The sequence below is a fragment of the Balaenoptera musculus genome, chromosome 1, assembly GCF_009873245.2.
Source record: "Balaenoptera musculus isolate JJ_BM4_2016_0621 chromosome 1, mBalMus1.pri.v3, whole genome shotgun sequence".
Taxonomy (NCBI): domain Eukaryota; kingdom Metazoa; phylum Chordata; class Mammalia; order Artiodactyla; family Balaenopteridae; genus Balaenoptera; species Balaenoptera musculus.
The window spans coordinates 114635581-114779759 of NC_045785.1; the positions used below are offsets into that span (position 1 = coordinate 114635581).

Below are 144179 nucleotides of genomic sequence, written 5' to 3' on the forward strand. Positions count from 1 at the left end.
GTGCCGATGGTATGACTAAAATGACAAGGGTTGAATGAAGGGAAAGAAAGAGACACGCCTCTGCTTTAAGGAAACCCTAACCCTTTTGGAGCCTTTCCATCATCACGGCTAACAAAGCAAGTGAATTAATAAAAGGAAGTTGTCTCCTCTACTCTTCTCACCTCTTGCCCTTGGCTAGAGAAACACACACACACACACACACACACACACACACACACACACACACGTCTCCTCTGGAGGGTGCTGGAGGCAAGCGCACTTTCTTCCATCAGGATGAATGTTTCTCGGCTCCTTCAAGTGGGGCACCAGGGCAAATTTTCTGGTATGTTTGTGGATGTCGGTCCAAAGACCAGGAAGAAGTCCGGGTGAGAAACTCTGAGCCAACTTGCCTCCCCTTCCTGCTACAGTCCTAGCCAGCAGCTTTCTTTCTGGATGCTTCTGGCTTTGCTCAGTCTTTTTACAACCCTCCTTTTCTTTTAATACAGGCACGCTCCTTTGCTGACTTCATGGGGTAATGGACTGACAGAGTATAGCTTTTGCCTGACTGGGTGATAAATTCTTCCGTATGTGCTGGGGCAAGCTGATGTTCTTACAGACATTGAACACTGGTATTTATGTCCTAGTCAAGCATCTTTCCATCTTTCCACAATATTACCAAGGGCCCTTTTGCAATTATATGTAGATGGCCAGACTGGAGTGATGGTCTGGTTGTGAGGGAGGGAAAGTATAAATTCTCCATCAAGAATGGCTCTGTGGACGCCTGCCCAGAGGAAACGAGGCTTTCCTGAGTTCATTTGTCAGACTGAGGCTGCTTCCCATCATTTGTCTTGAGGGTTTTTTGTTTGTTTGTTTTTCTGTTTGTTTGAAAGAACTCATTCTATTACTTGGATTGTCAGTCTTAGGAAAATAGCTTTTCACAAAGAATAAAATGTAGAAAATATTCTGTGAAAGCCTTTTGCATCCAAGTGGGGAGTTTTTGAGGTTTCAGACATTAGGTCATTGATGATCAAAAAGTTGACATTCCCCTTGGGAAAATGGTTATTATCTTCACAAGACAGTAGCAAGCTGACCCCAAAAGGGACGTGTGAGAATCTGTGTTGTGCATTCTTACACAGCTGTGCCAAGGGCAGCGATATCTGACAGTTTCTTCAAGTCCACATGACAATATTTTATTATCATGTTTTAATTTTTTGGTTTCGGTTTCTGGTTTTGCTTTTACAAATAGCCTCTTACCAGAATGGGCGGAGGTGGAGGGTGTGTGAGATGGCCTAGAATGGTGGGAACCTCTGAGAAGGGTGCTGTCCGCATCTGTCAGGGGTTCAGGAACCCAGAGCCCAGTTTTGAAATGATCCTTTGGATTTTTTATGTATTTTCTTGATGTGAATTTTTCTCAAGCTTCGTATCTTTCATTTAGTACTTCCTGTTGTGGAACATCTTGCTCTGATGCTCGACCACCTGCTTGGCATCACTGGGTCTTCTAGAAAACACTGTGGACAATGAAGCTGCCTCTGGAGACCTGACCGCCTGCCTCACCCACTGGCCACACAGCTGCCACATGCCTTACTTTTGGTCACCTGAGCCCTGCGCCTGTTACATTTCCACGCCCCTGTGTGGTGGCCTGTGCAATTTGTATGCACCACACAGGGTTAGTGGCTTTCAAGGGCCTTAGAGGAAGGACGGAAACTGAAGATCCCTTCCGTTTTGAGGCCAGTGACCTCATGAATGTGGCCCCCAGTCCCTCTGTGGAATGAGAGTCTGAAGGGTGTCTGGTGGTCCCACCGGCCTTCCTGTAGGAATCCCAGACCTCTCTGGACCCAATCCCTTCCCTCCCACAGGACCCAGGGCCTAACTTTTTTTTCTTTCCCTTTGAAGTGTTCACCAGCCACTTTAAATGAGCTTTTCTCTTCCCTTGACCCTGACTTTGGAGCCAGCTCCCTTGTGCCTGCCTATTCCTGGGCCTCTCTGTTTTCGGGATTTTACTGGTCTTTATTCAGGGGATATAGGCTAGGGATACAAAAGTAGGCAAGGTATAAAGTTCAATAACCCCTACAGGTGTAACCTGAGGCTTAATAGCTGCTGAGAGTTTTTGTGAAAACCTCATGGGCTGCAAGCCCTGGGGTAGCTGCCAACATAAGAAAAGGGAGACCGGGTGGGGGGGTCATGGCCAAAAGTCTCAGGTGTATTTTTTCACCCTTAGTGGGAGCTGGAAATGGGGCAGAGTTTGTTTGTGAGGTGGAAGACAGTAATTACCAAATCACTACAAAGTGATTACCAAATTACAAAATCACTACATTGGGTTTAGGTTTTAATTTTTAAAAATTCAGAAATTAGTTAAAAATTTTTTTTGTCGTTGTTGGAAAAGAACAGTGAAATTGTTCCCTTGACACCACAATTATCTTTTCAGCATTAAAAATAAGTCCTTGAACACCATGCACTTTAAAAGTTTGATAGCTTTACTGCTGAATTGTTTGTATCAACCTGTGAAAATTTCCAAATCACCTTTTATTTTTACCCTAATTATTTTTTTTGTGTCTTAAATAACTTATCTAAAAACATTTCCACACAAACTCATCTAAATTTTAGTAAAGCTCCTCCTGGTGGTGAGTCTGAGTATTGAAGTCCCGCGGTCTATCTTCCTTCACGGGCACCAGCCGTCTACGACCTAAGCTGCCTGAAGAGCAGTCTGTGCCAACCTTTTGATGCTAAAGCTCTGATTTGCCACTGATAGGTGTGTGTGTGTGTGTGTGTGTGTGTGTGTGTGTGTTAGGGGGTGGCTGGGTGGGTGAGCGGAATGTGCATAGAGGCTAAGGATGGACAGAAAGACCACAGGTTGTATTTAGGCGGGAGCTGAGAGCGAACAATCGGGAGACCTACTTGTCCCTCTGCATCCCTGTTCCCCTATCAGCAGCGCTGAATTCGTTGGCCCGGAAAGGACCCTTATCACACAGGGGAGTTGTGTGCTCCCCACTATCCAGCCTGAGGCTGCCCATGTCTGAGGCACCACTGGCTGTGCACAGAATGCCAGCTCCTGCTGCGGGCAAAGCCACTGGCCTCCAGCTGCTGCCTCCCTCTGTCCTGCTTCCCTATCCAGGCCCCAAGGAGACAGGAGGCAGCTCCCCCAGGTTGTTACTGGGGACTCTGCTCCCAGGCCTGGCACCAGCCAGGAAACCAGTGATGACTAGTGGTCACTAGTTAGAACTACGGCTTTACTTTGAATTTTCAGTGTGCCGTAATAACCTCCATACTAAATAGACATATTCATGTGTAAAGGATACATGCTCGTGTTTAAAACTCAAACAATAGATAAAGGCATTCAATTAAAGAAACTAAAGTTCCTCTTCCTTATTGCTCCACATTTACTACTGCAATGAACAATTTCTGAGTCCTCTGATTACTAGCACACAAATGTAAATAACATGGCAATATGTGTAAATTCTCGATTTACCAACTTTAGGTAGTATCTATTAACTACCTTGCAGGAAAGGTAAAGAATTTAGGGCATTATATGGGCTTCTTTTCTTCCTGCCCCCTCTACTTCCTGGTTTCGATCTGTAATGTTACTAGGTTTTCCAGTGGTCAGATATATGATTTAAGAGTGTACTTAAATCTCTATTTCTTGATGTATCATCTTTAGACAAAATCTACTGATTTTCCACTACACAAGACAAGGAAATCAGTGCATGTAGATGTCCCTCCACTCTCCTCCTCCAGATTTCTGTCAGCCATACTATCATTTTTATATTGAGCATGTTTATAGCAGTTAAATGCTAAAGTAACCATAATTAAGTGTTCTATGCTTTGGGTTGATTCTGAAAACTGAACCCCCTTAAATAGTATTTACGGCATTATGATTATATAAACACTATTTACTGTAGAACCAAGAGTTGTGATTAGGCCCACAGAAAAGGAAAGAAAGTAACATGTAATTAAACCTTGGCCACTAAAAGGGGAACGTTCTATGAATGAAGTCCTATTTCCTTCCACTCCGTTGTTTACTCACAATTATCCCATAGTTTAGTTTGCACCAAATTTGAACCATGACTTTCTTAGACTGGGTTTTTCCCAAGGTTTCTAATTGTCATTTTACTTGTTGTTATTGGAGAATCACATATCTTCATCTTATTGTTTAGAATTAACAAAGACCTGCTTAGGATATTTATTTTGAGTTCTTATTCACATAATTTGCATAGGAGAAGTGGCTTGCTTTCTGAACACAATCTTCACAGAGCCCTCTGTCTTTGGACCAATTACTTTCTAGGGCTGCTATGCTGTTGTCAGCTTAGGATTTTTTCACTGCACACCTGAGTCCCACGTTTTCTTGGATGTGGGTCATTTTCTCTTTTGGATTTGTTTGTATTGCTAACGTACAGATTTGCTAGAGCACATAACTCCCATATAACATAGCAGTTAAGAGTTGGCCTCCTGAGTTTGAAACCTGGCTTCATCGTTTATCATTCTGTGGTTTGAACAACTGTGTGTGCAGGGTCTTGGTGTCCTCCTCTATAAAATGGGCATAATACAGCTCCCTCACTGGTTATTTTGGGATGGGCTAAGATAATACATGTGGAACTTTTAGGTCAGTCACCAATAAATGATAAAAATTAATATTTGGTGGATTTGGAGAGGGAGAGGCATATATTAGTGTGCTCATTGACCACTCGACCATCCTGAAACATGGCAGCCAAAACATGTTTCTAAAGTGGTCATGAAGGACCTGAAGGACCCTCTGCCCCTGGGCACTCCCTTGATGATATTGTGCTGTCTTTTATGCCAATGACTCCCATGTGCGTGTCTCCAGACCTCTCTTCTAAGCCCAGACTTCCATCCCTGACTGTCTACTTGACATCCCCGCTTGCATGGCCAATACACATCTCAAAGGCAACTTGTTCAAAACTAAACTCCTCATCTTCTCTCCCAGACTTGTTTCACTCCCACCAGTCTCCAGCTCAGGATGGAGTTGCCATCTTTCTAGTTGCTCAGGTCAACCATTTTAGAGTCACACTGATTTCTTTTCTTTTTCTTGTATTCCACATCCAAGCCATTAGGAAATCCTGTGTACTCTATGTCCAAAATGTCGCCAGTATCCTACCCCTTCTGACCACCACCACTGTCTCCACCCTTGTGGGAGCCACCATCATCTCTCACCTGGACCATGCACAGCCTCCTAACTGGTTTCTCCGCCTCCACCATTGTTCCCTGCCATCTATCCTCAGACTTGTCAGGTATGATACTGCCTTGCAGCCTATGGCTTCTTCCCAGGACTCTCCTCCCTCAGAGACCCATTGTCCGTCCGATGAACCTATCATGCCTTTGCTCAGACGTCACCTTCCCAAGGAGGACTTCCACGGTCACCTTACTTAAAACTGCAGCCTGCCCTGGCCACTCGTGATGCTCCTTGCTCTGCTCTACTTCTTCTTCCTTCTCCATGGCACATACCACCCTCTAAATTACTACACACATTACTTATTTTTCATGTTTATTGTTTAGTATCTTTTCCTCTGCTAGATTGTCAGCTCCTTGAAGGCAGAGTCTTGATCTGGTGTATTCACTGATGTATTCCAAGTGCCTAGTGCGGTGCCTGACTCAGTTGCAGGCACAAAGTAAAATTTGGTGAATGAATGAATGAATGGCAGTGAGGAGAGCTGGGGTTCTCCCACACTGGCATACTCCGCTGGCCCAGCTATTTGAAGGTGACACCAGGAGGAGGCAATTTGGTTAATAAGCCCAGGGAGCAGAATCTCCTTAAAGTTAAGAGTTACAGGGGGGTGACTTCCAGAGTGCAAGGCTATCAGGCCTCATGAGGATTTCCCACCCCAGCATTCACTGGACCTGCTGGTCTCAAGGCTTCTTTCCAGCTCCAACCTTCTGTAATTTCAGACCATATGAGGTGCTGAGTTCCCTGGAGGTATTCCAGCATAGGCTGGATGATGTCTCAGGAAGGATAATGCAGAGGGACCCAAGCATGAGAAAAGCATTAATAGTGGATGACCTTCAAGTTCTCCTCTAATAATAAGATTTGATAATTAGATGACTCACCTCCCCCTGGTCTCTCCCATCCCTCAAAGCCTGAGTCACAGCCCTGGAATCTCTGGTCCCGATGGGTCCCTCTTGGCCATTCCCTGACCCTCCCTATACCCCTATTACTCCATGGTTATGGTCACAGAACCTCTTTCCCCTCCCCCACAGAACGTATTCTATTTTTGCCAAGGCAATGTAGTATCCTTGACTGAGAGAGAGCAGCCTGGACCAATGAAAGGAGGGTAAGTGAGGGACACCTTCCTCTCAACCTTACTCTTTCATCTCTTCTTCTAATTTCCACCCCTTCTCACTGACATGGCCACATGGCCAGCTCTGGACCAGACTTATCCATCACGTTTGCACTGTGGTTCTCCACTTGGAGACACAGGTGGACATGTGAGTTCAGAGGTGTGGAATAAGCACAGGAGAGATCTGAATGAGAATGGCAATGGTCAGGCAGGAAGGGAGGCTGAGGGCTGGAGCATGGAGAAACAGCCCTGAAGTACCCATCAGCCTAAGCACTCTCATTTTCTCCCACCCCCCAGCCCTTGATCTCTTCAGCAGCCTGGTACCAGAAAACCTAGAGCTACAGGATATGCTGGGCTCTGGCCCAAGGAATTAGAATTTATTCAAAGCCCTCTTGTGAGCAAACAACATGATCTTTTGTCAGTAAGAGACGTGGGAGAGTATGTCTAGCAAAATCACCCCTTTGCTTTTATTTCTCTGCTAAATGACCAGATAAAACCCAAATTACATAGGTCATTCCCTGAAATGCTAAATATATGTATTCTCACACCTCCCACCTAATTATCCCATTCCTTTCACATTAAAAAGGTTAACAAGCTATTTTCCACTATTTTCTTCTGGAGTATCTTTTTGGTAGTTCAGCAGCTGCTTCACTGTAATGATGGAGTAGGGACCAATAAAGGCAGACAGCAATGCAAACTTCGTAATGAATGCAAGTACCTCGCCACCTGCTCTGAGAACACCTGCACAGGGTTTATACAAACATTATCTCTTTCCATAAGTACTCCAGGCAAGCAGCTGATATTATTTTCCTGTTTTACAGGTGAGGTAAGCAGAGCTTGGAGAGGCTGGATAGTGGGCGGTAGGGCCATACAGGAGCCAGGCCTCTGACTTCAGCTCTCATCTGCTCTCTGCTTCTTCACAAATGTCTCTCTCCAAACAAGACTAGTGACCCATGAAACCCTGCAAGGACATTGGATGAAGAGGCTAAGAGCATGGACTTTGATGCTAGCTCCAACTTACTAATGTGTGCTCTTTTCTTGTTATGGCTAAAATTTATTTATCTATTTATTTAAAAAAATTTTAAATTGAAGTATAGTTGATTTACAAAGTTGTGTTAGTTTCAGGTGTACAGCAAAGTGATTCAGTTAGATATACATTATATAATATATATATTCAGTTATACATATATATTCTTTTTCAGATTGTTTTCCCTTATAGTTTATTACAAAGTATTGAGTATAGTTTCCTGTGATATACAATAAGTCCGTGTTGGTTATCTATGTTATATATAGTTACATGTATATGTTAATCCCAAACTCCTAATTTATCCCTCTCTCCCTTTCCCCTTTGGTAACCATAAGTTTCTTTTCTATGTCTGTGCATCTGTTTCTATTTTGTAAATAAGTTCATTTGTATCATTTTTAAAGATTCCACATATAAGTGATATCACATGATATTTGTCTTTGTCTGACTTTCTTCACTTTGTATGATAATCTCTAGGTCCATCCATGTTGCTGCAAAATGGCGTTATTTCATTCTTTTTTATGGCTGACTAGTATTCCATTGTATATATATACCACATCTTCTTTATCCATTCATCTGTTGATGGACATCTAGGTTGCTTCCATATCTAGCATAATGCCTAGCATGCTGCCTTATATTTATTAATTCTTCAATAAATAGTAGCTTTTCTTATGAGTTAGGTCTCTGATGAGTGGGCTGTATTGATCAGAGGAGATTGGAAGAGGGGAAAGACAACAAGGTTGGCTAGTTGACGTAGAAAGAGTTAAATCTGGAGATTTTGTGCAGGCCAGCCAGATGTCAAAGAGAAAGACAGACCTTGAGGAGGAACAAAGGACAAAACAGAAAGAGAAAACAGGTGTGCCCTTGAAATGTTTGACATTCTTTTAACTACCAAAGTGAGGGAGGCCAGACAGGTACCTCTCTTCTTTGAGGACACCCCCCAAATAACACCACTCTTCCCTGTCAGAGCTCTGAACCAATCGAGAGACAAACCAAAAGATATATTGGAGCCAGTTGACCACCGTTATGATCGTGATGATAAATTTTATACGTCAAATTGATAGAGCCATAGGGTGCCCAGACATTTGTACAAACGTTAGTCTGGGTATATCTGTGGGGGTGTTTTTGGATGAGATTAACATTTAAATTGATAGACTGAGTAAAGCAGATTGCCTTCCTTAATGTAGGTGGGCCTCATCCAATCAGTTGAAGGCCTGATCAAAAAAGAAAGGCTGACCCTCTTCCAAGTGAGAGACAATTTCTCCTGCTTGACTAGCTTCAATCAAGGACATCGGTTTTCTTCCTTTCTTGGACTCAAATTGAAATCTTGGCTCTTCCTAGGTCTCTAACCTGCCGACATTTGGACTGGAATTACACCATTAGCTCTTCTGGGTCCTCAGTTTTCCAAATGCAAATCTGGGGACTTGTCAGCCTCCATAATCACATGAGCCAATTCCTTATAATAAATCAATCTCTCTTCTAGATAGATAGATAGTTAGATAGGTCATCTCTTGGTTCTGTTTATCTGGAGAATCCTAGTGCAATTATTAATAAAGCTGAGGAGTGAGAACCAAATGGGCTGGCTAACTACCCCTTTCCAGGCTGGAACTTGAGACAACCCACCTGAGGGAAAGTTTCAGTCTTCAGAGAAGACACACTTATCTAGAGTGCAGGCTTATACTGGTCCTGAGTAAAGAGGAAGGAGAAAGGGAACAAATCCCCATGTCTATAACTTGTATATAATAGATTCACCAGTTAGGATGTGAACAAACGGCCATTATCCACTAACTGGGGAAGAATAAGCGGTGTTTAGGGAAAATTCTAATGTTCCCTAGATTTTTGTTCAGCTCACTGTGCTTATCCATTAAGCCTGTGGTCGATCACGGATGTGGGCAGCAGAAAGAATATCTACTGATGCCATCTATGTGAGGCTGCATCCCCAAACCAAATATTCCTCCTCTGTGCAGTCTTCTGGGAGCAGAGCTGAGCAGCTCAGGTTTTGTAGAGAGCTCTGAAATGGGTCAGAACAGTGAACTAACGAGAGTCCACTCCAGCTCACAGTGTACGTGAACCTGAGAGTTTCCTCTCTGTTCTATTACCTGCCCCTAGTTATTTCATCCGTATTTCCTAACCGTCTATTAGAGGCTCTGCATTGAGGTCTGATGACATCATTTACTTCTCCAATCATAACATGCCAACACAAAGATACTCTGATGTTGAAAACAAACTCCATTCCATTAGGAAATCTCCAGGGAAGAATGACAGCTCCAAAATTAAATTCCCAAGGAAATTAAAGTAAAATATTTTAAGTTAAAAACCCCAGTCATCATCCTCAATGTCCTGTGTGGCTCTATCCTTGGCCAGGGTGTCTCAGTGCCTGGGCCAAGCAGGATTCTCGCGACACATGTAGTGGAGACGGTGGCTCACAGGGCTGGGTGAAGTTCTATCAGCATCTCAGGGCACCTATCAATTCAATGCCAAGTGTCTGAGGTGCTTCTCCCCTACCTGATGCTTTATTTTAAAAGTATGCAAATCTCAGAAAAGCTGGAAGAGAGAATAGTACAATGAACACTGGCATGCCCTTCCTTGCATTCACCAATTTTTTGTCAAATTTGTTCTCTTTCTCTCTCTCTCTCTCTCTCTCTCTCTCACACACACACACACGATTTAAAAAATATTTACTGAATCGTCTGAAAGTATTTTGAATATTTTCAAAAATATTTATAAAGTAATATCAGGTTATTGATTCAATATTATCAATAATATATAGTCCATATTAAATTTTCCCTAATTTCTCCTATGGTTTTTTTTTTTTTTTGATCAAGAATCCAATCAAGGTTCCTATTAGGTGTGTCTTTTCAGTCTCCCTTTGTCTCACTGCCCTTTTGTTTTCATCTTTTGTGACATTGACAGTTTTGGGGAATCTCTCTCAGAATGGCCCACATTCTGAATTTGTCTCCTCAAGTAGGTTCTGGGTTAGCTTTTTTGATAAGAGCACTCTGAAGGTGAGACTGGACTTCCCACTGCACCACATTAGAGATCACCGAGGGTCAGTGTCCCCCACTACCAGTGATGCCACATTTGATCACTTACTGAAGATTGGAGCTGCCAGATCTCTCCGTTGTAAAGGTACATTTCCCCTTTTGTACTGTGGGTGGTGATGCATTGAGACCCTGTGGATCTCTTGTTGCCTAGCAACCTCTTACCCAGTAATTTTAACATCCATGGGTGATCCTTGCCTGAATCAATTGTTACCATGGGATTGCAAAGTGGTGATTTCCTAATGTCAACATTCCTTCTACATTTATTATTTGTTGTCTTCTGTAAATAAGAGATTTTGACTGCTCTTTTTTTTCCTTTGAGAATAATTATCTCATAAATTCTTTTAATGTGTTATCGTTTATTACTAGTAATATTATTTTTCATGCTCAAATTATCCCAAGGCAAACTCATAGATGATGTACCTTACTATTTGCTATATACTGAATGTTTGTGTCCCCTCCAAATTCATATGTTGAAACCTAATCCCCAATGTGATGGTATTAGGAGGTGAGGGTCTTTGAGAGGTGATTAGGTCATGAGGGCAGAGGACCATGAGGGCAGAAGATGGCTGAGACCGCAGCTTTTTTTTTGTTTTGTTTTTAGTAAACATATTTTTAATTCATTTTAATTAGATTTTAAGCTGCTTTTGTCTTTGGAGACTTTTAAAAAGAAAACTGAGTTAGGTCCACTTCAATGTCCACTGATTTTCTTTTGTGAATCTTGTATGATGCTCGCAGGTTATATTGTAGCTCTGCAATAATATCTATCTTGATTTTCCATTCTGCAGCTTTCTTTTGAATATGTTCTCTAGTTGAGGATTTGTGTAAAGAATATACTGCTGTTCTTGCCATTTCCAAAGCAGTCTTCAGAAAGGCCATATCTATCCCTTTATTATTTTTGGTCCCATGGGAGGATTCATAATTACTGTATCAAATGACTTAGACATTCTGTTAGATAATGAGCACACATCACACTGAACCATGTCAACATTTGTTAACTCAAACTCTTCTACATTCCTATTAAATATTTCCAATGCATCTTCATCTATGTCGAATCCAACACACAATCCCTCATAGGGGATTTTGCCCTTATAAAAGAGACCCCAGGGAGCTCCTTTGCCTCTTCTGCCATGTGGGGACATGTCTAAGAACCAGGAAGCAGGCCCTCACCTGACACTAAATCTGCGGGCACCTTGATTGTGGACGTCTCAGCTTCCAGAACTGTAAGAAGTAAATTTCTGTTGTTTTTAAGCCACTCTGTCTATGGTATTTTTGTTATAGCAGCCTGAGCAGACTAAGACACTATTTAAAAGAATCCAGAGAGTTAATAGGACATGTCAGTGTATCATAGCACGGGTCCTAGACTTACTGACTTTAGAAAAGAAGCCAATCTCAAGGTCCTAAAACATTTATCCTAACAAAATTATGTCCCCAGAGACCAGCATTTAGCATTGCCAAAGAAACTGGTGTCTGAATCACAGAGGGTAAATGGAAAAGATCTTTTCACCATAATGAAATTGTTATAAAGTCTAGAGTCTGTAATTTTAACTAAAGTGGAAGAAATCTTAAGTTTTGTTTTGCTACTATGAATTCACCATGCTGGGAAAGGGATAGAATTCACCTAAGTGGTACCTTCCTTTTCCACTGAAGAATTTTTAAATTTCCTTTTTTTGAGCCTGGTGCTACCACCTTCTCAGAGCGGCATTGGGTATGAGCTTTGTTGGGTAATGTGGCCTCCATCACAGATGGTGAACAGATCTTTTCCTTTAGTCCTGAGCTGCTCTCGCTGTTGTCATCTCTCGATTTGCAGTTAGGCCTAAAAACCCTCCTTCTAGGGAATGCGCTCCCCTTGTCTGTCTTTGTGTTAGTTGCAGTGCTGTAGTGGAGACAAATGTCTCTCCTCTCGCTCTGTAAGGCAGCATGGGGATACAGCTCAGGCTCATATCTCTGGTGTCCTTGTTAAAAGACTCATCTGAGGTTGGGTCAGCAGACCCAGCCCTTCCTACCTTGGCAAGGCCTTAACACCTAACAGCTTGAAAAGCTCTGTGACATACATAGAAGTCAGCTGCCTTGCACTGAAAGCAGAAAATATTGCCCTGGCTCCCAATATATCAAAGGCCTTGAATGAAAAGTTTCTGTTTTATGGCTGAAGCTTGGTCACAGCCACAGCTGTTCAAGAAAGCCAATCTGTTGAAGGACAGTGGTCCCTTTTTCAAGGTTGCTGGCTTTGCTGGGGCCCTTGACTCTCACCTAGAAGATAGCCTGAAGGAGAAGCTCATGTGCTAACACACTGTGGGTGAGTATAATCCCAGGGAAGCGGAAGGGAGAGGGAATAGGAGGGAGGCTGGGAAAGAAGAACACATTTAAGATGTGTAGACCCAACTTGGCCACAGTTTTGCAATAGGTTGATTGCTCGGTCACTCAAGGAGTCCTCGGAGAGGTCATATAAATAAAGCTTTTACATCTCTGAATGGTGCATTTAAGGAGGGGGCTGTGGAGAGGAGAAAAGGAGCAACAGTTATCCATTGCCTTCAATATCCCAAAGTTAACTTCCCTTCACATTTGCACTTCAGCCCAATAGGGGAGCCCCGGAGTGGAGGTGGAAGGTTCATGGAATGTGTGTGAGGGAGGTGTTGTCAAGTCATGCCCCCAAGTGCCATAAGGACCTGGAACCCTTGACTGGCAGAAGCAGCTGCCTGAATTCACAACCATGGGAATAGTGTAAGTCATGTCCAGGGCCACTGCACCCAGAATAGTCCAGTGCACTTGCTCACCATTGCTTAATGGTCAGTGTGTGTATCCCCAGCCCTACAGCCTTTGGTCAAAACCTCGTCTAAGTTCTAGTGACCTGCCACAAAACACCACAGCCTAAGACTTAAAGCTCCTGTCTCAAGTTCAGCAGCCAAAAGCCAACTCCAATACACTGTCATAAAAAACCACAGTAAAAAACCCATATGATCTCTGCCTGGTAAGCACCACCAAGGCATAGAGCCGTCTGCCCTGCTTCGAGCAGAAGCTTCCAGCTCTTGCTATGCATTTTGCTCCCCTGAATTCTCTATTTTTGTTTCTCAGGGTTTGAAGCCTCCTATGCTAAACCTTGAGGTTGGGGTTGTGAAACTGTAAGTATCCCTCTATAGAGGCAGGTCTTTTAAAACTTAAGGCAGAGGGGAACACATGCTCCTGTGGGCTGCTCTTGGCTATGAGAAAAGAAAACAGAGGGGCTGGACCACTAGAGGCCAGGAGTGTGGTGCTAATGGAACTCCCTTCCCATGAGAGGAGTGGGGAATAGTGTGCTCTCTAACATCCCCAAACCCCAGGGCTCTTGTGTTAAGATTTCTTAAAAGCTCTCTCCCTGGGCTCTGCTCTCTACCTGAGGCTCAACAGTTCCCCTTGAGTGGTGAGATGAGGGGCTGTCTTCCCTTCTTTAAGCCATTATCTAGGAGTCCTGCCTTCCCCTGGCTGGAGTTGGGAGGGAGAGTAAAACACCCAGTGCCCCTCACCAGACCACCCATCTCCTCCATCACCCCTTTCAATGAACTCTGATCTCAGCTGATAGAGGAGGTGTGAGGAGCCAGGGGACTACCCAAGGGTCGTGTGGCCACTTCTGAGTCAATCCTGTGGGATGTGTCCAGAAGCTCCTCTTCAGAACATGTGAGTTACTATCAACTGTTGAGCTCAGCTTTGGGGCTTAAGTGTTTTTCTGAGGGAAACAGGAAAAGTCCATTCAACACTGTTGCACATTCATTTATTCACTATGAATTGAGCATCTGTGATTCACCAGGCCCTGTGTTGTGTGTTGGGCGTGATGCGAGGATGAGGGGAGGGTTATAAAATAGAACTAACCATAACACTCAACCCTAGAGAGGCTTTAAGTAGTCCAGGGAGAGAAGCACGTGGGTGCACGCACACACACAAGCGCACACACACTTTTGTAAGGACTACAAGAAACATAGATGCCAAAGGTTATAGAAACCTGTAGAGAGAAATGAGGCCTCACTGAGTATTGACATTTGAACTAAGTGTTGAAAGATGAGTGAGTTTGACAGGACAAAAAGGGGAAAGTTACTAGGAAAAAAGCCATGGCTGCTTGAAAGAAGGTGGTGCGTGTAGGAAATGAAAAGAGGTTCGCGTGGCAGGAGCACATGGTGCGTGTTCTTGTCTGTTAAAGGGGATATTGGGAGATGGAGCTGAAAGTGTAAGTTGGAACTAAATCATGAAGACCCTTGTGTCCAATGATAGAGGCTGAAATCTGGATAATTGAAGGATTTCAAACAGAGGAATAAATAGAGCTGGTTTTTAGAAAGGTCATATGAGCAACTCTGTTGGGAGGTCCAGCTGGCAAATCTGTTGGGGATGGTTATGCAAAGAGAGAATCTGGAAGTTGGGAAACCAGTTTCGAGGCTATTACATAATCCTGGTGGTAGGTGATGAAGGCCTGTACTAAGGAAGTGGCAGTGGGAACTAAAAGGAGGATGTGATTTGAGAGATATTTCGAAAATAAAGTTGAAGGGGAATTCCCTGGTGGTCCAGTGGTTAGGACTACAAGCTTCCACTGCAGGGGGCCCGTGTTTGATCCCTGGTGGTCAGGGAACTAGGATCCCGCATGCTGTGTGGTGCAGCTGAAAGAAAGAAAGAAAAGAAAGTTGACTGGATTGGCTTTGGTGACCAATTCAATGTAGAGACTCAGAGATGGCTATGCATCTTCTGTCTTGGGTGACTGGGTAGAGTGCTATCTTCAAGTAGAAAAAGAAGAAGAAGAAGGAAAAGAGAGGGAGGGAGGGAGAGAGAGAGAGAGAAAAGAAGAAGAAGAAGGAGAAGAAGGGGGAGGGGGGAGAAGGAAGAGGGGAAGGAGTGGGAGGAGAGAAGGAAGGAAGGAAGAAAGAGAACACAGTAAGGAGAGCAAGTTTTGTGGGGACAACTGATTGGGTTTTATGTGGTGTTTTAGATATCTGCAGTTCATGCAAGTATCTTGTTCTTGTTTTGAACAATACACAGCATTCATCTCAAATTGACAGGTGGAACTCGTAGCAATGATTTTATTGGGATTATTAAAAACTCTAAGATTGAAGGACATGTATTGCACTTCTCTGGGTTAAGAGGGAGCAGGTAATGATATAGACAAATTTGTAGAGGTGATGTTTATTCATCAGGGGGATTTAATAGACATCCAATTCAACAACAGTTCATTGAGCACCAATTGAATGCCAGGCACCATGCTGGCTGCTTGGGCTTTCCTTTTAAGGAACTCTCAGTCTTGTTGGGGAAACACAAAAACGCACACGTCTCTGTAGCAGAGGAGCCGTGTAAAGGAAAGAGCACCGTCCTGGGTACCAGGAGTCCTGGGTTTAATTTAGTATGTGCTTTGCCACTAACTCGTTATTTAATTTTCAGCTAGTTGCTCTTCCTCTCTGGTTCTCAATTTCCAACCACAAAATTAAAGAAGTGGCTTAGATAAACTCTAAGTTCCCTCCAAACATCAACCATTAGTGATGCCATGTCTCACGGTATACAAGTGCTATGGGAGTCCAAAGACAGATCATTTCCAGTAGCAGCTGACATTTGACTTGGGGCTCAATGAATGAGCAGGATTCCAGCATATGCAAATGATGGAAAAGGCTAAGAGGAGGAAGTGCAGAGAGGCTATGTTAGAAAATGGGGAAGATCACCCGGTGATTGAGTGTAGGGTGTGGAGCACAATGACCACGGAAAAAGCTGGAGAGGGAAGTAGGTGGTGCTACGTGGAGAAGGGCCATGAATGCCCTGTCAAGGATTTTATTAATCCAGGCAATGTGGCTTGGAAATGATTCCCCCTGTACAATCCACTGGAGTGTGGAGATCAAGATGAGGTGTGATGGACATCATAAAAATGGATCAAAACATCCCATGGCTCAGAGGCGAGATAGATCAACTTTGAATGGAGAAAGCTAAGAGGTATATTTATTCACAGTGTATTCATTTCCTCTATGGGAAAGTGTGAGGCCTGAGGTGGGGAAACGAAGATGACGGCAGCTACATTTTACTGACCCAGGGAGGCTGATGAAACCCAGCATGTTGCTGAGAAGTCCTCTTAGCAGCAGGATCTGATGGTGTTCTAGTGGAAGGATGGTGCAGGGAGCACGTGATCTACGTGAGTGGCCCCCATGGAGCTGGGCAGTGGGCAGCCAGAGCCCACGCTACTTCTTCATGGTCCTGGGCACTCAGTATGCTCCTAGGGTCAGTAGCATTAGCATCACGTGGGAGCTTATTATAGATGCAGGATCTTAGCCTCCACCCAGACTCAGCGAATAAGAATCTGCATTTTAACAAGATCTCCAGGTTACCCATAAGCACTTTATTTTATTTTATTATTTTTTAAACATCTTTATTGGAGTATAATTGCTTTACAATATTTTGTTAGTTTCTGCTGTATAACAAAGTGAATCAGCTATATGTATACATATATCCCCATATCCCCTCCCTCTTGCATCTCCCTCCCACCCTCCCTACATAAGCACTTTAAAGTTTGAGAAGGCTTCCTGCTTTCTGAACACAGCTTTCCTCACTCAAACTCCTTCTCTTAGTTTATTTCCTACTCAGGGAAGAGAAAAGAGTACTTCCTGGATTTCCTAGGGAGCACACTGGATCAGATGCCAGTTTGAGGGTAGGAATACACCATAATGGCCCATAATATCTTCCTCATTCATTCATTCATTCAATCAATCAAATAGTAATAGAGCACCTCCTATATTTCAATATGTATTCTATCTGCATCTCTGGTCCTCCTGGCCTTGACTGTCCTGGGTTACTTCTGGCAGGATGGGAAGGATCTAGGACCTAGGGTGTGAAATCCACTTACTTGGGCAGGAGAGAAGTTATCCTGGTGTCAGATTCTGAGCTTAGAGTTTCAGACAGACAGTGGGAGTGTGGAATGCAGTCCCATCATGGGGAGGTCCATGACGAGCCCAGTGTCCATGTCTCCAGGGGTGTGTGCTGTCCCATTTGGCAGAGCCCACTGTAGCCTTACCAGACTGACTGCAACTGAGAAAAGCACCCACTGAAAGCAGGTTATCCGTGGTAGAGTTTAGGTGCAGTCCTCATGGAGGAATGGTGGGGATGTGTATGGGAGTAGGACTCGGAATAGTGACCAAAGCTGAAGCTCATTAAGGAAGCCAGGCAACATCATGGGCCTTGGATTGGGAGCAACATGTCATTAAGAAAAAGACCACTGGGCCAGGGCTGTCACTTTGGAAATAGGCGGGAGTCCTGCGGGACCCTGTGTTCTGTTCAGACTAGGGTGTGGGCACTTGATGTACAGATTGCTGGGTGTGACCTTGGGTGGTTTAAATCTTCCCACTTTGATGTCCCTTCTCCCCCAAGGGTGGCTTTGGGTGCAGAGGCTGAGACAGCAGTCGGGAGCTGCGTGGACTCATCTGTGAGGAGTGGATGCAGCCAAGAGCTGGGGCTTAGGGGCTGCGGCGTAAGCCCCCTTCACCTGGGAGTAGATGACACAGGAATCCTGGGGGAAGGAGCACATAGGTGAGGGCCAGAGGCCAGCAGGCCTGAAGTGGGAGAGTACACAGGTCACAGGACTCACCGTGTTCTTGAGAAGCTCTGGGTCAGAGGCTGCTGTGGAAAGAAGGGAAGCATTCAGCTGTGAACTCAGAACTCTCTCCTTGCATCTGTGCCACCAGCCCAGCCACAGCCATCTTCATGGGGCTGCACTGAACCTTTCCTAAGAACCTCAACCTCACAGCTTCGAGCAACTCTCTCCTCAACATCACTCCACTCTTTGTTCCTCATGCTGAGCTCCCCAGGGACTCTCAAAGGAAAGAAATGTACTTTTTATCTTGTTCATGCTTTGATCATAGATTCATAGTGTACATTATGGAGAAGCAGTCTGGCCTGGAGCAGAGGCAGTGCAGTGGTTTAGAGCAGACTTCTGATCCAGACTACCTCAGACTGAGCCCCAGGTCAGCCGTGCCACCTCTGTGACCTTGGGCAAGTCACTCAATGTCTCCTGCCTTGGTGTCTCATCTGTATGTTGGGAATAATAATACCTACCTGTAGGGTTATGTGTGTGTGTGTTTGATTTCTAACATCTGTTATGTGCTGAGCAGTTCCAATGTGCAGGTACACTTCTGAGGGTTATAAACAAACTTTAAATATATGTGTGTGTGTATATATTTATGGCATATATATATATATTTTTTTTCAATGTATTTATTTACAGTACTCAGAACTGTACCAGGCACATAGGAACTGCTCAACACATGTTGATATGATAATAGAAGTTATTATTATTATTATATTGTCTTAAAGCTGGAATGAAATATGGCATTCATCAAGCAAGGCTTTCTCTTTTTGGCTTGGAATGAGCCTCAAGGCTCCCTGGAACTGCCCTGAGAAGCAGAGCTTGGCCTAAGGCTTGGACTCTAGAGACAGACTCTTCTGTGATTTGTTAGCTCTGTGACTTCAGGCTGGTCATTTAAGATCTCTCTGCCTCTGTTTTCTCATCTGTGAAATGGGGTAATAACAACACTCACATCAAAGGGGGTTGTAAGTGTGAATGAATTCATACATTTTAGAGGTGGGCCCTTGAACCAAGAATGGAACAAAATGGAGTTCATTTGATTTTATATAAGAAGAATAAAAAAACCAGAGAAGGAAGCAGAATGGCTAAAAATCACATGACACTTTTTACAGAACAAAGTTAGAATAGCCCCAAAGGCTTTCCCTTTCCTGCTCTGAGAGGAGGAAACCAGGCTGGGATTCTTCACAGCTGACCATCTACCATGAGTGAGGACTAATGACACAGACAGACAACAAGCATATACTCGTCATAAAAGCTGCTTAAACTCTGCTGCTGTAATAGCATCTCCCCATCTACTTCCTCGTTTGATCCTTACAATAACCCTATGAGAGAGTGTGATAGGCAGAATAATGTCTCCCACAAAGATGTCCATGTCCTGATACCTGGAACCTGTGAATATGTGACCTAAGATGGAGAAAGGGATTTTGCAGATGTGATTAATATTAAGGACCTTCAAATGGCGAGATTATTTTAGACTATCCAGGTGGAATTTTAAGGAGAACTTTAAAATCTGAGAACTTTTTCTAGTTGTGGTCAAAGGGAGCACTGACTATGGAAGAAATGGTTAGAGAGGTGCCACTTGCTGGCTTTGAAGATGGAGGGATGGGACATGAGCCCCAGAAAGGAAAAGGGTGTCCTTTAGAAGCTGGAAAAGGCACGGGAATACATTCTCCTCTGGAGCTTCCAGAAAGGACCTCTGCTGACACTGATTTTAGCCCAGTGTAACCTGTGTTTTAGACTTCTGACCTACAGCACAGTAAGATAATAAACTCGTATTGTTTAAGCCCTCATGGTCATTTGCCACAGCAGCAGTAGAAAACAGGTACAGGTAGGAAGGGAATGATAGACAGTCCTGTCTCATTTCACAGATGGGACACTGAAGCTCTGAGGGGCTGACTGCCCAGGGTGATGACTTTGTTACTCAAGTGATGCTGAGGCCATCTGTGGAGAATGGAGAAAGCAGCTCTGCACGGTGAGCTTGGGTTAATCGCAGCAGGGTAGGTGGGCACAAAGTAAGAAGCTCAGTGACCCAGCCTGAGGGGCAGTTCTGTGTCTGGTTGGCCCAGACCCACTGAAGGGGTGGAGACTGAGCCACACATAGCAATAGACCGCCCAAATCAAGGGTCCTTGGGTCTTACCTGCCTGTTTGTTCTCCGCCTTCACGCTCCGGACTTCCGAGTACACCACATCTCCTCCGTTAGGATTTACTTGGAGAGAAGTTGAAGTTTGAGAGGACTCTAAGGTTCTTGCCCCTTGTCTTGCTACTTCCTCCTCTCCCAGATAGAGTTTGTTCTCTGGAGGGAGCAGGGCCCTCCGGGCCTCTGTACCATCCCTTCCTCATTTCTTGTCCCACCACTTCCTGGACCAACCCTGGGGTCCCTGCCCAAATGGAGGGTCCTCAGTCCTCACCATTGCTGTACACTGGTTGCAGTTCTATCCAGCTTGGTACATTGTAGTAGGTGGGCTCTTGGGGGTCTGAAGCTGATGGGTTCCTGTAAGGTAGAAGCATTGATGTTTCCCAGAAATCCTGATGAAGTAGCTATAAGGATCATTCCCTGTTAGTGAGTCTTTACCACAGGATAGTTGCCAAGCCTGGAAACATAGATGAGCATATAACAAATGGTCTATTGTTATGGACTATTATATTATAAATCATAATATTAATCCAGACTTTACTGCCACCTAGTATGTCACTGTGCTAGTGCCTATAACAATATTAAGTTGATGCTATTATTATCTCTATTTTTTAGATGGAAAAAATGGAGGTTCTGAGAGGTAAAATGACTTACTCAAGACTATGTAACTAGAAAGGGAAAGAGCCAGGAGCCATTCAAACCTGGCTCCAAGGTCTACACTCCCAGAGAGATCAGTATCTGAGTGAAATCCATAATTAGAAAGGCTCAAATGGGAATACCTTGGTGGTCCAGAAGTTAGGACTTGGTGCTTTCACTAAGGGCTTGGGTTCAGTCCCTTGTGGGGGAACTAAGATCCTGCAACTTTGCAGCACGGCCAAATAAACAAACAAACAAAAAGGCTCAGAGGAACTCAGGATGGTTTGGATGCTGCTACCATAAGCTTGCCCAGGGATAGTTTGTGAGCTGTGGTGTGACTCCTAAAGTCAGTCTTTGGAATCCAAGATGGCAGCCCCTTCTTCACAGGCACCACCTCCTGTTAGCAGAGAGGTCTCTCGGGGTGGCCAAGTTGCGTGACTCCATCTTCTTGGCTGTCATCACAACAGGTGTTGGTTAGGTTGGGTTGGCCATGACCAGAGCTTTCCAGGCTGATTAAGCTAAGACCATCTTAGGAAACGGATGGATTCAGTGGTCATAGTGTCACTCAAACCACCAAGGCAACATTGGACCAAGGATGTAAGTTAATAAATAAAAAGCAATTAACACTTGCTGCAAGAAAAAGGCCTATTTAGCTAAGCTGATGGGTGAGAAGGTCCTGGGAATTGAGATATCCCAAGGGAGCTGGCAACATGAAATTGGCAGAACCCATCTCAGTGACATGAAGCAGTGACCATGCTCTCAGCAGTAACCAGATTCAATTCCATTTTCATACTTGGTGGGCATTTCATTAACCATACGGCAATATAGGCAGGTCTTACCTGGAGGAGTCAAATGTAGGCTTTCCTCCTGCAAAGGAAAGCAGAGAGACATTGAGTCCAGGAGAAGGAAGACTTCACAAGGAGCACAGCTCATAGGAGGCTCACCTAGAACCTTCCAGGAGTCACTGTCTCTAAGATGTGAACCCTCCATTGCTATGTCCAAGGGAGGTGGCAGATTGGGCAAAAACTACTGATCCTGGATTCCAGAGGGGTATAGTTATAATACAAAAGGGTAGCCCACAATCCATAATCTTTTAACGTGGAGTTTGTGAAGAACAATGGTCAATAGCTGAATGTGGGAAAATAGACTTGATTGGCTATGAAAGTACCATACATTTACAAAATCAGTAAGTTATCAAATTCCATTTGGTTTCTGTTCTCACTACTATTTCTCAGAGTTTTTCTTCTCCTCTTCCGTTCCTTGGGGGTCTTGCAAGGGTAGAGAGGGAAATGCACTGTAATTTGTCATGTCAGATAAACTACATCTTGTGAAGACATCTTACACCCAATAGGGCTGTTCTGGAAACTTTGCATTTGATGAAGACAAATTCTGGAGGAACTAGAGGGGAATGTAGGAGCTGTGGAATTGTGCAGAAAGGAGGTGTTGAGAGCTTGGGGGTGGTTCCAGAGGCAGCATGAGCCTGAGGGAATGGAGATGGGAAGGACAGGGACTCAAGCAAAGGTTAACCAGGGAGTTACTCACCTGCTTTCCTCGGGAGCCAGCAGTAGAACAACAGTGCCACGGCAGCGAGACCCATCACGCTGAGCAGCCCCCCGGTGACACCGGTGGCAACAGGGCCACTTCTGCTCCCTGTCAGCCCTGAGGGGGAGACCCCAGGCATGAGCCAGAGGGAGAGGCTTGTGGTCTTGAACTGCCCTGATCCCTGGAGCTGATGCCTGGGAGAGAGGATGAACTGAGGGGACCAGGACTCCTGAGGCTAATCAGGTGCAGGTGTGGCACAGGGGATGGCACTTCTCTTGGTGGGGAAGCTCATGTCTGTGGCTGATGCAAGGGTTGAGGGTCAGGATGGATGATGCTAGCTGAAGAGTATTAAATTCAGTGGTCTTCTTTAGCCCCCTTTCCCACCCAAATGACAAGCCTTCAGAAACACTTAATGAAAATAACAGTTTGGAGAACATCTAGCTTTGTGTACCTGTCCCTGAGAAACACTGTCCTGGTCAGGCATCACAAGGATTATCAGAGTATCCTAGGAGGAAATCTTTTGGCCACATCTGTGGCCTGAGAATAGGAAACTTACTTGTGATGGAAAGTGTCACTGCCTCACTGCACTGGGGACCCAGGCCATTGTCGGCCTCACAGGAGTAGGTTCCAGAATGATTTGCAGTCAGTGAGAGGTTGAGGGACACTCCTTGTCCAGAGTGGGATATGCTGCTCTCCAGGGTGACATTCTTGTGATAAAACTGGTACACGATCGGGGGAGAGCCTCTCTGGGCCTCACAATGAAGCTCCACCACATCCCCCACCACAGCCTGGGCCCTGGGGGTCCTGAGGGTGAGGATAGGGTGAGACACTGGAACTGAGGGAAAACAAAAAGTCAATAGAAGTTCCTACTTCTAACATACTCAGAAAGGAACAAAAAATAATATAAACAAATAATAAAAGTCATATCTCAATCAAGGAAAATATATTGAAACACATATGACAAGCAAAGTTAATGACCTGAATCTACAAATAGCTTTCAATGCACAAAAATATCCAACAGAAAAGTGTGAAAAGTGTATGAATCACTAAAAACTTCAAATAGCCAATAAATATATAAAGATAACATCTTTGTTACTAATTAAGTATATACAAATAAAAACACCCATCAGACTGGCAAAGCTTAAAAAGGCAGATAATACTGATGGGGTTGTGGATTAAGAGGCACCCTGATATGCTCTCGGTGGGAATGCAAATTTGAGACACTTCCTTGAATGGTGATTTGGAAATATATATCTAATTTAAAATGCACATAAACTTTCACCCAGCAAATCTACTTCTAAGACTATTTCCTTTAGGGCTACTAACATAAGTTATGTAAAAAATGGCCAACAGACACGTGAAAAGATGCTCAATATGGCTAATTATTAGAGAAATGCAAATCAAAACTACAGTGAGGTATCACCTCACACCAGTCAGAATGGCCATCATTAAAAAGTCAACAAGTTTGGTACTGTGCTGTGTTTACTTATTATATACAGTTCATACTTCATAGAAACTGTTATTTTATTGCTTTTGAATAAATTTTATATTTTGAATAAAAAAAAAGTCAACAGGACTGAGACATTCAAGATGGCGGAGGAGTAAGACGTGGAGATCACCTTCCTCCCCACAAATACATCAGAAAAACAACTACATGTGGAACAACTCTTACAGAACACCAACTGAATGCTGGCAGAAGACCTCAGACTTCCCAAAAGTATGGCTGACAGGGTTTTGGTGTTCCATCCGGGTGTCAGGCCTGTGCCTCTGAGGTGGGAGGGCAAAGTTTACGACATCGGTCCACCAGAGACTTCTCGGCTCCACGTAATAACAAATGGCAAATGTTCTCCCAGAGAGCACCATCTCAACGCTAAGACCCAGCTCCACTCAATGACCAGCAAGCTACAGTGCTGGACACCCTATGCCAAACAACTCACAAGACAGGAAAACAACCCCACCCATTAGCAGAGAGGCTGCCTAAAATCATAATAAGTTCACAGACACCCCAAAACAAACCACCAGATGCAGTCTTGCCCCCCAGAAAGACAAGATTCAGCCTCACTGACCAAAACACAGGCACCAGTCCCCTCCACCAGGAAGCCTACACAACCCACTGAACCAACCTTAGCCACTGGGGGCAGACACCAAAAGCAACGGGAACTATGAACCTGCAGCCTGAGAAAAGGAGACCCCAAACACAGTAAGTTAAGCAAAATGAGAAGACAGAGAAACAAAAAGCAGATGAAGGAGCAAGGTAAAAACGACCAGACCAAACAAATGAAGAGGAAATAGGCAGTCTACCTGAAAAAGAATTCAGAGTAATGATAGTAAAGATGATCCAAAATCTTGGAAATAGAATGGAGAAAATACAAGAAACATTTAAGAAGGACCTAGAAGAACTAAAGAACAAACAAACAATGATGACCAACAAAATAAATGAAATTAAAAATTCTCTTGAAGGAATCAATAGCAGAATAACTGAGGCAGAAGAACGGATAAGTAACCTGGAAGATAAAATAGTGGAAATAACTACCACAGAGCAGAATAAAGATAAAAGAATGAAAAGAATTGAGGACAGTCTCAGAGACATCTGGGCCAACATTAAACGCAACAACATTCAAATTATAGGGGTCCCAGAAGAAGAAGAGAAAAAAAAAGGGACTGAGAAAATATTTGAAGAGATTATAGTTGAAAACTTCCCTAATATGGGAAAGGAAATAGTCAATCAAGTGCAGGAAGGGCAGAGAGTCCCATACAGGATAAATCCAAGGAGAAACATGCCAAGACACATATTAATCAAACTATCAAAAATTAAATACAGAGAAAAAATATTAAAGGCAGCAAGGGAGAAGCAACAAATAACATACAAGGACATCCCCATAAAGTTAACAGCTGATCTTTCAGCAGAAACTCTGCAAGGCAGAAGGGAGGGGCAGGACATATTTAAAGTGTTGAAAGGGAAAAACCTACAACCAAGATTACTCTACCCAGCAAGGATCTCATTCAGATTCGACAGAGAAATTAAAACCTTTACAGACAAGCAAAAGCTAAGTGAATTCAGCACCACAAAACCAGCTTTACAACAAATGCTAAAGGAACTTCTCTAGGCAGGAAACACAAGAGAAGGAAAAGAACTACAATAACAAACCCAAAATAATTAAGAAAATGGTAATAGGAACATACATATGGATAACTACCTTAAATGTAAATGGATTAAATGCTCCCACCAAAATACATAGACTGGCTGAATGGTTACAAAAACAAGACCCACATATATGCTGTCTACAAGAGACCCACTTCAGACCTAGGGACACATACAGTTCAAAAGTGAGGGGATGGAGAAAGATATTCTATGCAAATGGAAATCAAAAGAAAGCTGGTTAGCAATTCTGATATCAGACAAAATAGACTTTCAAATAAAGACTATTACAAGAGACAAAGAAAGACACTCATAATGATCAAGGGATCAATCCAAGAAGAAGACATGACAATTGTAAATATTTATGCACCCAACATAGCAGCACCTCAATACATAAGGCAAATGCTAACAGCCATAAAAGGGGAAATTGACAGTAACACAATCATAGTAGGGGACTTTAACATCCTACTTTCACCAATGGACAGATCATTCAAAATGAAAATAAATAAGGGAACACAAGCTTTAAATGATACATTAAACAAGATGGACTTAATTGATATTTATAGGACATTCCATCCAAACACAACAGAACACACTTTCTTCTCAAGTGTTCATGGAACACTCTCCATGATAGATCATATCTTGGGTCACAAATCAAGCTTTGGTAAATTTAAGGTAATTGAAATTGTATCAAGTAACTTTTCCAACCACAACGCTAAGAGACTAGATATTAATTACAGGTAAAAATCTGGAAAAAATACAAACACATGCAGGATAAACAATACTCTACTAAATAACCAAAGATCACTGAAGAAATCCAAGAGGAAATAAAAAAATACCTAGAAACAAATGACAATGAAAACACGAAGACCCAAAACCTATGGGATGAAGCAAAAGCAGTTCTAAGACAGAAGTTTACAGCAGTACAATCCTACCTCAAGAAACCAGAAACATCTCAAATAAACAACCTAACCTTACACCTAAAGCAATTAGAGAAAGAAGAACAAAAAACCCGCAAAGTTAGCAGAGGGAAAGAAATCATAAATATCAGATTAGAAATAAATGAAAAAGAAATGAAGGAAACAATAGCAAAGATCAATAAAACTAAAAGCTGGTTCTTTGAGGAGACAAACAAAATTGATAAACCATTAGCCAGACTTATCAAGAAAAAAAGGGAGAAGACTCAAATCAATAGAATTAGAAATGAAAAAGGAGAAGTAACAACTGACACTGCAGAAATACAAAGGATCATGAGAGATTACTACAAGCAACTATATGCCAGAAAAATGGACAGCCTCAAAGAAATGGACACATTCTTAGAAAAGCACAACCTTCCAAGACTGAAACAGGAAGAAATAGAAAATATAAACAGACCAAACATGAGCACTGAAATTGAGACTGTGATTAAAAATCTTCCAAAAAACAAAAGCCCAGGACCAGATGGCTTCACAGGCAAAGTCTATCAAACATTTAGAGAAGAGCTAACACCTATCCTTCTCAAACTCTTCCACAATATAGCAGAGGGAGGAACACTCCCAAACTCATTCTACGAGGCCACCATCACCCTGATACCAAAACCAGACAAAGATGTCACAAAGAAAGAAAAGTACAGGCCAATATCACTGATGAACATAGATACAAAAATCCTCAACAAAATATTAGCAAACAGAATCTAACTGCACAATAAAAGGATCATACAACATGCTCAAGTGGGTTTTATCCCAGGAATGCAAGGATTCCTCAATGTATGCAAATCAATCAATGTGATACACCATATTAACAAATTGAAGGAGAAAAACCATATGATCATCTCAATAGATGCAGAAAAAGCTTTTGACAAAACTCAACACCCATTTATGATAAAAACCCTCCAGAAATAGGCATAGAGGGAACTTACCTCAACATAATAAAGGCCATATATGACAAACCCACAGCCAACATCATTCTCAATGGTGAAAAACTGAAACCATTTCCACTAAGATCAGGAACAAGAGAAGGTGGTTCTCTCTCACCACTATTATTCAACATAGTTTTGGAAGTTTTAGCCACAGCAATCAGAGAAGAAAAAGAAATAAAAGGAATCCAAATTGGAAAAGAAGAAGTAAAGCTGTCACTGTTTGCAGATGACATGATACTATACATAGAGAATCCTAAAAATGCCACCAGAAAACTACTAGAGCTAATCAATGAATTTGGTAAAGTAGCAGGATACAAAATTAATGCACAGAAATCTCTTGCATTCTTGAGAGGGCAGACAGCAGAAGCAAGAAGAACTACCATCCAGCAGCCTGTGGAACAAAAACCACATTCACAGAAAGATAGACAAGATGAAAAGGCAGAGGGCTATGCACCAGATGAAGGAACAAGATAAAACCCCAGAAAAACAACTAAATGAAACAGAGATAGGCAACCTTCCAGAAAAAGAATTCAGAATAATGATAGTGAAGATGATTCAGGGCCTCGGAAAAACAATGGAGGCAAAGATGGAGAAGATGCAAGAAATGTGTAACAAAGACCTAGAAGAATTAAAGAACAAACAAACAGAGATGAACAATACAATAACTGAAATGAAAACTACACTAGAAGGAACCAATAGCAGAATAACTGAGGCAGAAGAACGGATAAGTGACCTGGAAGACACAATGGTGGAATTCACTGCTGTGGAACAGAATAAAGAAAAAAGAATGAAAAGAAATGAAGACAGCCTAAGAGACCTCTGGGACAACATTAAACGCAACAACATTCGCATTATAGGGGTCCCAGAAGGAGAAGAGAGAGAGGAAGGACCAGAGAAAATATTTGAGGAGATTATACTCGAAAACTTCCCTAACATGGGAAAAGAAATAGCCACCCAAGTCCAGGAAGCGCAGCGAGTCCCATACAGGATAAACCCAAGGAGAAACACGCTGAGACACATAGTAATCAAATTGGCAAAAATTAAAGACAAAGAAAAATTATTGAAAGCAGCAAGGGAAAAATGACAAATAACATACAAGGGAACTCCCATAAGGTTAACAGCTGATTTCTCAGCAGAAACTCTACAAGCCAGAAGGGAGTGGCATGATATACTTAAAGTGATGAAAGCGAAGAACCGGCCACCAAGATTACTCTACTCAGCAAGGATCTCATTCAGATTTGATGGAGAAATCAAAAGCTTTACAGACAAGCAAAAGCTAAGAGAATTCAGCACCACCAAACCAGCTCTACAACAAATGCTAAAGGAACTTCTCTAAGTCGGAAACACAAGAGAAGAAAAGGACCTACAAAAACAACCCAAAACAATTAAGAGAATGGTCATAGGAACATACATATCAATAATTGCCTTAAATGTGAATGGAATAAATGCTCCAACCAAAAGACACAGGCTCACTGAGTGAATACAAAAACAAGACCCATATATATGCTGTCTACAAGAGACCCACTTCAGACCTAGGGACACATACAGACTGAAAGTGAGGGGATAGAAAAAGATATTCCATGCAAATGGAAATCAAAAGAAAGCTGGAGTAACAATACTCATATCAGATAAAATACACTTTAAATAAAGAATGTTACAAGACACAAGGAAGGGCACTACATAATGATCAAAGGATCAATACAAGAAGAAGATACAACAATTATAAATATATATGCAGCCAACATAGGGGCACCTCAATACATAAGGCAATGGTTAACAGCTGTAAAAGAGGAAATTGACAGTAACACAATAATAGTGGGGGACTTTAACACCCCATTTACACCAATGGGCAGATCATCCAAAATGAAAATAAATAAGGAAACAAAAGCTTTAAAGGACACAATGGACCAGATAGATTTAATTGATATTTATAGGACATTCCATCCCCAAACAGCAGATTACACTTTCTTCTCAAGTGCGCATGGAACATTCTCCAGGATAGATCACATCTTGGGTCACAAATCAAGCCTCAGTAAATTTAGGAGAATTGAAATCATATCAGGCATCTTTTCTGACCACAACACTATGAGATTAGAAATGAATTACAGGGAAAAAAATGTAAAAAACACAAACACATGGAGGCTAAACAATACATTACTAAATAACCAAGAGATCACTGAAGAAATCCAAGAGGAAATCAAAAAATACCTAGAGAAAAATGGCAATGAATACACGATGATCCAAAACCTATGGAATGCAGCAAAAGCAGTTCTAAGAGGGAAGTTTATAACTATACAAGCTTACCTCAAGAAACAAGAAAAATCTCAAATAAACAATCTATCCTTACACCTAAAGGAACTAGAGAAAGAAGAACAAACAAAACCCAAAGTTAGCAGAAGGAAAGAAATAATAAAGATCAGAGGAGAAATAAATGAAATAGAAACAAAGAAAACAAGAGCAAAGATCAATAAAACTAAAAGCTTGTTCTTTGAGAACATAAACAAAATTGATAAACCATTAGCCAGACTCACCAAGAAAAAGAGGGAGAAGACTCAAATCAATAAAATTAGAAATGAAAAAGGAGAGGTTACAACAGACACCTCAGAAATACAAAGCATCCTAAGAGACTACTACAAGCAACTCTATGCCAATAAAATGGACAACCTGGAAGAAATGGACAAATTGTCAGAAAGGTATAACCTTCCAAGACTGAACCAGGAAGAAATAGAAAATATGAACAAACCAGTCACAAGTAATGAAATTGAAACTGTGATTAAAGATCTTCCAACAAACAAAAGTCCAGGACCAGAAGGCTTCACAGGGGAATTCTATCAAACATTTAGAGAAGAGCTAACACCCATCCTTCTCAAATTCTTCCAAAAAATTGCAGAGGAAGGAGCACTCCCAAACTCATTCTATGAGGCCACCATCACCCTGATACCAAAACCAGACAAAGATACTACAAAAAAAGAAAAATACAGAGCAATATCACTGATGAATATAGATGCAAAAATCCTTAACAAAATGCTAGCAAACAGAATCCAACAACACATTAAAAGGATCACACACCATGATCAAGTGGGATTTATCCCAGGGATGCAAGGATTCTTCAATATACGCAAATCAATCAATGTGATACACCATATTAACAAATTGAAGAATAAAAACCATATGATCATCTCAACAGATGCAGAAAAAGCTTTTGACAAAATTCAACACCCATTTATGATAAAAACTCTCTAGATAGTGGACACAGAGGGAACGTACCTCAACATAATAAAGGCCTTATATGACAAACCCACAGCAAACATCATTCTCAATAGTGAAAAACTGAAAGCATTTCCACTAAGATCAGGAACAAGACAAGGATGTCCACTCTTACCACTATTATTCAACATAGTTTTGGAAGTCCTAGCCACGGCAATCAGAGAAGAAAAAGAAATAAAAGGAATTCAGATTGCAAAAGAAGCAAAACTGTCACTGTTTGCAGATGACATGATACTATACATAGAGAATGCTAAACATGCCACCAGAAAACTACTAGAGCTAATCAATGAATTTGGTAAAGTTGCAGGATACAAAATTAATGCACAGAAATCTCTTGCATTCCTATACACTAATGATGAAACATCTGAAAGAGAAATTAAGGAGACACTCCCATTTACCATTACAACAAAAAGAATAAAATACCTAGGTATAAACCTACCTAGGGAGAAAAAAGACCTGTATGCAGAAAACTATAAGACACTGATGAAAGAAATTAAAGGTGATACCAACAGATGGAGAGATATACCATGTTCTTGGATTGGAAGAATCAATATTGTGAAAATGACTATACTACCCAAAGCAATCTACAGATTCAATGCAATCCCTATCAAATTACCAATGGCATTTTTTATGGAACTAGAACAAAAAATCTTAAAATTTGTATGGGGACACAAAAGGCCCCAAATAGCCAAAGCAGTCTTGAGGGAAAAAAAGGAGCTGGCGGAATCAGACTCCCTGACTTCAGACAATACTACAAAGCTACAGTAATCAAGACAATATGGTACTGGCACAAAAACGGAAACATAGATCAATGGAACAAGATAGAAAGCCCAGAGGCAAACCCACGCATCTATGGTCAACTAATCTATGACAAAGGAGGCAAGGATATACAATGGAGAAAAGACAGTCTCTTCAATAAGTGGTGCTGGGGAAACTGGACAGCTACATGTAAAAGAATGAAATTAGAGCACTCCCTAACACCATACACAAAAATAAACTCAAAATGGATTCGAGACCTAATGTAAGACCGGACACTATAAAACTCTTAGAGGAAAACATAGGAAGAACACTCTTTGACATAAATCACAGCAAGATCTTTTTTGATCCACCTCTTAGAGTAATGGAAATAAAAACAAAAATAAACAAATGGGACCTAATGAAACTTCAAAGCTTTTGCACAGCAAAGGAAACCATAAACAAGACGAAAAGACAACCCTCAGAATGGGAGAAAATATTTGCAAATGAATCAATGGACAAAGGATTAATCTCCAAAATATATAAACAGCTCATACAGCTCAATATTAAAGAAACAAACAACCCAATCTAAAAATGGGCAGGCGACCTAAATAGACATTTCTTCAAAGAAGGCATACAGATGGCCAAGAAGCACATGAAAAGCTGCTCAATATCATTATTTATTAGAGAAATGCAAATCAAAACTACAATGAGGTATCACCTCACACCAGTTAGAATGGGCATCATCAGAAAATCTACAAACAACAAATGCTGGAGAGGCTGTGGAGAAAAGGGAACCCTCTTGCACTGTTGGTGGGAATGTAAATTGATACAGCCACTATGGAGAACAGTATGGAGGTTCCTTAAAAAACTAAAAATAGAATTACCATATGATCCAGCAATCCCACTACTGTGCATATACCCAGAGAAAACCATAATTCAAAAAGACACATGCACACCAATGTTCATTGCAGCACTATTTACAATAGCCAGGTCATGGAAGCAACCTAAATGCCCACTGACAGACGAATGGATAAAGAAGTTGTGGTACATATATACAATGGACTATTACTCAGCCACAAAAAGGAACGAAATTGAGTCATTTGTTGCGATGTGGATGGATCTAGAGACTGTCATACAGAGTGAAGTAAGTCAGAAAGAGCAAAAGATATATCGTATATTAATGCATGTATGTGGAACCTAGAAAAATGGTACAGATGAACTGGTTTGCAGGGCAGAATTTGAGACACAGATGTAGAGAACAAACGTATGGACACCAAGGGGGGAAAGCCGTGGCAGGGGTGGGGGGGGTGGGGATGGTGGTGTGCCGAATTGAGTGATTGGGATTGACATGTATAGAGTGATGTGTATAAAATTGATGACTAATAAGGACCTGCTGTATAAAAAAATAAATAAAATCAAATTCAAAAATTAAAAAAAAAACTAATACTAAAATTTCTTTGGGTTATTTGTATGGAAATATGTTAATATAAATGTTTCATTTTACATTACATGAAATTAATTACATTACATGACATTACATGAAATTCCTAAAAATCTTATATGTTCTGGTATAATGTTATAAGTCATTATTCTAGTTATTACTTTAAAATGTATATCTCAGAAATAACTAAATTTCCTTGCCAATTGTATTATTATGAACTTTCATCAAAACTTTAACCGTGGTCATTTTTAAGTCTTTTGTCATTTACAGACAGTTCTGGGTGTACTCTGATGCTTTTGCAAAAATGTTCCTATAAAAGGGTTTCATCTGCAAGGAATTCATGGAAAAGACTCTGACAAGTACAGGTTTCTGGTAACTGACTATACTGCTGAATTGAGTGAATAAGCATTTTCAGAACTCTAATGGAAAACTGATGAATTCATAAAAGTGGTAACAAAAGATCAAGATAAAAAAATTAATTACATGGGACTGAGTGAAATGATGAGGATGATAATAATTTTTGTGACTTTCTGTTTGAATAAAAAAATAAAAAAGAAATCTCTTGCATTCTTATACACTAACAATGAAAAATCCGAAAGAGAAATCAAGGAAACAATACCATTTACCATTGCAACAAAAAGAATAAAACACCTAGGAATAAACCTACCTAAGGAGACAAAAGACCTGTATGCATAAAATTATAAGACACTGATGAAAGAAATTAAAGATGATACAAACAGATGGAGAGATATACCACGTTCTTGGATTGGAAGAATCAACATTGTGAAAATGACTATACTCCCCAAGGCAATCTACATATTCAATGCAATCCCTATCAAACTACCAATGGCATTTTTCACAGAACTAGAACAAAAAATTTCACAATTTGTATGGAAACACAAAAGACCCCGAATAGCCAAAGCAATCTTGAGAAAGGAAAACAGAGCTGGAGGAATCAGGCTCCCTGACTTTAGACTCTACTACAAAGCTACAGTAATCAAGACAGTATTGTACTGACACAAAAACAGAAATATAGGTCAATGGAACAGGATAGAAAGCCCAGAGATAAACCCACACACATATGGTCACCTTATCTTTGATAAAGGAAGCAAGAATATACAATGGAGAAAAGGCAGCCTCTTCAATAAGTGGTGCTGGCAAAACTGGACAGCTACATATAAAAGAATGAAATTGGAGCACTCTCTAACAGCATACACAAAAATAAGCTCAAAATGGATTAAAGACCTCAATGTAAGGGCAGACACTATAAAATTCTTAGAGGAAAACATAGGCAGAACACTCTATGACATAAATCACAGCAAGATCCTTTTGACCCACCTCCTAGAGAAATGGAAATAAAAAAAAATAAACAAATGGAATCTAATGAAACTTAAAAGCTTTTGCACAGCAAAGGAAACCATAAACAAGATGAAAAGACTACCTTCAGAATCGGAGAAAATATTTGCAAATGAAGCAAATGACAAAGGATTAATCTCCAAAATTTACAAGCAGCTCATGCAACTCAATATCAAAAAAACCCAAACAAAACCCAATCCAAAAATGGGCAGAAGGCCTAAATAGGCATTCCTCCAAAGAAGATATACAGATTGCCAACAAAGATGTGAAAGGATGCTCAACATCACTAATCATTAGAGCAATGCAAATCAAAACTACAGTGAGGTATCACCTCACACCAGTCAGAATGGCCATCATCAAAACTTCTACAAACAATTAATGCTGGAGAGGGTGTGGCGGAATGGTAACCCTCTTCCACTGTTGGTGGGAATGTAAATTGATACAGCCACTATGGAGAACAGTATGGAGGTTCCTTAAAAAACTAAAAATAGAACTACTATACTACCCAGCATCCCACTACTGGGCGTATACCCTGAGAAAACCTTAATTCAAAAAGAGTCATGTACCACAATGTTCATTGCAGCTCTATTTACAGTAGCCAGGACATGGAAGCAACCTAAGTATCCATTGACAGATGAATGTATAAAGAAGATGTGGCACATATATACAATGGAATATTACTCAGCCATAAAAAGAAACGAAATTGAGTTATTTGTAGTGAGGTGGATGGACATAGAGTCTGTCATACGGAGTGAAGTAAATCAGAAAGAAAAAAACAAATACCGTGGGCTTCCCTTGTGGTGCAGTGGTTGAGAATCTGCCTGCCAATGCAGGGCACACGGGTTTGAGCCCTGGTCTGGGACGATCCCACATGCCGTGGAGCAACTGGGCCCGTGAGCCACAATTACTGAGCCTGCGTGTCTGGAGCCTGTGCTCCGCAACAAAAAAGGCCGCGGTAGTGAGAGGCCCGAGCACCGCGATGAAGAGTGGCCCACACTTGCCGCAACTGGAGAAAGCCCTCGCACAGAAGCGAGGACCCAACACAGCCAAAAATTAAAACAAACAAACAAACAAACAAACAAAACAAACAAAACCAAATACCGTATGTTAACACATATATATGGAATCAAAAAAAAAAAAAAAGGCTATGAAGAACCTAGGGGCAGGACAGGAATATAGATGCAGAAGTAGAGAATGCACTTGAGGACACGGGGATGGGGAAGGGTAAGCTGGGACGAAGTGAGAGAGTGGCATGGACTTATATGTACTACCAAATGTAAAACAGATAGCTAGTGGGATGCAGCTGCATAGCACAGGGAGATCACCTCGGTGCTTTGTGACCACCTAGAGGGGTGGGATAGGGAGGGTTGGAGGGAGAAGCAAGAGGAAGGAGATAGGGGGATATATGTATATGTATAGCTGAGTCACTTTGTTATAAAGCAGAAGCTAACACACCATTGTAAAGCAATTATACTCCACTAAAGACGTTAAAAAAAAAAAAGTCAAGAAACATTGCTGGAGAACCTGTGGAGAAAAGGGAGCCCTCCTGCACTGTTGGTGGGAATGTAAATTGGTGCAGCCACTATGGAGAATAGTATGGAAGTTCCTCAAAAAAGTAAAAATAGAGTTACCATATGATCCTGCAATTCCACTCTTGGGCAAACTCTAGTTCAAAAAGATATATGCACCCCAATGTTTATAGCAGCAATATTTACAATAGCCAAGACATGGCAGCAACCTAAATGTCATCATTAGATGAATGGATAAAGAAGATGTGGTATATATATACAATGGACTATTACTCAGCCATAAAAAAGAATGAAATAATGCCATTTGCAGCAACATGGATGGACTTAGAGATTGCCATACTGAGTGAAGTAAGTCAGACAGAGAAAGGCAAATATCATATGATATCACTTATATGTGGAATCTAAAAAAAAAATGTTACAAATGAACTTATTTATAAAACAGAAATAGGGCTTCCCTGGTGGCACAGTGGTTGAGAATCTGCCTGCTAATGCAGGGGGACACGGTTCGAGCCCTGGTCTGGGAAGACCCCACATGCCACAGAGCGACTGGGCCCGTGAGCCACAACTACTGAGCCTGTGAGTCTGGAGCCTGTGCTCCACAATGAGAGACCGCGATACTGAGAGGCCCGTGCACCGTGATGAAGAGTGGCCCCCACTTGCCGCAACTAGAGAAAGCCCTAGCACAGAAACGAAGACAATCAATCAATCAATAAAATAAATAAATCTTTAAAAAAAACAAACAAAAAAACAAACAAAAAAAACAAAAACAAACAAACAAAAAAACAGAAATAGACTCACAGACATAGAAAACAAACTTATGGTTACCAAGGGGGCTAGCAGGTGGGGTGAGATAAATTTGGAGTTTGGGATTTACATGTATACCCTACTATATATAAAATAGATAACCAGCAAGGGCCTACTGTATAGCACAGGGAACTATACTCAATATCTTGTAATAACCTACAATGGAAAAGAATCTGATAATGAATATATATATATATGTACGTATATAAAACTGAATCACTTTGCTCTACACATTGTAACTATACTATTGTAACTAAACTTCTATTTAAAAAAGTATTTGCAAATATATTTGCACAAAGATTTCTATTGTAGAATTTTTATAATAGCTAAAAACTGGAGACAACCTAGTTGACTTGCTAATAAAACACGAAAGATATCCAAGATATATCAAGTAAAAAATGCAAGTTGCATAACTATATGTGTAATATGATTGTACTTGTAAAAAATTCTATGCCTTTGTTTATAATATATTTTAATATTTCTAGAAAAATATACCTGAAAGTACCCTTTTGCTCCATTTGATTTTTTATCGTGAAAGTTTATGTATTCTTCCAGAATAATAAATTATTAAAAAGTTGTGTTAAACCTGGCCACAAAGGATGAGAGATATTATAATGTATATTTACATTGAGTTGGATAGACTCATTTTTCAACCTGGCTCTAACATTGCTAGCTGTGTCTCTAAGCTAGTTACTTCACCTCTCTAAGTTTCAGTTTCCTCTCCTGCAAACTGAGGATAAAAATGATCTCATTTTTAACCTCAGTGGTTTATCTTAAAGATTAAATGAGATATTGCATGTCAAGTACTAAGCACAGGGCCTGGCACATACAAGGACTCAGTAAGTATTGATGGTGGTGATGATGATGATGGTAGTGACAATGATAATAAGTATTCCTTTTTCTTGCAGTTCTCCATGATCTGTGTCCTAGTTCTAGGACTCAGACACAATCATCTAGCAAGAAGTCCTGTAGGTGTGATAGCACCAGCATAAATAATAGGCATTTGCACCAGGGATCATAGAAACAAAGGAATGAGGATGTGTATTAAAATCACGAATACAGAGTGTGAGGGGTATGATGTGCTTGGTCCACTGTGTTGTGAAGAGGGAGGGAGTGGCACTTGGTCAGAAGTACATGCCTGTGTGGTGGATCTAAATGGTGAGTGTGTAAACCATGCGGTAAGAGTCCCTGTGAACCTTAGAGGAAAATTGGCTGAGGCAGGTGCTGCCTGCTACTGGGGGAAGAAGAATGGACTGGTTGAATGGAAAAAATCAAATCTGCAATCAAGTTGCCTGCTAGATGCCAAAGAGATGGCTGCCCAGCCACCTTGATGGGATGCTGGCTCCTGGGCTGGTATGCCTAAGTCAACCTGCTCATGTGATTTTTGTCTGTATTTCTTATGATACTCAGGGACCCAGCCAAGGGAGACTAAGAGTATCAGCCTGTATTTTGCTTTATGTACTTCAGAAAGCATTTGCATGCTATTTCATGGTCTCGTGTTTCTCTGGGTTGTATCCTAGGAGCAGGGACTCCCAGCTTCTCCTTTAGCATGTCTCCTTCCAGGAACCTTTGAGTCTGACATACGCCATGTTCCCTGTGCACCAAAATAATAGAATTCTAGGGTTGAGGATGACCCTGGTATTCATCTAGTTCAATTTTCTCACTTTATGAATGAGGAAATTGAGGTCAATATAGGGAAATATGCTTGGTCAAGTTCATAGAGCTAGTATCTTCAGAACCAAGACTAGAACATCCATCTCAACAGCCCTTAGCATACTTTTGCTCTACCATAAGTTTGACCTGTAGGGGATCATCACAAAGCAGATTCAGAGATGACAAGAAGCAGTTTTCCTTTGGTTTTTATACCTAATGGCAAGATGTCAGACAGCTTAGAGAATGAAAGAATTTGATTAATGGGTGACCATTTTCATTCCATGTCATCCTGCTTTCACCTCTGTGTCCCCACTACTTTAAGAATCACTTTGTAAACTAACTTGGATTGGTTGTGATTGTATATCCTTAAAGGCTATGTACCTAGCTAATATTAATATAGAATTTTTAATATGGAAATGTGAGGCATGTTTATATCCCTGGTAGTGAAAGAAGCTCAAGAGTAGAAGTTTGTTGGAAGTCAAAGAGAGAAAAACCAGGACAAAGAATGGCCCAGCCTTTTTTGGGGCAATGAAACCTATACTTAGAATTCGTTATTTTCCCTTTTTTTTATCATAATTGCAGATCAAAATATAGTCAATGTTCTAAAAACCTTCTTTGCATTTTGAGTGAGGAGTTTTGATCACATTCAAGAAGACTTCTTGAACTGTGCTGCTGAGAGGGTCCAGGTTTCTGAAACCGCAGCCACAGGAAGGATCCCAGACTTTCAACTGGAGATTCTATGTGCAGGAAATATGCTGGGGGGGTCACACCAGCAAACAGGAGTGCTGGAGCTCCATTTCTGCTGCCGGGGAGAGAAGACGGTCAGTCCCTGGTTGTGCTGCCTGTGGGCAGGACCAACTCACCTATGACACTGAGTAACATCACCTCACTATGCTGGACCCCCAGGCCATTGTCAGCCTTACAGGAGTAGTTTCCAGAATGTTTCGTGGTCAGAGAGAGGTTGAAGGATGCTCCTCCTCCCAAGGGAGCTGAGCTGCTCCCCACGGCGACATCCTCATGATAAAACTGGTACAGGATCGGGGGAGAGCCTCTCTGGGCCTCACAGTGAAGCTCTACCATGTCCCCCACCACAGCCTGGGCCCTGGAAGCCCTGAGGGTGAGGACAGGATGAGACACTGGAACTGAAGGAAGAAAGATAGTTAACCATTAGTTCATGCTGTTTAAATATGTTCCTCCATAGAAAAGACATTTCTAACAGGAAAATGTTTTTCTGTTTTTAATGACCTTGTGACATCACTCAGAGCTCAGCTATAATCTCTTCAGATCTGAAGAAACAAACCATTTGTGTAGTGTTATATATAGTCTGGAATACTTTGATATACAATCTCAAAATTGTTTGGAGAATCTGAAAACAGAGATTAAATTGAAACCCAAGTATCTGAGAAGTCAAAAGACAATTGGAGAAAAGGAGAAATCAGTTCAATAGAAAATGAGAAACAGGGGAGACTGCTGCTTACATAGCCAGGGATGTAACTGAGCCTTGGCCGCATCAAAAATAAGACCCCAAAGAGAATAAATATTGATCAAGTTATTGGCTCATTTTCATATTTATTCATTCATCAAAAATTAATTGAGCAGTTTAAAAGTCTCAGGAACTACACAATATGCTGGAGATTCAATAGTGAGAAAGACACAGTCCCTGCTCTCATGAAGCCTGCAATCTAGATGACAGGATAGAGTAATTAAATAGAAATACAAATACATAATTAAAACATTGATAATTGATACAAAGTAAAGAATAGGATGCTATGAAATGTATAATAATGGGACCTGATCTAGTATGGGTTAGTCAGGTAATGCTGCCTCACAAAGTGACATCTGAATTAACCAAGTGAGGAAGGGAATGAAGACTGCACAGGCAGGCACAGTGTGTGCAAAGGCCCTGAGCTGGGAAGAAGGTGGGAGCTTTTGAGCTGTTGAAACGAGGTGACAGCAGCACTAAGAGAAGGGTTTGAAGAGTGCCGTGAAATAGGAGGCTGGAGAGCTAGGCAGAGCTTCACAAGCCATGGTACGGATTTTGATCCTTCTTCACAGAGCAATGGGAAACCTGTAAGTGTCTCTATACAGGGGCATGAGATGATCAAACCTGTCTTTTTTAAAGACAATTTTGATCTCAGTGTGCAAAATGGATTGTAATGGGACAGAAATGGAATGGAGAGGTTATTAGGGGTGGAGTGGTGGCATTGTAGTAATTGAAATGGTGGTAGATTTGACTATGATAGTGGCAGTAAAGATAGAAAGAAAAGATCCAAGGAATATTTTGGAAATAAAATCAATAGGAGTCAATGATTAACTGGCTATGGAGACCAAGGGAGAGAAATGGCAAGGAAGCCTCCTGGGTTTTTGCCTTGTATATCTGGATGAATGGATGTGTCTTTCACAGAGCTAGGGACACTTGGAGGAGGACCAGATCTGGGGGGATTTCCATGAGTTCAGTTTTAGAGATGTTCAAGTTCATGAGCCTTTAAGAGATATGGCATAAGCAGGTGCTCAGGTAGGAGGTCTCTTTTGGAGATAAAAGTTTAAGAATCATTTATAGATGACACCCCCAGGATCATTCAGAGAAAGAACATATATAAGAGAAGAGGGTACATGCAGGACAAAGCTCTGGGACACACCAATGCTTTTATAGTTTGTCTATAGAAGGAGGAGCTAGTAAAGGGAACTGAGAAGGAGTGGCAGAGAAAGGAGATCCAGGAAGGTGAAGTCATTGAAGCCAAGGAAGGGAGGGTTTCAAGAAGAAAGAAAATGCAAACAGTATGTACTATTTCTGAGAGATCAAGTAAGGTGAGGATTGGAAAATGGCCACTGGATTTAAAGCCATGGAGGTCATTGGTGACCTTTGTGAGAATCATTTTTTGTATAGAGGTCAGAAGAAACCAAGTGTTAAATCCTAGTGGGTAAGGAGGAAATGGAGACAATCTGTGCAACTGACTCTTTCTCGGAAGTTTAGCCATAATAGAGCAGTGGCTGGAGATGTAAGTGGGACCAAGTTAGGGTTTTTTCTTAGACATGGGACAGACATAGCATGTTAAATGTCAATGGGAAGGATCCTATAAAGCAGGAGAGAAAGTTGTTCAAAGTGTCTGAGACTGCAAGAAAGGATGGACTCTAGAGGTGAGATGGAGATTTTCACCTTTCATAGGAAGCAGTCTTCTATACCTTAGGAAGAGGAGGGATGAGTTACTGGATGGATACAGAGACAAACACTCAAATGGTGGTGGGAGTCGAGGGTGTGATTGTCTGGGAGGAAGTAAAGGTGTTAATGAACTGGGGGTTCTGTTGAGGTCTGAGAACAATAATGATTGGAGGATTTTATTTTTTTTAATTCCTGTATTTAAAAATTTTTTTTAAACATCTTTATTGGAGTATAATTGCTTTACAATGGTGTGTTAGTTTCTGCTTTATAACAAAGTGAATCAGCTGTGCATATACATATATCCCCATATCTCATCCCTCTTGCGTCTCCCTCTCTCCCTCCCTACCCCACCCCTCTAGGTGGTCACAAAGTACCGAGCTGATCTCCCTGTGTTATGTGGCTTCTTCCCACTAGCTATCTATTTTACATTTGGTAGTGTATATATGTCCATGCCACTCTCTCACTTTGTCCCAGCTTACCCTGCCCAATCCCTGTGTCCTCAAGTCCTTTCTCTACATCTGCGTCTTTATTCCTGTCCTGCCCCTAGTGATTGGAGGATTTGAAGAAACAAATAGAGGGATAGGAGGTTGTGGTCAGGTGATTGGAGTAGTGTATGTACGGGGCAGTGGGTGGCAGAAAGAATGACAAGACATGGTGTTGAGTGGGTCATCCATGTGGACGAGTTATGGAATGATGGCAGAGTGTAGGGTAGAGAGGAAGACTATGAGTGAGGTGCCAAGCCTGCACTGAAAGTGGGCATGACTAGGTTAGCCCATGACAGGCCAGGTAGGAGAGAGAGTGCTATAGCTGAATGAGAGGTAAGTTGTCAGGAGAATGATGTTGAAAGGTCTTTTAGCAGGAGTTCTGGCTGGAGATCTGAGATGCTCTGGGACAGGGGCAGGAGAAGCTAGAGAGAAATTCATGAGCCAGTGAAAGGATGAGTTGGCCTTTTTATTGATTGACTGACAAAGGAAACCCCAACTAAATCTCTTCTGAGGTGAGACATGCTGAACTTTACAATTTCCTTTCTTGCTGATCATTGTTGGCCAGGATGCAATTTGTGTTTTAAAAGCCTTTATTCCTATGTTAGGAAACTTTTGGTTACAATGTCTTGCACTACTGCTACCAGGAGAGGCAAAGCAAGCAAAGGGAAGGTGAAAGTTCCTGAAAATGTAGAATACAGAACTCTCAGTTGGAGGCTGTGTAGCAATGATGTAAATGACCCTGGGGTACCTCCAATCTCGGCTACAGGGGAAGGTGGGGGAGATGGTCTGTCCCTGGCTGTGCTGTAGTTGGGTCCACTTACCTCTGACACTGAGTGACACTGTGTTACTGCGCTGGGCCCCCTGGCCATTGTTGGCCTCACAGAAGTAGTTCCCAGAATGCTCTGCCGTCAGAAGGAGGTTGAAGGAAGCTCCCCTTCCAGAGGGGCTTGAGCTGCTCCCCAGGCTGACATCCTCATGATAAAACTGGTACAGGATCGGGGGAGAGCCTCTCCAGGCCTCACAGTGAAGCTCCATCATGTCCCCCACCACAGCCTGGGCCCCGGGAGCCCTGAGGGTGAGGACAGGGCGAGATACTGGAACTGAGAGCAAAAATGAGTTAGTTGATACCAGGATCTTTTCCCATTTCCTCTATTTTTATTTTTCAGAGGTTACCTCTGTTGATTATTTGGTGACACTTTCGAGATCTTTTCTATGTGTAAGAACTCTTATTCTTATCAACACATAAACAAATGCATAAAAACCCCACATACATGCATGGGATCACAATATACATACTGGTCTACAACCTGATTTTTCCCCTTAGCAAAATATCATGAGCATCATTCTATATTATTACCTAAAGATCTATCTCAGTCACTTAAAAAATCAGCTTTATTGAGGTATAATTTACATGCATAAAATGCAACTCCTCTAAATTTAAAATTTGATAATTTAGGGTAAATATTGCTTGATTATTTTTAACAACAGCAAAGCATTCCATGGTATGAATTTACTGTAATACACTTAAGCAATTCCCCATTATGGAACTTTAGGTTGTTATTGTTTTCTAATTTTGAATAAGGCTGCATTACACAATTCTGTATATATATCATTGTATTTTGTCAATGCATTTCTTAGGATAAATTCTTCGAAGTGGGATTTCTGGGATTGGGATATGGGCATTTCAAATAATGATATATAATGTTAAATTTTTCTTCAAAAAGTTTCAACCAATTTACACTTGCACTAATGGTATGTAAGAGTTTCCTTTCCCCACCCTCAGATCAATTATAGTCATATAAATGCACAGGCTTATTTTTCTTATCATTTCTCTTTTCCTAGTTTTAAACTCTACAGTTGTTCCATCTGAAGAATTGACTTATTCTATCCTATGGGACCTTACGGTTTATTATTTGATTTTTTATGGACTGTTAGTGAGCTGTAATTCATTAATGACGAGTTGTTCTCTATAAAGTATCCAGAAATTATTTACAAAATGAAAACTTTGAAATCTGTCATTAATTTTTCTAAATTATTAAGTCAATTTTTATCCTCCATTATGAAATAATAATAATCATAAGAAAATTGGTTTTTTAATTTCCTCTTCTCCCTCTGAATGATTTTCCTTTGTTACATATATTTTTTACTTTTTCAGCATTTAGAATAGTTGCTTTCTATTCTGTAACCATAACTCTCATATTGCTTAGCCTTTGTTTTTATGTCTGAATCAGTGGTTTTCAACCATATCTGTACAATATTTTCAACTGAGGTTGTGTTAAAAAATGTGGATTCTGAGACCCCATCTGAGAGATTCTGAATTTAATTGGTCTGGAGAGAGCTTAGTAAAAAGTCTCTTTTCAAAATTCCTAGGTGATTCTAATATGCAGCCAAGGCTGAGAACTACCGATCTGAATAGATTCAGTATTCACTTTTCATATCATAGTTTCCTCATTTTGAGTCTTTTATATTGATTCATACCTTAGCTGGCTAGAGTTTGTCATCAAGTAATTTTTCAAGAAGCGTTAATGGGTACTAAGTTCCCTGAATTCTTGCATGTTTGAAAATGTTTTTCTGATTTGATATAAAATTCTCAGTTCTCATTTCTCCTCTGAAAGTCCAAGTCTGAATACCATTCCTCTCTCTTTTAGTATTGACTTCTGTGTAAAGACTAAGACCAACTGCATATTTTTTCTTTCTGAGATGACTGCTTTTTTTTTGCCATGATCACACACACACACAGGTGGGCACGTGCACACACACACACACGTATATTTTAGCCTTGAAAGTCAATAACCTCATCAGGATATGTCTTTTGATCTACATATTCAAGTTTTCTTCACTTCAGGAAACTTTTTATTATGTCTTTGAGTTTTGTTTCTCTCTTTAGACACTTAATTATCCACACTTGTGGTCTTCGTTGTCTGATCGCCATACTTTACTTTCTTTTTCTTTTTGCCTTTTCTGTGTCTTTCTACTTTGCGTTCTGTATTATTTTTCTCAAACCAACTCTCCATTCCATTAACAGATTTCGGAAGTATGCATTCTCTTCTTACTGCTTCAAATTTGGATTTTATTTCTAACATAGGTTTGGTTTTTCTCCTGAGCTCTGTTATATATATGTATATATATATTTTTCTTTTCTGTTATCTTATCATCTCTTTTTTTTAACATCTTTATTGGAGTATAATTGCTTTACAATTGTGTGTTAGTTTCTGCTTTATAACAAAGTGAATCAGCTATACATATAAGATTCTCATATTGGACTTGTTTTCTTTATGGCTTTTACTTCAATGAATAAAGTTATATTCCGAGTTTTGTATTTGCTTGAGAAAGCTGTGTGTGTGTATGAGGGGCGGGTAGTGTTTTAATGACCCAGGGCTGTTGATAGATTCAAAATTGGTATATCTTATTAGCTCACATTCCCACGAAATTTCTGTGTCTCCTCTTTGCGGTATATTCCCTTGAGAGAAAAAAGAAAACCCCAGATTATTCTGCCAGAAAGTCTGCATGGCTCACAGTGAAGCTTCTCAACTTGTTTGCTAATTTAAGGCTAATTTACTTCTGTTCAGTTGATATAAACAGTTGCAAAGATCAATGTTCTCTCCCTGCTCTTTTTTTCCTCATCTCATCTCAAAGACCTTTTTGTTCATGAAATTACAAATGCTGACTGAGGACCTACTCTATGCCAGACACCAAGTAGGCACAGGGATGAGGTGCAGACCAAAACTGATAAGGTTCCATTCTCATGAAGCTTATACTCTAGCATTGAGGAAGACAGACACGAGACGGGACATAAAGGGGTTTCAGATATTGCTAAATTTGAGAAGAAAATACAGCATCATAATGAGAAAGAGGATGTCTTAGGGCTTGGGGCTTTCCTAGGTAGATTGGCTTCAGGCTTTGGAGTCTGGGTCTCAGATCATTTACATTTTTAAAATAATCTCTTTACTCAACAATTTATATTGGGGTAATGTCTTCCTTTGGCCATGTTTTAGTTCTATGATCTGAAACAAGAGCTATCGAGGAGCAAGAGGTCTTTCAGATCCATATGTTCCAAGATAGGACCATAGTAATAAGAACTCCAAATGGACTCATGGGTTCCTAAGACCACAGACTGTAACAGAAACTTGCCTAATTTACAAATTCTGACCAGACCACACTTGCAGTTACAATCACACTCTGACCAGTTCCTGCTCCCAAAGCCCTAAAAGTGCCTCCCCTAACTCCCCGTTGTGAGAGATGATGAGACTCTGTCAAACTGATGCTCTCCCTTGCTTTGCCAGCTAAACGAGCCCAGCTCTGGGGCACCCACAGGTTTCCCTGGTTGTCTTGTCTGGGGCTTTGACGAGTGTCGCTCAGCCTCTCCCTCACTTTGTTTCTTCCAGAGCTTCATGGATTCATGGCCTCTGGGTTCCTATTCCAACTCAAATCACAGAATTCTGGGGCTTTAAGGGACACGAATTACTATCTTATCTAACTTTCAATAGAAGGTGAAAAGCAAGACAAAGAAAATTTAAAAGTTTTGCCCAAATTATGAGCTAGCTATTTTCATACCCAGGGCTAGAATTCAGGTTTTCTGACCCACGCTGACATCAGACAACCCGAACAAGATGTTTTTCATGTACACTGGCTCTTTCTAGGAAACCTCAGAGGTCTTTCTGTGCATATCATTCCTAGAAAAAGTATTTTCTTAAACGTAGTTCATTACATGTCATGTTGTCCCAAGTGACCCTGCTCTCTTGGCCATCATTTGTTGAATTAGAGGTGAGCAGTTGGTTTAAGAACATTCTATGTATAGACTTGCCAGTGGCCTATGAGGTGTCTTAGAGCTAGGCTGCTTGACTAGTTGGAAGCACCGCTTTGGCAATTGGGGCAGACGCTGAAATACAGAGCAGGACGTCATACCCAGAAGTCCAAGGCAGTCAATGCTGCAATTAACAGAAGTTTTGAGTAAAGATAAGTTATAAGATAGAGTCATAAGAATGAGGGTGGAAAGCACTTAGGAGCAGTAAGAACAATGGGGCAGAAGGACATAGAAAGGAAATAGCTGATGGGCCTAGGAGTAGAGAATAATGAAAGCTTCTAGCTCATCAAACATCAGCATAATCTGTTTTTGAGAAATAAGTTGAATTCTGAGAGATCTCTCAGTTCTTATTCCATGAGTCTGAATATAATGTCTTTCCTGTTTTTTGTTTTTTGTTTTTTTTTGTTTTTTTACTCCCTGGATATCCTTAACAAACCCTCACCCACTGGAGACATGGGGTTTTTTTTCTTCTGATCTAAAATGATCTGATACACCAGATTCAAGAGTTTTCTATTTATATTTCTCTTCTCTGAAAAGAAAACTGAACTTTTACTCTCTACTAAACAAAGATTCCAAGTGTAAACAGAAGCAATTTTGCTCATAAAATGACACTTTTTCATGGTTCCATGGGCAACCATGAGCTGTACACCTATGGTTTGTATACCTTTATAAATGTATGTCATACTGCAACAAAAATTTTAAACATAATACAATGAAATGACATTTATTTTACTGGGTTAAGTCAAAGGATCACGGAAACCCCAGTAAACAAATGAGCTGGTTTCCAGGAAGACATTTCCTCCCTTCCCTTCACCTTCAGCCCTCTTTAAACCTACTGGAAGAGCTTGAACTTCTTGAGAACCCTTTGGAGAAAGTAAGGTCTTGCCCACTATATGCCCATATGACTGTGCTTGTAGCTAAATTAATATGTAGGTGTTATTGAGGAAATATGAGATGCTTCTGTGGATGGAGTTAAGAGAAATTGGCTTGGAGACTGAACATACAGGGCCTGAGAAGATAATTTGAGAAAACAAATTCATTTGCTAAAAGCTGGGAAAGGTGCTGAGCTATCATAGGGGTCTGGCTGAGCCAGGGTAGATGAGGATTAAGGCCCACAGATAGCTGGTTCTATGAGAAGGGAGCCAAGACGGGCATGAGGTTGATTGGGGTAGGAAACTGGAAGATCCAGGCAGACCTCTGAAGGGGTTGGTGCGAGAGGATCTGGGTCAGGGATGGGTCACTGGCAGGAATCCAGGGCTTACCGGTGACAGAGAGTCTCAGGGTCTCACTGCTCTGGGGGCCAAGGCCATTGTCAGCTGTGCAGTAGTAGTTCCCAGAATGCTCTGCAGTCAGAGAGAATCTATAGGACGTTGTTCTCCATAAAGTAGTTTCTATCTTCATGAGCAGCACACCTTCACGAAAAAACTGATACCAGATGGGCAGAGAACCTCTCTGAGCTTCACAGTCAAAGCTCACCTCATCTCCCACAAGAGTCCGGGTCCCAGGAGGGTTGAGGGTGAGGACAGGTTGAGACACGGGGACTGAGGGAAAGAAACACTTAGTCAACAGGTGCATCTGCCACTTCCTGGAGCTTTCAATCAGTGGCTAGTGAGTCTCAAGTCCACTGGCCCTCAGGGCAGCCCAGTGCCTCCCAGGCTTTTCTCCCCAGCTCTCTCCTGTTCTCCATGCTGGTCTTCTCCTTTCCCATCAGACCTGGCCCTTCTCCTCTCCTGTCTCCCTTTGTTAGGTGACCTCATTCCTGTTTTCCAGAGGAAATGATGTTCTTGGGGAAGAAGTCCCTTATCTTGCTTCCACCAGACTGACAGATTTACTTTGTCCCATTCCTTTGCCATATGACCGTGGAAGATCTGTTCCCTCACCTGCCAAGCCTCTCTGAGTCTTGTTATCTGTCCCTGCTCTACACTTCTCCCTTTGCTGGGATTGGCCTCAGGCCTCTGCCCTTAGCCCATTTCTGTTCCAGATTCACATACTCTTCCAGGACCCTCTCCTCTGTTCCTACACTCTCCCTGCATCCAACCTGACCCTCTCTATTTACAGGTGAGAAAACTGAGTCAGGAAAAGGTTAGGAGATCCACCTGTGGTCCCTCAGCAGGCTGTTTTCAGGGCCAGATAGGACCTGAGTCTGTCTCCTTAGTCATGGTCTAATGCTGAATCATATCATCTCCTTGAAAGTGGAACTGGAGTTTGCCACCAATGAAGGGAACAGCACAGGGCTCTACAGAAGCTATTTTCCTCTCACTACCACAACTACCTTAATAGCTTTCAGGGTAAGATGGCATCAGATACTGGTAAAGTAGGTGGTGTAGTTTGGGGTGGTCTAGTATGGTGTAGTAACCATAGTTACTTGATTGGCGTAACTGTGATGTTGTTACCTGTCTGTATCCTACATGGATTTGCACATTGGTTATTGCCAATAATTAATTGCTGATTGGAACAACAGATATCTCCACAACTCTGGGATAGAGAAATGATTTTAGAACTATTAAGATTGATTGGAAACTCAACCATCTGGGGATTTGAAGGATAAAGAAAGAAAAGAGAAAAACAGTGAATTCTGTAGATGCCAGGGACCAAAGAGGGGGAGAGAGGGAGATGCTGAAGACATATTAAGGGGTGTGATGGTATCTGAACTTGTCGAAGAATGAGGCCCACAAGATAGAGACAGTTGTTCAAAGACCTGGGAGCCAATGGGGATATTAGAATGCTGTTATTGACTGAACTGTGTCCCTCCTAAATACATATGTTGAAGCCCTAATCTCCAATATGACTGTATTTGGAGATAAGACCTTTTAGGAAATAAATGTCAAATGAGGTCATAAGGGTGGGGCCCTAATCAGATGGGACTGGTGTCCTTATAGAAGAGGAAGAGAGAGGCCTCTCTCTCTCCCAGGGCACAGAGGAAAGGTCATGTGAGGACACAGAGAAGGTGGCCTACTACAAGCCAGAAAGAGAGCCCTGATTAAATACCAATCTTACTGGCACCTGATCTTGGACTTTTAACCTCCAGAACTGTGAGAAAATAAATTTCTGTTGTTAAACCACCCAGTCTGTGGTATTATGTTATGGCAGACTGAGCAGACTAATATAGATGAATTGGGGAAGAAGCAGGAAGTAGGTAAGGGAGTAGAGATTTGTTGGGATTCAGTAAGAGGAAGATTAGACCCAGGAATCGCTGGACTATTTTCTTTTTTTGATTGACAGAAAAATCAAAGACTGAGTATCATCTAAACCAAATAATGGTGAACTCTGACAGAATCTGGACCCTGAAAAGTTTTCACAGCTATGTTAGGAGAGTTTTGGTCAGACTGTGTATTTTACTGTTGATGATTCACTGTAAGGAATTCCTGAGAGTGTGGTCACAGGAAGGAGCCCAGATCTGCCAAGCAGAGGCAATGAACCTGCCATGATGCCATGTGAACCAAAAGCCTGTGAATTTCTGTAGCTGCAGTCTTTAGACTGTGGGGTAACAAACAACCTGACCCTGTGACTTCTGGTGGTCAGACTTACTTCTGATGGAGAGTGGCCTCTCCTCACTGCCTGGGTCCCCAGGCCATTGTCTGAGCATGGGAGTCACTCCCAGAATGTTCTGTGGGCAGAGAGATTGAGGGATGTTCCTCTACTATAGGGGTCTGGGGTCCTCAGGATTTCAGCTTCATGATAAAACTGATACAGAATTGAAAGAGAGGCTCCCTTGGTTTCACAGGGAAGATCTGGAACTCTATCTCATTCTTCCCAACATCCTGTGCCCTAGGAGCCCTGAGGGTGGTGAAAGGATGTGTCATTTGGAACTGAAAGAGACAACGAGGTAGTGGGAGGGAGGGAATCCCTGCACATCCTTAAATCAAGGAGGCTTATGAAGAGACATGGCCCCAGATTGTTCCAGTTCTAAAATTCTGTTTGTTCTGGCTTTATCCCAGGAGCCACTGCATTTAAGCTAAAAAGTAATTTGTAAATATGAAGAATCCAGACATGTGCCAGCCACTGAGTACTTTCTCTGACCTCCATTTCTAGGAGTTTCCAAAAGCTCCCACAACTCCTTCTATCCTTAAATCCCACTCCTGTTAGTCTCTAACTTCTGGTAGATTATTCAGAGTAGTAAATTATTGGCAACTATCAACATTCACTCCCACCCAACCACCTTGTGGTCTTCAAGAAGTTTGAAAAGCCATCCCTCAGATAATATCTGGCAGACACACCTTTCACATTGATGGTCACTGGGTCACTGCGGAAGGAGGAGAGACTATTGCTGGCAACACAGTAATACTCTCCATCATGACTGTTTTTCACCACAGGGATCTTGAATTCTGATTTTGAGTAAGTGTGAAGCTTTCTTTCTGTCCTCGGCTTTTTGAATTTTCTGTACCAAGAAATTGTGATGGGCCCTGGAACTCCATTTACTGAGCAGATGAGCACCAGCTCCTGCCCTTCAAACACCAACTTTGGGCGAGGGTATATACGGATGTCAGGAACAACATCTAAATGAATAAAAATGACATGTGGGATTCTTGGTATTGGGGTGTCACAGAATAAGCCATAGAAGAAGAGTCTCAGAATGGGAAGGGCTAAGTCTGCTGACCCGATGGGAAGTTGGCCTGGAATAGAATTGAGCTTGTTCCTTGGGACGAGGGAGAAAGTGGTGGAGAGACTGTGGTCCATCCATGGTTTGGGAGAACTTCAACTCCCTAATGAACTGGTGGAGCATCTGGCACAAGAAAAAGAGGCAACCCTGCCCACCCTCCCCTCATGCCCTACCTGTTAGAACATGGACTAATCATTCTGGAAATTATACCCGGTGCCCAACAGTGGTGTTGCTTGGGGGGAAGTGGTGGATGGTGAAGGGGAGGGGAAGACCTGCCATCAGAGGTGCTTGTTCTGAAGCTGTAAAAACTGCAATGGCTAGGTGGAAATCAATCATTGGCATATACAGCAAGCTTGCCCTGGAATAAGCACTTCTTAACACCTCTGCCAGTCAGTTAGATGGTCAGAGGAGGTGGACCCATAACAGTCCTCCTAAAACTGGGAAAATCTGTGATGAAAGTGTTCTATACTCCAGGTGGCTGTGGTTTTACACTAGGATGTTGGCTTAGGGCAGTGCCTTTTTGAGTCATCCTGGGGGTTTGAAGAACAAGGGAAGATACCTGGGAACAGAGAGGGAGTAGGGTTTGAGATTGGGGTTCCATCAATTATGCTGGGGGAGATCCTATACTAGAAATTACTATGTTGTAACTGTTGGGTAACACCCTCTCCACTTCCTCTCAATTTTCCAGTCCAAACTAGGGACCTAAGAAAAATCTGTTGCCTGTGACTGGAGAACAAAGATTAATAAAATCTGGACAGTTTAGAAGAAACATAGAACCTTCTTTTTTGCTTAGGAATGGGAGTGAATTTATGGAGAATGCTACCACTTTCACCCCTTCCTCACTTAGGAAAGCATGCATCCCAGATCTGCATCTTTCCTAATGCTCAAACACGTCTCCTATGAGACAGGTCAAATTTAATCAGAAGAGGCATTTGACAATTGGTTAGCAGTCATGCTTGAGGACCTACACAGTTTCAGAGACTTAGGGAAAAGTAATCGTGGGTAAAACACCATCCCTAAAGACAGCAAGTTGAAACCATTTAGTCCCCAAGCTCTTGTCCTTTGTTTTTTTATTCTTAAGTGCTCTGCTTCAGGGATCTAGCATTCTAGGAATCTGTCCATCTGGCTAAGCAGAGTCCATCCAGCCCAGTCGGAGGGCTCTGCCATAGCCCATGGCTTACGCCTATAGGCCTACCAGGGAAAAAAAATGGTGTCAAGGAAGAGAAACTTCAGAAGAAAAAGAAAGAGTTGTATCTCATGGGATTGAAAGAAAAAAGTAAACAACTGTTGTGCCACTCTGCCCGGCTCTTCCCAGCCCCAGTCTTAGCAAGTCTCACCTCACTAACACTCACTTTTCACCTGTATGTGTATTCTCTGGCTCTGTTTCTGGACAGAGGGAGTCATGCTCTGTGCCTGGCACCAGTAAGACCCTGAGTCTTCTCTCCATATGGCGGGGATCCGGAATTCTGGGGAGCTTCTCCAGCCTGACCCCAGGGACTGTCTGTCTCTGAAGAAGTGGAACTGGAGCTGGACATCTGGCCTCTGTGGAGAGAGCTGGGTCTCACAGGTCAGAGTCACTGCTCCTCCTTCGGTGGGCTGGGTGGAGCTGGCTCTCAGCACAGGACTTGGAAACAGCTCTAGAGAGAAGAATCACAACAGTCCCTGGAGCAGTGAGGCTTGGAACTGCTCTGGAGAAAAACACAGTTCATCCTCAGCACCAGCAAGCAGAACATACAAAAGCAGGCAGAAGAGATGCCACCTTTGATTCCTAATATCCTTCAGCCCAAAGCACAGTAGTACTTTCTCTGTTCCTTGTAGGATTGTGCCCTGAGGTTCAATGGTATTACAGTCCACCCTCTTTATCCTCTACAATCTCAAGGGTCCTCCTTTTGACTATCCTATTTCACAAAATAATGAAGGCTTTACCTTGGACTTCGATTTTGACCGAGTTTGAAAAAACCAACTGATCATCTTCCTTAACTCCAACACAGTGATATTTGCCATTGTCCTTCAGACTTGCCTGATGAATATGGAAGTCAGAGGATTTTTCAAAGACTTCCAGGACTTTTCCATTCTTGTACAACTTTATAGTATTCAGTACTGTGTTTGCCTTTGCTCGGCATCTCAGAATCACAGATTCTTTTTCAAACACATCAAGTGGAGCCTGCAGGATCAGGTTGGCTGTAGGAAACACAAGGGCAGTTGTTTGTTTCATCTGGTTGTTTCTCCCTTCTTTTCATTATTATTCCAATAGATTTTATAAGAAAGGGACTAGGAAAAAGGATTCTTAAAATAATTATCATTTCTTTTTTTCTGGTTCTATCTGTCTATCTATCTATCTATCTATCTATCTATCTATCTATCTATCTATCTATCATCTATCTATCTATCTATCTATCTATTTTATATTTTATTTTTTGGCCATGATGTGCGGCTTGTGGGATCTTAGTTCCCCAGCCAGGGATCAAACCCGTGCCCCTGAAATGGAAGTGCAGAGTCCTAACCACTGGACCACCTGGGAAATCCCTCTTTTTTTCTGATTTTAAAAGGAACACATATGTTTGAGAAAATTTTGTAAATGGAAATGTAAATTAACCTTATTATCTCACCACCCAGATTTTTTCCAGTTCTTTTTTCTATGTACATGTATATGAGAGTCTGTGTGTATTTCTTTTCTTTTTATGAAATTAAAATATTTATCTACTTGATAACTTGCTTTTCACTTACTTTGCTATGAACACTTTCCTATGTCATCAATATCATTCCCTAATCTGGTTTTCAATGACCACAAAGTTTTCCTACAATGGCAGTAAGGTAATTTATTTAATGAGTTTTCTTTTCTTGACCATTTAATGTTCTTCAATTTTGGTTGTATATATCTATGATTATTTCAGTAGGTAAATTCTTAAGAGGGGAATTGTCAGGTCAAAGAAGCTCTTAGCTCTTTGCTACTGTACTGCTTCCTTGTTCACTAAATTAAAGAGCATTATAACTAGAAAGGTACTGCTTCACCTCAAAACAGGTGGCTTTAGGACAGAAATGGAAATTTCTGTCTATCTGTCTATCTATTTATCTATCTATCTATCTATCTATCTGTCAAATATTAACAAATCCTCATGTAGATTATTATTCCAAATAAATTTTATAAGCCTCAAACTATACATGGTTTCAGAAACCATTCAGATAAACTGCTTCTCAAATTTCCTTTTACCTGAGCAGTTTGTAAAATATATAAACTCCTGGGTCCTATTTCTATAGCTTTTGAATTAGTAAATATAGCTGAGTTCTGGGTAACTTTATTATTTCTAAACTTTTTTCTTTCATTTCTTTCCCACCTGGAGAAAAGAGCAAGCTCACACGATTACTCAGGAGTGAGTCCTGGGCCTGGCATCTGTAATCTCCAGATTCATGGACCTCATGGGTGTTTCCTGAGGTTTCACTTTGTATTTCTGCCAGAAGATACTGATGGTACCATTTTATTTTCTCTGATGCATCGAAGTGAATTGTTTTGCAAGTCAGTGTCACATTCTCTCCTTGGAAGACAGTGGTCCATGGAGGATGGAGGAAAATTACAGACTTTGGTTCAGTTGCTGTGGATGAAAGAGAAAGAATCTGAGGTGGAGTGGCCTGCAGTCCCCATCACAGTGGTTTGTGAGGCTCAGACTGGAGGTTCTGGCTTTTGGGAATCCCTAAGAAATCCCCCTGGGAAAGTCATTGATTGCTCAAGTCTGTGTTTCAACCAAAGCACTCACCCAGCAGAAAGTGATTGCTGAGGGGATGACAATGAGCAAAATGATTTCAAGAGGGTGATATCAGGCAAGGTTCACTGCCAAATGTCAATGGGAAATAAATGGTAGGTTAGTCTGTTATGGAATTGGATCCTGGGAAATGTCATCCCCTGCCCCTGCCACTTCATCATGTTCATAAACTCATAAGAACTTCCCAGGGAGTTGTTAAAATCACAGTTTTGCACATTCCAAAAAAGGATAAATCATATTAAGATTTTGGCACTGGAAAAAGCTGGAGAGATTAACTTGTCTAACACCTTCATCTTATAGATTATGCCCAGGAAATGCCCAGAAAAATCCCATCATAGCTAATTGTGGTAGAGCAAGGAATGGACAGGTCGTTAGCTAGAATCCAGAGGTGATCTAATTAAGGATGAAACACTGGGCAGGTGATTTTGGACAGGAGAGAGGTGGTAGTGAGTTCTTGCTATTTATGAGTCCTCAAATATCCAAAATACTCTCTGACCCAAAAGATTGGCAATTAAGTGTCAGAACTTAAAAAAAATTTGGGATACAGACAATTTGTCTTCTCCCTCAATCTCCTCTTTTTGTGCATTTCTTCCTTTTAAGGGCCCATTTGTTGGATGTTCTTATGCTCTCCACACATTTCCTGGAGGATCTTACTCCTAAAACTTTAGAGAATGCAACATTCCCACTGGTATCTCCACAGTGTGATGTTTTCAGAGAAGTTTTGCAGGCTTGCTGATTGGAGAACATCTTATCCCAAGTCCTGCACATTTGATATGGAGTTAAGATATCCTGCCTTGTTATCTGGGGTCCATTTGCAATAGGAGTAAGTGCAGGACCTAGTGAAGGCCAGGAGTTGCTTGTACATTTGCTGCTTCTTCCAGGGAGGGCCAGAGGATGACCACGTGGCTCTCCTGGCTCTTGGGCAATGCCATTAGACCAGGTGACACTTTCACATCTTTGCCGACCTCAGCAAGAGAAACAGGAGATATTAGAGATCCTCAGGCAATCATCACAAATATTTCATATTTATTAGGGAGACACTCTTATCCAGGGACACTGAAGTACATAAGAAAGGAGAACTCACCAAACTGTCCACTGACAGGAGCTGTAAAAATATAAAGAGCCAGAGATGAGCACAGAGCAAGGAATCTTTGGCTTTTCGAAGGGAATGCTTGTTTTTTTTTTCATTCATTTATTATTTCTCTCATTAAAGTTAATTTTTTAATGTAATAGTCATTTGTCAAATGTCTATTTATACTGGTCATTGTGCTTGGACTAAAGCGTGAATAAAAAAGATGAATAAAAAATGGTATCTGATAAAAGAAGTTGATTGGTGGGATAAACAGAAACCTGAAGCAAAATAATATAATTATAATGCAGGGTATAAGTGCAGTAATAGAAATACACATGGGGCATCTTGAAGGCAGAAGGGTCACCCATCCCAGTATGTAGGGTCTGTGTGTGTGAGTCAGTGTGTGGCAAAGAGGGTGGGTGGACCATAAAAGATACCTGAAGGAAGTGATGCTTGAGAAGACTGAATGAGAACATAGGAGTCAGCCAGGCAAAGGTGATTGTGTTTGGCAAGAGCTGATGGGGGGTGTAATTAAGACAGAAAGGGCACAGATGTGAAGAAATAGCACTGGTGTTCAGAAGTTGAACGGGGGAGTGGTTCTGGAAGGTAGAGAGTTTAGGGGAAATCAGATTAGACAGATAGGCAGGGCCTAAGTTATGGATGGTATGTAGCTATGGTTTCATCATAAAAGTAACAGGGAGCCATGGAAATGTTTCAAGTAGGAAAGTGACAAGATTAAAAGTTGTAACTTATTGGAGCACTCTGGCAGATGTAAAACAGAAGGACTGGAGGGAAGGCAGAGCAAGAGATGATGATATTTAATTTTCTTCAGAATGTTTATCTGAAATTATCTTATTTGCTTGTTTGCTTTGTTTGCTTACTTTTCCTTCTCTAGAACAGAAGCTATGTGAAAGCAGGGACTTCTCATGTTCACCATATATCACACAGAATTTATAACAGTGCCTGGTTTATAAGAGACATTTCATAAACATTTATTGAATAATGAATTAATTAAAGTACTAAGTTAGTAAGTATCTCTACTTGGGAAGATACAGGTTTGAGAAAGGAGTATTGGAGAGGCAGAAGAGGCAAAATTGACTAGTTTGTAAACTGATTACATATTCCAGATGAGGGACAGATTTGATTCATTCATTCAACAGAAATGTGTGGAATGCCAACTGTATCTAGGAACTGGACAAGGCAATGGAAATCCAGCAGTGAGCAAAAGGGATATTATCCCTGTCCACATGGGGCTGATGAGAAGTAATCCAAACCTAAGTGTTATAATCAGAGCAATGGATTATTTGCCATTTTCTAAATATCTTGGAATCATGGATTTGTATTGTTTTATAAGTAGCTAATATTTTTCTGAGTGTATTCTATGTGGTAGATATTCACATACATTATTTCATGTAATCTTCTTAACTATCCCTATGAGGAAAGTTCTATGATTATCCCCATTTTACAGACCAGAAACTGTTTAAGTAGCTGTTAAGGGTAGAATGGAGTTTTTAACCCATTTATTTGAACCCATCCTGTTTGACCCCAAAGCACATGCTCCTGGCTATTACCCTATCCTGCTCCTTTGTTTTGGTGCCACACTAGGATTTGCTTCCTATTTCTGGAGTATTCCATACAGCTTCCAACTATGGGCTCCTTTTTTCTCACATTGTGCTGTACCCCATCCCTGCCCCCTCCAGCTCCTACTGTCTATCTGTTTCATGAAGTCATTACCAGCTACTTGGCATATAGTTTGTTAACCACTTTTACCATCATTGGTAACTTTGCTTGGACAATTGTTTAACTGAGATCTTGTTACATAGATATTTCTTGTACATTGGCCTTGTTGAAGGACCTTCTATATCATGAGCTTCCTAAGCACAGAAATGATGCTTCCCATGTCTTCCCATCATCATTCTTAGCACCTAGCATAGTGCTGTGTATTAATGTTACTAAATAATTTGTTGAACAAATGAATAAATGTTTTATTCTAATATTTTCAACTTTGGTAAAAAACCAACCAGTTGATATGTGTGAATTGACAGACTTATACACACCAACAGGCACAAAGAGAATGTCACATGTTGGGAGTGACATGAGCAAGATGGTAGAAGAGGAGGTCTCTAGTCTTTGTCTCCACCCTCTACAGAAACGAAGTTTTAGCAGCCATCTACAAACAAAAACTGAGAGCTTTGAGATCTAGAGATTGTGAAACCCCATTGCAGCCCAAGACCAAGGAGCGCCACTTTGAGAAGACAAGCACATGTGCTGGTAGAAGACTCACTGACTATGATCCCAGCTACAGACTAAAAGCTGCCTTATTCTCCTGTAAACTCAACTCTAGCTCCACTTGTCCATGGTCCTGCCACCAGCCTTTTCTGCTGAGGAATCCATGCTCAGCCATGCCCTTGGTAGCAAGCCCACCAGCCTCAGACCTGAGTTCTATTGCTGAAGCAGTTCTGTGACCCAGATCCAGTCCCACTCTACTGTAGTCCAAAGCAGTCTTGCCTGCCCAGGGTTCTACCCAGGGACCCAGTGAAAGCCACACCTGTAAGCACCCCTGGTAACAGAACTTCATGTCTTGAACTTGACTGTGGTCCTTAAAGCCATCCTGTGACCAAACTCCAGTACCACTCTACTGAAGTTCAGGGCAGTCCTGACTGCCCAGGGACCAGCCAAGTAATCCAATGAGAGAACGCTCAGGGACCTAGCAGAAACCACACCCATCCATGCCCTTGGTAACAGGCTTGCCAACTGCAGACCCAAATGTAAACCCAGCAATAATCATGAGATCCAGCTCCAGCCAAGCTCAACCATGATCCTGGAGGCAGTCCTATAAGTTCATGGAAGAAGCAAGAGTATTTAGCTGTTCAAACAAGTAAATACCAGAAAGAGTGTCTGCTTTTCTAAATTCACAGACACCAATGCAGAGCTACACAGATCATATTTGTCAGGCAAATATGACAACATCAAAGGAAGCTAATAAAGCTCCAGTAACTCACCCTAACGATCCATGAACTGCTTGGCTAACATTTCAAAATAATAGTCTTAAAGAAGCTCGATGAACTATAAGAAAAAGCAGACAAGTAAATGAATCTGCAAACAATACATAAACAAAATGAGAAGTTTAACAAAGAAATAGAAAACATAAAAAAGAACCAAACAGAAATCTTGGAGCTAAAGAATCCAATGACTAAGCTGAAAAATTCAATAGACACCTTCGATAGCAGAAGTGATCATGCAGGAGAAAGAATCAGTAAATTCAAAGACAAGTCATTTCATATTATCCAGTTAGAGGAACAAAAAGAAAGAAGACCAAAAAAAGAGTGAAGACGACTTAGGTGGTTTATGGGATAACATTAAACCAATCAATATATGCATTATTCAAGTCCCAGAAGGAGCAGAGAATAAGAGCAGAAAGATTGTTTAAAGAAATAATTAAAAACTTCCCAAATCTGGGGAGGGAATTGAACATCTAGATCCATGATTCCCAAAGGATCCCAAATAAGCTAGACATCAAAAGGTCCAAGACATATTATAATCAAACTCTCAAAAGTCAAAGACAAAGAGAAAGTTTTTAAATCAGCAGGAGAAAAGCAACTCATCACACACAAGGGAACCCTAATAAACTTACAGTGGATTTATCAGTAGAAAAATTGCAGATCAGGAGAGAGTGGGATAATTAAAATACTGGAAGAAAAAACCCTGCCAACCCAAAATACAATACATGGCAAAGCTGTCCTTTGAAATGAAGGAGAGATAAAGACTTCCCAAGATAAAAAAAAGCTGGGGAAGTTAACTACCATAAAACCTGTTGTAAAGAAAAGCTAAAGGAAGTTCGTCAAGTTGAAATTAAAGGACACTAACTAGCAACATGAAAACACATGAAATTATAAAATTCACTGTTAAAAGTGAGTATATATATGGTTTGACTTATGATTTTTCAGCTTTGTGATGGTGCGAAAGCAATACGCGTTTGGTAGAAACCATACTTTGAACTTTGAACTTTGATCTTTTCCTGGGCCAGCAATATGCGGTATGATACTCTCTTGTGATGCTGGGCAGCAGCAGTGTGCCAGAGCTCCCAGTCAGCCACACAGTCAAAGGGCTAAACTTACAACAATTCTGTATCTATACAGTCATTCTGTTTTTCACTTTCAGTACAGTATTCAATAAATTACATGAACTATTCAATACTTTACTATAAAATAGTATTTGTGTTAGATGATTTTGCCCAGCTGTAGGCTAATGTAAGTGTTCTGAGCATGTTTAAAGCAGTTTAGGTTAGGCGATGATATTCAGTAGGCTGGGTGTATTAAATACATTTTGGACTTATGGTATTTTCTACTTATAACGAGTCTATCAGGACATAACCTCATCATGAATTGAGGAAGATCTGTATAGTTATATTCAGACTACTCTGAATACTGGGTCTTATTCTATTCAGTCTGCTATGACAAAAATGCCATACTGGGTAGCTTATAAACAACAGTAATTTATTTCTCAAAGCTCTGGAGGCTGGAAAGTCTGATATCAAAGCACCGGCAGACTCTTCTCCAGTACAGTACACTTCATCATAGACAGCTATCTTTTCGCTATAATCTCATATGGGAGAAAGCATAAGAGGGCTCTCTTTGGCCTCTTTTATAAGGGCACTAATCTCTTTCATGATGGTTCTGCCCTCATGACATAATCATCTCCCAAATGTCCCACCATCTCCTAATACTATCACCTTCGGTGTCAAAATTTTAACCTATGAAGTTTGAGGGAAAACAAACATTCAGACCATAGCATCCTATATAGTGGTATATAAATCACTTTTAACTCTAGTGAAAAGAGTTTAAAAAGACAAAAGTATTAAAAATAACTATAGCTAAAACAATTTGTTAATGTATATACAATATAAAATGTGTAAATTGTGATATCTATAACAAAATGGGGGAGAACTAAAAGTGTAGAGTTTTAATATGTAATTGAAATACATTTCTTAACTTAAATTGTCTGCTATATTTTATAAGGTCCCATAGTTATCACAAAGAAAAAAACTGAAATAGATATACAAAGACCCCCAAAAGCTAAAACTATCTTGAACCAGAAGAACAAAACTGGAGGCATTATACTTCCTGACTTCAAATTTTATTACAAAGCTATGGGAATCAAAGCTAGCATAAAAATAGACATATAGATCAATGGATCAGAACAGAGAGCCCAGAAATAAGTCCACACTTTTACAGTCAACTGATCTTTAAAAGGGGTGCCAAAAACACACAAGGGGGAAAGAATAGTTCTCTCCGTAAATCATTCTGCAAACACTGAATATCCACGTGAAAAAAAAAATTGGATCCTTATATCTCACCATGTACAAAAATCAATTCAAAGTAGATTAATGACTTAAATATATGACCTGAAACTGTAAAACTACTAAAAGAGAACACAGGGAGAAAGCTTCTTGGCATGGATCTGGGACATGAGTTTTGGATATAACCCCAAAAGCATAGGCAAAAAAAGGAATAACTAAAACAAATGGGATTGCATCAAAAGTAAAAGCTTTTGCACAGCAAAGGAAACAACAATATAAAGAGTAACCTACGAAATGGGAGAAAATATATGCAAACCATATATCCAATAAGGGGTTAATATATAAAATGTCTTAGGAACTCTAACAAATCAACAACAAAATACAAATAACCTGATTAAAAAACAGTTAAGGACATGAATAGATATTCTTAATAGAAGACATAAAAGTGTCCAAAAGTATATAAAAAGATGCTCAACATTAGTTATCAGGGAAGTGCAAATCAAAACCAGGAGATAACACCTCACACCAGTTAGAATAGCTATTACCAAATAGACAAAAGATAACAAGTGTTGATGAAGAAACCCTGTGCACTGTTGGTAAGAATATAAATTCACACAGTCATTATACAGAAACAGTATGGAAGTTCCTTAAAAAATTAAAAGTAAACTATCATATGATCTAGCAATCCCACTTCTGGGTATGTATCTGAAGGAAATAAAATCAGTATCTTGATGAGAATCCTGCACTCCCATATTCATTGCAGCATTATTCACAGTAACTAAAATATTGAAACAATCTAAGTGTCTGTCAACTGATTAATGGATAAAGAAAGTGTGGTGTATAATAATATTCCGTTGCATATATATATGCAACGGAATATTATTCAGCTTTAAAAAAAAAGAAAAAAGTCCTGCCATTGTGACAACATAGATAAACCTAGAGGACATTATGCTAACTGAAATAAGCCAGACAGAGAAAGACAAATACTGCATGATCCCACTTACATGTAGAATCTGAAAAAGTTGAAATCACAAAAGCAGAGAATAAAATGGTGTTTGCCAGGCAGTGAGTAGGATGTAGGGGAACTGGAGAGATGTTGGTCAGAGGAAATGAACTTTCAGTTGTAAGACAAAGCAGTACTGGAGATCTAATATAGAGTATGGTGACTAATAACGTATTGTTGAAATTTGCTGAGAGTTCATCCTGAGTGTTCTTACCACACACACACACACACACACACACACACACACACACACGGTAATTATGTAAAGTGAGAGAAATGTTAACTAGCTGATTGTGGTTATTACTGCATAATACATGTATATCAAAACATCTCGTACATCTTAAATATATACAATTTTTATTTGTCAATTATACTTCAATAAACCTGGAGGGAAAAAGAAAGAATGTCATGCATCTTAGGTTTTTCCCTTGCCTTGCCCACTTCCCCCTGTGAGTCTCGGTCTTTGTCTCCCCCTCCCTGTGTTCTTTATCTGACAATCACAGCTGTGGTTTGCATTTGTGTGCAAAAGAAGGAGACATCTTTTGTATTAGAATACTTTCCCTCCCATGTCTAGCACCATGGTCTGTCATTGTCATACAAGGGATAAACACTCCTCCTCTGCAGAGAGAAAACTAGGGTCTTCTCTGAATGAGACAATATGAACAAGCAAACGTAATACATTTTCTGGACTTTATCAAGTAATATTTGTTGTAGAAAAAAATGAATAAACCCTTAAGTGTTGTGGTCACTGTGGTTTCCTTCTTTGTAAAGTTGAAGCTCTGACCACGCTTTCAGCCTCAAGGGAGAAATCTCTGAGCTATACAGTGAAGCCAGAGAATATAATCTCCCCAGGCAGAAAAGAATCTCTGAGCAGGGGCTGAGCCCCAAGAAAAGGTCAGGTCCATGATAGAGAGATGCTGTCCCAACCCCACCCAGGGCCCACGTTGAGCTGTTCTACTTACCCAGGACCAGCAGTGACACCCACAGCAGCATGAAGACTTGGCCTGCCCAGGGCTGAGACCAAAAGAGAGGTTTTCTCAGGAATACTAAGTTTGGCTTTGATCTTACAGTTGTACACTGTCACAGTAGCCCCAAGGAAGACATCTGAGAAACAGCTTTTTCAAAGAGCAGGATGCATTAGTAAATTAGAAAAAAGGAAGTGGAAGTACCCATCCTCAACTACTAATCAAAGTTTCCTGCCCAGTGATCAAAGTGAAAAAATAAATGTTAGGGTTTTTAAAAAGCTCATATCCTTGACCCCATATTTCTATTGCTTGGAAAATACCTTAAGGGAAGTATGGAAGATAGCTCTAAAATAATGTTATTGTGACATTATTCATAATAGCCAAAACACTTGAAGCAACATAATGGGACTGCTTAAGAATATTCTGATACATCTAAACAATGACATAAAATGCAGACATTAAGAATGAGATAAACTTGCACATATAAGAAGGCAAGACAACCTTGATTAATGTGAAGAGAAAAAAGTGAGGAGTAGATTGGTATTTGTAGTATTATCACATTGGGGTAGATGTAAAAAATAGAGTACATGTGTATATAAACTGACAAAGTATCCTTTTTCATTTCCTGGAAAGTATATCTAAAATAGTGGTTATATTTGAAGAACTATGGATAGGAAGGAGACATTTTATTTTATGTCTTTCTATACTGTTTAACTTTTAAAAAATTACTATGTTTGTGAATTGCTTTTATAACTTTTTAAAACTCAAGTTTCCATCCTGGTATACTGACAGCAAAGATCCCTAAGACATTAGCTGCCATGAGAAATGCCAGTTCCTTATTTTTAAATAGTTTTCCCCACCCTTTCTTTCTGGGTCCATACCTTGGTCTTCTTAAGGGGACATTTAATCTTATATCTGCAAATGCATATCACCTTACATACATTACGTTATATCCTACCTACTTCATTCTGAGATAAGAAAAGCATATAAGGGTAAGTAGAGATTATTCCATCTCAGTCCAGCAGGAGGACCTCAAGGGAACAAAGAGCTTTTACTTGCTTTTGAAGCTAATACAAATAGCTCTGCTACATATATTCTTGTATAGGTCTCTCGGTGCATGTGGGCATGCATATCCGTTGAATATATACCTGGGAGTAGAATTCCTGGCTCTTAAAATTATTTTAGAATGCTCAGTTTAGAAGGTACTGCTAAATTATTTTGGAAAGTGGTTGTGCTAATTCCTACCTTATCAACCAGTGTGTGAGAGTTCTTGTTGCTGTAAAATATTTACTGATATTGGTATTATAATCTTGTAAAATTTAGCCACTGTGCTAGGATTATCTTAATGCAGTTTTAATTTTCATGTCCCTGGTGAATTATGCAATTGAGCATCTTTTCATGTTCTAATTGGTGAATTGGATATTCTTTTAATCTCTCTGGTCATTTTTTCTTTTCTTGCCTTAAAATACAAATTTTATTTCATCTGGCTTGCAATTTTTCTTTTGTGATATCATTGTCTGGTTTTGGTATCAGTGTGATACTGGTCTCATAAAATGACTTCAGAAGTGTTCTTTCCTCTGCAATTTTTTGGAATAGTTTGAGAAGGATAGGTGTTAAGTCTTCTCTAAATGTTTGGTAGAATTCACCTGCGAAGCCATCTGGTCCTGGACTTTCGTTTTTTGGGAAATTTTAAATTACTGATTCAATTTTATTACTGGTAATTGGTCTGTTCATATTTTCTATTTCTTCCTGGTTCAGTCTTGGGAGATTTTATCTTTCTAAGAATTTGTTCATTTCTTCTAGGTTGTCTATTTTATAAGCATATAGTTTTTTGCAGATGAAATGATACTACAGGGAGAAAATCCTAAAGATGCCACCAGAAAACTACTAGAGCTCATTAATGAATTCAGTAAAGTTGCAGGATACAAAATTAATATACAGAACTCTGTTGCATTTCTATATACTAACAACAAACTATCAGAAGAAAAATCAAGGAAACAATCCCATTTACCATCAAATCAAAAAGAATAAAATACCTAGGAATAAACCTACCTAAGGAGGTAAAAAGCCTGTATACAGAAAATTATAAAACACCAATGAAACAAATTGAAGATGACACAAGTGGTTGGAAAGCTGTACCATGTTCTTGGATTGAAAGAATTAATATTGTTAAAATGACCATACTAGCCCAAGGCAATCTACAGATTCAATGCAATTCCTATCAAAATACCAATGGCATTTTTTTCCCCAGACCACAACAAATAATTTTAAAATTTGTATGGAAACACAATAGACCTTGAAGAGCCAAAACAATTTTGAGAAAGAAGAACAGAGCTTCCAAACAGCTTGAAGCTAGGTACTGAGATACTTCTCTTAGGAACTCTAAGAGGTCTTGGCACATCCTCAAATACTGGGAGCATTTTAAAATATAATAGGCTGTTTGAAGAAGCACAAAGATTTGAGAGATGACAAAGAGCTGGAGCAGGGTTGAATAATAAGTTTTATCTCCTACATGTGGCCACTCTTCAATATTGGGAGAGGTCTTCATTTCATCTACTGTATACAAACCATAACAGAGTCAAGCAAAATAAAGAAACAGAGGAATATATTCCAAATAAAAGAACAAGATAAAACCTAGAAGGAAAAATCCTTAATGAAATAGAGATAAGTAGTTTACCTGATAAAATGTTCAAAGTAATGGTCATAATGATGCTCACTGACCTGGGGAGAAGAATGGATGGACACAGTAAAACTTCAACAAAAAGAGGGAAAATATGAGAAAGTACCAAATAGAAATCACTGCTGAAGAATACAATAACTGAACTGAAAAATACACTAGACAGATTCAACAGCAGACTAGATGAAGCATAAAAGAGGATCAGTCAACTTTAAGACAAGGCAGTAGAACTCACCCAATCAGAGCAGCAAAAAATAAATTGATTAATTTTTTTTTAAAAGTGAAGATAGCTTAACGAGCTTATGAGGCAAAACCCAATGGACACACACTCAACTTATAGGTGTCCCAGAAGGAGAGGAGAGATAGAAAATAACAGAAATCTTGAAGAAATAATGGACAAAAACTTCCCTAACCTGAGTAAAGAAATAGACATCCAGATCCAGGAAATTCTGAGTTTAAATAAGATGAATTCAAAGAAACCTACACCAAAACACATTATAATTAAAATGTCAAAATTAAAGACAGAGAGAGAATATTAGAAAGCAGTAAGAGTGAAATATTTTGTTATGTACAAAGGAACACTCATAAGACTATCAATAGATTTTTCAGCAGAAACTTTGCAGACCAGAAGGGAGTGGAATGATATATTCAAAGTGTTGAAACAAAGAATAAAAAATCCAACAAATAATACTCTACCCAGAAAAGTTACCAGGTAGAATTTAAGGAGAGAGAAAGAGTTTTCCATACAAGCAAAAGCTAGAGTTTTCACCACTAAACTGGCCTAACAAGAAGTGTTAGGAGGACTTATTTAAACTGAAAAAAAAAAAAGGTTAATTTCTAACAAGAAAACATATGAAAGAAAACATTTCACTGGAAAGGTAAATATATAGTAAATGTAGTGGTTTAATCACTTATAAAACTAGTATAAAGATTAAAAGACAAAAGCAGTAAAAACAACGATTACAATCATTAGTTAAGGGATACACAAGACATAAAGATATAAACTGTGAGGTGGAAAGTAAAAATGTTGAGATATAGGGATCAAACTTATGTTGTTATCAATTTAAAACAGAATGTTACATTATTATACGAAAGCCTCCTGGTAACCATAAAGCAATCCTTTAGTAAATACCAAAAAAGAGAGAGAGAGAGAGAGAGTAATATAAGCATAACAGTAAATTTAAAAAGTCATCAAATCACAAAGGAAGAGAACAAGATTTGTTCTCTTTGTTTGAATAAGTGGTGCTGGGAAACTGGAGAGCTACATGTAAAAGGATGAAATTAGTACATTTTCTCACACCATATACAAAATTAAACTCAAAATGGATTAAAGACCTAAATGTAATATGTGAAAAAGCTCTTAGGAGAGAACACAGGCAAAACATTCTTTGACATCAATTGTAGCAATAGTTTTATGGATCAGTCTCCTAAGGGAAAAGAACCAATAGCAAAAATAAACAAATGGGACCTAATTAAATTTAAAAGTTTTTGCAAAGCAAAGGAAACCATCAACAAAATGAAAAGATAACCTACTGAATGGGAGAAAATATTTGCAATAAGCTCATACAACTCAACATCAAAAACAAACAAACAAACAAAAAACAGAATTAAAAATGTGCAGAAGAATTCAATACACATTTTTCCAAAGAGGAAATGCAGATGGTCAACAGGCACACCACTAATCATCAGGAAAATGAAAATCAAAACCACAATGAGATATCACCTCACACATGTCAGAATGGCTATCATCAAAAAGAAGACAAATAACAAACGTTGGCGAGGATGTGGAGAAAAGGGAACCCTCGTACACAGTTGGTAGAAATGTAAATTGGTGTAGCCACTGTGGAAAACAGTATGGAGGTTCCTCAGAAAACTAAAAATTGAACTACTGTGCGATCCAGTAATTCCACTCCTGGTTATACATCTAAAAAAACCAAAAACACTAATTCAAAAAGATACATGTGCCCCAATGTTCACAGCACCATTATTTACAATAGGCAAGATACGGAAGCAACCTATGAATGAATAAAGAAGATGTAGTATATATATTGAATATATATATATATAAAATGGAATATTACTCAACCAAAAAAAAAGAATGAAATTCTGCCATTGCAGCAACATGGATGAACCTAGAGGGTACTATGCTTAGTGAAATAAGTCAAACAGAGAAAGATAAATACTGTATGTCATCACTTATATGTGGAATCTAAAAACAAAACAAGCAAATATAACAAAACAGAAAAAGACTCACACCTATAGACAACAAAGTAGTGATTACGAGTGAGGAGAGGGAAGGTGGTGGGGGGGGCAAGATTGGGGTAGGGAATTAAGAGATACAAACTGCTATGTATAAAATAAATAATTATATTCTACAGCATAGGAAATGTAGCCACTATTTTGTAATAACTGGAAATGGAGTATAATCTATAAAAATATTGAATAAGTATGTTGTATACCAGAAACCAATATAATATTGTAAGTCAACTATGCTTCAATTAAAAATAATTATAATTTAAACTGGTACACTCTTACAGAGACACCAAAGGTGATTTTAAAATTTATCTGAAAGATATTTAAATTTCTAAAAAATTACGAAGATTGTTTAGGATGAAAAACTAACCCTTGTAAATTTGGTGTGATAAACTTAAAAGAACAAACATGTTTGGAAACACATCAATGATTGTAATTTAATTTTGTTGAACATATAATTTCACTTGCTTGTATATTTAAATATTTTGTAGCTAAAATATTCACTTAATGAATAAAAATAATATAAAATTTGGAAAGTCTATTAAAAAAAGAAGAGTGCAAGAGAAGAAAAAAAAAGGAACACAGAAGAACTACAAAAACAACTAGAAAAGAATTAACAAAGTGGCAATATGTACATACCTATCAATAGTTACTGTAAATGTAAATGGACTAAATGCTCCAACCGAAATACACAGAGTGACTGACTGATAAGAAAGCAAGACCCATATATATACTGTCTACAAGAGAGTCATTTTAGATGTAAGGACACACACAGACTCAAAGTGAAAGGATGAAATAAGACAGTCTACGCAAACGGAACCAAAAGAAAGCTGGAGTAGCTATACTTATATCAGAAAAAATAGGCTTTAAAACAAAGACTGTAGTAAGAGACAAAGATGGGCATTACATAATGATAAAGGGGTCAATCCAACAAGAGAATATAACATTTATAAATATTTGTGCATCCAACATAGGAGCATCTAAATATATAAAGCAAATTTTAACAGACCTAAAGGGAGGAATAGACAGTAATAGTTGTAGGGGATTTTAATGCCCCACTTACATAAATGAATAGATCAACCAGAAAGAAAATTAATAAGGAAACATCTGCCTTAAAGGACGTGTTAGCCAGATGGACTTAACAGATATATACAGAATGTCACACCCAAAAATAACAGAATGCACATTCTTCTCTAGGGCTCATGGAATATTTTCCAGGATAGATCATATGTTAGGCTACAAAACAAGTTTTAATAAATTTATGATAATTAAAATCATATCAAGTGTCTTTCTGAACACAATATTAAAACTAGAAATTAATTACATGAAGACAACAAAAATTCACATATGCGGAGGTTAAACAACATACTACTGTGCTTGCTTTGGCAGCACATATACTAAAATTGGAATGATACAGAGAAGATTAGCATGGCCCCTGTGCAAGGATGACATGCAAATTTGTGAAGCATTCCATATTTTTAAAACAAAGAAACCAATCCAAAAATGGGCAGAAGACCTAAATAGACATTTCTCCAAAGAAGATATACAGATTGCCAACAAACACATGAAGGGATGCTCAACATCACTAATCATTAGAGAAATGCAAATCAAAACTACAATGAGGTATCACCTCACACCAGTCAGAATGGCCGTCATCAAAACATCTACAAACAATAAATGCTGGAGAGGGTGTGGAGAAAAGGTAACCCTCTTCCACTGTTGGTGGGAATGTAAATTGATACCACCATTATGGAGAACAGTATGGTGGTTCCTTAGAAAACTAAAAATAGAACTACCATACGACCCAGCACTCCCACTACTGTGCATATACCCTGAGAGAACCATAATTCAAAAAGAGTCATGTACCACAATGTTCACTGCAGCTCTATTTACAGTAGCCAGGACATGGAAGCAACCTAAGTATCCATTGACAGATGAATGGATAAAGAAGATGTGGCACATATATACAATGGAATATTACTCAGCCATAAAAAGAAACAAAATTGAGTTATTTGTAGTGAGGTGGATGGAGTTAGAGTCTGTCATACAGAATGAAGTAAGTCAGAAAGAGAAAAACAAATACCGTACGCTAACGCATATATATATGGAATCTAAAAAAAGAAAAAAAAATGGTTCTGAAGAACCTAAGGGCAGGACAGGAATAAAGATGCAGATGTAGAGAATGGACTTGAGGACAAGGGGAGGGGGAAGGGTAAGCTGAGACGAAGTGAGAGAGTGGCAAGGACATATGTACACTACCAAATGTAAAATAGATTGCTAGTGGGAAGCAGCCGCATAGCACAGGGAGATCAGCTCAGTGCTTTGTGATCACCTAGAGGGGTGGGATAGGGAGGATCGGAGGGAGACGCAAGAGGGAGGAGATATGGGGATATATGTATATGTATAGCTGATTCACTTTGTTATAAAGCAGAAACTAACACACCATTGTAAAGCAATTATACTCCAATAAAGATGTTAAAAACAACAACAACAAAACCCACAACATACTACTGAGCAATCAGTAGATCAGAGGGAAGTCAAAAGAGAAATAAAAAACTCTGAGACAAACAAAAATTGAAATGTACCAAAATTTGTGGGATAGAGCAGTTCCAAGTTCTACACCCACAAATCAGTCATGTGATATACCACATTAACAAAATGAAGGTTAATAAGCTCAATAAATGAAGAAAAAGCTTTTGAAATAATTCAACATTCATTTATGATAAAAACTGTCAACAAAGTTGGCATGGAAAAAGTACCTCAACATAATCAAGGTCATATATGACAAGCCCACAGCTAACATCATACTCAACACTGAAAAGCTGAAAGCCTTCCTCTATGATCAGGAGCTCGACAAGGATGCCCACTCTCTCCACTTTTATTCAATATGATATCGGAAGTCCTAGCCAGAGCAAATAGTCAATAAAAAGAAATAAAAGTGCATCCAAATTGGAAAGGAAGAAATAAATCTTTTACTCTTTACAGATGACATGATATTATGTATAGAAAATCCTAAAGACTTAATCAAAAAACTGTTAGAAATAATAAATGAATTCAGTAAAGTTTCAGGATACAAAATCAATATACAAAAACCTGCTGCATTTCTATACCCTAATAAACTAAACTATCAGAAAGAGAAATAAAGAAAACAGTCCCATTTACAACTGCATCAAAAATAAAATACTCAGGAATAATTTTAACCAATTAGGTGAAAGACCTATATATTTAAAAGTTCAAGTACTAATGAAGGAGATGGAAAATGAAACAAACATATGGAAATATATACCATATTTATGTACTGGCAGAATCAGTATTTTTATTTTATTTTAAATTTGTATTGGAGTATAGTTGATTTACAATGTTGTGTTAGTTTCACATGTACAGCAAAGTGAATTAGTTTTATATATATATATATATATATATATATGTGTGTATGATATTTGTCTTTCTGTGTCTGACATACTTCATTCAGTATGACAATCTCTAGGTCCATCCATGTTGCTGCAAACGACATTATTTTGTTCTTTTTCACGGCTGAGTAATATTCCATTGTGTATATGTGTATATATATATATATCTATATATATCTCACATCTTCTTTATCCATTCATCTGTTGATGGACATCTAGGTTACTTCTATGTCCTGGCTATTGTAAATAGTGATGCAATGAACATTGGGGTGCATGTATCTTTTCAAATTATGGTTTTCTCTGGGTATATGCTTAGGAGTGGGATTGCTGGGTCATATGTTAGTTCTATTTTTAGTTTTTTAAGGAACCTCCATACTGTTGCCCATAGTGGCTATACAAATTTACATTCCCACCAAACAAAGTAGGAAAGTTCCCTTTTCTCCACACCCTCTCCAGCATTTGTTGTTTGTAGAGTTTCTGATGATGTCCATTCTAACCAGTGTGAGGTGATACCTCATTATAGTTTTGATTTGCATTTCTCTAATTTTTAGTGATGTTGAGCAGCTTTTCATGTGCCTCTTGACCATCTGTATGCCTTCTTTGGAGAAATGTCTATTTAGGTCTTCTGCCCATTTTCTGATTGGGTTGTTTGTTTTTTTGATATTGAGCTGTATGACCTGTTTGTATATTTTGGAGATTAATCCTTTGTCCATTGATTCATTTGCAAATATTTTCTCCCATTCTGAGGGTTGTCTTTTTGTTTTGTTTATGGTTTCCTTTGCTGTGCAAAAGCTTTTAAGTTTAATTAGATCCCATTTGTTTATTTTTGTTTTTATTTTCATCACTGTAGGAGGTGGGTCAAAAAGATACTGCTGTGATTTATGTCAAAGAGTGTTCTGCCAGTATTTTTAAAATGTTCATACCACCCAAAGCAATCTATAGATTCAATGCAATCCCCATCAAAATTCCAATGGCATTTTCATAGAAATTGAACAAATACTCCCAAAATTTGTATGGAACCACCAAAAACCCTGAATAGCCAAATCAACCTTGAGAAAGAAGAACAAAGCTAGAGGCATTACACTCCCTGATTTCAAATTATATTGTGGAGCTATAGTAATTAAAACAGTATGGTTTTGAAGTGGGACTTCATCATAATAAAAAGTTTCTGTTCTGTGCAGCAAAGGAAACCATCAACAAAATGGGAAGGTAATCTACAGAGTGGGAGACAATATTTTCAAATCATATATCTGATAAGGAGCTAATATCCAAAATATATAAAGAATTCATACAACTTAACAGCAAAAAAAAAAAAAAAAAATCCAATTTAAAAATGGGCAGAAGATCAGAATAGACATTTTTCCAAAGAAGACACACAAACAGCCAATAGGTATCTGAAAAAGTGCTGAACATCACTGATCATCAGGGAAATGTAAATCAAAACCACAATGAGATATCACCTCACACCTATCAGGATAGGTATTATCAAAAAGACAAGAAAAAACATGTTGGTGAAGATGTGGAGAAAAGGGTAGAACTACCATATGATTCAGCAATTCCACTTCTGGGCATTTATTTGAAGGAAATAGAAACACTACCTCAAAAATATATGCACCCGTATGTTCACTGCAGTATTATTTACAATAGCCAAGATATGAAAACAACCTAAGTGTCCATCGATGGATAAATAGCTAAAGAACTTGTGGTACATACGCACGGTGGAATATTATTCAGCCACAAAAAAAGACGAAATCTTGCCATTTGTGACAACATGTGTAGACCTCAAGGGCATTATACTAAGTGATATAAGTCAGACAGGGAAAGACAAATATCATGTGACCTCTCTTAGGTGTGGAATCTGAAAGAGGCAGGGGGTTTGGAGTGGTAGAAATAAGGGAATGAAAAGAAAAAAGGAAAACAATGTACAGGTCTTTTTGTAAGCAGCCTTTGGCAGGAAAGAGCTCTTTGCAGGAAGTCCCTTTTGTCTTGTCACTAAACTTAAACCAGGCACCCCTATGCTGTACTCATCTCTAGCCCTAGCACAACTTTCAAATCTTTTGATCACACAATACCTTGCTTAACCTGTTGGTTCTTTCTGTGGGTCAAAGAAGTAGAAATGAAGAATAAGTAATTAACAGATGACCAGATCTCTTCCTTAGCTTCCCCTTCAGTAATCTCGTGAACAAACTGTGTGAACAAGACAGTATCAAAAGAAAGATCACAAGAATTTGACAAGCCTGCACAAAAACCTGCATGCAGTGGGGGATGGCAACAACTCTGACCCCCTATCTCAATGATTAACTGAGATAACTCCCCCTTTTCCCTTTAAAACTTTCATGGCTGAGCAGAATCTTGGGAGGCGGTTTTTGGGGAACACTGAGTCCACCATCTCCCCAGACGGCCGGCATTCTGATTAAAAGCAACTTTCCTTTCTACCAACATTTGCCTCTCTTGAGTATTGATTTTTGAGTGGTGAGCAGCTGGACCTGATTTGGTAGTACTTTAAGAAAATTGTAAAATTTATTGATAAATGGAGAGTTATATCATATTTGTGGATAGCAACACAATAACATAATGACCTTAAATCTTACCACATTAATCAACAAATTCAAGATGAAAAAAAGAAAGAAGAGAAGTAACAGAAGTTTAAGGAGGGTGGAAGGGAGTGACCTGGACACCCAATAACCCTTCTCTAGTAACATCCTGATGAGTTAAGTATAAATGAATCAGAAAGAAATTGATTTTTTTCCTTGAAATACACATGAGTTTAAATACCAACGAAAAATATGCTTGGAAAAAATGTTTTGTTAAAACTCCCCCTCCCCCAAAAAGTTTCATTGAAGATGGAGTTTTGTTTTTCACTCTTTTAGTCATTTGTGGTTTGTCTCAGAAAGTAAAATGTGGTAGATATGCTTTTATTCTGAACTGAAAGTGATGTTTATCCTGATAGCTTACCATATATTGGATGCTTACTGTAATACAATGTCACATCAGGTACTATGTATATATTACTTTATTTAATCGTTGCATCAACACTAAAACAGTTAAACAGTGAAATAACACAGGCAATGTTCTATCAGGTGGGTATTATTGTCCTCATTTTACAGATGAGGAAAACTGAAGCTCAAAGAAATTAAGTACCTTAATTTCAAGTACCTTGTAAGCCCAAAGACTCACAGACAGTAAGTAGACTCACAGACAGTAAGTAGTAGAGTCAGGTCTGGAACCCAGCTCTGTCTGAGAATGAGCATAACCAATTCAATAAAGAGATTCAACAGTCATTAACATTTGAATAGGAATCTAGGTAAAGCATTGTCCTAAAACCATCTGTAGCAGTAACAGTTTCCATGGTTAAATGGTTATCTCAAAGGCAATATTAAGGACCTATTCTGGGTTCCTGATGGCAGGAAATGGAAACTTGGTATTCTGAAGTTTATAAGTAAGCACTGTACTATCTATAACAGTACAGATTAGAACCAAAGGCTTGTGGAGGACAAAGGGAGAGACATATTTAAAGTAGGACGTGAGGAATTAACCACAGTAATCTCATGATCACTGGATAAGCCTTTCAGTTCAAGGGCTCTGTCAATCAATATGGAAAAGGGTTGGAACCTCTCAGGTGCTCTGGCTATAAGCAGCTGGAGGAAAAGTGTCAGATACAGTGATGAGAGAGGATTGACAGAGATGAAGAGGGAGTGTTGGCAGCATAAACAAATCTGGACAAAGGGAGAATTTAAATATTACCATCAGGTCATTTTCCTGAAGGAAAATCTAACCGGCAACGTTCTGTCATGACAGAGAGGTAAAGGAGCACAGGCTCTGTTACCAGAGAGACTCAGAGCTCTGCCACTTACCGGAGGGATGACCTCGAGCAAATTATCAAACTTGATCCCAAGTTTCTTCACCTTTATAAAGGAGACAACACCACCCATCTTATTAGGTTGGTGCCAGCCTATTCAAAACCCAGACCTACATGAAACCAAAGTCTGCTGTTCTTTCAAACTTTTATTCGCTTTCTACACTACAGCCTTTTTACCAAATTGCCTTTATTTGTAATTAATGCTTATTAATAATCACTGGGTGAATGCATATATATTTAATAACTCTATTGAAGTATAATTTTCAAACATAAAATTCATTTGTTTTATCACTGCAATCTAATTTTTTTTAAAATTTCCACTACCCCAAATATAAACTTGGCACCCATTTGTACTCTCCATTCCCACCCACAGCCCCAGGCAACAGATTACTAATTTACTTTCTTTCTCTATAGATTTGCCTATTCTGAGCATAGAAATTGATTCATACAATATGTGGTCTTTTGTGTCTGGCTTCTTTCACTTAGTATGCTTCCAAGGCTCATCCGTGTTTTAGCATTCATCAGTACTTTGTGAATGTATGCTTTGTTATTTGAATCTTCTTGGCTAGGATAACAAGGTTTGTTAAGAATCTCTTTGAATATTTCAGAGTTTCCTTGAGGGCACTACATCAACCTGAGTTTGATAAACAAGAGCAACAGCCAGAGATAATAAAGAAAGAACATGTCTGATATCCCCCGTTAAACTTTCTAGGGTTCTGAGGTGAGATACCCATGCCTGTGGGTCACTTTGCATACTTGCTACCATTTTCCTGACCATGTCCAGAAGGGATATTAGGTCAGATTAGGCTGCTCTTGACCTCTGTCTTTGAATGCTGGACATTCTTTTTGTGTGCTGTGGCTTTGCTACCTTGAACAGGTAGCAAAGAATAAAAGCTCCCCAGCTTTCCAACTTTTTGCTAGTTCTCCAATCTATGTCCATTCCTCTACCTAATTCAACTTCTGAATACCCTCTATTCATTACTTCATATTGATTTTTATTTCTTATTAATTTATCTACCTGGTTACATTTAGAAAAAGTAATCGAAACAGGCACCCATTATTGGGTTTGTCAAGCAAATCTCTCCCCATCTTAAGATACATGCTGGACCTGCCAAGGTGAATCTCTACACAAAGACCCTTCTCCTTTCTGTGGTTTTTTTCCAACTTGGCCATCCCAATACACCAACTGCCTTGTGTTTTCAGACTCTGATCTTTGGCCAGGGAGGAAGCATGTTGTATGGGAAGAACATTCGTATTCGAATTGGATAGACATGAAACTGAATCTTAGCTCTGTCAGTTACCCTCTGGGGGACTTTGGGCAAACAATTCAAGATTTTGAGTCCCAGTTTTCTCATTTATAAAGCAGGTATTAATTATACTTGCCTTCTAGTTGCTGTCAGCATTAAATGTTTGCAAAGTATATGTCACAAGAACATAGTAGATGCTGCATAAATGGCAGTTATGAAGCTTATTAGCCTGCCACCCTGAACTCAGCCCTTTTTTCCATTCATGTAACCGAGCAGGACCCTATGGGGCTTTCCCATGACAGACCCCTCCCCCATATCCTCGGCTTTAACTCCTCTCCGAAGTACCCAGATAATAGTATCTCATGCATATTTCCTGAGTTTTCAGATGCTAAAAACCACCACCAAAGGGAAGAAATTAACTACTTGGTGATCATGCGCACATAGCACACAGACCGCCCTGTTACTTCAACATCAACCAATCAGAGAATTGTGCACGAGCTGATCACATACCCTGTTACCACCCCCATCCCCCAACTTAGCCTTTAAAAATGCTTTGCTGAAGCCCTTTGGGGAGTTCGGGTTTTGGGGTGGGGCATGAGCCACCCGTCTCCTTGCGTGGCCCTGCAATAAACATTTCAGTGCTCCAAACTCTGACGTTTCAGTTTGTTTGGCCTCACTGTGTGTTGGGCTCATGAACTTGTGTTAGGTAACATTCTCCAAGGCTGCCCTCAGCCCGGGGCTTTCAGATCCAATTGCCTTCTAATCCCAGCACTAGCATAATCACAAATTCCAATGACGGGTTCAAATATTTAGTTAGAAAGCATTTAGAAAAAGAGAGAAATTGTTTTGGGCCTGTTTGATTCTGGAAGGTCCATTGGAGAAGACCTGTGACTAGCCACTTATGACTCGCTGGAAGCATCACAACTACATCTGCTTTCATGAACATATGACCTGTACAGTCACACAGGACCCTACATTTATAAAGGCCCTGAGCCTGACCTAATACTCTGCTGTTGCTGTCTTGAAATTTCTAATAATTTTATCTTTAAATTGTGTATTGTAAATGAAGTCTGATGGAACAATGGAGTCAGCACATGAGCAGAGAAGATACTTGTTATAGGTGTGTTCACTTTCCTTGCTGCCCAAATGCAAATAGCATTCAAATACCCCAGGAACACAGAATTCCTGTTGGATCCACAATATGTGTGAGTCAGCAAGACTCAAAGGGAGTACAAAGTAAACATATTACATCAATGACTAACAGCCCCGAGAAGCCATGCTTTCCATTTGAACCAGAACTTGCTTTAAACATAGTAAGAAGGCAATCGTGTTCTAAGAAACGTCAACAACCAAGGAACCCTAATATAAGGTACTTCCCTATATTAGCTAATCAAGTAAGCTGAAAATAACGTAAAAGGAAAAGGAAAGATAAGACAATCTCTATATTTCAGTCTTTCCTTACTTGTCAGTAATCTAAAGATAGAAAGTGTTGGCGTAATGTGCTCATATTAAGAAATGAAATTTTAAAAGTTGAGAGTTTTTTTTTGCAGAATTTCCACTGTTCTCAAAAGAACAAAATACATATGAGTGAGTGAACTATGAAATACAAATTGTCTAATTTCTGTGGTTCTACATATGAGTGAAATACTCTCACATTTGCAGTTAAAGCTGGTATTGCAAAATATAAAGGTGAAACATAAAATTCATGCTAATGATTTAAAATTTTGTTTTTTCTTTTCTTATAATGACCTTAAATAGCAAATAAAAAGCATCATGACAAGAAGAGGCAGAGACCATGGAAAAAAGAAAAAAAAAAAAAAGCTTTATATTTTAGTACCTTTAGCATCACTTTTTTTCTCTTGGTTTTTGAACAAAGGGTCTTGCATTTTCACTTTTCACTGGGCCACAAAAGTTATGTAACATCTTGCATCTAGCTCTGCTCTCTTCTTGGTGGTCCTGAATAACTTCCTGGGGAGAACTGGGGCTACTTGTGCTCTTAGGGAAGGAGGCCCTATGCAAATGAGCTGACTCCTTTTCGTAATGAAAATTCTCATTTTTTTAGCCAGAAAATAATAGAAGCCAACTGGTTTGAGGCTTTCCCCTTACCCCTCCAGCTATGTAAATTTCTGAGGTGTTATTTTTCCATGCCTCTGGGAAGTCCGAAGACACAACACATTTTTTGCATAAACATAAATGATATATTTATCTTGGGGTTCCTCTTTCTGAGACTCTTGAACTGATGTTTGTGTGGGGGCTGTTTTTACATCTTATCTCAAGGTCAAGCTTAGCTTTAGAGATTTTATTAAATATAATAAGCAAGAAACTGGGATGGAGCTAATGAGAACAGAAGGCTGATGGTGTGCACAGCAGAATCACCAAATACATAAGATTGAAGTATTGTAGAGATTATCTAGGTAAACATTTTAATGACTCAAGAGTGAAGGCAAGGAATTTCAAATTCTTTAAAAAAAAAAAAAAAGTCTAGGCCACAAAGTGATTGGCCAGGAGGAGAGAAAGCTGAATGTGAATCTCAAATTTTCTTCAAGTTTTTTTGGTAAATAAAATCCTGGCACGTAAAATGCAACACTGAGAGGAGTTGGGTGAGACTGCACTTATGCCAAGGAGTTTTTTTTTTTTTTTTGGGGTGTGCCCATGTTCCAATAAAACTTTATTGACAAAAACAGGCAGTGGGCTATATTTGGCCCACAAGCTGTAGTTTGCTATCCTCTGATTTAGAACACCAAAAATAGAGATAGATGTTAGGAGCTTATTGGAGGGAGGACAATTCAGTTGGAAGGAATGTGAGAGCAAAAACATAAGAAAAAATACAGGGAGTAGGGAAGGTTAGGCATTTAATGGTTGGCTAGTATAGGATGGGCCCAAGTCATACAAGATCTGAACCTAAGCTGAAGTCTATAGATTTTATTGTGTAGCTGAGAGAGAATCCATTCATTTTCATGGGACCATTTTAAGTCTTGGGGACCTAGAATGCTCCCAGGATGACTGCTATCTCTGAGAAATTATGGGGGGATTCCAAATCTAGAAACACTGATTTTGACCTCATCTCTAGGTTTTTCTATTTTCTTGCTAACCTCCATTAGCATCTTATAACTCACTCCATTTTGACATATCCCGACGCCAGAATTTATCCAGCTGGAAGAAATAGGAGTGAAACAGAAGGGGAAGTTCTACGTTGGCTGCTGCTTCACTGGACTATGAATCTCAGTGCATGTCATGGAGCTCGAGTGAGAGCAGCTGGTCACCCAGATGTGGGAAGTCAGCTGACTCCTTGGCCTAGAGAATAGGCTCCTTCGGGGTATGCATCTCTGCCAAGGAGTTTTTGAACGATACTTCAGTCTGTCTTCATCTATGGCATCGTCATTCCCTTGGATGCCTAAGCCAAATTCCTGGGACTTGTCCTAGATGCCTTCCTTCACCTCCAATCAATCACTGCTTTTACTGAGTTTCCTACAAAACAAGGTGTGTGCCCCTCCCCTCTACTACATCTGTGGCTCTACCCTGCTCATCTAACCTTGATGACAGTAACAGTACCTAACCACTCTCCCTGTCACCAGGCTCTCCCACCACGAAGTTGTCTTTGACACAGCCACTAGAAACAGCTCTCTGGAGGACAAATCTGAGACACATGGTTTGACTAAAACATCTGTGGTTCCCTGCAGTTACAAGATAAAGCTCTTTATGGCACCAAGGCTACTGGGATCTCTCCCTTTCCAGATTGACACAATTTTCCAGTAAACAGAGTTTTATTTTGCAAATGTACTAAACTCCTTGTAAGTTCCTGAACACATTTTTCTGTTTTATGCCTGTGCACATTTTCTATGTCTGCTTAAGTCCTTTTCTTCATTCCCTAGCCCATCCTTTCTGTGTCTAGTTTTCCAACTCAGTTTCCTTTTCCTCTTCTTCTTTCTATTCTTCCTTCTTCCTCCTCCTGACAGCTAATATTTATTAAATGTTTACTGTGTCTAGGCACTATGCTTAAGACTCCACACATTTAATCCTCACAGCAAGTTTATGAACTAGATTCTACAGTTATTCCCATTTTTAATCTCTAAGGAGTTATTTGAGTGACTTAACTAAGGTTACATAGTTATGAACTGTGACCTGGATCTGAACTCAGATCTGGTTGGCTCCCACATATTAATACTCTCTTAATCACTGTGTACTATCTCTTCCAGAAAAATTTCCCTTGGTTGAGTCGGGCAGTGACTGGCTGTGATGTTCACCAGATCTGTGTCTTCTGTTTCCCAGGCCACAGCTGGATTGCTTTTCCCACCCCTGAATTAGGCAAGGAAACTGTGGCTAAGTTCTGGTCAATGGACTATGGGAGGAATGAGCACATGCCACTCTCAGGGCTGGCCCCTAAAGTCTCTCTGGTGACCTTCCACACTCTCTCTTTTTGCAAAGAAATTGGAAGCCCAGAAGATGACAGTACCATGAGATGTAAGCAGCCTAGGTTCCTGAATGGCTGGGTGGAGCACAGCCTTGCCCTTCATCCTGAGGGCAAGTGATGCTTTGTTTGGAAAGCTCCTAAGACTTCTGGGATCATCAGTTAGAACTGTTTTTTGTTTTTAATTTTTGTTTTTGGCTGCGTTGGGTCTTCGTTGCTGCGTGCCACAACTCTAGTTGTGGTGAGCAGGTCTACTCTTCGTTGTGGTGCATGGGCTTCTCATTGCGGTGGCTACTCTTGTTGCGGAGCACAGACTCTAGACTGTGGGCTTCAGTAGTTTCAGCCTGTGGGCTTCAGTAGTTGCGGCATGTGGTCTCAGTAGTTGCAGCATGTGGGCTCAGTAGTTGCGGCTCATGGGCTCTAGGGCGTGAGGTCTTCAGTCGTCGTGTGCATGAGCTCAGTAGTTGTGGCTCACAGGCTCTAGAGTGCAGGCTCAGTTGTTGTGACGAATGGGCTTAGTTGCTCTGCGGCCTGTGGGATCTTCCCAGACCAGGGCTCAAACCCGTGTCTCCTGCCTTGGCAGGCAGATTCTCAACCACTGCGCCACCAGGGAAGCCCACTAAATACTAATATTGATAATTAATATGTTTTGAATACTTATATGCAAAAGGCACATTATCAAGCACTTATATTCATTGCTTTATATAATTCTAATAATTCACAAATGTTAATTAAGTGCTTACCATGTATTGTGTATTGGGCTCTGAAAGAGGCCCTGGGGATACATTAGTAAACAAAACAAAGTCCCTGTTTGCATAGAGCATAAATTATACTTTGGGTAATCAGATAATAAACAAATAAGAAAAACTCTTAGAATGTCAGATGGTAAAAGTGCTTTGGAGAAATATGACGTAGCATAAGAAGAAGAGGAATTAATGGGGGTTAGGAGATGTGGCTATCTTAAATGGGTGATAAGGAAGACTTTGTGGGGATTATAACATTTGAGTAAGGTTGAGAGGAAACAAATTGTGGTTATCAGGAGGAAATCATTACAGAGGGAACAGCAAGGACAAAAGCCTTGAGTAGGAATGTGCTCACAATGGCTGTACAAGGTACATAGTATCTTCATTTTGCATAGAAAGAAATTGAACCCAGAAAATTTAAGTAACTTATCAAAGAATTTATAAGTGGCACATTGAAGGCTTGAACTGAAATCTTTTGGATTTAAAAGCCCATATTCATTCTGATACATTCTCCAGCCTGTGACTTTTACTAGTTACACTAAAAGTACACACACACACACACACACCATTCTAAAAGAACTGTCATGGCAGGTCATGATGAATGGCTTTCCTAATACCAATGCTTTCTATGTGACTTTTATTCAATAGAGACTAGAAGGGTGAAGCTAGGGTTTCTGCATGTAGCCTCTCCTTCACTAAACATATCACCTGCCAGACTTAGAAGTGGACTTTGGTGTAATGAAATTGCAGCTGTGAGCTCTTCTGGAAGCTGCATGATAGAGCTGGATGTTTTGATTTTTCTGAGCTGCAGAAGGAGAGGCTTTCGTGTTGAATGGAAGTTATAGCAGCTTCTCGGTTTTGGAACTTTGCCAGTAGCAGCTGAGACCCTGTGGATCTTGCAGTGGCCGCTCTCTTGCCAGGCCAAATTGGCAGTTTTATTCTGGGAGTTGCTCTTGGAGGCTCAGCCTAGAGCCTCATTCTCCAGCCTGTCCCTTAATACCCTATATTAAATCCCTTTCAGGCGTCCAGTTTGTTTTAAGTTGTACATATATAGCTTGCTCATCTATTTTGGTACCATGATTCAAAGTCCTTTTCAGCCATAGTATTCTAATTACCATTCTGACCTTGCTTCCTATTATAGTAGACACGCCTTCCTTGGACTCTGCTACACTGAACTCCATCATTATCAGGGAGCTTATTTCAGAAGTGGTATCTTCTCCTTTGCCTATTTCTATTATGCTTCACAAAGATGCTTGGACTTTTATAACTAATGTATTTTTCACTGCTATGTGTGGAAAGGGGTGTCCTCCAGGCCCTCTTGGGAGATATAGTCAGAGTGTATGTGAGTGGGTCATGTATGATAAATCCACTTCAGCAATCTCATTTATATTAATCTTTGAATCTTTCCACTATATTATACCAATAAATAGTTGCTATCTCAACCTCATTTAACCCAGGCCACTGTTGAGAATAATTTTTGTTCCTCCAAGAGAGCAACTATTTAGGACCACTCTTAGCTGCTTGTGTTCATACACTGAATCCAGAATCTCTACCAATTGAAACTCTATCAATTAATTTAGCCCCAAAGAAAATTATCTTCCTCCTTCCCTAGTCTACTATCCTCAGCAAAATATCCCGGTTTTTGTTATTATAAATTCATAAATGTAAAAAATTCTCTTAATATGTTATCCTTCCTTTTCAGGGTTTTGCAGTATTATTGGTCCTCTACAACACATTGGGATAGTCCTCTCAAAGTAAGATTAGTTATTACTGCATTCTATTAAGAAAGAAGCCCAACCCAGACCTCTGGATATTGGAAGCAACATATATCACATTGGTTGCCCTGTTCTGACTCAATAACTGAACTGCCCATGAAGCTGTTATCTTTGAGAGAGTCCCTGAGGAAGGGAGAGTTCTTCAGCTGGTCTAGGCTAGAGTACAATCAGTTCTGTCCTTGGTTTTTATGATCCAGTATACCCAAAGGGTCCAAAAGTGCTGAGGTTGATTAGGATGTTTTGTGGACGCTGTAGCAAGCCTAGACAGGAGAATCACAGTCAATGACCCTAGGGTTTTGGAGCAAACCTATGTCCTCTTCAAGTAACTACCATCTTTTTGCAAAAGCTCTTGGGTAACCTTGCTCAGGTAGTCACTGAACACTTGAACATGACACACCAGAGACCTGAGCTGTTCATCATTAGCTGGAAGATGTCTGATCCACTAATCAAGAACTCATACCATCACCAAGCGGAAGTGATTACAGATCTGACACCTGAAGGTATGAGTAAGTTGAATAAATAATGACTGGATCATATTCCTCTCTCCAACTCCTCTCTCAACCAACAACTATGACCTGGTGGTGAGTTCCCTATGACCAGTTGACAGAGGAGGAAAAAGTCTATCCTGGCTTAAATATGCCAGCATCAGCTGGAGGTGACTGTTGTAACACTGTAGCCCCATCCGGGGAGTACTTGAAGGACTGTGAAGAAGAGTTTTTCCAGTGGCAGAACTTTTAGTGGCACATCTAGAGGCCCACTTTGACTGGAAGATGAGATATCCAGAGATGGATGTCTACTCTGATTCATGAGCAGGGGCCATATGGTCTGGGGGTTGGAAATAAAAAGTTAGGAGATTAGGAAAAAGTTACATGGGTGGACCTCTCTGATTGGACCCAGAGCATGAGAGTATTTGTGTCTCATATGAATGCTTACCAAAGGCCTTGCTGCAGAAGAGGATCTCAATAATCTGAGGGACATGATAACTTGCCCTAGGTGAATGTCAGTCAGCTCTTTCCCCGGCTACTCCACTGATTGCTCTAAGGGTTCATGTAAAAAGTGGCATTGGTGGAAGATGCAGAGGTTAAGTATGGACTCAGTTATATAAACATCTGCTCACCACGGCCAGTCTGGCCACTCTTAAGTGCCCAGCCTGACAGATACAGAGGCCAGACAGAGTTTGATAAAGTGCCAGATCCATGGGGAGCCAGCTTGTTACATGGTAGTAGAGTGTTTACATTAGATCTCTTCCATTCTGGAGAGGGTGGTTATTCTCCTCAATGAAATAGGTAATTCATTCATTCAAAAGTATTTATTAAGCACCTGCAATGTACCAGGCACAGTTCTAGGTGCTTGGGATATATCAGTGAACAAAAAAGACAAAGGTTGTTGCCCTTAACTTACTTTCTAGAGGGCTGACATACAATAAGCATAATAAATAAGCAAATTGTATAGTATATTTTAAAGTGATAAGTGCTGTGGAGAAAAAAAGTAAAGCAGAGTAAGGGAGATTGGGAGTGCTTAACTTTTTATCATGGAAATTTGAAACATACAAAAGCAGAGACCAGTATAAGCCCTCCTTCCTCCTGTAATGTACCTACCATCCAGCTTCAGAGTGATGCTCACATGACCAATCTTGTTTCATCTATACCCCTATCCACTTCCTGCCCACCCTCTCACTACTGGATTATTTCAAACAAAAACATATCATTTAATCTACAAATACTTCAGTATGAAGTAAAACATGAATTTTTTTAATAAAAACATAACCACAATACTATCATTTATATCCCAAACACATAAATTCTTCAAACACATAAATTATCCAAACATAATTTCTTTATATTAATGTACAAATTTCCTTTAGTATTTCATAAGTAATTCCTTTTTAACTTAATTTGTTTGAGTCCAGCCTCACTTATTCCTTTTGACTGACATGTCTCAAGTCTCATTTAATTTATAGGTCTTCCCTCTTTCTTTCCTTCCTTCCTTCCTTCCTTTTTTCCTTCTTTCCTTCAGTCATTTGTTTGTTGAAGAAACCAGGTCATTTGTCCTGTAGAATTTTTCCATAGTTTAGATTTTTCTGATTGCAATCCTATGGTGCTATTTAACATAGTCCTTTGTCCCATTTATTTCCTGTAAACTGGTAGTTAGACCTAGAGACTTGAGTGGATTCAGTTTTGATATTTCAGGCATAAATACTTTGTAGGTGGTATTGGATACTTCCATCAGGAGGCACACAATATTAGGCTGGTTTTTGTATGTCAACTTGATCAGTAACATGAAACATTCACACAAAATAGTCGTTTTCTATTTCTTTCAGTCTTTCTTCATCTATTGGAAGAATTATTCTAATGTCACCTATTTGATAACTCAAAGATACAGCTCCTACAAGAAAGGCAGCTCTATGTCCTTTGAGTAGGGAATAGTATTTAGAGACTACAACATGTGCAATGGGTGCTCATTGTTATTGAGTTGTTAATTATTTCTAGACATTTCCAGTGGACAGAACTAGGAAATAAATAATTTTTTTAAAAGGCAGCGTTTGTCATCAGTTTGTACTAACATTTCCAATTCAAATTTAGGTTCTTGGGGTTACTTAAAGTTACTTACTTAACTTTTTAATTTTATATTTGTATTTCTTGTCTCCAGTGTTAAAAACTTTGTCCCTAATAACATTAACGTAATTAGCTTTTGCTTTTGGAAACTTAGTCTAGAGCCTGCTTCTTCAACTCTTCTAATGATTTTCCGAAGTAGTTAATATAAACTTTTAAATTCCTTTATCTGTAAACCACTTGGAATGAATTCTTCTGTCTGCAACTGAATCTTGACAGTGTAAACAGTGTAAGCAGGAGGGATGGGGTTATGCATTGCTTGTAAAGTATACATGCAGTCACTCATAGTGAAACTAATTGATGCAGCTGATTCCCCAGTGGGAGAATAGTTGAAGATGTATTAAACAGAGACCTGAGTCACTTGGTCCTTTCTGTCTAGATGCAAATCCCAGTTCTCCAAAATTTGTGCTTCTGTTTTTCAGCAGCAGTCCTTCTGCCTCCTTATTCCTTTCCCCTAAATCGCACCTTAGGGAACACATTAGGTTAGGCTCAGAGCAGGTACACAGGCTCTTCTTTAACCATGGACCCTGGTCATTTCAGTGACGTCTTTGAGGGGCTTTCCCATCACGGCATCAGAGTGGGTGAATCATAAGTCCTGGGAGTGAATGCACATGGGCAAGAAGAACCGGAAAGTTGGAACTAGTTGGTCACTCTAGAGACCTCAAGGACTGCACTGAGTTGGGTCTTGGGATCAGGGACAAGTCACATTAGTAGGACACCCTTGTGACTTTCCATGATATCTTCATCTTTAGAGCTGACCTTTCCAGTTGAATCATCTTGGAGCTGTGTCTTCACCTCAGAGTAGACAACTGAGGCATTCTGGGGTGGAAAGAAGATAGAAGAAGAACTGGAAGGAGAAGGCGTATGGGGCTATAAGCAGTAGTGGGAGAGAAAACAGTCAGAAAATGAAACTCACCTGGTCCTCTAGAGATGTTCTGAAGGTATTTCCTGTGGAAGAAAAGGAAAACACTGAACTATGAGTATTTGGATCCACTCAGAACTCAGTCTTATAGCTTATTTCCCAGAATCTGGGAGTCACTGGGCCTTTTGCATTGATTGTCATGTTTTCTCCTCCCTGACCCCCAACATGTCCTACAACACGTGTGACTTTGTTTTACCATTTCTTAACCCAGCCCTCTGCATGTCCTTGTCAGGCTCCCTTGATCTATAATGTTCTCCCTCAATACCACAGAAAGGAACCTCACTCCCTTCCTTTACCAGATGTTAAGAGATAATTTCTCTCTTAGTTACAATTCTTGCCTCTCTTAACTTCCATCTTACCGACCTTGAAGTCCAACCCCTGCTTGTTCTGCAAGTTCCCACTAGACCTCTTCAAATGTATGCCCTGTGAGAAAAATTCTCTTACATTAGCATGTTCTGGTTATTGATTTTATTGCCAAAGTTTCTTAGAGATGGAGCCATAGTGAGAGAAAAGTTTAGCAGGTGTGATTTGTCACATCCTGCATATTAGAAATTAAGAATCTCAGAGAAGTTAGAATCATGAGAGCTATATATAGTAATTTTATGGAGAGATAGAGCTTGGGAAAAAAGGTACATCCTGGAACTCTCTTTTTCATTATATTTTTACCATAGACCTTTTGGGTTGACAGATCTTTTTAATGACCTGATAGAAGCTATGTACTCCCTCCCCAGAACAATAGACATATGCACGGAAATTTGCATACAATTTCAGGGGCTTCATGCAAACACTGAGGCACTGGTGAAGAAATCTTGCTACAGATCATCAACACATAAAGTGCCTAAAATAGAACTCATCCACCAACAGAGTGCTCAGCTTCAGTGGTGTTTTGACAAATATGTCAAGGACAGAGTGTGAAGAGCAGCAACTGATCAAGGTGACTCTATAAGATGTACCCAATTAACCCAATCAAATTGGTGGCAGTTCTCATTCTATCATTCAAAAGGTCCTGATTAGTGGGGATGGCTGAGAAATCAAAGTAACAGACAAAGCAGGTGTTCAGATGATGCATGTTAGTCAAATATAGCAATAGGCACTTTATGCAGCAAATATTATCGCAAAACAGAAGACTTAGTCTTTTACTGGCTTATGACCTTGTAAAAGTCCTTAACCTCATTTGTAAACCAAGTTCAGGATCAAGTTACAACTGAAATTTCTACTAGGCACAAAAATACTGGAGAGGTGCTACAGGTGGAAAAGGCAGCTTACAAAATACTTGCAAACCATATATCAGATAAGGGTTTCATATGCAAAATATATAAGGAATTCGTACGACTCAATAGCTAAAATAACAACAGTAACAATAACCCAATTTTATAATGGGCAAAGGTTCTGAATAGATGTTTCTCTAAAGAAGACGTACAAATGGCCAACAGTTATTGAAGAGGTGCTCAACATCAGTAATCACACAAATCAAAACCACAGTGAGATATCACCTCACACCTGTTAGGATAGCTATCATTAAAAAGACAAAAGATAACAAGTGTTGGCAAGGATGTGGAGAAAAAGAAATTCTGGTACACTTTTGGTGGGAGTGTAAATTGGTACTGCTACTATGGAAAACTGTATGGAGGTTTCTGAAAAATTTAAAAATAAAACTCTCATGTGATCCAGCAATCCCACTTCTGAGTACATATCCAAGGGAATTGAAATCAGGATCTTGAAGAGATCACAGCACTATTCATAATAACCAAGATACGGAAACAACTTAAATGTTTATTGATGGATGAATGCATAAAGGAAGTATGATACACACACAGACACACACAGAGACACACAGACACACACACACAACGGAATATTGTTCCACCTTAAAAAAGAAGGAAATCCTGTCTTTCGTGACAACACAGATGGACCTGGAGGACATTATTCTAAGAAAAATAAGCCAGTTACAGAAAGACAAATACTGTCTGTTCTCAAACACATAGAAGCAGAGAGTAGAATGGTGGTTCCAAGGGGCTGAGGGAAAGGAGGCTAGAGGTATTGCTCAAAAGGTACAAAGTTTGAGTTTCGAAGGATGAATAAATTCTGGAGATCTACTGTACAGCATAGTGCCTACAGCTAACTATATTCTGTTGTATACTTAAAGTTTGCTAAGAAGGTAAATCTTATGTTAAGTGTTCTTACCACACATCATCATCATCATCATTATCAAGTGTGTGGAAGGAAACTTTGGAAGATGATGCATATATCTGTGGCCTTAATGGTGGTGATGGTTTCCTTGGTGTTTGTTAATTTATCTCCAAACTCATGAGTTGTATACATTAAATGTGCATAGCTTTTTACATGACAAAGAAAATAGTGAACTACTTATAATATGCTAGAATATGGATGAATTGCAAAACATTATGTTAAGTGAAAGAATCCAGACTTAAAGACTACATTACATAAGATTCCATTTATATGAAATTATAGAAAAGCAAAACTATAGGACAGAAGGCAGATCCGTGGTTGCCAGGGGTGGAGCTGGGGGGAGATTAACTGCAAAGGAGCATGAAAGGATTTTCTGGGCTGTTGGAAATGTTCGACCTGGTGATTGTGGTGGTGGTTCTGTGAGTGGATGCATTTATTAAAATAATTTGAACTGTATGTTTAAATGTAGAGAATTATATTGTATGTCGATTATACCTCAATAAAGCTGATTAAAACAATCAATGAGTGGAATAGAAAACAGAGTGCATCACACTAAGTATTGTCTCCTAAAACTTTAGTTCAGTTATGTGTGTGTTTGTGTGTGTGAGTGTGTGCACATTCACACTGCTTAACAGTACAATTTGCATTTCTTACTGCAGATAACAATAAAAAATATTTCAACACCCTTATCAAGAGCGTTGAGAGTTCTGACTCATGACTGCTGGTGGGATCAGAAGAAAGCTGCTGGGTCAGCAAGGACCTGAAATTCCCAGGTGTCCCCAAGGACAGATGTGGTCCACGTGGGAGACAGAACAAGCAGGAGTATGGTCACTTTGGGTCCTGTTCAGTAGGGCCTCCAGGTACCAAGGGAATCCAGCAGCAGGAAGCTGGATGTGATTGACTGGAGGTGAGGCCAGTGAATGAGTCACACACAACTCCTGGAATTAGAAATGCACCAGCTGTGCCAAAGGAATTTTAGGAAGGAGGGATCCAGCAAGAAACCTCAAGAGACCACACATGTACCTTATACTGGGGAGTGCCTCCTTAACCATCTGCCATCCCAGAGGGGCAGAAGCCAGCTTCCAAAATACCAGCTGGAGTAACTCCTTTCCCACTCCTTTCTCCAGGCTAATTAGGGGAAGCCAACCAAAGAAACAGAGAAGCCAACTCTGCCTGGTCCTCCCCCTCATCCCTACCATTGCCAGCTTCCATTCTGAAATTTGCCTGAACTAGGAGAGGGGAAAGTTTTTCTTAACATCTTCAAACTAGGTGTTCTAGTTACTTAATAGAGACTATGACATAAAGTGTCCACCTACTGTCTATTGTCTAAGATAATGTTTTGTAAAGACTTTGGCTGCCAGAATTTTCATCCTGATTGCCAGAGAAGATCTCTCACAGAAGAAAGTTTAAAGAGACAGTGGGAGATAGAAGATTTTTGTAATTAAGTCATGAGTCTTGCTTGTTCAGTACACTGGTTACACAAGGTTGTTATATGGATTAACTAAACATATACATACATATGTATATTTATATATATTATAATGCATATATATCCTTATCACATAATAGGTGCTTTGCAATCATTCATTCGTTACTTAAGGGAGATCTTTGTACATACACCTTCATGATTACAGTATCTGTTAGAAGGATGTTTAGTTTTTGTTCTGATCATGAGCAAAGATATGTTATGAAGTTTTCTGTGTTTGTCTTCTCTTTTCAGAATCTAAGCATCACACTGTAGGGATTTTTATCTGCCTTGTTCACTGATTTACTCCCTTTACTTAAAGCAGTACCCATCACATAGGAGGTGCTCAGTAAATATGTGTCGAATGAATGAATATAGTTTGCAGCAAGAATCTCTCCCCAGTGACTTACCTTCTCCTTCTTCCCCAGGCTGAATAATCTGGACCTCAGAATATGCCAGGTCTCTTTCTTCGGGGTGCACTGAGAACAAAAAAAGCAACACTTTCTAAGCCTTCCCAGTCAGTGAGGTATGCTGCAGATGCTTCTTCCTAAGCAATTATTTATTGGGAATGTCTGGGTTTGGGATAGTTAGGGAGACCAGGGGCCTTTGCCAGGCCTCAAAACAAAGTATCTCTCCCTGGCTCAGGCTGGGAGCAGTTTCCTACCAGGAAATCCTTACCATTGCCATACAACTGCTGCAGCTCCACTGGGGCAGGGCACATGGGATGGAAGGACACTCCTGGGTCTAGGGTTAGGGGTCTCCTGTGAGGCACAGAAACACATGATCGTCCTTGGAACATTATAATATGCACAAGAGTGGGACAGACAGAGACAAAAAGGAATGGGGAGAAGTCAGCAGAACAAGGCCAGAAGAGTCTCTAACATCATAGGAATGATGATCTCATAGATAGAATGGTCACTCTTAGTTGGTTAAAAAAACCCAGCCTCATCATCAGGAGGAAGTGTCCTCAAAGCATTCTATCTGGACAATTCAAGAAGAAATTAGACATAATCCATGCTCCAAGTCCCTGACTATAAGACTGAGGCACTGACACAGACAGAAGAAGACCATACTTTCCAAACCAAATTTAAAAACACAAAATCTGATGAGTATATGAGCACGTGTGGGGCAAAAAGAAGATTCCTAGAAGCTGAGCTTCCTCTAGAAAGTCTAGAATTAATAGTCATTTTATACATAGTTATAGTAACACATTGCCTAACTATAGGACTATTTGCACCAGAAATATTCTGTGGCAACCTAGAAAATCTATAACCTTTGGTATCTTCCATTCAGATAAATGGATAAATTTCAAATAAGAAACTGATCTAAATACATGCAAAATCCATTATATAAACTATTAGAAGGATTCTAGGAAGCTGTGATTGTGGCCATTTCAAGGAATGTGAAAATGGGAGTATCTAGACACAGGGACACAGAAAAATCACTTGGCCTAAACTTTCAGCCCCACAGTTCTGCAAATTTTATTCTTGGGAAACCAGAAGGCTGAGGCCTCACCTGGTTGTGTCTCCCAGAGAACCATCTCCTGCAAAATAAAACGAAGGCAGATTTGTGTCAGCAGAGGGAGCTCATTCTCAAATATTTCACACACATGCACTGCCTAAGAGAGGTCATCAGAAAGTTATTTCAAACATGGGCCCAGTCCCATATTCTCATGAAAACGATGTGAAAAAGAACTGAACAAAGCATATAATTTGCTGGGGACAGGGCTACACATTTCTATGTTGAATGTGCAATTACTTGAGACTTGATTAAAGTTCAAGGCTGTGTTGATATACCTCAGGAAATACTAAGTATAGCCAAATTGTCTTTCTTGCAGAGTAGTGAGGAGCTGTAGATGGATTTCAAGGAGCATCTGTGGTCATGCTCAGAGGAACCTCAGGCTCAAGCTCGTTAAGGAGACTCATGGTCAAAGGTCCAAATCTCCCTACATTCAGCCCAGTGCAGGGCACATAGCAGGTGCTCAGAAGGATCTGGTGAGTTGAGTTGAATTGAATTAAATTAAGAGACAGGAATGAAGGATGGGTAATTATACTAGAGCTGAAAAAGTTTCTGTGCCTGTCTGTCTTCTACACCAGGTTTCCTGGCATCTGAAACTAGCCTGACCTGGGTTAAAGCAAGAAGCCTTTGGAAGCACATGGCAGATAGTACCAGGGAAAAACTCTCTCCACCAGGTAGAGGGGGAGGCAGCGGTCTGACCTGTGGAGAGCAGAGCCATTGGAGCACAAGGTGCTGGTTTCGGGCTTTGACTCTGGGAAGTCTCTGAGGAAGAAGAAGGATAAAGATTAGCCAGCTCCCATTCTCAGTCATTTCTTCAGAGGGGCTTTCAGTTTATTTTGATTGTCCACTTATAGGGGATGTAGGATGGGCTGAAGCATCTAGCTGACCAGTCTGTTTGGACCAAAGAAACCACCCAAGGAAACCATTTAAAGTTTTTGAAACTTTACATTAAAATGTTTATTTCCTCCCTACCTTTCACTTGAGGCTTAGTAAATTAGAGTAGATACCTATTAAGGAAACTGCCATTTCAAGAAAGAGTATGAGTGTGTCTGTGAGCGCTGGGGTGGGGAGGTGGAGGACGGTGGTGTGGCTGTTACTGAGGTTGGGGTGAGCTGGGGTGTCTGAGGTAGGGACAGGGCACGGACTCCAGCAAAAGGTAAGAGAGAACACAAACCTAGTTTCCTCTGGTGCCAGCAGTAAAACAGCAGGGCCACAGCCAGGAGAACACCGAATGTCCCCGCAGTGGTTCCCGCCGCAACAAGGCCTCTTCTTTTCCCTGGGGTTCCTGGAGGGGAAAAGCCTGTATGAGCCTCCGGGGGAGGGGTCTAGGACCTGGAGCCCTGGAACCTTTCCTCGGCTTGGCTGGGGTCCTGAGCCCTGGTAGAGGGAAGAATCTAAAAGATGAGGACTCATGGGGGCCTTTGAGGACTAGGCTAGGACTGGTGTGGCACAGGAAGCAGGTTTCTACTTGTGGCCAGCACAGCCCTGAGCCTGTATGTGACAGGAAGTGACTCACTGTGAAGGGGTAGAAGACAAGAGCCTGGGTGGATTGTGGCAAAGGGGAGAAAGCTAGACAGCTCCCTCCACCGACCCCCAGACATCATTTCAGAGATTAATATTTGGGGGAGAATCTACATCTGCCTCTCTATCTCTCTATCTATTCTGTACTTTGGCCTTTTGGAAATTTCCCCTAGACTTCTGGACGGATGTTATGCGACAGCGGCTTGGCAGCACCTAACTTTGGAACAGCAGCCTGCCTGAGAAAGAAAACAAATATCACCACTGATTAGGGCACTAGCTGAACCAGCAGTAACTCTGAGATTGCTCTCCATTAAAAAAATATATTGGGGGTTTCCCTGGTGGCGCAGTGGTTGAGAGTCTGCCTGCCAATGCAGGGGACACGGGTTCAAGCCCTGGTCTGGGAAGATCCCACATGCCGCAGAGCAACTAGGCCCGTGAGCCACAATTACTGAGCCTGCGCGTCTGGAGCCTGTGCTCCGCAACAAGAGAGGCCGCGACAGTGAAAGGCCTGCACACTGCGATGAAGAGTGGCCCCCACTTGCTGCAACTAGAGAAAGCCCTCGCACAGAAACGAAGACCCAACACAACCAAAAATAAATAAATAAATAAATAAAATTAAAAAAAAAAAAATATATATATTGGGTCACCACAATGAAATGCCACCAGTTTCCTTCCTCATAGAAGCCTGAGTCTTACGTGCTTTGAAGGGGAGGTGGGAAAGAAATTGATGGAAGGAATAAACTAAATTGTTGGGGAATTCTGATTTTTCCATTGGATCCATTCTCCAAGGCAAGGGTGTCCTCTCTCACCACTCCTATTCAACATAGTTCTAGAAGTCCTAACCAGAACAATCAGGCAAGAAAAAAATAATAGAAGGCCTCCAAATTGGAAAGGAAGAAGAAAAATTGTCTCTGTTTGCAGATGACATGATCTTATATAAAGAAAATCCTAAAGACTCCACAAAAAATCTGTTAGAGCTAATAAACAAATTCACTACAGTTGCAGGATACCAAATCAACATACAAAATCAGCTGTGTTTCTATCCATGTAACAATGAATTACCTAAAGCAGAAATAAAGAAAACAATCCCATTTTCAATAACATCAAAAATAATACAATACTTACTAGTAAATTTAACCAAGGAGGTGAAAGATCTGTATATTGAAAACTATAAGATATTGTTGAAAAAAATTGAAGAAGACACAAATATAGAAAGATATCCCATATTTGTGGATTGGAAGAATTAAAATTGTTAAAATGTCCGTACCATCCAAAGTCATCTACAGATCCACTGCAATCCCTATCAAGATTCCAACGGCAGTTTTTACAGAAATTAAAAAAAAAAATTGTATGGAACCACAAAAGACAACAAATAGCTAAAGCAATCCTGCAACAAAAGAACAAAGTTGGAGGCTTCACACTTCTTGATTTCAAACTATATAACAAAACTAGAGTAACCAAAACAAATTGGTGTTAGCATAAAAACAGATACATAAATTAGTGGAACAGAATCAAGAGTCCAGACATAAACCCATGCATATACCGTCAACTAATAGTGGATAAGAGAGCCAAGAATACTCAGTGGAGAAGATAATCTCTTAATAAATGGTGCTGGGGAAACTTGATATTCACATGCAAAAGAATGAAACTGGACCTCCATCTTATACCACTCACAAAAATTAACTTGAAATGTATTAAAGACTTAAATGGAAGACCTGAAACCATAAAACTCCTAGAAGAAAACATAGGGAAAAAGCTCCTTGACATTAGCCTTGGCAATGACTTTTTGGATACGATACTGTAAGCACAAGCAACAAAAGTGAAAATACACAAATAGTACTACATCAAATTAAAAAGCTTCTGCACAACAAAAGAAATAATCAGCAAAATGAAAAAGCAATCTATAGAATGAGAGAAAATACATGGAAATCATGTATCTGATAAGGGGTTAATATATAATAATATAAGGAAGTCATACAACTCCATAGCAAAAAAACCCTCAAATAATCCAATATAAAAATGGACAAAGGATTTGAATAGACATTTTTACAAAGAAGACATGCAAAAGCCAACAGGTTCATGAAAAGGTGTTCAACCTCACTAATCATTGGGGAAATGCAAATCAAAACCACAGTGAGGTAGCACCTCACACCTGTTACAATGGCTTTTTTATAAAGTTTGTTTAGAATCAGAGCGTAAGCAAAAACAGTAAAATTAAATTTCAGCATTTCAGTTTAATAAAGCAGTCTACGTTATGGTGATTCAGCAGAACATAGGAAAGCAAGAAAATGTGTCACACTTACACTAAATTAAGGACGTTGAGTTATATTACTAATGTATGCAATTTTAATTTTGTTTAACACTCTCTGCCAAAATAAACTTTATTCCCTATAACTTAAAAAAAAAAGACTAGAAATAACAAGTGTTGGTAAGGATGTGGAGAGAAGAAAACCCTTGTACACTGTTGGTCAGAATGTAAACCTGTGCAACCACGATGGAAAACAGTATGCAGGATCCTCAAAAATTTTTTAAAAATAGAACTACTATATGATCTAGCAATCCCACTTCTACGTATATATCCAAAGGAAATGGAATTACTGTCTTGAAGAGATATCTGCATCCCCATGTTTACTGCAGCATTATTTACAGTAACCAAGACATGTGCAACCTAAGTGTCCATCGATGTATGAATGGACAAAGAAAATCGGGTATATATATATATAATATTCCATCATGATGGAATGTGAATATGATGCAATATTATACAGCCATAAGAAGGAAAATTCTGCCATTTGCAACAACATGAATGAAGCTTGAGGGCATTATGCTAAGTATGACAAGTCAGACAGAGGGAAAGATCTCTGTCTCTTTGAGCTAAAAGATTGTGTCGAGGTTCAGATCTGGGCTGCCAGGTATAAACTTTGTGACCATAGGCAAATTACCAAACCTTTCTGAGTTTCACACTCCTTTTCTGTAGAATGGAGATGATAATATCTTTATTTTCTAGGATTATTACTACGATAAGCAAAAATGATATGTGTAAAACTTATTCATTCAGCAAATATTTACTGAATGCCTAATATGAGCTAATCAGTAGAATAGGCACTTGGGATAAAATATGGTCAAAATAGAGATTTACCTTTATGAGGCTACTATGGGAGGTGTGGAAAGAGACAGAAAAAGACTGCATGGCATGGCAGTTGGTGACACATGCTGTGAGGAAGAATCAAGCAAGACTTGGAGAGGGAGGGCCTTAGTGAAGAGCTGCTATGTTGTATAGGGTGGCTGGGAAGGTCTCATTGAGAAGGTGAGTAAGGTCCTGGAGGAAGTGAGGGGATGAGCATGAAGATATTGGGGAAGAGCAGTGCAAAGGCCCTGAGGTTGGAGTGTGACTGGAAGTTTTGAAGAAGAGACAGGGGGCCATGGTGGCTAGAGTGGAGAAGGTGAGGAGAGAGTGGTGGGCCATCAGGTCAGAATAGCAGGACAGCCAGATCATCAGGACCTGGTGGGACATTGAGAGGACATTGGCTCTCCCTCTGAAGGAGAAGGGAAGCCATGGGAGGATACTGAGCAGAAGAGTAACATGATCTGATTTATGATTTAGAGAGTTCCTTCTGATACTGTGTTGAGAATAGGTTGTGTGGAGCAACAGGTGAAGCAGAAAATCAGAGTGTTATTGCAGTCATCCAGGTGGCTTGGATCAGGTGGTAGCAGTGGAAGTGGTGGGAATTAGTCATATTCTGGTGATACTTTGAATGTAGAGTTATCTGGACTTGCAGGTGTATTAGAGTTGGAGGATCTAGAGAATCCGCCTGCCAATGCAGTGGACATGGGTTTGAGCCCTGGTCCAGGAAGATCCCACGTGCCACAGAGCAATCAAGCCCGTGCACCACAACTACTGAGCCTGAGCTCTAGAGCCCGCGAGCCACAACTACTGAGCCCACGCGCCACAACTACTGAAGCCCTCACACCTAGATCCCGTGCTCTGCAACAAGAGAAGCCACTGCAATGAGAAGCCCCCACACCACAACGAAGAGTAGCCCCTGCTCACCACAACTAGAGAAAGCCCGCACGCAGCAACAAAGACCCAACGCAGCCAAAATTAAAATAAATAAATTTATTTTAAAAAAATATGATGGGGATCCAGTAAAAAAAAAAAAACAAAAAACCTTAAAAGAGGTATCTGATGAATAGATATAGAAGTACCATTGGAGTGAGGCAAGCATCCAGGTGATGGGTTTGAGAGAAAATAGAAGTGAAGACAGTGAGTAGAGATAACTCTTTTAAGGGGTTTTACTGTAAAGGAAAGCGGGGAAATCTAGCTTTCCAGTAGTTCCTCCATAACAGCTAGCTTTATTGGATAGCCTGGGATGCAACTGAACCTGAGATAGAGGATGAACTGAAGCCCCATAGAAACCATTTCTTTAGTGCCAGGGGAGCTGAGTGGGAACCTGGCTTGACCTAGTATGACTCCTTGGAGACAGAGGAAGGTAAAGATATAAGCTACGACTGTGCTATCGCAAAGGAAGGCTTATCTCCTCTGTGGACATAATGGGGCTCTGTATTCGCTCTTGGTACTTGTAAGTTTCCTGACCTGCATACAAGTTGGTACTGAGACACTCTTAGACCTACAGTAATGGAGTAAAGGGATGTTTTATGTCTTTGGTCCTGTGGAGGATTACCAAAAGGAGAGTACAGTTGACGCTTAGGATGAAGGAGCTATACCCTACCCTAAAACACTGCTGATGACATAAGACTGCTCTTTGAGAGTGACACACAGTGGATCAGCGTACAGGCACACAGAATCATCCCCAAGAGATGAAATGGCCCCTGGCCAGCATTACCTCACTGTAGGACCTCTTTATAACCTGAATTATTGACATTTAATGGGAAAAAAAGTGAACGTCGCAGTGGAAAATGGCAAAATGGAAATAGAAAAATGAGAATCACAAAGATAGTGTTGGTTGTGCCCACCCCTAATTTGAGAAATCTGAGAATAAATAAGGTCAATGGGGGTTAAAACTTACTTCTCACAGAGACGTTCACCACCTTGCTCTGGATGACGCCGTAGCCGTTGTCAGCTGTGCAGTAGTAGCCCCCTGTGTGGCCCTCCCTGATAACAGGGATCTCCAGCTCTGCTCTCTGGGAACGCTGACTTTTCTGCCCCAGACTCTCCCTCGTGTCCTCTCTGTGCCAGGAGAATGTGGTGTTCCCCGTGCCTTCAGCCACAGAGCAGACAAGGACCAGTATCTCCCCTTCAAGCACTGGGTCCCCCTGGGGCTGGGTCTCCAGGAACACTCCAGACACGGGGATTCCTGTATGAACACAGACAACAGGTGAGGGCATGATGAGAGGAGGACAGGGGTGGGATGTTGGACAGGGTCACTTTTTATGAGACTTTAAGATATACTCTTCTGCAGGTGTTAGCACTGTAGCTTGTAGACTGTGGATTTGGGACCTAGAGTATCATTAAATGTAGTAACTTTTCCATCCTGATGCACAGGCTCCAGGAGAGAAAAATTGGGTCTCCCTGATAAAGCATTTGGGTTTTATGTCATGTCCTAGTTGTCAGTGTGAATTATTTTGACCTGGGATAAGTAATAACAATAGTGGCTATCGTCACACTGACCTAGACCACATCCGTTTCCAGAAGTCCTGCTTTGGTACCTAAGACAAGCTGATATTTATTGTATTTATCTTTGTGTGTATGTATGTCCTTCTCTTCTGCTTTACACATCACACTGTTGTTGTTTCTGGTTAGGGTCCAGCTCTGTGGATATGTGTCTTCTAAATAGTTTGCCCCAAGATCTGACATCCTAGAATCTGTCGATTCAGTAGCAGAGAATTTTGTTTCTTGTTTTCATTTTGTTTTGCCCGACTGTTGTATCTGCCTCCATGAATCACCTCTGTCATTTCAAGGTGCTAGAATTTCAAAGAAAGACTAAGTTTTTAGAGAAATAGAGGTGGAAACGAAATCCTGTATTTCCTTTATCATCCACCTCACTTCTCAGTCTAAGCCTGGTGCCTCTGTTAGGATGATAAAATCCATCTGTACTGGGCAGTCCCTACCCTCACTGGGCCAGAAGGAGCGGTCAGGGGAGACGCCACAGCCCGGCTCTCCAACACTCACTCTGCACGTCAATCTGAAGCGGGAGGCTGTGTTTGTGGATGCCGCTGGTCACGGCCCCACACCAGTATGATCCTGAGTCTTCTCTCCAGATGGCTGTGATCTGGAGTTCCGGGGACGCACTCCAGTTTGAGAGGATGACCCCATGGTCTCTGAAGAAGACAAAGTGAAGCCGAACATCTGGCCGCTCTAGAGGAAGCTGTGTTTTACAGCTCAGGTTTACAGAATTCCCCTCTGTAGGCTGGGAGTCTGTGACTTTCAGCTTTGGACGTGAAAATAGCTCTGATTGGAGAGAAGAGGTGAATCAAGTTCTCAGTATGAGGCAGGCTTGGATTCTCGGTTCTGGAAAACTTCAGACACCCAGCAAGACAAACTTATTGACCCCTCTATCACATTTTTCTTTCCCAGGATTATTTAAGTCAAATTGCTCCCCTTTCTCTGCCTCTTAGAGACATAGGTCTCAAATATTTCCAGAGTTTGTTATGATATCAACTTATATAGGGAATTCCCTGGAGGTCCAGTGGTTAGGACACTGTGATTTCACCGCCGAGGACCCTGGTTCGATCCTGGTCAGGGAACTAAGAAGATCTCACAAGCCGAGCGGCACAGCCAAAAAAAACAAAAACCAAAAAACACCACTTACATAGATCCCCGCGGATGTGCCCAATTTACCCTGCCCTGACATTGCTAAGCAAATTTGTATGAAATGAAGTGTTTACCTTGAATTCGAATATTTGTGAGACTTGTTCTCAATACATGCTTGTTTTCCAAGGATCCAATGCATTGGTAACAGCCACTGTTGTTTAATCTTGCTTGTGATATCAGAAGATCCAAGCTTTTATTAGAATCAGAAATAACTTTTCTATTCCAAAAGTACCTCACTGCAGTCAGTTTCTCTTTCCCCCTTTTCCGGCATCTCAGAACCAACTCGTCACCTTCAAACACAGAATGTGGGGCCTGGAGGATGAAGGATGCTGGAAACCACACACAGATAAGACATTGTCACTGACGCACTCTTTCCTCTGTGCATTCTGAATTACAGAGATTTTTTTTCTTCCCCAGGATTTAGTCTCCTGACTCAAGTTCACTCATTTCCTTCCAAATCAGTTGACCTGCTTCAGATACAATTCCTAAATAAATCCTAAACACATCTATTTAACCATTCAGGGACAGATTCAAAAATATAAGGATTCTAATGTGGAGAGGAAAAGCTGAGAGGAGGTGTGACCGAAATCTCTGATGTCATTGATTACAGAGAAGATCAACACCAACTTGCTCACCAAATAACAGAACAAGAGTCATCAAAGACGTAGTTCTTGGAGAAATACACTAGGAATTGTTACAGCGCATTGGAGTGCGCTCTGCAGAGGGCTTATGGTCACAGATACAAATTCAGGGTCAAGGGACAGTGAATGTGGTCCACTCATGAAACTGTCATGCTCTTCAGATTCTGATTAGAGGCTATTTCCATCCTTTCTCTCTGAGATGATGCAGTGAATGCCTGCTCCTGTAGACCAATGCCTGAGGAGTGATCTAAATTTTCTGAAATAGAGAAGGGACAGATCCTAAGACAGGTGAAGACCCAAGCCCTGAGGCTGGAGATTTCCCACCTCTGAATTCTTATTTTATGGAACTTTTCACTTTCTATTTTGTGCTTAGTACCTTCATGTATACATAAATTCTCCCCAAGGAGGCTGTAAAGCCCTTGAAGGCAGGACCTAAGACAGCTTCACTTTTGAATCCCCTAAAACTAAAACTTCTTTCTTTAATTGTGTGTGTAAGAATGTCTGTTGATTAATATTAGACATTTAAACTCTAATGTCAATAGTAGTTTGAAAAACACTTATAGACAGTGAGAGAGGACATGAACCTGAAAGATCAAAGTTAGAGTAGAATGAAGGGCCTCAGTTCTTGGACAATCCAGGGAGCTAAGATGTACTGCAACCACTTCCAATGTTTTAACTAATTCACCTTCTTTCTCACCTGTAGAAAAGAGCAAGCGTACAGGTCTACTCGGGAGTGAGCCTGGGGCCTGGCAACCGTACTGTCCAGAATCACGAACCTCGAGGGTGTTTCCTGGGGTTTCACTTGGATGTTGTTTCCCAGAGTACCAACGGTACCATTTTATTTTCTCTGGTGCATAGAAGTGAAATCCGTTGCAAGTCAGATTCACTCTCTCTCCGTGGAAGACAGTGGTCCACGGAGGCTGGAGGGAAATCATGGATCTGGGCACAGTAGCTGGGGAGAAGAGAAATGAGTCTGAGGTGGAGGTGTCTGCAGTCCCCACTGCAGTGGTTTGTGTGGAATGGACTGAAGCACCCAGCTTTGGAGAGTCTCTGAAAGGCCCCCTGGCGAGGCTGCTGTTTCCCCAGGTGTCAAGTTTTCCAGCTGTGTTCACCTTACCCAGGAGTGCAGCAACTGCTCTGTGATCTACGGGAACAGACTAACCTTTCGGAGGGCAACCCCAGCAGGACCTACTCACCACAGAAGATCAGTGATGGGAAGCTCGCAAACCCCCTTACCTTTTCCAACAGGCCAGGTCCTCAAGTAGATTCCTCCTGAACTCCCTCCCACCCGGGGTTCTTCATGTTACACACACCTCTCTAGGATGAGCATTTGTGTGGCGTGGCCATATGGTGGGGTGAGGGATTGTAGAGGGAGGGAGTATAGGAATTTGGGGTCAATTACACAGTTATGGAAAAGGGTCCATAGTATTTTTTTCCAACAAGAAGTAGGTAGGGGAGGGGTGAGCAGATTGTTGTCTGAAGTGAAAATTATATTGAAATAACTACAAAGAGTATAAGTGCTGGGAACTAGGTGCTTCTAACTCCCCACACCACAAAGATACTCTTTCATGAAAATAAAATGTGGACACTGCATAAAATCAGGCCTTAAGATCTTTGAATTATTGATGGACAGAAGCTGGAGAATGTAAGGGTAAATATCAATACAAATTAAGGATAAGAGGTTTAATTCTCCCTGTTGAAAATAAGGGAAACAACTTCTCCCTCTCTTTTTTTCTTTCAGAATTTCTTTCAAATGTACGTGAATCTTTACAATGGCTAAAAAGCCTCTTGCCAGTCTCATAACTCAGGAACATCTTTCTCAAGAAGGAGCCATCTTTTTGAAATGCAGACATCTAGGGGGGTAGCTCCCCTGGATCCTCTCTCCCCATTCCTGCGGAAAGGTAAGCATTTACCTTTGGTAGGTACCTTGTTGCAGTATGCAAGACTACCTCCAGTCCTAAAGATATGAGATGTTTATTCCTCCTCTGGATAAAAACCAATAACCATGATAAATTTAGGATAAACTATGTGTGACAAAAGGTGCTGTCAAGTCCTGCTACTTGAGAACTAGTTACTGTTTAATCTTGAAAACATGTATGTAATGGGCTGAATCCCCTTGGCAATATAAGAGTGGGAGATCCTTTTCTGTCTTTGCAGTCTCTTGGTGGATTGCCTGTGATGGGCATGCTTATTATTAAGTGTATGGTTTAATGCTTATTCAATACTAAAAGTGTTTGCTTTCTTTATTACCTTTGTGGAGAGGATTTCTCGGTTGGGAGATTTTGTTTTTAACTTTATTTCCTGCAGCCATTACGGTGGCTCTTTCTTATCTGAGTGTTTGTTTCCTAAGTTTTGTAGCTTCAAGGTGTGAGAGTTAGTAACTGAAGGGTGAATCCACCACTGTGGCATAAAAATTATTTTTCGCTGAAGGCATTTGAGAATAGATTTTATTTTTTTAATTCTGAATTCCCTTATCTGCCTAAAAGCAAAGCCTCTGAAGAGTTCAATTGTCATAAATCACCTCTCCAGGAGCAAATAAATGATCAGCTCTTATCACCAGACACTGGAAGTTGGCACCACACCTAAAGCAGAAGTTGTCACAAAACTAGCATAGCTCCCATCTATTCTCTTAAGGGCCAATTTATCTTTCCTAAAAATCATTTGTTTTCCAGTAAGTGGCCTTCTCACCTGCCCCTTTCCCTATCCAGATGTTATATAAGTCTCAAATTCTAACTGCCTCCTTAGTTTATATTTTTCTGTGTATTCCCGTTAAGTTTTGAATAAAAAATTTGTCTTTTCTGTTGCTAGTTTGCCTTTTGTCAGTTTAATGTGCAGGCCCTCATTAGAAAACCTAAGAGGATAGAAAAAAAAGTTTTCTTCCTTGACATAATAAATGTAATCACAGACCAAATTATTCACTATTGGAAACACCCACTCAAACATTCTTACCCCTTTAACACTACTATCTTCTAGCCTGCACAAAGATCAATGCTTTGATAGGCTAATCCTTCATTGTGTACACAATGAAAATTGATTGTAAAGTGATACTTCAGATTCTGCCAAAGATGCAGTAATTCATGAAGGTGGTAAAAGTGTTGTGGGACCACTGCTCTGATGGCTCCCAAAGTCACTGACAAGTGTAGTAAAGCAAGATCTGTTAACAGTTCAAGAGGAGCAAACAATGATAGGGAAAATATTTGTTTGGCTCCTGAAAGTTAGTCCCAATGCCCTTCTATTGAGCCTGTTGCCCACCAGTGGGTATGAAAAACTGAAGTACTAACTTGCCCAGCCATGTGACACAGTTCTGAGTAAGGAGATTTCAGAGGAATAAAGCTAGGAGTGAACTAAGGAGTGAGGATTCTGGGGGAAGATTTTTCCTTTATGATGAAAGGAGAGAAGCATAGCAGGGGAGCTCTTTTGCAGTTTTAGTTTCCTACAGCTATCACATACAAAAAAACAAAACAAAACAAAAAAGAACACACAAAAAACAACATTTGATTCATGCTTTGTTCTACAAATTGCCTTGGTAATCTAAATTCTGTGATGTAGAAAATAAAACACATTATTTCCATTTGTATTGTCTTTTCTCCAAAAATAAAATCTCACTGTTGGGGATATGCAATTTACCATAAAATCATAAGTGGAATCAATTAAGTGTGTTTTTATCTTAGTACTTTTTATACTCAGGTAAGGAGGACTGTCTGTATTCAAGGGTGTACAAGCAATTGTTTTTTTAAAGCTTGAGACTTTAAATATTCTCACCTTTTTCTGTAAGAACTGCCCCAAATACGCCTTAGAATTGTACCCAAATGTAATGGAAATACTCTGTTTGGGGGCAAAAACTGTAGAGTAACCTGAACGCTTGTTTTAAATAAAGAAATTAAATGTTCTGTTTGGTTATAGAAACATTCATGTGTCTCTGCAGACTTTTTCTCCTTTCTCTTTCTCTAGAGGTTTATACAGATATACTACATCCCAGTGAGTATGGGGTTGTGTTTCTCTTGAAGAGAATAGAAATCTGCACTGTCTATGTTCCTGGGAAGCACCTGGGGTTAGGGAAATGGAGACTGGGCAGTAAGTCTTGTACTGGAGGGAAGGGAGAACTTCTTTGGTGTATGCAGCTTTATTCCTCGCTGGTCCAAGTAAGTTGCCCCTGCTATGTGCAGGTGGCCCGGTGGTCAGGGGGAGACACATCTTGCCGGCATCTTTATGAGGTTGGGACTGAGTCAATGGGTTCTGAGATTAGCCACATCTACTAGCTGACACTCTCTGTATTTTATTTCTCCATCCTAGAATGTTTAACAAAACCTAGTCAAGTTAAGATCTCCTCCCAGTTAGGCAGAGATTTGTGGGAAATGGGCTGTAGCCACAGCACTGATGGGGAGAATCACAGGCCCAGAAGCTACAGGAGACGGTGTGCATCAAGGGGCAGTGGCTCCCACTGGCTGGAGCTGGCTGACCATAAGCAGCTCCCTGGATGGGGGGGTGGGAGGTGGGCTGGACAAATCCGCAGGGATTGCCAAAACTCGTGGAGACAGCTCCCAATACAAGGCTGGACTTTCTGCTGACCAGTAGGATGGGGGCTCAAAGTTATCATGATCTGAGCTTATTAATAGAGAAATGTCTACACAGAATGCTGACGTTTGGGATGAGTTGGTTGCACGTGGCTCTGTCAAGCTGGGGGAGACGTGGGGAAGCCGGCAAGTTGGTTGAACCTCAGCCTCCCCCAATGAGGTAATGGCTTATTTCTATCCTTCCCCTCTCAGGATTCTATGCATTCTGTCAAGTTGGCTAGAATCCCACATCAGGTGGGGACACCCCCTTTCCTTGAATTCTGTGACATATATCCCAGCCCTGCCTCCAAGATCATCCAGCACGATGCCAGGTTTCATCCAGGAGTGTGACTCCCAAACTCTTAGGGTCAGAGTCCTAAGACATGTTTTCACCTGCCCGTAGTCCTCAAGAAAATGATGCGGGCACAACAAGCCCTCTTTTTTACAAGTATTTGAGATACAGGATGGTTATTAAGATATCCAGAAACACAAAAGAGAAAGGGAAAGAAAAGAGGGACTTACCAAGTGGTCCACTGACTGGAGCTGCTGCAAGAGAGTCAAGAGCCAGGTATCAGCACAAGGCAAACCACAAGTCCCAAACCATTCTACCGTAAGAGTCCACCCGCCCATTTTCGACTTCCAGCCAAACGGAGGAGAAACATGCCCAGTTCCACCCACCCTGGAGAAACAAGGTAACGCCATGGCCAAAAGCTCAGGCTGCAGACTCAGGCAGAAACAGGTTTGAATTTTAGCTGTGTGGCCCTGGGCAAACTACACAAAACCTCCAAGGCTCAGTTTTCTCATCTGTAAGATGGGGGCCATGAAAGTGGCCTCATGGCCGTATTTTAATGAGTTAAATTAGTAAGTCGTCAATTAAGCGTTGCTGTAATTATTTTTTTGACATGACTGCAGCTGCTGCTGAGGCTTGGCTTCACTATCTTCTTGCCTGGAGTGTTATTCTCCTCCTTCATTATGAAGCAAAAGCAAGTTACACCCATGTATCAAAACCCAGATGAAATCCCACCTCCTCCATGAAGCCCTCTGAGATACCTCTAGGCTGCAGCACCTCACTTTTCTATTGATTCAGAACCCCTCCCATTCCAGCTCAGTTGAAACTCATAACTGGACATGCAGTACGGGGCAGTGGTTAAAAGCACAGCTCCAGTGTCAGATTACGGGTTTGAATCCTGACTCTGCCACTTTACTACTGCATGAAACTTAAGGCAAGAGACCATCTCTATGCCTTAGATTCCTTATCTGTAAAACAGGATTTATAGAAGTTCCAGCTCATCGATTGTTAGAGGATTGGATACTTTAATACAATGGGATATTCTTAGAAGACTGTCTGACATAGGGCTCAGCAAGAATTAATTCTTATCAGCAAGAATTAATTATCATTATCCTATGATCCATTGTGTAATATTTTTCTTGTATTGCCAAGTCAAATGCTCTTTCATTTGTCCTTTGCTTTCCTTATCAGAATGTCAGTTCTTGAGGGCAGAGGCCGTGTCCTCCGTGTCCCTGCATCCTCTGCATTGCCCAGCACCATGCTATGCCCCATATAGCCATTCATTCACTATTTACTGAGTTCCCATAATGTGCCAGTCACACTAATAACTCTTCCTTTCTTAATTGGAGTCTGGAGATATAACTGAGAACAAGGCAAACACATTTAACAAAATTCAGTGTACAAATGACTTTATTTCTTTATTTCCCTAAGCTTGAGCTACTAGAAAATCAGTGTCTCATTTGGACAAATGTTGGCAAGCAGGGAAGAAAAATCAAAGGGAAATTGTCTTAGTTCTCCTCTTCTCAGGCTCTTTGCAAACATCAGAGCAGGTTTGATCTTAGAATACAAGAAAGAAATAACTATTCTCAGCAGAAAATCATTCTACATCAGCTCACGGTCAGAACATGGTCCTTTCACAAGGGACTCAGTTCATCTTTCACTCTTGGTTTTCATGATCTGTGATTAGAAAGGTAACCAAATTTAATTGTAGTTTTCTGCATGGAAAAATAAGCCCACTTTTGGGGGGGTAAGAGGAATTTTTCATAGGCAATTAAAAGCAAACAAGGAACACATTATTAGAAATATTTTTTTCCCTCTCATTCCATTATATCAATATCTTTCCCCTTTGTTCATTTTCTGCTGTTCTAAATGGGAGTAAAATCCATTTTTTCAGCAGCACAGAGGAGAGGTCTTTTGCCTGTGGAGAGGCTCAGTTTTCCCAGCAAACAGAGGCCTCCCCCCACTACTTACCGAGGACCAGCAAGGATGCCCACAGTAGCATGGAAGTCTGCTCTGGGATCTTGAAGAGCATCTCATAGGAGACAGGCCAGTTCCCAGTGCTGGAGAGTGAGTTCAGCAAGTTGTTCCTCTGAGTATAGCTGGTTGAGTTAATGAAGTGAAAGGGGGAAGTAGGGGAATCTTTCTTAAAATATCGAACAGTTACGTTACCTGGTGTAAGAAAATCTCAATGACGGAAGTCAACATTTGATAAAAAAATATTTAAGTACTGCTCTGATATATTGGTCTGAATAGCTCCTCAAGGCTTTAATTGTCTTATTTTCAGAAAGCTCCAGTCTCTGCCTTCCAAGGAAACTGCAACTTATTCTCTCTGCTACCAGATATCAGGTAAGACTGCAGTTCTGTTGAGATTCACATAATCCAAGGATGTGTCTAAATCACTCCTGAGCTGGAAAACTTCTCATTCAATACAGAAATGCCCTTCTCTGACCCCTGACAGACTCTGCTGGACCACCTCCAGATGACCATCTGTATATGATGAAGTATCTGAATCATAAGACAACTTGCACCTTGTCTGACATATATGAAAATATCCTGACTCATTTGTCTCAGAGGAAGCCGCAAACTTTGATCTGAGTAGGCAGCAACGAATAAATTATAGTCCCATCACGTTCTTCCTGGAGAATGGACTGTGAAATTTTTAACTTAAGGTCTTAGAACCCAAAATTTGCTACAGGAATGTCTCAACAAATACATATTGATTATATAACTGTATGTTAGGCATGGTGCCAGGTGATGGGAACACAGTGGTAAGCAAGACTCTATAAGCTTTCATTCTAGCGGGGAGACAGAAAAGCCAACAGGGAGTTAAATACAGAGTGAAAAGTGCTCCTAGAGTTCAGTAGGAGGGAAATCTGACCCAGTTCTGGGGAATCAGGAGAGGCTTCCCTGTGGAAGAGACACCCAAGTTGACTGAGAGATGAGCAAGGACAAAGGTGAATGCAGAAACATCACTGTCATCATCATACTCATGATATCTGTGAATAAATGACCCTTGGCCTTCCTAGGAGGGGAAGATAACAGACATAGGATGAATTATGTGGAATGGTCTGTATTCTTCTCTTACAGCAACATTTTTCTATATATCTATAATAGTTTCTTTCTCTAATTAGGGGTTTGTATTGAACATCAATTCCAGGCAATGTCCATGAACTTAGAAGTATCACAAAATAAATAAAATGCATCTCCTTTAAAGACTTTGTAAAATGTGGTAAGGGCCAAAGTAGACATAGACATGAGGCACAATGGGAACATAAAGAGTGTCAATGTGGCACTTATGTCCTTTGTCACCTAGCACTGGGACCTTTCTATCATCTTTCAGCTCCGGAGGGGTGAGACATGATGAACCTGGATTCATATCTTGGCCCCAACTTTTATTAGTTGTGTGACTTTGGTCAAGTACTTAGCCTCTTTAGGCCTCAACTTCAACACTGGTATAAAGAAGATAAAAATAATATCCACGAGGGCTTCCCTGGTGGCGCAGTGGTTGAGAATCTGCCTGCCAATGCAGGGGACACGGGTTTGAGCCCTGGTCTGGGAGGATCCCACGTGCCGCGGAGCAGCTAGGCCCGTGAGCCACAGCTACTGAGCCTGCGCGTCTGGAGCCTGTGCTCCGCAACGGGAGAGGCCGCGATAGTGAGAGGCCAGCGCACCGTAATGAAGAGTGGCCCCCCGCTTGCCACAACTAGAGAAAGCCCTCGTGCAGAAACGAAGACCCAACACAGCCAAAAAAAATAAATAAATAAAAATAAATAAATAATAAAAATAAGTAAATTAAAAAAAAAAATCCACTTTAAGGCGATGTTGCTATTGATGTGTGTATGAATGCAGTAATGATGTAGAACTCGTGGCCCAGGGCCTGGCACCATGTAAACACTCAATAAATCACTATTATTATTTTAGGACCATGGGCTGGAGAGCACTTTATAAATGATGCAATAGTCTACAAAGAGTATTTTAGACTAAGCACTAATAATATTGATTGAGTAAAGGTTGAGGGGAAGTTGAAATTACATCTTCTGTTTTCTCGTTTCTGGCATAAATTTTGTTGAATGAAGGATTTTCAATTAGCAAATAAAATTTTATATTTATGACGTTATATAAGATGTCCAAACACAAAAATCATATTGGCAACCACTGTGTAAAATTTTAAATAGTTTAAGTCAGGTACTATTTTTGTTGTTGTGTTTAAGTCACTGATATAAATGCCTCAGTTATTGGTATCAAAACTGTAGTTTCATTTCAGAACACCAGCATATACCACAAATTATTAGGCAATTGCTTAACTAATCAGGGACAACTTTTAGATTTTATATTAACGAGGGAAAGTAATACTTGTATTTAGTGACAGCGTAAGAAACTGTGAAAAGTCTGACCTTTTTCATATATGAAAAAAGAAGCATTTAAAACTCTACATTTTAAAAATAAATTTTTAATTTTGGAATAATTTTAGATTTACAGAAAAGTTGCAAATATAGTACAGAGGGTTCCTATGTATCCCTCACCCCATTTCAGTTTCCTGTAATGGTATCGTCTCATGTTATAGTGGTATATTTGTCAACTACTAACTCCACGCTTTACTCAGATTTCACCAATTTTCCCTTTAATATCCTTTCTCTCTTATAGTATCCCATCTAAAATACCACATTACATTTAGATATTTCTGCTTAGTCTACCCTGGTCTGTGACAGCTTATCAGTCTTTCTTTGTTTTTCATGACTTTGACAGCTTTAAGGATCATTGGCCAGATATTCTGTAATGCCCTTCAATTTGGGTTTGTCTGATGTTTTTCTCATGACTCAACTGGGGTTATGGGTTTGCAGAGGGAATGCCACAGAGGTGGAGTGCATTTCTCATCTCATCATATCAAGGGATACGTGATATCAACATGCCTTACTGCAAGTACTATTTATCTCAATCACTGGGTTATGGTAGTGTTTGTCAGCTTTCTTCAATGTAAAGTTACTATCTATCCCTTTCCATACTCTAATGTCTGGAAGCAAGTCCCTAAGTCCAGCCCACACTCAGGAAGTGGGGCTGGGAGGAGATTAAGTTCCACCTTTGTAATGAAGATTTGTCTTTTCTCCCCCATTTATTTACTGTTTGTCTGTTTGTGTGTGTTCATTTGTTCATTCATTCATTCATTCATTCAATCTTTGTGTATATCCCTACGGGCTCATGTGCATTTATTTTATACTTTAGGTAATAATCCAGTGCTACGTCATTGCTTAAACTGTTTCAGCTTTGGCCATTGGGAGCTCTTTCAATTGAGCCTCTATTTCCCTTTGACCTGGATTGTGCTGTGGGATGGAGCTGGGTTTGGGGAGAGAAGGAGGAAGCTGCAGGCTTGGGACCTGCAACCAGAGCTTGCATTTCTTATGGTTCTATGTTCCAGTATGGAATTCCAAAGATCCAAGAATTTTATATTTGAACCTAGACTACCAGGTCATTATAAAGGTATATTTGTCAAGGTGTAGGATAAAAATATTTTATTAGTTCACTAGATTGATTGATAACTTTTAAACCTCTGGATATATACAATGAAGGCCTCCATTTCTACTCTTGTCTTGGACCACACATGTTAGGGGTTCTCTAACATGTATTTGGAAGGGAAAGTGAGATTCTGCTTTTCCAATGATTTTGTTTATATGTAGAAGTTGATTTTCTTACTACTTCACTTCCATTGGCCAAAACATTTTGAAAAAGAATAAACAAAATAAAAATTTTAAAGCCATAACTTTCAGTTAGATTTTGTAATTTTCCAAGCCAGGCAACTCATTAGGAGGCTGTATATTAACGAATTTAAAATTTAGGTACCAAAGTAAAATCACCCATCACTGGTAAACAGCATTAAACTATGCATCTGGTTCTAAATTTTGTCTGTAACTACCCATTTTTAGCTGCAACTGCACATCACAAAAACCTTGATAGAGAGAAGGCTGCTTTTTCAAGAGGCATAGTCTTAAAAAATTACATGGGAGGGTGCTCTCTACTTTATGGGAGTGGGGCAAGTTTACATTTTACCAATTTACTCTGTTTTAATTGCTTTTCATAGATTGGTGCCTTTGGCATGTTTTAATCTGACTCAGCCTATTTCAAGGGGTGTGAATTCAAAGCCTATGGGGGTCAGGCAGGCAGTGTAGAGTGAAGAAAGTCAAGTGTGAGAAAAATCAATTACCATAATGCAATAAAAGTTTAATTATTTTACCAAACTATTGGATATGTGTGTAACATAATATAAGCATGTGTGAAACTAGAGATTATATTTTTAAATCCAAACTTGAAAACTACAAATTGGAATGCAGACATAATTCATTATTTTTTCTCTTACATTATTTATTATTTCTCCATTGGGAACTGGAAACTTGACATCTTTTCTTCTGCACCAAGAAATCAGTATCAGAATTTACATTTCACATTGTATATGCAACATAAGATTCAGTTTTGTAAACCTTGTAACCTTTAAATGGCATGGAGAGTCCTTAAAAAAATTAAAAATAGAACTACCATATGATCCAGCAATTCTATTCCTGGATATTATCAGAAGAAAATGAAAATACTAATTCAAAAAAACATATGCAGCCTTATGGTCATTGCACTATTATTTTCAGTAGCCAAGATATGGATACTACCTAAGTGCCCATCAATAGATGAATGGATAAAGAAGATGTGAGATATATATATATATACACACACACAATGAAGTATTATGTATGTATGTATATGTATACATATGAATACACAGTGAAATATTACTCAGCCATAAAGAAGAACAAACTCTTGCCATTTGTGACAACATGTATGGACCCAGAGGTATTATGCTAAGTGCAGCAAGTCAGACAAAGACCAGTACTGTATAATTCACTTATGTATGGAATCTAAAAACAAAATAAATGAACAAACATAAGTAAACATAAATAGTCATAGATATACAGAACAAAAATGTGGTTGCCAGAGGGAAAGGGGGTGGGGGGAGGAGAGAAATAGATGAGGGAGATTAAGAGGTACAAACTTCCAGTTTCAAAATAAGTGAGTCTGGTTTCGAAGTCGGACCTAGGCCAACTCCAGTTGGTTTTGGGACCCAGTTTGGAAAAAAAAAAATGCTCAGAGTCTGAAAGCTCATGAAGCAAAACTGCTAAACAAGGACCAGATTCCTAGGGGACATCCCCACACCTCCAGAGGCAGCAGGCAGGCAACAGCTCCAGGGGGCTCGGCAGTTTAAATATTTCATCTATTCTCTTCATGCCTGTATGGTTTCTGAGGAGAAGCTGAACGTCATTCTTCTCTTTGTTCTTCTATAGCTGTGTGGCTGACAGGGTCTTGGTGCTCTGGCCGGGTGTTAGGCCTGAGCCTCTGGGGTGGGAGAGCTAAGTTCAGATCATTGGTCCACCAAAGACCTCCCAGCTCCATGTAACATCAAATGGTGAAAGCTCTCCCAGAGATCTCCATCTCAATGCTAAGACCCAGCTCCACTCAATGACCAGCAAGGTAGAGTGCTGGAAACCCCATGCCAAACAACTAGCAAGACAGGAACACAACAGCACCCATTAGCAGAGAGGCTGCCTAAAATCATAATAAACTCACAGACACCCCAAAACATACCACCGGACACGGTCCTGCCCACCAGAAAGAAAAGATCCAGCCTCATCCACCAGAACACAGGCACCAGTCCCCTCCACGAGGAAGCCTACACAACCCGCGGAACCAACCTTACCCACTGGGGGCAGACAACAAAAACAACAGGAACTATGAACCAGCAGCCTGCAAAAAGGAGACCCCAAACACAGTAAGTTAAGCACAATGAGATGAAGGAGCAAGGTAAAAACCCACCAGACCAAACAAATGAAGAGGAAATAGGCAGTCTACCTGAAAAAGGATTCAGAGTAATGATAGTAAAGATGATCCAAAATCTTGGAAATAGAATGGAGAAAATACAAGAAATATTTAACAAGGATTTAGAAGAACTAAACGGCAAACAATGATGAACAACACAATAAATGAAATTAAAAATTCTCTAGAAGGAACAAATAGCAGAATAACTGAGGCAGAAGAACGGATAAGTGACCTGGAAGATAAAATAGTGGAAATAACTACCACAGAGCAGAATAAAGAAAAAAGAATGAAAAGAATTGAGGACAGTCTCAGAGACCTCTGGGACAACATTAAATGCACCAAAATTTGAATTATAGGGGTCCCAAAGGAGAAGAGAAAAAAAAAGAGACTGAGAAAATATTTGAAGAGATTATAGTTGAAAACTTCCCTTATATGGGAAAGGAAATAGTTAATCAAGTCCAGGAAGTGCAGAAAGTCCCATACAGGATAAATCCAAGGAGAAACACGCCAAGACACATATTAATCAAACTATCAAAAATTAAATACAAAGAAAAAATATTAAAATCAGCAAGGGAAAAACATCAAATAACATACAAGGGAATCCCCATAAGGTTAACAGCTGATCTTTCAGCAGAAACTCTGCAAGCCAGAAGGGAGTAGCAGGACATATTTAAAGTGATGAAAGGGAAAAACCTACAACCAACATTACTCTACCCAGCAAGGATCTCATTCAGATTTGACAGAGAAATTAACACCTTTACAGACAAGCAAAAGCTAAGAGAATTCAGCACCACCAAACCAGCTTTACAACAAATGCTAAAGGAACTTCTCTAGGCAGGAAACACAAGAGAAGGAAAAGAACTACAATAACAAACTCAAAACAATTAAGAAAATGGTAATAGGAAAATACATATCTATAACTATCTTAAATGTAAACGGATTAAATGCTCCAACCAAAAGATATACACTGGCTGAATGGATACAAAAACAAGACCCATATATATGCTGTCTACAAGAGACCCACTTCAGACCTAGGGACACATACAGACTGAAAGTGAGGGGATGGAAAAAGATATTCCATGCAAATGGAAATCAAAAGAAAGATGGAGTAGCAATTCTGATATCAGACAAAATAGACTTTCAAATAAAGACTATTACAAGAGACAAAGAAGAACACTACATAATGATCAAAGAATCAATCCAAGAAGAAGATATAACAATTGCAAATATTTATACACCCAACAAAGGAGCACCTCAATACATAAGGCAAATGCTAACAGCCATAAAAGGGGAAATTGACAGTAACACAGTCATAGTAGGGGACTTTAACATCCCACTTTCACCCATGGACAGATCATTCAAAATGAAAATAAATAAGGAAACACAAGCTTTAAATGATACATTAAATAAGATGGACTTAGTTGATAGTTATAGTACATTCCGTCCAAAAACAACAGAATACACTTTCTTCTCAAGTGCTCATGGAACATTCTCCAGGACTGATCATATCTTGGGTCACAAATCAAGCTTTGGTAAATTTAAGAAAATTGAAATTGTATCAAGTACCTTTTCCAACCACAACACTATGAGACTAGACATCAATTACAGGAAAAAAGTCTGTTAAAAATACAAACACATGGAGGCTAAACAATACACTACTAGATAACCAAGAGATCACTGAAGAAATCAAAGAGGAAATAAAAAAATACCTAGAAACAGATGAAAATGAAAACACGATGACCCAAAACCTATGGGATGCAGCAAAAGCAGTTCTAAGATGGAAGTTCACAGCAATACAATCCTACCTCAAGAAACAAGGAACATCTCAAATAAACAACCTAACCTTACACCTAAAGCAATTAGAGGAAGAAGAACAAAAAACCCCAAAGTTAGCAGAAGGAAAGAAATCATAAAGATCAGATCAGAAATAAATTAAAAAGAAATGGAATGATAGCAAAGAACAATAAAACTAAAAGCTGGTTCTTTGAGAAGATTAAAAAAATTGATAAACTTTAGCCAGACTCATCAAGAAAAAAAGGGAGAAGACTCAAATCAATAGAATTAGAAAGGAAAATGGAGAAGTAATAACTGACACTGCAGAAATACAAAGGATCATGAGAGATTACTGCAAGCAACTATATGCCAATAAAATGGACAACCTGGAAGAAATGGACAAATTCTTAGAAAACTACAACCTTCCAAGACTGGACCAGGAAGAAATAAAATATGAACAGACAAATCAGAAACACTGAAAATGAAACTGTGATTAAAAATCTTCCAACAAACAAAAGCCCAGGACCAGATGGCTTCACAGGTGAATTCTATCAAACATTTAGAGAACAGCTAACACCTATCCTTCTCAAACTCTTCCAAAATATAGCAGAGGGAGGAACACTCCCAAACTCATTCTATAGTGGTGATGGAGTCACCATCAGCCTGATACCAGAACCAGACAAAGATGTCACAAAAAAAGAAAACTACAGGCCAATATCACTGATGAACATAGATGCAAAAATCCTCAACAAAATACTAGCAAACAGAATCCAACAACACATTAAAAGGATCATACACCATGATCAAGTGGGGTTTAACCCAGGAATGCAAGGATTCTTCAATATACACAAATCAATCAATGTGATAAACCATATTAACAAAATTGAAGGAGAAAAACCATATGATCATCTCAATAGATGTAGAAAAAGCTTTCAACAAAATTCAACACCCATTTATGATAAAAACCCTCCAGAAAGTAGGCATAGAGGGAACTTACCTCAACATAATAAGGCCATATATGACAAACTCATAGCCAACATCATTCTCAATGATGAAAAACTGAAACCATTTCCACTAAGATCAGGAACAAGACAAGGTTGCCCACTCTCACCACTATTATTCAACATAGTTTTGGAAGTTTTAGCCACAGCAATCAGAGAAGAAAAAGAAATAAAAGGAATTCAAATTGGAAAAGAAGTAAAACTATCACTGTTTGCAGATGACATGATACTATACATAGAGAATCCTAAAGATGCCACCAGAAAACTACTAGAGCTAATCAATGAATTTGGTAAAGTAGCAGGATACAAAATTAATGCACAGGAATAACTTGCATTCCTATACACTATAGATGAAAAATCTGAAAGAGAAATTAAGGAAACACTCCCATTTACCATTGCAACAAATAGAATAAAATACCTAGGAATAAACCTACCTAAGGAGACAAAAGACCTGTATGCAGAAAACTATAAGACACTGATGAAAGAAATTAAAGATGATACAAACAGTTGGAGAGATATACCATGTTCTCGGATTGGAAGAATCAACATTGTGAAAATGGCTATACTACCCAAAGCAATCTGCAGAATCAATGCAATCCCTATCAAACTACCAATAGCATTTTTCACAGAACTAGAACAAAAAATTTCACAATTTGTATGGAAACACAAAAGACCCCGAATAACCAAAGCAATCTTGAGAAAGAAAAGCAGAGCTGGAGGAATCAGGCTCCCTGACTTCAGACTATACTACAAAGCTACAGTAATCAAGACATTATGGTACTGGCACTAAAACAGAAATATAGATCAATGGAACAGGATAGAAAGCTCAGAGATAAACCCACACACATATAGTCACCATATCTTTGATAAAGGAGGCAAGAATATACAATGGAGAAAAGACAGACTCTTCAATAAGTGATGCTGGGAAAACTGGACAGGTACACGTAAAAGAATGAAATTAGAACACTTGCTAACACCATACACAAAAATAAACTCAAAATAGATTAAAGACCTAAATGTAAGGCCTGACACTATAAAACTCTTAGAGGAAAACATAGGAAGAACACTCTATGACATAAATCACAGCAAGATCCTTTTTGACCCACCTCCTAGAGAAATGGAAATAAAAACAAAAATAAACAAATGGGATCTAATGAAACTTCAAAGCTTTTGCACAGCAAAGGAAACCATAAACAAGACCAAAAGACAATCCTCAGAATGGGAGAAAGTATTCATAAATGAAGCAACTGACAAAGGATTAATCTCCAAAATATACAAGCAGCTCATGCAGTTCAGTATCAAAGAAACAAACAACCCAATCCAAAAATGGGCAGAAGACCTAAATAGACATTTCTCCAAAGAAGATATACAGATTGCCAACAAACACATGAAAGGATGCTCAACATCACTAATCATTAGAGAAATGCAAATCAAAACTACAATGAGGTATCACCTCACACCAGTCAGAATGGCCATCATCAAAACATCTACAAACAATAAATGCTGGAAAGGGTGTGGAGAAAAGGGAACCCTCTTGCACTGTTGGTGGGAAGGTAAATTGATACCACCATTATGGAGAACAGTATGGTGGTTCCTTAGAAAACTAAAAATAGAACTACCATACGACCCAACACTCCCACTACTGTGCATATACCCTGAGAAAACCTTAATTCAAAAAGAGTCATGTACCACAATGTTCATTTCAGCTCTATTCACAATAGCCAGGACATGGAAGCAACCTAAGTGTCCATCGACAGATGAATGGATAAAGAAGATGTGGCACATATATACAATGAAATATTACTCAGCCATAAAAAGAAATGAAATTGAGTTATTTGTAGTGAGTTGGATGGACCTAGAGTTTGTCATACCTGGTGAAGTAAGTCAGAAAGAGAAAAACAAATACCGTATGCTAACATATATATATATGGAATCTTAAAAAAAAGAAAAAAATGGTTCTGAAGAACCTAGGAGCAGGACAGGAATAAAGACGCAGACATAGAGAGTGGACTTGAGGACACAAGGAGGAGGAAGGGTAAGCTGGCACGAAGTGAGAGAGTGTCATGGACGTATATACATTACCAAATGTAAAACAGATAGCTAGTGGGAAACAGCCGCATAGCACAGGGAGATCAGCTTGGTGCTTTGTGACCACCTAGAGGGGTGGGATAAGGAGGATAGGGAGGAGATGAAAGAGGGAGGAGATATGGGGATATATGTACACATATAGCTGATTCACTTTGTTACACAGCAGAAACTAACACACTATTGTAAAGCAATTATACTCCAATAAAGATGTTAAAAAAAAATAAGTGAGTCATGGGTATGAAATGTACAGTGTGGGGATATAGTCAATAATTATGTAATATCTTTGTATGGTGACAGATGGTAATTAGATTTTTCATGGTGATCATTTTGAAATGTATGGAAATATCAAATCACTATGTTCTGTAACAGTAACTAATAGTATTTTATGTCAATTATACTTCAAAAACAAACAAACAAACAAACAAACAGATTCATAGAAATGAGATCAGATTTGTAGTTACCAGAGGCAGGGGGGTAGGGTGGGGGTGTGGGAGGGGGAATTGGATGAAGGCAGTCAAAAGGTACAAACTTTCATGAAATGGAAAAAAATTTTTTTCTACTTCTTTAATTTTGTATTTTTATGAGATAATGGATGTTTACTAAACTTATGGTAATTATTTCATGACGTATGTAAATCAAATCATTATGTGGCATACCTTAAACTTGTTCAGTGCTGTATGTCAATTACATCTCAATAAAACTGGAAGAAATAAATAAATGGTCACAATATTTAGTTTTTTTTTTTTATAAGGTCAAATAGCTATTTGCAATTATAAGCACATCTGATCATGGGTAGAAACTTTGCACAGTGGTTTTTGTATTTAGAAGGACTACTTCTTGGATGTTTGGAATTCTGGTGTTCCTACATTGCCATATTTGTTGTTCAGTTATATTGCTTTACTCTTCAATTATTTCTATTTGTAACTCTTGAACCCAACTGTCACATTCATTGGAAAAGGCCAATCTAACCATGCTGGTTTATTTTTACATTTTTTTTCCAAATATACTTTTCAGCTCCATAATTTGGGATAGATAGTTCAATCTATCCCTTTTGTTTCTAGAAACTGATTTCAGTGAATGGGATCATCATTTTGGGTAATTACTAATGAATGCCTCCCTGAGAAAATAGTGTTTAAATGAATTGTATCATTCACTAAAAAGACCAAGTATTTGATCTAATCTTTGGTGGGGAGCCAAGGTCGATGACATGAACGAGTTAATTTTTTTCAATTCTCCTTTGTACCCTGTTACAAGTAAGTCACCTAAAATTCGTGTATAAATGACCACCATACTCTGCCTTTTATTCATCAAGTAAAGTGCTAATCTGTCTGTGTTCCTAAATCCTAGGAATTTATCTGGCTTATGGTTTTAATGACTGAATTTGAGATATGTTCTTTTTCAGCACAGAGTGATTTCTCGTGAATGGTGCTATGATAGAATTTAGTTCTTTACATAACAAGTTCAACATTAACACTGGCCACTGTAGGAGCACATTTATATTTGTCTTACTAATTTTGACCAGCCTATTTTCAACTTTTCAAGACTTGTGGTAGATGCAAAAATGGCCACAAACTCTTCCCAAACCTGCATCAGTGACCTTATAATGTGACTTGGTAACTTCTCTCATAAAAGAGGGGGAAATCTATTTCTTTACCTCTTGAATACAGTCTGGCCTTGTGTCTTGCTTTGGCCAATAAAGAGTGGCAGAAGCAATGATATGAAAATCATAAATGTCTCAAGATGTTTTGCATGCTTCTGCTTTCACTGATTCATCATAAACCAGACAGTCCAAACCCAGCCATCAGCTGACGGCAGAAATGCATAAGTGAGTTCAGCCAATAACGGTCCAGCACCGCCCAGGCCAGAACAGCTGTCGAGATAAATCCAGGCGGAGTTACCATACTGCCAAATCATAAGATAAATAAATGGATGTTGATTTAAGCCATTAAGTTTTAGGGTGGTCTTTTACACAGAATTACTATCTGATATGACTTATCTCAATACACTATAAGCATCATGACCAAAGTTTTTAGTTCCATCTTAATTCTTAATGATATTGAAATAAATATAGTTATTCCAGGTGGTAGTATTTATACTTTTATAAACTGCTGTAGAAAATGCCATGCATTGGTTAAAAATATCACACACTTAGCCTTTCAGCTCTTAAACCATATTTTCAACTTCCTGAACATCAGCCAATGCTTGATTCTCTTCAGGAAACATAATATTTTTGCCCTCAAGAGACATTCTTTTATAGATTTACCCGCTGTGAAAGTTTTTGTACTTGGAAACTTTTTGTTACTTACTGAGCACATAACTGCATTTTATAGTGGTAGTATTTAATTTATGAACACTAAAAAGAGGTCCTCTTTAAAGTTCAGTTCTTTATTTTTTTAGTTCATTAAGTTCTTCAATGTGCATCTTTCTCTAGTCTGTCATAATTCTTGCTATAATTTGTTTTATAATGGTACCTTTATTTGCATTTAATAAAAAAAAGACACACTGGAAACTCCCTGGTGGTCTAGTGATTAGGATTCAACGCTTTCACTGCTGTGGCCCGGGTTCAATCCCTGGTCAGGGAACTGAGATCTCACAAACCTCGGGTAGTGGCCAAAAAGGAAAAAAGAAAAAAAAAAAAGACACATTTTATTTGCATATATATGTAGGAATACTTTTAACTTTTATAAAGAAATGATCTCTTCTTCTTGAAACCACAAGTTCTTCTTGAAACCACAAGTTCTTCTCATTCTGTCTTCTGTTTTCCTACTTTTGGTAGAGACATAGGTAAAAAAGTCACTCTTTTCTTAAATCTACTGTAAGTAAACAGTTGGACATTTGAGAGAATAAATGGAAACTGCCACTTGGCTTAGATTCAATGAAACAAAGGGAATAACAGATACTCTGGTCAATTGGAGAGCATGTGCTCCATTTGAAAGCAGAAGCTGATATTCAACTCTAGAATATTGTCACCAGATCTGAAAATCTGTTATCTGATTTTTCAAACTTCTTAAGAGAAGCTCCAAATACAGATTTTTGTGTGAAACCTCCTGAGTTCTAAATTACAACTGATTTAAACCGTAACTTTAAACACTGTGTGAGTCAAGGATGTGCACCAGATGAACATGAGCATGGTGGGATTTTTACATTTCTCCTCCCGGTCAATACATAGTATTAAGCAAAGTGGCCTAAACACAGATTAGATGAATGAATGTATAAATGAATGATAGGATAGTATAAAATAGGGGCACAAAATAGGGAAGGACAAAACCTTTTCAGGGTTTTGCTCCAGGATTTGGTAAAGTAATTCAGGGAGGAAAAAGAAAAGACAAAAGTAGCAGGAGGCCGACTGAGGAGGCATATTGAAGGAGGCTTGATCTCAAGAAAGAAGAAAAAAATCTCCCTCTCCCATAGCTTCCTCATGCTCTGCACGATAAAACACTCTACCTCTTTGACAGAGATGCTCTTCTTTAATGGGATCCTAAAGTCTGAACTCCTTTTGAAGCAAGCCCTCTTGCATCCTGTCCAGATTATGGAAAGGGTTATGGTTGGAAGAAAAAAAAAAAGATGGGATACCCAAAGAGATGAAGAACACTGAACCATCAATTTTCCAAGAAAGGGTTCTGCTTGGGGGAGTAGCACAGGATCCAAGGACCCTTTCTTCTCTCCCTTCTCCATTCATCCTGTTACTTCTGAATATAATGGTCTCTCAAGCCCAAGAAGACATTTCTTAGGTTCAGATAGTTGGAGGCTTTCCTAAGCTTATCTCCTGGTCCAGTTCTTGGCAACTGGGTGGAGTTCCTACCTTGAAGAACTCCAGAATTTAAAAAAAAAGAAAAAAAAAAATCTCAGCATATGTGTGGTTGCCAGAGCTGGATTGAGTTTATTGTTGGTTTGTGGGAGTTAATGGTGGTATAAATTGAGAGAAAAGCAAGAAGAAATTGATCCTTCTGTATCAGGGTAAGTCACAGCAGCAAGGTATTTTTATAAGGATCACAAAATACCTCTAATCACAAATCTTCCATTCCATAGTAGAAAGTAGAGTCAAGAAAACACTCTGATTAATCAAATAAATCTGTGATTGGAACATATAGAATCCAGAACTTCTGAGATGCAAGTTCTTTTAATGTCCTAGTTTTCCAGTCAGGAATGGAACTTGGTGAGTGTGGGTATGCGTGGCCGTAAGGGGTGAGGTGTGGGGTGCTAAAGCAGGCCATACACAAATAATTTTAGTTATCTGTGGAGCTGGGACCAGCAGAACTTGGCACTCTCATGAAGATGTCCAGGGGTAAATACTGGAATATAAATAGTACCACTGACTTGCAAACTCTCGATGCCCCAAAGCTGCTATGAGAGTTGTGGTTATTGAGGTTCTCATGAAGTTAGGATGAAAAATTTATAAGAAGTGGATGTTCAAAGAATCATATCCCCATGGATATTCTCTGCAATTTAAGGAGAAAAATAAGGGTATAGACCCAATTAGTCATATTCTAAGATGCCCAAGTTACTATATTTAGTAGACTCTTGTTATTTACTTATTTATTTGATCTCTTGAGTACAACACACACTTCTTACCATCACTTTGATTTCCTTTTAGGTGGACTAACCCAATGTATGGTCTTGGTGGGAAATAGGGCAGCCTCTCCTTTTAAAAGCCCAGTGAACAAGATTATTCCATCCCCTATTCCTGGGTTGTCAAGAGATGGATGTGTGACCTAGGCTCGGTCAGTCAGTCCTTTGCCCCGGGACTTTGCAGCTTGAGCTGGTGGCGTTAGGGTGCAGGGTTGCTGCGGTGGACAGGTCCGTGTGTGGATCACAACATTTCTGTAGCACGACATTTGCTGTGGTCCCTACTGCTTGGGCCTCCCACTCTCTCTTGTTCCTATTCATTTCCTAAGCCCAGTCCTCCCATTTTCTGAGTCTCTGACATACTTTCAGTAAAGTATCCCCTTTTTGAAAAGAGAGCCAGAATTGACTTCTGTTGCTAGAACCAAGAACCCTGACTAAAATATTACCTGAAGACTGGAGAAGAGACATGAGCTTTCTGCAAAGTCTACTCCATCGATTAGAATACATAAAGGTATGTAGAATGCATGTAGGGTTTTAGGTATGTGCCTATGTTTGAAAAAAGGGGGTAGTAGCAACATGGGTAAAATTCACTAGAAACCTCTTGATAAATTGTTTTTGGAATGTCTGTAAGAGACAATCTTTCCCATAATAATGATGATAACAATAATTCAAATATTAAAATTACCATTTATTACATGCCTTCTTTACAAAAGACATTTATTTCTTAGAAGGTCTCAATCTTTTAATAGCCCTATGAGATAAGAGCATTTACTCCCATTTTATAGGTAAGATAACCAAGGTTCAGAGAGGATAATAATTTCCCAAGGTCAGACAACTGGTAAAAAATCAGTCAACATTCCCCTCCAGTCCAAATCTTGTTCTCTTTTTGTTCTACAAGGTCATCTCTCTTCCAAAAACAGAGGGGGGAAGATTCTAGCCCAAAATATACCTTGTGAACCTCATATTGCTAAGTCTCTGCAGTTATCTTTTTTAACCACCGTGTCAACCAGACATTCTCAGACCCTCATTTTATTTTTAGATCTCACTGGTTTGTAACTTACTGGCGGTTGCATGACAGGTAGCTCCAGAGCACAGAGGCAAGTGCTGCTAGGTGGAGTATGCATGCTCTTATTCCAAACACACCATCCTCCTTTTTGTTGACCTAGATAGTCCTTTGTGCTTTGTATTTTTGTTAGGGTTCTCCAGAGAAACAGAACCAGTAGAATATATGTAGGTATATCAAAAGAGATTTATTATGAGGGATGGACTCACATGATTAAGAAAGCTAAGAAGTCTCATGATCTACTGTCTGCAAGCTGGGAGCCCAGGAAAGCCAGTGGTGTAGTTCCAGTCCAAACCTGAAGGCCTGAGAGCCACTGGAGCCAGTGGTGTAACCAATCTGAGTCTGAAGGTCCAAGAACCAGGAGTGCTGATGTCCGAAGGCAGGAGCAGATCAATGTCCCAACTCAAGCCCCTTCTCCACCTTCTTGTTCTAATCTGGCAGTCAACAGATTGCATGATGCTCACCTGCATTGATGAGGCTGGGTCTTTTATACTCAGTCTACTGATTCAAATGCTAACCTCTCCCAGAAACACCTTCACAGATACACCCACAATTAATATTCTACCAGTGATCTGGGCATCCCTGAGCCCAGTCCTGTCGACAAATAACATTAACCATTGCTTATCTCAACTTCACCGGAGGTAGTTGTCAGGTTTTCCTTTCTTCTTTTTTTTTTTTTTTCTCCTTCCCTTTGTCTGTGACCTTTTTATTATTTCTGCAGTGACCAGGGGCTGTTTGACTCATCATTTCTCCTTTTTAGAATTTATTTTCCTCCCTTTTGTTTCAGAAATATATGTCTTGTCTAATTTGCCGAAAGTTTCTGGAAACATTTCAAAGATTTAAATTTTTCATGCAATCCAGAGCAAAGAGACTGAAGGTAGTGTATGGTAGGAAGTAAAGGTGGGGATAAGGAAGATAGGAGAGACAGTCTGTGGTATTTGGGGGACCATGGGCTTTGAAAATTTTGGAATAAAAGGGACAGGTCTCTGCTTTCAGGGACAGTGCAGTAAACTTTCTGTAAAGGCAGATTTATATTGGTCTCAATTATTTTGTATTTCTTGGTTTGAAAGCCTTATTTCATAACTATTCGAAATCTCTAGCACTAGGGATTAAATGGATATGAAATTAAGGCTGATGGTATATAAAGAACGATTCTGGAAAGAATATTTACACTTAAATTGCCTAAGAAAGTCATTTCTTTTTCTTTTAAATTTATGTGAAGTTAAAAGTTAATCTAGAAGCAGTTTTAAGAATTAATTTGGGTTTTGGTGGGGGGGGGGATGGGAAGTAGAAGGTACAGAGTGAGGAAAGAAACCCTTTAGCTAGGAACTTAATGGCTTTAAGGTAGTTTTTCATATAATTAAGCTACATTAATGTAATATAATGTAGTCTGACTACATTACTGTAGTAGAAGCAGATGAATATAAAAATATATTACCATTGATACAGGAAGTCATTGCAAGAGTTTGTTTTTCACAACTAGTTTTTTTATTCCAGTTAGAATTACTTATGCTACATTATTATGTTTAATTTATTGATTTATTCTAGCCTCATGAAGCTAGAATATATATAAAAATATATATGACGATCAAGACTTAAATGGATGTCGAAAGATGAAAGGTGAAGAAATGGGGTAAACTAGTAAACCAAAGCCAGGAGTGGAATTAGAACATGACACACATACCGCAAGGTCTTGCCTGATGGTAAAAGTGCTTGAAAGTTCAGGTCTTGGTTTCTTGTGACCAAAGCAAAGAGGGCAAGATCATGAGTTGACGCTGTTCAGGAATGTTGTTAAGAGAAATCAGATCTTGCTCTGGCACGAGGATTCACTGGACAGCAGAATCACAGTTTCTGACAGGGACACCAATTTTGCAGTGTGAGTTGCTGAGTCTACATCTCCTCCCACTGCTTGCCAAGTTGAGAGCTCTCTCTCACAGTTAAACTCAAGGATTCTTCAAAGTCTCCCCCACGGGCCCTGCAACTTGCTAACGGAGGCCCAAGGCTTCTGCTCACTCTGTGCAGGTGCTGACTGCAAAGCTGGCCCTCAGGGGATTTGTGGGCAGCTCCTACTCACAAGGGTCCCCTTGCCTTTGTGTCCTGTCTGTGACCTGGGTCTCCTGGCTGAGGGCCCCTGGCCTGTTCTGGCTCCACCTCAGGTTGGGATAGGGATAGTCTGGATGAGGGCATGAAGAAAACTGGAAAGACGGCTCCAATAGCAACGCCTGGTCCCTGAAGGAAACGCAGGTTCTGGGTCACAAGCAGGTCATGGGGACTGGATATCCTCATAACCTTCTCTAGCATCCTCGTGGCGTACTTCTTAGCCCTGACTTTCCTTGCTCAGTCCCTGGCAAATAATCCTTTTCCTTGAAATAATGGCTGAGGAGTCCTGGGAGAGAAGTACACGGTTATCCTGGCGGGCACCTGAAGACCCCAGTGATCTGAGTCAAGGTCAAGACATGCCTGCAGGACCTGTTCTGACTCACTGCAGGTGCCTCTCAGGCTCCTTTCATGCTCAGCTGAGGCTTCTGGAGGCTGCCCTTTCCCCATCTTAGGACAGACAACGGAGGAATTCTGAGGGGAAAAAGCTCATGAGAGAAAGGAAGTTACTGTTTTTGTTGAGGGCCCACTGTGTCTAATGCATTGAACTACGTGCTTCATTAAGGGAGAATAAGTCCTGGGAAGAGACAAGCCAGAAACATGGACCCACTTGCCTTCCAGACTTGTTTCTAGGTGCTCTGCTGGGGAGGAAATTAGAAAGTCATGAGCGGTGAAAAACAGCAAGCCTCTTACAGCCCAGTCCTTAAACCGTCCCCCAGTGTTTCAGCCTCTCTCCCAAGACAGGAAAGAGATACAATAGCAGCAGGCTCTGAAAGATTCAGCCATCAGGAGAGACCCACGTTGTCTTCTCATGTGCAGGGCGATGACTGCTATCAGTGCCAAGGGACAGACATTGCTGCTCTGGAAAGCTCTGCTGTGCCTAACAGCCCACTTACCCCCTCAGCTCCAGTGAAGACAACAGCATTGCCCCAAAGCTCACCTGCACCCTTCTGTCCCTGCTGGGTGCTCCAGACCTGGGAATAAACCATGCACGGACACACTGGATTCACTGAAAGAGGGGACAAGATTAGACAGGTGGTGGTGGTCAAGGACTCACACAGACGCTTTTCCCGACCACATGCTTCATACTTACCTTGACAACCCCAAATGAGTCTCCGCAGGACCTGGGATGTCAAGGACATCCCTACAAGCCTCACCTCATTGGCCCTTTCCCTACACCTTTCCTCACCTGGAGCCCTGACCTAACAGCAGTGTTCACCATTGCTATACACGGGCTCCTGGTCCCTGGCTGGGGCAGGTGAGCTAGAGTAGAGGCATCCCAGGAGACCTGGGCTGAAAGTTTCTGAAAGCACAGAAATATGTGTCGGTCCTTGGGACAGTGAATTAGGAGGAGAAGAAAGGCTGGCCAGGGGGCTAAAGTGTAGACAGAGTTTCAGAGGATTCAGTACCCAGAAAGGCATAGAGTGTTGCAAGGTAGGGTTAGAAAGGGGGAGGGATGCGGAACATGGCACGTTCAAATTTCTATTTTTGAGCCATTTTCCAAGTTCTCCATTTTGAGTGTTAAATAAGTCAGAAGGAGAGTTCCAGCATCCTTTGCACACTAGATGTTGAATAAATGAACCAACACATAAATATGGACTAGACACAGAGACCTCACCTGTGGGGGTCGGCACCAGAACCTGCTCCTGTGAGGCGGGGAAGAACTAGTGATTGCCAAGGGGAAGGTCTCTCTAGGATGGATTTGGCATAAAAGGCGTCCACTCATTTCACGTATCAGTAGATGATGGTCTGGAATTCCCCTTGCTGGGAAGTTTGCAGTCAGAATAAGCATCCCACATTCTACGTGACCCCCTGCTCCTGGCACAGTGCCTGGCATTGCATTAGTGCTTAATATATGTTAGTGGAATGAATGAAAAATGTGAAATGCCTGTCTTCCCAGGGGCAGACAGCAGGTGCTTTACACCTGGAAAATTTAGCGATTTGGCTACTGGCTGTGTAACCTAAACGAATCACTTAGCTTCTGTAGACCTTGGTGTGCTCTTTATGAGTATAGTGTAGTGCATTAAACATGAGCTCTGGGGCCACACTTCTTCAGCCAGCCTGTAGTTGGGTCACTTTAAGGTCACTCATCATTCCTGTACCTCTTGTTTCTGTATTTGTGAAATGGGGAAAACAGTAATAATAATAATACCTCTCAAATGAAGATTAAATTAGTCAATGCATGCTAAAGTGACGGTAACAGCATTTGACACACGGTGAAGATATTGCTACTATTTTTTTTATTATTATTATTTTGTTAGTTTTACGAATTAGCCCAAACCTGGCTGTGCTTTTGAGTTACTCAGGGAATTAAATAAATACCATTTCTTGATCCTCATTGCCAAAAATTCAGGTTCAGTAAGTCTGGGCTGGGATCAGATATTTGTTTATTCTATGGCTGATTCTGTTGTGCAGCCAGATTTATTGACTCCAGGGCTATGCTGCTTAACCCTATGGGATGCTGTCTCTGTAGACTACCATGTGAATGGCATCCCCTGGAGTTGTACTGTGTGGTGACTCTGACCTGGTTTCTTCCAGTCTTAAGAGGCTGTGATTCTGTTCTGTGTCCCAGATAGGCACAGTTCAGGGTAATCCTATAGCATATATTCAGGACATACTTGATTTTGAAATTAAAGGACCCACAGTTTTGAATTCTTGAGGGTTTTTTTTTTTTTTTAATTAATTTATTGGCTGCATTGGATCTTCATTGCTGCGCAGGGGCCCTCTCTAGCTGCGGCGAGAGGGGGCCACTCCCTGTCGCGGTTGCGGGCTTCTCATTGCGGTGGCCTCTCCTTGTTGTGGAGCACAAGCTCCAGGCACGCGGGCTCAACAGTTGTGGCTCACGGGCTCTAGAGCGCAGGCTCAGTAATTGTGGCCCACGGGCCCAGTTGCTCCGCGGCATGCGGGATCCTCCCAGACCAGGGCTTGAACCCGCGTCCGCTGCATTGGCAGGCGGACTCCCAACCACTGCACCACCAGGGAAGTCCCTTGAGGGTTTTAATTATTTGGCCATCACTGATTCGCTTTGCACAAGTAATATACAGTCTTGCCTGGAAGGTTTAAAAAGTGAATATTTAAATGAAATAAACATGAACTTTAACAGGTACCCTTAGCAGGCAGGGTAGTTTTCATCCTGCTGGAGTCTATATTCTTCCTTCCTCTGTCCTGAAAATAAGGCGCTTTAAAACACTCTAAATACCCTTCAAGGCCATGGAGATCTGCAACCACTTGTTTGGTGTGTGCCAGGCTCCCTTCTGTCCCTCTGGTTAGTATCTTCATGGGGACATTTCGCTCTGAAGGTCTTCTGCAGTCTCTTGGCACAGGGCATTTTAATAGGCTCCTTTTGTGACTGGGGATATTAAGTGAGGGCCGGGGTCCTTTTCCTTCCCTGTGTTAGGATTTTCTCTAATTTTGACATTGTCTTTATGTGAGCTTGCTGGATATCTGGAGGGCTCCTAAGGATGGAAGTGCTGTCCTTGGCACCAATATGCTGGGCGTCCCTAATCCATCTAGTAAGTGCATTATGGCATAATATTACAAGAGCCTTTTTTTAAAAAGGTAAAAGTAGTGGAAAGACTCCCCAGAGAGAAACATCAAAAGCCTCTCTTGAGATTAACAGCTCTTCTTAGGGCATAAGAATTGAAAAAAGGTGATGGAAGCAGGCTGAATTGGGAGAGGAAATGTGATTATTCCATTGTGGGTAAAGGACCTAGCCTATATTAATTTTGGAACAAGTGACTTCTTGGAGTCAAGGTAGTGATATCGGATAGTCTATTGTCAAGATTTTAGCTGGCTTTGTGTGTCCAATAAAGTCTTCTTCTGGGGGGAGGCACCCCTCACCTATTAGATGACAATTGTGCTTGGTTCATGAGGTTTGGGTGAGGTTGCCTCCTCCTTCCTTACTCCTGTGAAGGGTGGGACATGTGCCATTCATGCTCCAGGCTGGCTCGTCCCAAGTTCTCCTTGAGACTTCTGCAGGAGCCATCTGGATCCTGAGCGTTAAACAAGAGGCAGGCTTGGAGTAGCCAAGCACCCTCCTGCTACCAAGAGGGCAGCCTAGGACCTGTCTCTGTGTGAGTACAAGCTGAGGTAAGCAAGCTGTGGCTGACTTCCATCTATTTATGTTTTCCACGGGCTTGATTCTCTACTTGCACTTCATTCTTCTCTAATTGTCAATGTTTTTGTCACAAGCTTTCTCAAGTCCTTCATGCAATGAATTAGAGGTATAACTAAATGAGTAAATGAAGTAAAAGACATTTTATATAAAATGATTGTGTACTTCATGTTATCCTCAGAATGCCTCTATGTGAGGGCAAGGAGAGGATGCATTAATATCCCCATTTTCAGAGAAAGAAAATGAAGGTCCGAGAGATAAAATCATTGTCTTGGTAGGTTTTTAATATATCCCACCCAGCAAGTGGCAGAACTGTGGCTAGAACTCATCTCTTTACTTCCAATCCAAGGCTCTTTCTATTATATTATACATTATCATATATAATTGTGCATAATATAGTATATTATAATATATTATAATTAATATGCCAGTTATACTGTACTTAATATACCCATTGTATTATATTCTATAGTACTTAGAATACTCAGATTATTTCTTTTCAAATCTAGTTCCCTGTTGTATTTCTCTTGTCTATGCATCTTCATGGAGATTGTTTCTAACGCATAGCTACTTTGTCAGAGTTCTATTGAATAAACAAATGTAAATGGGCAATCAGTCTCACTTGAACTCACATATGTAAAGCACTTTCTTGGAGGGTTGAATTACTTTAACTGACAGCTTCACCCACTGGGTGGTAGCTTCCAGACTACGTGTATGTCACCTGCTGCACCCAAGGAGCATTTTGGGTGATAATCAATGATAAAGCAACAAAGAGTAAAAGCAGAAGTTACAAACCTGACTTCCTCTGGAACCTTAAGTAAAAAACAGAGCAGCAGTTGCCAGGAAACCAAGCAGTGACTCCCCCCACCTCCCCGCCATCACTGCCTCCGGAAGGTGGCTCTTGTCCTCTGCAGGTTCTGAAGAGAGAGGCCTGGGACTCAGGCTGGAAATCTGTGGATACTGCGGGGGAGGGGGTGTGAGGTCGGGGATGGGGCAGGGGTCCCAGTGAGTTTTGCCTTAGTTTGAAATGGTTAAGTGGATGTTCAGGTATTTGTCCAATGACCTGGAGTGTAGTCCACTCCTCTCAGGCTAGTGTGAGGCTGGCTACTAACTTTCACAATTTCTAGTAGTCTCTGTTTCCAGTATGAGTCACTGAGGAACCCCAATTATTTATTTATTTATTTTTTTGGCTGTGGCACATGGCTTGTGGGATCTCAGTTGCCTGACCGGGGACTGAACCTGGGCCATGGCAGTGAAAGTGCGGAGGCCTAACCACTGGACCACCAGGGAATTCCCGAGGAGCCCCAATCTTAACCAAATGCCCTTTCTCATTGACCGGCATGCTTAGAGTCTTTCCTCTGGAAGGGAAGCGTGTGACCCAGGCTCAAGCAACACACAAATGACATTGAATAGCAGTGCCTCATTGCGCTGGGCCCCCAGGCCATTGTCAGCCTCACGGAGTAGTTTCCAGCATGTTCTGTGGTCAGAGAGAGAATGAAGGATGCTCCTCCTCCAAATGGGGCCGAGCTGGTCCCCAGGCTGACATCCGCATGACAAAACCAGTACAGGATGGGGGAGAGCCTCTCCGGGCCTCACGGGGAAGCTCCATCGCGTTCCCCACCACAGCCTGGGCTCCGGGAGCCCTGAGGGTGAGGACAGGGCGACACGCAGGACCTGAGGGGGACCGCGGGCTGTCAGAGAGGGTCTCTTCCTCTTGACAGTTCACCACCTACCCCTGCCTCTGTTCCCACATTCCAGATTTAGTCCTTAGATCAGGGCTGTCCAACAGAACTTCCTGCAATGGTGGAAATGCTCTATTTCCGTGCTGCTCAGTATGGCAGCCACTACCCCGTATGGCTGTTGTGCACTTGAAATGTGACTAGTGTGAATAAAAGAGAAAATTTCTTATTTTAATTAATTTAAATGTAAACAGCCAAATGTGATGAGCGGCCACTGTATTGAACAGCACAGCTGTAGAGGCATTTACCCCAGAGCTGTGAGGATGAAGTCCAGGAAGCCTTTCTCCAGCTGGCTGACAGCATCAGTGTTCTTTCCTCTCTTTCATCTTACTATCTTATTTTTTTTCTACCGAATGTGTAGTTCCCCTAAAGCAGCTATTCATTTTGGAAGGTCTGCCTTTGTCAGAAAAGAATTATCTCTTCATAGCTCTGGTCTCTATGATCACCTTAAAGTGTTCTCATGACCCAAAGGATCCCTGAGCCCAGTTTGAGTACCTCTGACTGAACTGTGGGCGGGTGAAACTCACTTCTCACAGTGATATTTACTGCCTCACTCTGGATGAGGCCATAGCTGTTGTCAGCTGTAGAGTAGTATCCCCCAGCCTGGCCCTCCGTGATAACAAGGATTTACAGCTCTGCTCCCTGGAAATGCCAAGTTTTTGTCCCCAAACTCTCCTTCACGTCCCCTCTGTGTCAGGAAAAGGCGATGTCCCCTGCGCCTTCAGACACAGAGCAGACAAGGGCCAGTGTCTTCCTTTCAATCACCTGCCCTTTGGGGGCAGAGTTTCCATGGAGACACAAGACACAGGGATCCCTGTGTGAATAGGAGACAGCAGGTGAGGCTTGACTCTTGGGAACATCAAGGCTGAAGTGGTTGGTATCACCCTAAAAGTGACAGCAGATGGAGTTGGAAATTTTGAGCAAGATCAGAAAAGACAGATCTTTGTAGAGTACGAATTGAGAATGCTGGGTGTCAATCCTGAGTATATTTCTGTGGGAGGCAAGATTCTCACTTCTCAGCCTTCAGTCACATGAGGTTCCTCATCTCATAATGTACTCATTTCAGGAGCTTATTTCCCCTAGGGGGCCAGGGTGGGCAACACCAGGAAGAAAATCCTTGGGCTTGTGCTTGGTGACAATGGGTAGCAGTCTTGTGCTGAGAACTAGGAAGAATAATGGAAAATATTAGCCCTCCTTTAAAGGGACATCACGCAAGGTGATAAACTGCTTCTCTCCCTTCTTTTCAGACCTACCTGAAGACCCTCTGCTTCAATACTCTCTTCTCTAATTGCTCCGATATAAAATGGGTCTCTCTGTTCTCTCAAATCCTATTGTGTTGGATTTGGTACTAGGCTACTCTCTAGCTGACTGTCAGCTCCCTGCAAAGCCTCTATAGCATAATAATAGGCACCCAGTATATATCTGATTATATTACAATAGGAAAGGTAAAGTTAAGAGGAATGTGGTGGACATTCTGAAGTTTTATGATTCTTGAAGCCTCTCGGTAACCATTCCAGTCCTAAAGCACTATTAGAAATGAGAGGAGCTCAGGATAGCCTCAGGATCTCTCTGGAGCAGACCCCCATCCCCATCTTATGGGAAAAGAAGGAACTAAGGTCTGAATAATGCCCTGCCCTACCTCCCCTTTTCCAGCCCCAGTGTCCCTTTTCACCAAAACTCACTCTGCACATAAATTTGGAATCTCTGGCTCTGTTTCCAGACACAGGAAGTCACTTCTGTACCTTGTACCAGGAAGACCCTGAGTCTTCTTTCCACCTGGCAGTGATCTGGAGCTTTGGGGAGCTGCTCCAGCATGACCCTAGGTCCTAGACATCTCTGAAGAGGTGAAATTGAAGTTGGGCATCTGACTCTGTGGGGAGAGCGGAGTCTCACAGGTTAGGGTTACTAGACTCTCCTTGGTGGGCCAGACGGTGTTAGCTGTCAGCACAGGAGGTGGAAACAGCTCTAAAGAGAAGAACAGATATAATCCCAGGGCAGCGAGGCTCAGAGCACCTGGAGAGACTCATCTATGTTCTCAGCACTATCAAATAAGTCTTACAAAACCAAGTCAATAGAATCACCACCCAACTCCCTGGCACAACTGAAGTATCATAATTTCTACCCATGGCTTTCTAGGGAAGCTTGATGAGCACACCCTCTGCCTCCCCGCTCCTTGACGAGCCTTGTTTGCATCCAACCCTGCTATACCTAGAGTGTAGTTATTACCTTGAATTTTGACCCTTACAAGGTTTGAAGTTCTTTGCCACAGAGATACATAACCTTTCTCAGAAAGCAGCGCGTTATATAAGCCATTGTATCTGGAGACCGCTTTTGGTATGCTGAAGCTTGAGTTCCTTGTAAAAGCAGCAAGTTTTTTTCTTTTTTTTTTTTAAACATCTTTATTGGAGTATAATTGCTTTACAATGGTGTGTTAGTTTCTGCTTTATAACAAAGTGAATCAGCTATACATATACGTATAACCCCATATCTCCTCCCTCTTGCGTCTCCCTCCCACCCTCCCTATCCCACCCCTCTAGGTGGTCACAGAGCACCGCGCTGATCTCCCTGTGCTATGCGGCTGTTTCCCACTAGCTATCTATTTTACATTTGGTAGTGTATATATGTCCATGCCACTCTCTCACTTCATCCCAGCTTACCCTTCCTCCTCCCCGTGTCCTCAAGTCCATTCTCTATGTCAAGCAGCAAGTTTTTTCCCATCCTTGTAGTAAATCATTTCATTCAATTCCCCTCCCTCCCTTCCCCAGCAACTCAGAATCACTCTATCCCCTTCAAAGACAGAGTGTGGGACCTGGAGAATCAGCCAGTCTGCAACAGACAGTAGACACTCAATTCACTCCTTGGTTTTCCATCCTCTGGGTGCCTGTTGATATCTTGCACTCACTTTCCCCACAAAACCTATCCATTCATAGTTTCTTCAATGACAGTTTTGCTTTTTCCTCATGAATTTTACCCTTCACTCAGGAGCAGATGATTTCTGAAGACTGACCCTCCTCTCCCTCACCTGAAGAGACTACCAGGTACACAGGGTCACTGGGACTCAAGTTCAGGGTACAACACTGGTGCTTTCCAGCACGTGTCTCTTAAATAGCATTTGAAATGAAATTTTTAGTCCATATTCTTTCATAGGCTCATCATGCTCTCTCTGTTCCTGGGTAGAGGGATGCTTTGCATGTCATTGTTACCACTGTGCCTTGGAAGATGGTGGTCCATGGAGGATGGAAGAGAGCACAGCTTTTGGTTGGGCAGCAGATGGAAGGAACCTGTCATGAATCAAGTTTCCATTGGGCGCCAGTCACCTAGTTATACTCTTTACATGAGGTCACTGAATCCTCACGCATACCCATGGGGTCATTATCATCATGTCTTATTTGTAAACATGTAAGTCAGTGGGGGATCAGGCCACTTTGCCCATGGTCACAGAGCTAGAGTGTAGCAAAGATAGGATTTGAACCTCATTCGCTGAATTTTAAGGCCATAGTCTTTCTACTAAACCATGCTGTCTGCTTGAGAAAGAAAGAGACAGAGAAAGAAAGAGAAAGAGACCCTAAGTTTGGATTGGCTGCCAAAACCCTCATCCCTTGCTTGGCTGGTGCCAAAGAAGTGAGGAGCCCACATTGCTCTGGGGTAGTTATGGGACTTTCTCGTATGATTCTTTATGAGTATCAGGGCCTGAAATGAATCAGACAAATGAGTAAACAGTTCCTCCTCCCACACCCCAAAACAGCTCTGACTCTTGCTCAGACCAGGAAATAACAAGTTGAGACAGGGTCAATATGAAATATTGAGTTTGTAGGTAAAAAGGATGGAAATGACAGGACTTTGTTCTGAGCCTGGATCAAAGATTTGGGTGAGACATTTCCTGTGAATATTTCTGTCCGAGCTGCCTCCCTGTTCCTAAAATGGACTTCCAGCTGGGGTGCTCCCAGGAGACTTCGTGCACCTGCAGCCAGGGGAAAACACTGTCTCCTTACCTGCCTTTCCTTTGTCAGGTGCGTCCTCCTCCTTTTGCAGAAGAGGTCAGAAAGTAAACTCTCGAGCAGAGCAGAGCAGGAAGGTGCCAGGAACAGAGAGGTAGATAGGACTAGAATGATGGCCTAGAGGAAAGGGGGACACTTCCCTGCAGCTGTGGGGAGAAGGATTGGTACAAGCTTCCGCAGGCTCCTGTGCCAGGCACTATAACTCCAAGGCCATGAAGAAGAAACAAAGAGGAACTTGCAGGACTCTCCTCAGCCAGGAACTGCAAGAGAGAGAGACATGAGAAATTAGCACAGTACCGGGATCCCGTTCTCAGCTGCACACTCACACTTTATCTGCCTTTCTTTGCCTTCTCTATGTTGCCCTGTCCCTACCCAAACAGCCGATGGACACTTCTGCAGTTCATCATCAGGACCTATTGGCTACTCAGCAGTTCTCTTTTTTGGTCCCAGACGCTAGTGTGGAACAGCCCAGAGGCAAGAAGGACAGTGGAGAAAGACGTCTAGCCCTTCCCTTTCCTCGGCACTGGTCTCCCTTACCTGCTCTCTGGTTTGACTTTGTTGCCCAGAGAAGGGTTTAGCGGAAGTCTGATCTCACCAAGTTCTCATCTGGGGGATTGTCCCTTTATAAGGGCACTCAGTGGAAGCAACTTCCTTGTTCACGCATTCATTTATTCAACAAGTGTTTGGTAAATACTTACTGTGCCAGGAGTGGGTCTAAATATTAGAGTTACCAAGAATAAGACACTGCCCCTACCCTCAAGAAAATTACAGTCTAATGGAGGAGATGTTAAGTTGATAAGAAATTACAATACAGTGTGATAGGGCTATGACAGTGGGAAGAGAGAGAATTGTTAAGAACACAGAAGTGGGTATCAAACTTCTCCTTTTTAAATAAAAAAAGACCATTTATGTAGTTTTGCAATGTAACAGGGATATATCAGAGTAAAAATGCTAAGCCTACTATCAGAATTGAAGTTTGAAACTCTTATTTTTCAAATATTTTAAATATTATTTATATTTAAAAAAATATAACTGCCCATATATATTTTCAATTCCACTGCTCATCAGATTTCACTATTTCCTTCCAAACATTTTTCTTGTATGTGTATTATCTTAACCTAATTTTAGTGCTTGTTAAGATACAGTTTAGAATTCTGCTTTCATTTCTTTGATATTATCATATTATAATAAATACAGTGAACATCATAGTGCATATTTTCTTCTCCATGCTCACCCCTTTATTTTAGATTCCCAGAACTGGGATTCCTAGGTCAACATACATGCCATTTTTTAACTGGCTTTCCAGATATGCCTTACCACTTCCGCTGTCAGGAGCAATGTGACTGCATCTGCTTCACTCAATCTTCCCGCACTGGGAAACTAGCATGTAGTCTTCTGGGATTATTGTTGCTGTTGCAAATTTATTGACTGTAAACTGTTCCGCCATGTTTTAATCTGTGTTTCTTGAATGGATTTACTCATTCATACAAGAAATATTAATTGAGTGCAGCTATGTGCCAGGCACTCTGCTAGGTTTTAGGGATCAGCAATGGTTTTTGTGAAGCGGATGATCAAGTAAGCAGCTGCTGCAGGAAGTGTCTTTTAGTAGATCATCATGATCTTTATCCATTTACCCAAAACATTTTCAAGTTTTTTTGCCAATTTATATGAATTCTTTACATCATATCTCAGCTCTTTGCCTTATTAGCTGTAAATATTTTCCAAAGGTAATACTCATTTTTATTATAGTTGTATTAGTATCATAAAACAGAAATATCAAATGTTTATTTTAGAAAATCTTCTCTGAATTTTCTACTACTTCAATATTTAGGAAGACATAATCTGTATAAAAATCCAATACAGTTTTAATTCATTTTCCATGTTTCTGAGAATTAAAAAAATACACTTATTTCTTAATTATCTGGTTTACTTTAAAATTTACAGTGGAATCTGTAAATATCTATTGTGTGATGATGTCTACTTACCATAAATTAAGCTAATATGTAATTGAACGTATTTCTAGATTTCTATTATTTTCCATTGATCTATATTTATATCTTGTACCCATAACATCATCTTTTTATATTGTTCTAGAATCTATTTTTGAAATATATGAATTAGATTTCCAATGTTACTCTTTTAAAAAAAAATCTATTCTTTGATACTCTCACCAATAGATTTTTCCAGATAAGTTTTTGAACATTTTATTGAATTCCCAGGAAAATTCTGCAGGTAGTTTGATTGAAATTATATGGAATCTATAAATCAACTTGGGGAGAACTGACATCTTTATAACACTTCTACCTTAGTGTTCCTATCCAGACTAATGACATGTCTTCATTCATTGAAGTTTTCTTTGTACAGTTTTATAGATTTCCTTTTATAAGTCAAAAAACATTTTTAGCACTCCTATTTTTTCACTTTTATGGCTATTTTAGATGACATTTCTTTGCTATAATCTCAAACTAATATTTGATAACATTCAAGGATGTCACTGTTTTGGTTGTTTATCTTGAATCTTCCTAATTAATTCATATTCATGTACTTCAAACTATACCACATGAATGATATAATCAAGAATAGAGGCTGCATAGTTCATAACACAATAGCAAACAAGCAAGTGCCAAATAAGTGTGGTGGGAATGAATAAAGAATGAATAATATATTTTAAATCTTGCCTTCCAATGTGTATGCCTCTTACTTTTGCTACTAATGTTAGTGTATTGGCAAAATTTAAAAACTATTACAAATAATAATGATAGCAAGCATCTTGGTTCTAGCTCCAATTTGAATGGCAATTTTAGTGTTGTTCTGTTATGTATAATATTGGCTGTCAATCTAGAACAGGTATTCTTTGTTATGTTAAGTAGGCAGTCTTCTGTTCTGTGATACTTATTTTAGGAATAGATATTGATTTTTTATACCTATTCTAATAATATTGGCACCTGTTGTCACCATAATTTTTCTCCTATTTAGCATTTTGATGTGGTTAATTATATAATAACCATCGATTTATCTATTCTTCAATTCTGACACAAATTCTACTCGGTAGTATTTAGTGTAAGATGAAAATACTAGCAAATTGCTAGTGAGCACTCAAAAAATATTAACATTTCTATTCTCATAATTCTTATTTTGACACGCTGCTAAATTCTTATTTAGGAAGATAGGGGCCCACATTCCAAGGAAAGCTTTCCCAGTCCATTTTACCCCTAGAGAATGCCTGAGGGCAGAGCCCAAGGGAATTTTTATGGGCATCTGAGACTAGTGCTCTGGGGACGCTGAACAATCCATCCCATCCAGGTCTTGCTCTGTGGTGCCCAGTCACCTAGAACCAGCAACAAATCCACAGCAGCATGGAGTCTTGTTCCAGGAGACTCAGATGCAGTTCCTCTTGGAAATTGACAGTTGTACTTGGATCTGACGACAGAGGCTGTCCACAGTGGCACCAATAAGCATGGTCCAGAAGATTCTGAAAAGGGGAAGCCGAGGACACTGCTATTTGCTAATTGCCATTTCCTCTGCTGTGGGTCCTAAGGAAGTGAAATTGTTCTCTTGTTTATATATCTGCTTAAATATAGGTCAACAATGTAGCTAGAATAGTCAAGAAGTCATCCAGGAACTGTAAGACTTGGTATCCCATTATAACAGTTCAAGTCTCCCTAGTTTCTGTGTCTGGGGGATTTCATTCATTCCTTTAACAATTATCTATTGCTTATTTACTGTGTCTCATGGGCTGAGTTATATAGGTGACCTATACCTCCCTGGCCATGTTGTGTTGAACGAAGCTAACGATCCCTGCCCTCATATAGTTTCTAGTCTAATGAGGGGAGAAAGCCTTGATAGGGAATGACATATCTATTTTCCTGTTAGGATCAAAAAACTTACTTGAACCTAAATGTAAGGCCAGACACTATCAAACTCTTAGAGGAAAACATAGGCAGAACACTCTATGACATAAATCACAGCAAGATCCTTTTGACCCATCTCCTAGAGAAATGGAAATAAAAACAAAAATAAACAAATGGGACCTAATGAAACTTCAAAGCTTTTGCACAGCAAAGGAAACCATAAACAAGACCAAAAGACAACCCTCAGAATGGGAGAAAATATTTGCAAATGAAGCAACTGACAAAGGATTAGTCTCCAAAATTTACAAGCAGCTCATGCAGCTCAATAACAAAAAAACAAACAACCCAATCCAAAAATGGGCAGAAGACCTAAACAGACATTTCTCCAAAGAAGATATACAGATTGCCAACAAACACATGAAAGAATGCTCAACATCATTAATCATTAGAGAAATGCAAATCAAAACTACAATGAGATATCACCTCACACCAGTCAGAATGGCCATCATCAAAAAATCTAGAAACAATAAATGCTGGAAAGGGTGTGGAGAAAAGGAAACACTCTTGCACTGTTGGTGGGAATGTAAATTGATACAGCCACTATGGAGAACAGTATGGAGGTTCCTTAAAAAACTACAAATAGAACTACCATACGACCCAGCAATCCCACTACTGGGCATATACCCTGAGAAAACCATAATTCAAAAAGAGTCATGTACCAAAATGTTCATTGCAGCTCTATTTACAATAGCCAGGACATGGAAGCAACCTAAGTGTCCATCAACAGATGAATGGATAAAGAAGATGTGGCACATATATACAATGGAATATTACTCAGCCATAAAAAGACATGAAATTGAGTTATTTGTAGTGAGGTGGATGGAGTTAGAGTCTGTCATACAGAATGAAGTAAGTCAGAAAGAGAAAAAGAAATACCGTATGCTAACACGTATATATGGAATCGAAGAAAAAAAAAAAAAAGGTCATGAAGAACCTAGTGGCAAGACGGGAATAAAGACACAGACCTTCTAGAGAATGGACTTGAGGATATGGGGAGGGGGAAGGGTAAGCTGTGACAAAGTGAGAGAGTGGCATAGACATATATACACTACCAAACGTAAAATAGATAGCTAGTGGGAAGCAGCCGCATAGCACAGGGAGATCAGCTTGGTGCTTTGTGACCACCTAGAGGGGTGGTCCAGAAAGGGTGAGAGGGAGGGAGACGCAAGAGGGAAGAGATATGGGAACATATGTATATGTATAACTGACTCACTTTGTTATAAAGCAGAAACTAACATACCATTGTAAAGCAATTATACTCCAATAAAGATGTTAAAAGAAAAAAAAAAACTTACTTGATGTCTTTCAACAGAATGCTTCTTATCTATCACTTGTTTATACTCCATGTGGTTCCTTATACGTAGTTTCTACTCTGCTCACACCCTGCAAACACACTCATGTGTTCTAAGGCCTATTGGCTCTCACTTTGAGCAGAAATCTCAACTTCTCCATTAAATGTTACTATGTGAAAACACTTAAACTAGCACCTGACACATATAAGAAATAAATGAATGAAAAGGGAATATCTGTCTGTCCCATACTCGGCATGCACCAAATTGTTTCAGTTCACCTCCAGAGCATATGTGTTACCGAATTAGGTCCGGCTGCTCGCCGCTCAAAAATCAAACTCAAGAAAGACAAATGTTGGTAAAAAGGAAAGTTGCTTTTAATCAGAATGCCGGCAATCTGGGGAGATGGTAGACTCAGCTTCCCCAAAAAATCACCTCCAAAGACTCTGCTCGACCATGAAAGTTTTAAAGGAAAAAAAGGAAATAATCTCAGTTAATCTTTGAGATAGGGGATCAGAGTCATCGCTATCCCCCATGGCATGCAGGCCCGTTTACTTCTTGTGATCGTCCTCTAGATGTTATCTTGTTTACACAGTTTGGTCGTAAAGTTTGTTCACGATATTACTGAAGACAAGCTAGGGAAGAGATATGGTCATCTGTTAATTACTTATTCTTCATTTCTATTTCTTTGATCTAGGAAAGAACCAACGAAGTATTGTGCGATCAAAAGATTTGAAAGGTCTGCTAGAGCCAGAGATGCGTAGAGCAAGGGGGTGCTTGGTTTAAAAGTTAGTAACAATATAGCTTTGCTAAAGTGACAAGAAAAGGGGTTTCCTGCTGAGGGCAGTTTCCTGCAGAGAGCTGCTTACATATGCACTCCAACTCCTTCTCCACCCAGTGGGTCTTAGTGATCACATAGATCTTACAAGTCCTGGGATGTGTCCTATTGCAGTTCCACAGTAAGTGGTGCTCAGTACGCTGAAGCCCGTGGGTGACCATGTTATCACTCATGTGGTAGGAGCGCTTCCTTGGAAAGAGTACCTCTGGGATGGGTCCTCTGTTTTAGCCACCACTGCTGGACACTTTCAAGATATCCCTCCCAGTAGTAGAGCCTATGGTTGATTGACCCTGGGACATCCTGGGACACAGACAGATCCTGAAAACAGTGTGAGGGAGACGTTCAGGAGCTCCATCTGTTCAGGAGCAGATAACTACCTCTTTCCTTGACGCAAAGCCTCTGTTTCTTTTCCTTCCCCTTATTCTCACACCAGCTCTACCACTGCCTTTGCCTTTTGAACTCAAAGTATTCATTTCCTTCTTGAAAGTAAAAATTAAATTGTCTGTTAGGAAGGTTTTAGCCCACAGGAACCCGGAAAGACCTGTTTATTCTTTCTAGGATTATGGAGGGTTTGGTACTTAGGAACCCAAAGGCCTGTTATCCTCCTGGGGATGGAGGTCACTGTACCCGCCCCCTGTCCTTCCCCACACCCCTGCCCTGATGCACATTCACACAAACATACACAGCAAGTATGGACCAAGGATACTTCTTGTCACTTTCTTGCTAAAAACTGTAAAACAAATTGTCTAGGACTTCACTGGAATATAGCTACATATAAAATGACTTAGACACACAACGGCTGTTTGTACTGTTGACCTGAAACAAATAGACCACCAGGTATTTCTCCAGCAAAGGTGGGATTATTTGGGATCAGCAGAGAATTACAATTCAGGGTCTGCAACCACGGTTAGCCACATGCAAGTCCCCACACAGCGAGGGAAGGAGAATGCTTTTCTAGAGGGAAAAGGAAGCTGAGAGGGCTGCAGTAAAAAGAGTCCATGACTTCATTAGCTGCTGAGTCCTTGCTAAAAGAGAAGTCTTTCTTCTTCCTGGTCGGCTCTGCTGCTATCACAGGGTGTGAGAGCTCCCCCTGCTGGTCTTCTGACTCTATTTAATCGCAGTTCCTGTTCATTAACTTTTTACAGGAGAGATCTAAGCTGGCTTCTTGAATTTGATAGCTGCTTTTTATAATAGATATGAATACAGTTATGGCTACTTCAAATGTCATCTCTACCCTTTTCTGACTCTGCTGATTGCGGTGTGCAGTGGTGAGGGGTGGAAGAAAGAAAGTTTTTAAAAGTCTGAAAAGGCATTCTCTATGCAGTCTTGCTGAAATAATAAACAGAATCATCATCACCCCCATCATCCTCTGATCTAATACTTACTAAGGACTTACTAAATGCCCTACATTGTGCCAGGTATCTCATGTTCTCCTCCCGAAACCTCTGTAAGTTAGATGATATTATTATCCCCATTTCAGGACATCGCCAAAGCCAATTATTGCACCTCACACCCCCTTATCACTAAAGAAGAGGCAAAATCCTTGGTAGATTTTCTTTTTTATTTTGGAGGCAACGTATTCCTCATTTAAGTGTACTGCTCTGACCCAATCACTGAGTAGCCCAGACGACTGTCAGTTTTGAGTGAGGGCCAGGGCAAAAGACGGGTCTGCAACAAGTCCGCGTTGCCATGGAAGCTGCTCCACCATGGGAGGGGTACAGTCCTGCAGATCTGATGTTGCTTGAGATGACTGTGGCAAGTATGGATGTTGCACGGGGCATCCGAGGAGCCAGGAGAGGAGAATTACAGCAT

The 144179-nt window shown here is 40.4% G+C and overlaps 2 protein-coding genes, 1 non-coding gene and 1 pseudogene across 3 annotated transcripts; 1 reads left to right on the forward strand and 3 right to left on the reverse strand.

The window, feature by feature from the left end:
• Positions 1-17520: 17520 nt before the first annotated feature.
• FCRL5 (Fc receptor like 5) lies at positions 17521-63212 on the reverse strand. The gene is given in 16 exon segments (XM_036867995.1): positions 17521-17723; positions 17726-17869; positions 20040-20108; positions 20311-20393; positions 21512-21539; positions 22215-22331; positions 22771-23049; positions 38902-39180; positions 42505-42783; positions 47750-48028; positions 50705-50983; positions 52440-52724; positions 53014-53268; positions 54423-54677; positions 55930-55950; positions 63182-63212. Coding segments are annotated over 16 exon segments (2886 nt in total).
• Positions 63213-69487: 6275 nt separating this feature from the next.
• LOC118887550 lies at positions 69488-69594 on the forward strand. The gene has a single exon (XR_005018032.1). It is a non-coding gene; the product is annotated as a U6 spliceosomal RNA (small nuclear RNA).
• A 17276-nt stretch (positions 69595-86870) lies between these two features.
• On the reverse strand, positions 86871-102132 carry FCRL4 (Fc receptor like 4). The gene is made up of 10 exons (XM_036868115.1): positions 101895-102132; positions 100631-100885; positions 99915-100193; positions 98812-99099; positions 93438-93548; positions 92261-92288; positions 91424-91506; positions 91156-91224; positions 87085-87116; positions 86871-86987 (listed from the first exon to the last, which is right to left on the reverse strand). Exons 1-10 carry the CDS (start codon positions 102130-102132, stop codon positions 86871-86873), a joined length of 1500 nt encoding a protein of 499 aa, XP_036724010.1.
• A 30826-nt stretch (positions 102133-132958) lies between these two features.
• LOC118903291 lies at positions 132959-135696 on the reverse strand (annotated as a pseudogene).
• Positions 135697-144179: the final 8483 nt, after the last annotated feature.

What these genes read in the sequence shown, in the direction of transcription:
- FCRL4 (XM_036868115.1), bottom strand. Translation starts at nt 102,132, where the DNA reads ATGATTTCCCTCCAGCCTCCGTGGACCACTGTCTTCCACGGAGAGAGA. An exon ending in GGTGAACGTCTCTGTGAGAA is followed by an intron (nt 93,549 to 98,811) that starts GTAAGTTTTAAC and finishes TTTCCCCTCCAG; the next exon opens with GAACCCCAGGGAAAAGAAGA. An exon ending in TCTCTGGGAGACACAACCAG is followed by an intron (nt 91,507 to 92,260) that starts GTGAGGCCTCAG and finishes TGTGCCTCACAG; the next exon opens with GAGACCCCTAACCCTAGACC.